A 120,730-nucleotide genomic window follows, 5' to 3' on the forward strand; every position below is an offset into this window, starting at 1 on the left:
TGGATGGTGACGGGAGCCGCGGATCCGGGCGAGCGCACGTGGAAAATCTCCTCGCTGCGGCGGCGCTGGAGCCGCTCCAGGTCCAGCAGGTACTTGAGCTTCAGGTGCGGCGCGTCCGGCCCGCAGCCCCCCAGGCGCCGCAGGGATTTGCCGAAGCGGCGCCGCAGGCGCTTGCGGGTCACGAAGTTGTGCTGCTGGATCTGCGAGCGCAGCGGCGCCGGCAGGCACGACTTGTAGCTGTGGGGAGCGCAGTGGGGTGTCCCCGGGGGTGTCACAGTGTCCCCGGGGCTGTCACAGTGTCCCCATGGGATTCAGGCTGTCCCAGGGGGTGTCACACTGTCCCCATGGGATTCAGGCTGTCCCTGGGGGTGTCCAGGAGTCCCCAGGGATGTTAGGGTGTCCCCGGGGGTGTCACAGTGTCCCCGGGGGTGTCACACTGTCCCCATGGGATTCAGGCTGTCCCAGGGGGTGTCCAGGAGTCCCCAGCCATGCCAGGGTGTCCCCGGGGCTGTCACACTGTCCCCAGGGGATTCAGGCCATCCCCAGTCATACCGTGCTATCCCCATGGGTGTCACACTGTCCCTATGGGATTCAGGCCGTCCCCAGCCATGCCAGGGTGTCCCTTATGGGTGTCACACTGTCCTGGGGGTGTCACACTGTCCCCATGGGATTCAGGCTGTCCCTGGGGGTGTCCAGGAGTCCCCAGGGATGTTAGGGTGTCCCTGGGGGTGTCACAGTGTCCCCAGGGGTGTCACACTGTCCCTAGGGGATTCAGGCTGTCCCTGGGGGTGTCCAGGAGTCCCCGGGATGTTAGGGTGTCCCCGGGGGTGTCACAGTGTCCCCGGGCTGTCACACTGTCCCCGGGGGTGTTGGGGTGTCCACAGGGGTGTTGAGGTGTCTCTGGGGTTGTCACACTGTCCCCAGGGGTGTCACACTCTCCTTGGGAATGTCACACTGTCCCTATGGGATTCAGGCTGTCCACGGCAGTATTGGGATGTCCTCAGGGGTGTCACACTGTCCCCAGGGGAATCAGGCCGTCCCCAGCCATACCGTCCTGTCCCCAGGGCTGTCACACTGTCCCCGGGGGTGTCACACTGTCCCCATGAGATTCAGGCTGTCCCCAGGGGTGTCAGGGTGTCCCCAGGAGTGTTGGGGCATCCCTGGGGCTGTCACACTGTCCCCATGGGTGTCACACTGTCCCCGGTGGTGTCACATTGTCCCTATGGGATTCAGGCTGTCCTTGGGGTGTTAGGGTGTGCCCAGGGGTTTTGGAGTGACCTTGGGGTTGTCACACAGTCCCCAGTGGTGTCACACTGTCCCCATAGGATTCAGGCTGTCCCCGGGGGTGTCACACTGTCCCTATGGGATTCAGGCCATCCCCAGCCATGCCAGGGTGTCCCTTATGGGTGTCACATTGTCCCCATGGGTGCCACACTGTCCTGGGGGTGTCACACTGTCCCTATGGGATTCGGACTGTCCCCAGCCATGCCGGGCTGTCCCCGGGGGTGTCACACTGTCCGTGTCTCACCTGACGTGGCTGCAGACCTGCGTGGGGCTCTGTCTCTGCTCCTGGGCGATGCGCAGCATGTCCAGCACGGCCAGGCTCAGGCACTGCTCCTGCGAGGGCAGGCTCAGCCCCACGGCCACGCGGCCCCCGATGAAATCACTGCGGGACTGGGGGGGGCACGAGGCTCAGGGGGGTCTCTCCCATCTCCCCAGACCCCCCCAAACCGTGCCCGTGTCACCCTCGTGTCCCAGAGCGCCCAGGAGTCACATCCTGCCCAGGCTCTGCCTCCCTGTCCCCGGGGTGTGTCCCCATCAGGGGACAGAGTGACCCCATCTGGGGGTGGCCATGAGCAGCTCCAGGTGAGCCAGGGAAGGGAAGGGAAGGAGAAGGAGAAGGAGAAGGAGAAGGGGAAGGAGAAGGAGAAGGAGAAGGAGAAGGGGAAGGGGAAGGGGAAGGGGAAGGGGAAGGGGAAGGGGAAGGAGAAGGAGAAGGAGAAGGAGAAGGAGAAGGAGAAGGAGAAGGAGAAGGAGAAGGAGAAGGGAAGAGAAGAGAAGAGAAGAGAAGAGAAGAGAAGAGAAGAGAAGAGAAGAGAAGAGAAGAGAAGAGAAGAGAAGAGAAGAGAAGAGAAGAGAAGAGAAGAGAAGAGAAGAGAAGAGAAGAGAAGAGAAGAGAAGAGAAGAGAAGAGAAGAGAGAAGGGTCAGAACACCCAAAACCACCTCCGGCATCATCCTGGTCCCCGCAGGTGACAGAGAGAGCCCGGGGGATGAGGAGGGTGAGGATGAGGAGGAGGAGGAGCCAGGCTGGCAGCGCTCACCTGGGCGAACAGGTAATCAATGACAGGATAATCCAGGACGGGCTGGCCCGGCCGTTGAGCAGCTGGAAGCGGTGGGACTGTCCCAGTCCGCACCAGTTGGGGAAGAAGAACCTGGTGGGGACAGAGGAGGGGTCTCAGCGCTGCGTCCCCCAAGAGAGCACGACCCCAAGGGATGTCAGGAGAGGGTGGGAGCCTCACCTGATCCTGTACACCACGACCTGGCTGCAGGACTCGTCCACGGTGAACACGTGGTTGGGGGGGAACCAGCAGCTCAGGTCCTCGGTGGCCAGGGCGAAGAGCGGGTGGCACACGGGCAGCACGCCTGGGGACAGGCACAGGGTGAGACCTGAGCCCGTGGCCAGGGGCTCAGCTCGGGGCTGAGACCCCACAGCCACAGCCAGGACCCCCTGGCAAGGATGTGCTGGGGACACTGAGCCCATCACTGGGATCCTGAGCTCATCACTGGACCCCAAGGCCACAGTCAGGACCCAAACCCCACAGCCAGGACCCAAATACCACAGCCAGGACCCAAACCCCACAGCCAGGACCCAAACCCCACAGCCAGGACTCAAACCCCACAGCCAGGACCCAAATACCACAGCCAGGACCCAAACCCCACAGCCAGGACCCAAACCCCACAGCCAGGACCCAAACCCCACTGCTGGGATCTGGAGTTCACAGCCAGAATTCCCTGCTGAGGACGAGCACAGGACCCCATACCCACACCCAGGACCCCATTCTCACACCCAGGACCCCATTCTCCCATTCAGAACCCCATTCCCCCATCCAGGACACCATTTCCACTTCCAGGGCCCCGTACCCACACCCAGGACCCCATTCCCCAATCCAGGACCCCATCTCCACATCCAGGACCCCATACCTACAAACAGAACCCCATTTCCACATCCAGGACCCCATTCTCCCATTCAGGGCCCCATTCCCCCATCCAGGACCCCATCCCCAAACCCAGGACCTCATACCCACAAACAGAATTCCATTCTCCCATTCAGGACCCCATTCTCTCATTCAGGACCCCATTCCCCCATCCAGGACCCCGTACCCACACCCCACACCCCATTCCCACAAACAGAACCCCATCTGCACATCCAGGACCCCCATTCCCTCATCCAGGACCCCATCCCCAAACCCAGGACCCCGTACCCACACCCAGGACCCCATAGCCCCAAACAGAACCCCATTTCCACACCCATGACCCCATTGCCACACCCCGGGGGTCCCCCCGTGCCCGTTGCTCACCGCAGGCTTTGGCAGCGCGCACGCAGAGCTCCTCGGCCGTGTACTCGCCGAAGGTGAAGCTGAGCGTGCCCGCGGCGCTGCCCGGGGCCCGCTGCGGGCCGGGGGCCCGGTGGTACAGGAACACCTGCAGGGTGCCGCTCTCGGCCGACGAGAGGCTGCAGGAGCGGCCCCCGATCAGCGGCGTCTCCTCGCCCAGCGGGGCCATGGCGGGCGCTGCAAGGAAAGGGAGACTCGGAGTGACCCCTCTGTGCCACCCTCATCATCCTCCCCGCGGTCACACCCCGCAGCAGCGCCCGCAGGGCTGGGATGGGCCGCTGCTGGGAAGGAGGGAGGGGAAACTGAGGCACGCGGTTGGATATTCCCTCACTCTCCCAGCCTGTCCCACCCTCCCGGCCGCTCCTCCTCTGCCTCAGCGCTCTCGATGTGAGCGGGGGGGACCCGGCTCCATCCCCGGTTCCAACCCTGGTTCCATGCCGGCTCCATCCCCATTCCATCCCCAGTTCCATCCGGCCTCCATCCCGGTTCCATCCCGTCCCCATCCCTGGTTCAATCCCCGGCTCCATTCCCGGTTCCATCCCAGCTCCGTCCCGGCTCCATCCTGGCCCCATCCCGGTTCCATCCCAGCCCCATCTCGCCCCCATCCCGGTTCCATCCCAGCTCCATCCTGGCTCCATCCCGTCCCCATCCCCGGCTCCATCCCCGGCTCCATCCTGGCCCCATCCCGGTTCCATCCCCGGTTCCATCCCGGCTCCATCTCGGCCTCATCCCCGGTTCCATCCCTGCCCCATCTCCGGTTCCATCCCCGGCCTCATCCCCGGTTCCATCCCAGCTCCGTCCCGGCTCCATCCTGGCCACATCCCGGTTCCATCCCCGGCTCCATCCCGGCTCCATCCCCGGCCCCATCCCCGGCTCCATCCCTGCCCCATCCCGGTTCCATCCCGGCCTGGCCGCCCCCCCGGTACCTCCCCGGGCCTGGAGCGGGGGTCCCGGACGGGCTGCGCCGCCCAATCGGGGTTCTGGGGGTGCGTAGGTGGCTGCGAGCGAAGGGGAGATAAAAAATCCCCCGGGCGACTTCCTTCCTGCCCGAGGCCTCCCGGGCGGGCGGCTTCCTGCCAGGGGAGGGGGGACAGAACGCGACACCCCGGGGCGCTGCCAGGGAGTGTCGGGAGGGTGGAGGCCTGAAAACCTGGGCACCCCCGGGCACACTCTGGGCACCCCCAGGACTCTCTGGACACCCCCGGGCGTCCCTTTGGGCAAACCTGGGGACAGTCTGGGCACTCTCGGGGACTCTCTGGGCACCCCCGGAAACCCTCTGGGTACCTCCAGGGATCTCTGGGCACCCCTGGGGACAATCTGGGCACTCTCAGGGACTCTCTGAGCACCCCCGGGCACACTGTGGGCACCCTCGAGCATCCTCTGGGCACCCCCGGCCGTCCCTTTGGGCACCCCCGGGGACTCTCTGGGCACCCCTGGGGACAATCTGGGCACCCCTGGAAACCCTCTGGGCACCCCGGGCACACTCTGGGCACCCCGGGCATCCTCTGGGCACCCCCGGCCACCCCTTTGGGCACCCCCGGGGACTCTCTGGGCACCCCGGGCACACTCTGGGCACCCCGGGCATCCTCTGGGCACCCCTGGGCGCACTCTGGGCAACCCGGGCATCCTCTGGGCACCCCCGGGCACACTCTGGGCACCCCGGGCATCCTCTGGGCACCCCCGGCCACCCCTTTGGACACCCCCGAGCACACTCCGGGCACCCCCCGGTGCTGGCACCCTGGGTACCACAGGCACGGGGGATGTTCTGCCAGGGCAGCTCAGCCAGAGCTCTGCCAGCCCCTCATTGCTGCCACTCCCAGCGCCTCTCCTGGCCCCGGTCCTGCCCTGGTGCCACCGCGGGGCTGGGCGTGTGCCAGCCCCGGGCCCGTGCGGTGTCGCACGTCCCCGCCCGGCGGATGTGGCCCAAACTCGTTGTTTTTTCCCCTGGAGCTGCTCCAAGCCCGCTCGGCGAGGAGGAGGCGCCGCGGCGGGGAGGGGAAGGGGGTCCTGCCCTGCCCTGCCCTGCCCTGCCCTGTCCTGACCCCCCACTCCGGGGACACGTGGTGGGGACAGTGCCACCACCAGGGATGGAGGAAGGGACAGGGACCCTCGTGTGCCCGGCGGGGAGGACTCAGAGGGTGGCACCGGGGAGGGGACGGGGACATCGCGGTGACGGATCAGAGGGGACGGAGCCTTCGTGGTGACACCTGGGAGGGGACAATGCCTCTGTGGTGACATCTCGGAGGGGACGGTGCCTTCATGCTGGTGACCTGGAGGGGACAGTGACCTCGTGGTGATGGCCTGGAGGGGACAGTGACCTCGTGGTGATGCTGTGTAGGGGACAGCGACCTTGCAGCGACACCTCGGAGGGACAGTTCCTCCGTGGCCACACCTCGAAGGGGACACAGCCCCCATGGTGACACTCTGGAGTGGACCTTTCGCCCTCGGTGACACCTCGGAGGGGGTGGTGACAAATCACTGCCAGCTGTGTCCCCACCTCAGCGCTGCTCCCCTGCCCCAACCCCAACCTCACCTGCGGGCTTTGGGTCAAGAGCGTGGAAATCCCCAAACCTGTCCGAGCCCGGGCGGGACAAGGTGGCGTTGGTGGCAGGGAATGAGGAAGCGGGGCCAGCCCCACGCCCGGTGCCACGTATCCCTCCGGGAGCCACCGTCCTGCCCCGCCACCGCCGCTCACTGCCGGGGCTCCGCGGGGCTCGGAGCTCCGCACGGGAGGGAAGGGGTTATTTATTTATGGCCGACAGCTCCATCCTCCCCGCCGCGGCTCCCTCCCCGACCTGCTGAACGTGCCTCCCACCGGCCGGAGCTGCTCGAGGCACGGCCGGGCCCTCGACCCCTCCGGGGACACGGCAGGGACCCCTCCCCGGGGAGCAGCCCCCGCTGGGCTCCTCGGGCTCGGTCCGGCCGGTCCGTCCCGCTCGGCCGGCAAACAGCAACCTGTTCCTTCTGGGGTAAAGGTTTCCTTCGGGTTTGTTGTTTTTTCCCCTCGGCTGGAGATAAATTTGGCTCCGCCGAGGGCTCTGCCCCTCCTTGTTTGTGCTGCTTTGGGGAGGGGTCTCTCCCCCTCTCTCTCCCTCCCCGCTCCCTCCCGGCCGTGTCCCTTCGGAGCCGGTGGCCGGAGCAGCCGAACCGGGGAGCGATCGGGGGCAATTCCCAGGACGAATTCTGCCTTTTCCTTCTGGGACTCTGCCCTTTGGCACCCCTTGGCACAACCCCCGCCTGGGAAGGGCACAGAGGGCACGGGGTGCGGCACAGAATCCCGCTCCCCTCTCCTGCTTTCCGCTGGGCGCTCCCATTCCAAGGAATTCTCTCTGCCTCCAGTCTCCCCCTCCTCGGATGCGCCGCTGCCGCCGAGCCCCGGCCTAACCCCGCTGCGAGTCCCTCCCTCGGCTGCCCCATTTGGGGTCCCCCACACCCTAAAGCCGGCATGCAGGGACCCCAGGACGTGCGGGAGCTCACCTTCAGCCCGTGGGATTACGGCGTGTTCGCGCTGATGCTGCTGATCTCCACGGCCATCGGGCTCTTCCACGGGCTGGCCAAGGGCGGCCAGAAAACCTCGGAGGATTTTTTCACGGGTGGCCGGAGGATGTCGGCGCTGCCCGTGGGGCTCTCGCTGTCGGCCAGCTTCATGTCGGCCATCCAGGTGCTGGGGGTGCCGGCCGAGGCGTTCCGCTACGGAGCCAAATTCCTCTGGATGTGCCTGGCGCAGCTCATCAACAGCGCGCTCACCGCGCAGCTCTTCCTGCCCGTCTTCTACCGCCTGGGGCTCACCAGCACCTACGAGGTGGGGACACGGCGGGGACACGGCTTGGGGGGGTCCCGTCGAGGTGCCGAGCATCGCTGCCCACGGGTCCGGGCTCGACTCGGCGGATGAGACCCCCCCGAGGGGTGCGGACCCCGCTCCTGATGTGTCCCAGGGTGTCCCGAGGGGTCCCGGGGGTCCCGAGGTGTTCTGGGGTGTCCCTGCGGGTGTCCCGAGGTGTCCCGGGTGATGTCCCAGGGGTCCCGAGGTGTCCCAAGGTGTCCTTGGCTGTCCTGGGGGTGTCCCAGGGGGTGTCCCGAAGTGTCCCAAGATGTCCCGGGTGGTGTCCCGGGGGTCCCGAGGTGTCCCAAGGCGTTCCTGGCTGTCCTGGGGGTGTCCCGGTGGGCGTCCCGGGGTGTCCTGAGATGTCCCAAGGTGTACCAGGAGGTGTCCCGGGGTGTGTCCTGGGGGTCCCGAGGTGTCCCAAGGTGTTCTGGGGTGTCCCTGGCTGTCCTGAGGGTGTCCCAGGTGTCCCCTCGCAGCCCCGTAGGACCCCACTCCCTCTGCCTTGGGGTGCTTGGGGGTCTCTCCCCGCCCCTCTCCCACCTTGCCTTGGGGTTCTGGGGGGGTCTCTGTGTCCCCTCCAACCCCACGGGGGGCACGGACCCTTCTCACCCCCTGCCCCGGATGCTGTGGGGTTCCCCCAGCCCTTCTCCTCCCTCGCCTTGGTGTTCTGGGGGGTCTCTCCCAGCCCCTCTTCCCCCTTGCCTTGGGGTTCTGGGGATCCCCCCAACCCTGCGGGACCCCGCTCGCCCTGCCGGGGTTCTGGGGGTCCCTCGAGCCCCCCCAGCCCCCGTTCCGGGCTCACTCCGGGGTGGCCCCGACGCGCGCTTTGTCCTTGTCCTTGTCGCAGTACCTGGAGCGGCGCTTCAGCCGGAGCGTGCGGCTGTGCGGGACCGTGCAGTACGTGGTGGCCACGGTGCGTGTGCGGTGCTGGCCGCGGGGACAGCGCGGGGACAGCGCGGGGACAGCGCCGGCGGTGCCCCGAGCCCCGGGGAGCGCCCTCGGCCCCGCGCCGGTGTTTGCGCTGGCTCGGAGCGAGAGCGGCGCGGCGGGAGCGCTGTTTGGAGAGAAAACGGAGCCGAGAGAAAACCGCGGCACCTGCCAGGGGACACTGAGCCCCCCTTGGGGACACTGAGCACTCCCTTGGAGCACTGACCCCCTCCTTGGGGCACTGACCCCCTCCTTGGGGCACTGAGACCCCCTCGGGATCCTGAGCCCCCCTTTGGGGGCATTGAGCCCCCCCATGGGACATTGAGCCCCCCCTTGGGATCCTGAGACCCCCTTGGGGCACTGAGGCCCCCTTGGGGACATTGAGCCCCCATCGGGATCCTGAGCCCCCCTTGGAATCCTGAGCCCCCTCGTAGGGACCCTGAACCCCCCTTGGGGGCACTGAGCCCCTCTCGGGACCCTGAGCCCCCCCCCCTTGGGATCCTGAGCCCCCCCTTTGGGCACTGAGCCCCCCTTGGGATCCTGAGCTCCCCTCGGGACCCTGAATCCCCCCCTTGGGGCATTGGGTACCCCCTCGGGGCCCTGAGCCCCCTCTTGGGATCCTGAGCCCCCCTTTGGGCACTGAGGCCCCCTTGGGGACACTGAGCCCCTCTCGGGACCCTGAGCCCCCCCTCGTGTCCCTGACCCCCCTCTTCCCACAGATGCTCTACACCGGGATCGTCATCTACGCGCCCGCCCTGATCCTAAACCAAGGTGTGCTGTGCCTCGGGGGGGGAGGGCTCTCCCCGTCCCCGTGTCCCCCCCCTCAGGTGACAATTCCCACCCTCAGCACTGTCACCTCTTCCCTCAGTCACCGGGCTGGATATTTGGGCATCGCTGCTGTCCACGGGGGCCATCTGCACCTTCTACACCACCATCGTGAGAAGGGCGGGGCTGGGGGGTTCCGAGGTGTCCCCAGAGGCGTCTTGGGCTGTTCTGGGGGTGTCCTGGAGGGTCCTGCGGAGTCCTGGGGGGTCCCGAGATGTCCTGGGGTGTCCCGGAGGGTCCCGGGGTGTCCCGAGGGGTACTGGGGGGTGTCCTGCGGTGTCCCATGGGTTCCCCAAGGTGTTCCGGGGGGTCCTGGGGGTGTCCCAGGGTGTCCTGTGCGTGTTCCAAGGTGTCCCCGTCTGTCCCAGGAGGTGTCTCTGTGTCTGTCCCTGTGTCTGTCCCAGTGTCTGTCCCTGTGTCTGTCCCTGTCTGTCCCTGTCTGTCCCTGTGTCTGTCCCTGTGTCTGTCCCTGTCTGTCCCAGTGTCTGTCCCCGTGTCTGTCCCTGTCTGTCCCTGTCTGTCCCCGTGTCTGTCCCTGAGTCTGTCCCGTGTCTGTCCCTGTCTGTCCGGGCGCTCAGCCCCGCTCGCTGTGCCGCAGGGCGGGATGAAGGCTGTCATCTGGACCGACGTGTTCCAGGTGTTCGTGATGCTCGCGGGCTTTGTCGCCATCGCCATCCGGGGGGCGCTGCTGGTCGGGGGTCCCGCCGAGGTGCTGAGCATCGCCAGCAACGGCTCCAGGCTCAACTTCGCCGAGTGGGTGCCCCCGAACGCCCCGAAAAACCCGCGGGACCCCCCTATCCCTGCCCTGGGATCTGTGGGGTCACTCCCGGCCCCCTTCATCCCCTCTTCTGGGTTCTGGGGTCACTCCCAGCCCCCCTCACCCCCAACGCCGGGATCTGTGGGGTCACCCCCCGGCCCTTCACCCCCTTCCCCGTGTTCTGGGGTCTCTCCCAGTCCCTTCTCACCCCTGTGCTGAGTTCTGGGGTCACTGCCAGCTCCCATCCCCCTGTTCTGGGTTCTGGGGTCACCCCCAGCCCCTATTCTCCCCCTCTCCATGATCTGTGGGGTCACCCCACAGCCCTTCACCCCCTTCTCCACGTTCTGGGGTCACTCGCAGCTCCCATCCCTCTGTACTGAGTTCTGGGGTCATCCCCCAGCCCTTCACCCCCTTCCCTGAGTTCTGGGGTCACCCCCAGCCCCTCTCCCTCTTACCCTAAATTCTGAGGTCACCCCCAAGCCCTTCTCACCCCTTCCCCTGAATTCTGGGGTCACCCCCAGCCCCTCTCACCCCTTCCCCTGAATTCTGGGGTCACCCCCAGCCCTTCACCTCCTTCCCTGAATTCTGGGGTCACCCCCCAGCCCTTCACCTCCTTCCCTGAATTCTGGGGTCACCCTCAGCCCTTCACCCCCTTTCCCGTGGTTTCTGGGGTCACCCCCAGCCCCTGCCCGCCCTCCCCGGGCTCCGTGCCATGCCGTGCCCCCCTGGCCGTGCCCAGTTTCAGCCCGGACCCGCGGAGCCGCTACACCGTGTGGACCTTCGTGCTGGGCGGGACGCTGCTCTGGCTCTCCATGTACGGCGTCAACCAGGCGCAGGTGCAGCGCTACGTGGCCTGCAGGAGCGAGAGGGAGGCCAAGATGTGAGTCCGGACCCCCCCCCCGGTATCCCCGGGACCCCCCGGCACTCTCCGGATCCCGTGCTGGAAGTCGCAGAGGGGAGGGGATGCTCTGAGGGGGGATTTGTGCCCTGCCCGGGTGGTTGTGTGGGTGAAGCGCCCTGCAAGGACCTGGCACGGCCCCTGCCAGGACCTTTCATGGAGCCCGAATTCCCCTGACACCCCTGGCAGGACCTCACACCCCTTCATGGACCTTAAATTCCCCTGACACCCGTGCCAGGACCTTGCATCCCTTTAAGAACCCCAATTCCCCTGCCAGGACCTTGCACCCCTTTGAGGACCCCGAATTCTCCTGACACCCCTGCCAGGACCCCAACCCCCTGCCCGGCCCCTCCCGCCCTGCCAGGACCTCTCCAGTTGCCCTGGCAGGACCCTGAACCCCTGTGCCCCTCACGACCTGCATGTCCCCCGTGTTCCCCGTGGCCCCTGTGTCCCCTGTGCCCCCTGTTCCTCCCATGTCCCCCATGTCCCCTGTGCCCCTTGTGCCCTCCATGTTCTCTGTGCCCCCCGTGCCCCCTGTGTCCCCCGTGTTCCCCGTGCCCCCCGTGTCCCCTGTGCCCCCTGTTCCTCCCATGTCCCCCATGTCCCCTGTGCCCCTTGTGCCCTCCATGTTCTCTGTGCCCCCCGTGCCCCCTGTGTCCCCCGTGTTCCCCGTGCCCCCCGTGTCCCCTGTGCCCCCTGTTCCTCCCATGTCCCCCATGTCCCCTGTGCCCCTTGTGCCCTCCATGTTCCTTGTGCCCCTCATGCCCCCCATGCCCCCCGTGTCCCCCGTGTCCCCCGTGCCCCCCGTGTCCCCCATGACTCTCATGCCCCCTGTACCCCCTGTGCTCCCCATTCCCCCTGTGCCCCCCGTGCCCCCCATAACCCGCATGCCTCCTGTGCCCCCTATGTCCCCCATGTCCCCCATGCCCCCTGTGCCCCCCATGTCCCCCATGTCCCCCATTCCCCCCGTGCCCCCCATAACCCCCATGCCCCCTGTGCCCCCCATGCCCCCCGTGCCCTGGGTGTCCCCATGACCCCCATGTCCCCTGTACCCCCTGTTCCTCCCGTGTTCCCCATGCCCCCCATTCCCCCTATGCCCCCCATGCCCCTCATGGCCCCCATGCCCCCTATGCCCCTCATGCCCCCCATGCCCCCCGTGCCCCTCATGCCCCCCGTGCCCCCCGTGACCCCTATGCCCCCCATGCCCCCCCGTGCCCCCTATGCCCCTCATGCCCCCCGTGCCCCCGCAGGGCGCTGCTGGTCAATCAGGTCGGGCTCTTCTTCATCGTGTTCAGCGCCGTGGCCTGCGGGCTCGTCATGTTCGCGCTCTACGGCCGCTGTGACCCCCTGCTGGCCGGGGCCATCGCCGCCCCCGACCAGGTACCGACCCCCCGGGACCCCCCCCGGGATCACAGGGGGTCCCACAGGATCGTGTCCCTTCCAGGACCCCTCAAGCAGTGGGGTCAGAGGTGGTTTTGGGGTCCCTCGGGGTCCTGCCCCTTCCAGGACCCCTCAGGGGCACAGGGGGTCCCTTCGTATCCAGATCCTCTCCAGGACCCCCCCAAGGTAACGGGGTCAGAGGGGGTTTTGGGGTCTCCTGGGGTTCTGCTCCTTTCAGAACCCCTCAAGCAGTGGGGTCAGAAAGGGTTTTGGGGTCCTCCAGAATCATCATCTCTCCAGCACCCCTTCAGGCAGTGGGGTAGGAGTCTGGGGGGCTCCCAAAGGGTTTTGGGGTCTCCCAGGTGTCCAGCACCCCCTGAGGCTGTGGGGTGGGAGTCTGGGGGGCTCTCAGCGTGTTTTGAGGTCCCCCAGGTGTCCAGCCCCCTCTCAGGCAGTGGGATGGGAGCCTGGGGGGCTCCCAAAGGGTTTTGGGGTCCCCCAGGTGTCCAGCACTCCCTCAGGCAGTGGGGTGGGAGTCTGGGGGGCTCCCAAAGGGTTTTGGGGTCCCCCAGGTGTCCAGCACCCCCTCAGGCAGTGGGGTAGGAGTCTGGGGGGCTCCCAAAGGGTTTTGGGGTCCCCCAGGTGTCCAGCACCCCCTCAGGCAGTGGGGTGGGAGTCTGGGGGGCTCTCAGGGGGTTTTGAGGCCCCCCTGTCCCCTCCCCTCACCCCTGTCCCCCAGTACATGCCCTACCTGGTCCTGGACATCTTCGGGAGCACGCCGGGGGTGCCGGGGCTGTTCCTGGCCTGCGCCTACAGCGGCACGCTCAGGTGAGGAGGGGTCCCAGCCCGGGGACACGGGCGGGCGGTGCCACCACCCCGGTGTCCCCACGGGGCTGACGGGGCCACCTCCCGCCCAGCACGGCCTCCACGTCCATCAACGCCATGGCTGCCGTCACCGTGGAGGACCTGGTGCGGCCGCGGCTGCCGGCGCTGTCCCCGAGGAAGCTGACGCTGATCTCCAAGGGGCTCTGTGAGTGCCACCGGCCTGGGGACAGGGATGGGACACCCTGAGGGGTCACTGTGCCTGAGGGGACACAGATGGGTCACCCCTGCCTGGGAGGGATGTGCCAGGCTGTGCCGTCCCATTCCACCCTATGGATCCCATCCCATAAATCCCAACCCAATTCCATAAAACCCAACCCAATCCCTTACCATAAATCCCAATTCCATCCCATCAATCCCATCCATCCCATCCCATAGATCCTGTCCCACCCCATCAATCCCATCCCATCAATCCATTCCAAATCCCAACCCTAACCCATCCCATAAATCCCATAAATCCCAATCCCATCCCATCAATCTCATCCCAATCTCATCAATCACATCCCATAGATCCTATCCTACCCTATCAATCCCATCCCATCAATCCATCCCAAATCCCAATCCCATCCATCCCATCCATCCCATCCATCCCATCCCATAGATCCTGTCCCACCCCATCAATCCATCCCAAATCCCAACCCTAACCCATCCCATAAATCCCATAAATCCCAATCTCATCCCATCAATCCCATCCATCCCATCCCAATCCCATCAATCCCATCAATCCTGTCAATCCCATTCCATAGATCCCGTCCCACCCCATCAATCCCATCCCATAAATCCCATAAATCCCATCCATCCCATCAATCCCATCCCAATCCCATAAATCCCACCCATCCCATCCCATATTCCCGCAGCTCTCACCTTCGGCACCTCCTGCATCACTGTGGCCGCGCTGTCCTCGCTGCTGGGGGGGGGTGTCCTGCAGGTGAGAGCCCCCCGAGACCCCAAATCGCCTCCCTCAGCTTCTACCATCCCAAAAAAACCCCAAAACCCCCCCGTGCTGTCAGTGACCATCCAAGCGGTGACACCGCGGGGACACGGCCACGCTCTGGTGGCACCTGGAGAGCCCTCGAGGGTGAAGGGGTTGGGGCAGTGCCAGGCCCCCCTGGAGCTCTTGCAGACCCCCAAAAAAACCCCAAAAAACCTCAAAAGAACCCCAAAATCTCCAAACCCCTGCCCTGTCTTTGCCCATCTGAGCGGGGACACCACAGGGACATCGCAGGGACACCACAGGGACACAGCCCAGCTCTGGTGGTGCCACCTCAAGAACCTTCAAGAAGGGGGAATTGAGGCAGTGCCAGGCCTCCGCTGGAGCTCTTGCAGACCCCAAAAACACCCCAAAACCCCCCAAAAAACCCCAAACTCCCCCACGCTGTCAGTGACCATCCAAACGGTGACACCGCGGGGACACGGCCACGCTCTGGTGGCACCTGGAGAGCCCTCGAGGGTGAAGGGGTTGGGGCAGTGCCAGGCCCTCCTGGAGCGCTTGCAGACCCCAAAAAAACCCCGAAAAGCCAAACAAAAACCCCAAAACCCCCCAACCCCCCTGTGCTCTCTGTGCCCATCCGAGTGGTGACACCATGGGGACACCGCAGGGACACGGCCACGCTCTGGTGGCACCTGGAGAGCCCTTGAGGGTGAAGGGGTCGGGGCAGTGCCAGGCCCTCCTGGACCTCTCCCAGACCTCAAAAAAAACCCCCAAAAAACCCCAAAAGAACCCCAAAACCTCCCCTGAACCCCCCAAACCCCTGCCCTGTCTTTGCCCATCTGAGCGGGGACACCACAGGGACACCGCAGGGACACCACAGGGACACAGCACAGCTCTGGTGGTGCCACCTCAAAAACCTTCAAGGAGGGGGAATTGAGGCAGTGCCAGGCCTCCCCTGGAGCTCTTGCAGACCCCAAAAAAACCCCAAAATCCCCCCAAAATACCCAAAACCCCCCAAGCTCCCCGACGCTGTCAGTGACCATCCGAGCGGTGACACCGCAGGGACACGGCCACGCTCTGGTGGCACCTGGAGAGCCCTCGAGGGCGAAGGGGTTGGGGCAGTGCCAGGTCCCCCTGGAGCTCTTGCAGACCTCAAAAAAACCCCCAAAAAACCCCAAAAGAACCCCAAAACCTCCAAACCCCTGCCCTGTCTTTGCCCATCTGAGCGGGGACACCACAGGGACATCACAGGGACACCACAGGGACACAGCCCAGCTCTGGTGGTGCCACCTCAAAAACCTTCAAGGAGGGGGAATTGAGGCAGTGCCAGGCCTCCCCTGGAGCTCTTGCAGACCCCAAAAAAACCCCAAAACCCCCGCAAAAAACCCAAACCCCACCAAACTCTCCCACGCTGTCAGTGACCATCCGAGCGGTGACACCGCAGGGACACCGTGGGGACACGGCCACGCTCTGGTGGCACCTGGAGAGCCCTCGAGGGTGAAGGGGTTGGGGCAGTGCCAGGCCCCCCTGGAGCGCTTGCAGACCCTAAAAAAAAACCCCAAAAAACCCCAAAACCACCAGGGCTCCTTCACGGTGATGGGGGTGATCAGCGGGCCCCTGCTGGGCGCCTTCGTGCTGGGGATGTTCCTGCCCCGCTGTGGAACCGCCGTGAGTGCGGGGTCGGGGTTTGGGGTTTGGGGTTCAGGGTTTGGGGGATTTGGGGTCAGGGTTTGGGGTTTGTGGGATTTGGGGTTTGGGGGATTTGGGGTCAGGGTTTGAGGTTTGTGGGATTTGGGGTTTGGGGTTTCGGTTTGGGGGTTGAAGATTGGAGTTTGGGGAGTTTGGGGTTTGGGGATGGGGGATTTGAGGGTTGGGGTTTGGGTTGGGGCATTTGGGAGATTTGGGGTTTGGGAGGTTTAGTGTGAGGGTCTGGGGTTTGGGATCAGCGGTTTGGGATTTCAGGTTTGGGGTTTGTGGGGTTTGGGATTTGGGATTTGGGGATTGGGGTTTGCGGGGTTTGGGCATTTGGGAGATTTGGGGTTTGGGGATTTGGGGTTTGGGAGGTTTAGTGTGAGGGTCCGGGGTTTGGGATCAGCGGTTTGGGATTTGGGGTTTGGGGAATTTGGGGACAAGGTCTGAGGTTTGGGGATTGAAGGTTTGGGGTTTGGAGATTTGGGCTTTAGGGCGTTTGAGGTTTGAGGATTTGGGGTCAGCATGGGGAAGGTTTGGGGAGTTTGGGGTGTTTGAGGGAATTGGGGATTTGGGGGGTTTGGGGTGAGGAGAATTTTGGGGGTTCTGCTATTCAGGGCAGCCATGAGGATATTTGGGATTTTTGGGGGGGGTCTCTGCAGCTCCCCTGGGCCCTGCTGATCCCCTGTCCCTGCCCCATCCCTGTCCCTGTCCTGTCCCTATCTCCCTATCCCTGTCCCATCCCTGTCCCATCCCTGTCCCCATCCCTGTCCCTGTCGCACAGGGGGTGCTGGGGGGCCTGGCCGTAGGCCTGGCACTGTCACTCTGGGTGGCCGTGGGTGCCACCCTGTACCCGCCCAGCGCGGCCACCATGGGGGTGCTGCCCACCTGGGGGACGCTGTGCCCGCCCCACAACGCCACCAGCGCCACCAGCGCCACCAGTGCCACCAGCGCCACCAGTGTCACCACCGCCACCAGTGTCACCAGTGCCACCAGCGCCACCAGCGGCCCCGTCCTGCCCGCGCCACCCCCGGAGCCGCTGCGGTGAGCGGGGCTGGGGACAGCGCGGGCGTGCTCCTGTCCCCTGGGGTGGCACATCCCTGTCCCCTGGGGTGGCACATCCCTGTCGTCCCCTGGGGTGGCACGTCCCTGTCCCCTGGGGTGGCACATCCCTGTCCCCTGGGGTGGCACGTCCCTGGCCCCTGGAATGGCATGGCCCTGGCACTGTCCCCTTGGCTGGCACGTCCCTGGCCCTGTCTCTGCTGGCTGTGGTGTCACATCCCTTTTCCGGTTGGCTCTAATGTCACATCACTGTCCCCATTCACTGTGACGTCACACCCCTGTCCCTGCTGGCTCTGATGTCACATCACTGCCTCTGCTTGTTGTGACATCACAACAATGTCCCTGTCCCTTATGATGTCACAGCCTGTCCCGGTTTTTGTGGCATCACATCCCTGGCCCGGCTGGCTGTGATGTCACATCCCCGTCCCCGTTCCCTGTGATGTCACAACCATGTCCCTGTCCCTTATGATGTCACAGCCCTGTCTCCGTTCCCTGTGACATCACAACAATGTCCCTGTCCCTTATGATGTCACAGCCCTGTCTCTGTTCCTTGTGACCCCACATCCCCATCCCTGTTCCCCGTGACATCACATCCCAGTCCCTGCTGGCTATGATGTCATAACCCTGTCTCCGTGCCCTGTGACATCACACGGTGTCCCCATTCCCTGTGACGTCACCGTGTGTCCCTGCTGTCCCCTGTCACAGCCCGGCCATCCTGGGTGACTTCTACTCCATCTCCTACCTGTACTACGGCGCCTTGGGGACACTGGCGACTGTGGGGACAGGGGCCCTGCTCAGCCTGCTGCCAGGTGAGCGGGGAGATGGCTCTGTCACCTCCTGTGTCACCCCCTGTGTCACCCCCCCATCACCCTGTCCCTGTCACCCTTCCCTGTGACCTCATTCCTGTCACTCCCTGTCACCTTGTCCCTGTCACCTTGTCCCTGTCACCCATCCCTGTTGCCCCTCCCTGTCACCCATTCCTGTCACCCATCCCTGTCATCCATCCCTGCCACCCTGTCCCTGTCACCCTTCTCTGTGACCTCATTCTTGTCACTCCCTGTCACCCTGTCCCTGTCACCCCTCCCTGTCATCCATCCCTGTCTCCCCTCTTGGTCACCCTGTCCCTGTCACCCCCTGTCACCCCTCCTTGTCACCCATCCCTGCCACCCTGTCCCTGTCACCCTTCTCTGTGACCTCATTCCTGTCACTCCCTGTCACCCTGTCCCTGTCACCCCTCCCTGTTGCCCCTCCTTGTCACCCATCCCTGCCACCCTGTCCCTGTCACCCTTCTCTGTCATCCATCCCTGTCTCCCCTCTTGGTCACCCTGTCCCTGTCACCCTGTCACCCCTTCCTGTCACCCCTCCTTGTCACCCATCCCTGTTGCCCCTCCTTGTCACCCATCCCTGCCACCCTGTCCCTATCACCTTACCCTGTGACCTCATTCTTGTCACTCCCTGTCACCCTGTCCCTGCCACCCCTCCCTGTCACGGTGTCCCCTCCCGGCAGGGTCAAGGCGCTGTCCCCCGGGTGTGCTGTGGTGGGACATCGTCAGGGCTGCACCCTCGGGTGGCCTCAAGGGTGACACCAGCGTTGGGGACGAGCCCCTGGACAAGGCCACGGTGACCCAGGCGCTGCTGGAGACGGGAGAGGAGCAGAAACCCCCGGGTGACCCCCCCGAGGGTGGCACTGTCACCGAGAGCGACGTGTAGGGGACAGCGGGGTGGGGACATGGGGACAGCAGGGTGGGGACACAGTGCTGGCAGCAATAAAGGAGCTGCTGACCCTGAACAGAGCCTGTGCTTGGGGGGACAGGGAGGAAACACAGTGGGGGGACACGGGGAAGGACAGGGAGGGTACACAGGGAGGGGACATGGCCACTGTCCCTCAGGTGACACTGCTGGAATGGTGGGGAAGTGTCACAGACAGGTGTGAGGAGAATTTAGGAAACAAGACCTGCCCTGGAGAGATGTGTGTGTCTTGGTTTGGAAGGACAGGAGGCTGCTAAGGAAGGCAGGAGCCTCCCCTGAAATGGAGAATGTAAACCCTCCCCACCCCTCCGAATTGCTGTAAATTTTAAATTAAGGGGCTCTCAGGCAAAAATATGGGAGTAGGAAATAACAGTTCTTTAATAGGGAAGAAAAAACCAATAAAAGGATAAAATAAACAATGCAGTGCACTAGAAGAACACTGACAGGGTCAGAACCCAACCTGACACCCTGTGGGTCAGGGTGTTGGCAGCAGTCCCATTGGAATTGTGGCTCAGCCCTCCTGCAGTGTCAGGGCTGGTTCTGCTGGAGCAGGGATCCTGTAGAGAAGGATGTTGTATACTCACACACTTCATCCATGGTGCATAAATTCCATTCAAACACAGGACTCTGTCTACTCATCATCAACTTCTTCCTCCGAATCCCAACAGTGCCTTCAAAGCAGGAAGAAGTTCGTTTCTTCTGATAAGAGAGCAATAAATTCTTTTTCTCTGGAAGATTGAGGTGTCCTGTGGCTGCTATCTCGCTGCAAGCCCTTTCTGTTAAACAAAGCATCTTACAGAGCATCGCTTCTATTTTAACAGTTTTTATCACCTAAAACTATATTTAACACAGCACTTAAGAGAATTAATACAGCATCACTTTCTAACACCACACATATAATATTCATTTCAATATTTGCAAAAAGTCAGTCATAAAATAAATGCATTTTTCACAATAGCCACCCCTGTTCTAGGACCACCGGCTTGCTGCCTGAATAGCACAGGCACAGCTAAAGGATTTAGACTTCCTTCTTTGCAAATCTGGTGTCTGACTTCATCCCAGTCTGTCAGTTGAAAATTACCAAAATATTTTTGTGTGCTTTCTAATTTTGGGATTAATGCTGGCGAATTTTCAGGGGGGAAGGGTTAAGGGTAATGGGGGGCAGATTTGGGGGTTATGGAGGCACAGTTCAGGCTAATTGGGGGGCGGAGCTTGGGGTCGCTTGGGGCAGAGTTTGGGGTCATGGGGGGGACAGAGTTTGGGGGCACTTGAGGCAGAGTTGGGGGTCATGGGGGGGGACAGTTCAGGCTAATTGGGGGACAGAGTTTAGGGTCAGCTGGGGCAGCGTTTGGGGTCATGGGGGGGCACAGTTCAGGCTAATTGGGGAGCAGAGTTTGGGGGCACTCAGGACAGAGTTTGGGTTCACGGGGCAGAGTTGGGGGCTGTGGGAGTCACATTTAGGGGTACCGTGGGGCTGTCCCCCCCCCACTCACCCGGCTCCGACTGCAGAGGGGGGGTCCCGGCCGTGCCCCCCTCGCTCAGCCTGGTCCCCGGCCCTTGGCAGCCCCAGGGAGAGGGGCTGGAGGACTCCCCCCCGCTCGGGGGGGCCGGCGAGGAGGAGGACGAGGAGGCCGAGTTGGAGGAAGGCCGCGTCAGGGGGGGCTGCTCCCCGCCGGGGCTGCGGGGTCTGCCCCACACCGGGGGATCCCCGAACGGGTCCGGCGAGGGCGCTTCCCGTGGGGCGGGGCCGCTGAGGCAGCGGCTGCGAGCCCGGGGCGCGGCCCCCGCGTCCCCCCAGAGCCCCTCGGCGCCGGGGCCGCTGAAAACGGCGAAGTTGGGGGGCTCGGGGAGGCGGCCGGAGGGGCTGCGGGGCCGCGGGGTCCAGGGCCGGGAGTCCGGGGAGGGGCCGGGCGCGGGGTGCGAGGGCGAGTCGAGCCCCGAGTGAGTCCAGCCCCGGCTCCAGCCCCGGCTCCTCCACGCCCTCTTAACGCCGCCGCGACCGCGCCATGCGACCCCGCGTCACCGGCGCCGCGCGCCGTCTCCACGGCGACGGGGCCGTAAAGCGCGGCCGCGCGGGTGTCGCAGCCGCTCGGCGGGCAGTGCGGCGCGGCCCAGCGGGCCGGGGAGCCGCGGCCATGGAGATGCCGCTGCCGCCCGACGGTGAGGGGCCATCGGGGGCTGCGGGGGGAACGGGGGGCGACCGCGGGAATGGGGGGAGAGCGGGGGCTGACGGCGCTGCTTCCCCACAGACCAGGAGCTGCGGAATGTCATCGACAAGCTGGCGCAGTTCGTGGCGCGGAACGGGCCCGAGTTCGAGAAGATGACGATGGAGAAGCAGAAGGAGAACCCCAAATTCTCCTTCCTCTTCGGGGGCGACTTCTACGGCTACTACAAGTACAAGCTGGCCCTGGAGCAGCAGCAGCGTGAGTGGGGCCTGCGGCTCGGGCAGGGCCGGCTCGGGGCTCCCTCCCTCGCCGGCCGCGGGGTCTCGGGGTCGGCCGGCGGAGACACTTTTGTCTCTTCTGGGCTCGTCCTGCTCCGCCGGGACCGGTTTGCAGCGCTCGGGGTTCCCGGTAGATGGTTCAGCGCTGCCCGCGGCTCCTCACGGCCCCGGTTGTGGGTTTGGAGGCGGGCAGGGGGAGCCGCAGGGACGGGCAGCGTGGTGAGACGGAGCTCGGCACCTGGAGAGCCGGAACTCACTCGGCTTGTCCTGGAGTTGTCCCTCTGGAAGTGCACAGGGAGTTGCTGACTCTCCTCTTTGGCACCGGCCACCTGTGATTTTGCGTTAACCGTAGAATCATAGAATGTGCTGAGTTGGAAGGGACCCATCGGGATCATCGAGTCCAACTCCTGGCCCTGCACAGGACACCCCAGGAATCCCTCCAAGTGTCAGAGCATTGTCCGAGCAGCTCTGGAGACCCCTCTCACCCCCTCAGAGCGAGGGTCTCTTTGGAACTGGTGCCATTTTCACCCGTGGGCTGGTGGTAGCAGGTTTCTCTGGGAGGTTTTACTTTCAAAGTTTACTCTGTCTGATAGTGTTGTGCAAGCAAAGCCAAGATATCGAGGCTTCCGCACAGATCCAGCCCCTGCCACAGCCCTCGCTGCCGCCGGCTGCGCCCATCCCAGCCCCTCAGGGCACCCCGTCTGTGGAGGAGCTCATCCAGCAGAGTCAGTGGAACCTGCAGCAGCAGGAGCAGCATCTGCTGGCCATGAGACAGGTTGGTTTGAGATGAGCACTCATCTGGTGTGTCCTGGCCTGTCAGTGGGATTAGGAGTGAAGGGGGAAAGGATGGTTTAGTGCTGAGCAGAGCTGGAGGTGAGGAGAAGGGATGTTGCTTTCCTTACTTTTGTTGTGTGGCAAACGCCATCGTTCCCCTAGAATGGATGTGTCTGATGTGTAGGTTGGGTTATGATTGCATATGGGTTATGTTATTATGGGATGAGTGATCTATGATTAAAACCTTCTGTTTGCTCTTTGAAAAATCTTGTTAGTTTTAGAGTGGAATAAATTGTGACTGCTTTAACCTTGGTTTGATGCTGCAGATTGCTGGGAACTGCAAGATATTCCAGTTTGTAGTATTCTGACTTATACTGGAGGGGAACTGTGTGCTATCAGCTAGCTGATTTTTGCAAATGTTTAACTGTTAAAGCTGCTGAAAACCAAACCGAAGAGTTCATTGTGCCTTGGTTATGTTCCTTATGTTTAAGAGTTTTTTGTAATTATTTTTTATTACATGATAGATTTTAGAAGTAGAAGTAGAAAAGTAAACTGGAAGTAGAGAAGTAAACTGGATTTCTCTAGAAAAATATGAAGAGTCTTTTCTTTTCAGAACCAAAGAATTGAAACATTTTCATGAAGTCACAGTGCCTGTAAAAGATTTTGGTTTTTGAGATTGCCACTTAGGTCCAAGAGGATAAGGATACAGCAGCTTCATTCTTTAAAAGAGTTTTGGCTGTAATGTAATTCTTTCTCTTTTTTTTTTTTTCCTTCTTTTTTTTGTTCTTTTTTTATTCAGGAACAAGTCACATCAGCAGTAGCCCTTGCAATCGAGCAACAGATGCAAAAAGTTTTGGAGGAAACCCAGTTAGATATGAACGAATTTGACAACTTGTTGCAGCCAATAATTGACACTTGCACAAAAGATGCAATCTCAGTAAGTGATCTGAATCTGCACAGGGATTTGGTGGCACTGTGGGTCCATTTGAATTTTGAGATTCTCTGTACATTACCAACAGCTTTATATCCATGTTGTGTGGCAGGTTAGATGAAAGCTGTTACCTGAAAACCTTCCTGCAGTTATTTCAGAACTATAGGAAGCCTATATCACGGGAACACATTAGACTGACTAAAAATATTTTAAAATTTGCTTTTCTAAGGCTGGCAAGAACTGGATGTTTAGTAATGCCAAGTCTCCTGCTCACTGTGAGCTGATGGCCGGGCACCTGCGGAACCGGATAACGGCGGACGGAGCTCACTTTGAGCTGCGCCTGCACCTCATCTACCTGATCAATGATGTTTTGCATCACTGGTAAGAATTCAGTTCTGGGCTTCAGTTTGCTGTTTTGATGAAGTTTTTGTCCTAGATACAGTGTTGGTTGGACTAGTCACTTCATATTTTATTGTTTTTATCAGCTGTCCTTAGATGTCCATAGATTTGATCTAGTGCTTTAGTAATCAAGTTTAGGTATAACCATTTTACCTACTTTGTGTATTTTTCCTCCAGACAAGATTTTACAATAAAGTCATTAGGGAGAGAACGCTCTATTTCATGATTCCACTACTTTTAGTATAGCAGAAGTTGAGATTAATTGAATATTCCAATGCACTTAGTGTTATAGTGAAGAAGATGACTCTTCCCATTCCTTTCTTGAAGCCAGAGGAAGCAAGCACGAGATCTTCTGGCTGCTTTACAGAAGGTGGTGGTGCCTATTTATTGTACCAGTTTTCTAGCAGTGGAGGAAGATAAGCAACAGAAAATTGCCAGAGTGAGTATCTGGTTTTGGTTTAACTTTGACTTTTGCTTTGTTAGGTTGGTGCTGTGTAAATTCACAAATAGGCAGGTGCAAGAAGGTGACTGAGATTTTTCTAGTCTGATTGTTTTCATAAAGTTTATTATAGAAGGTGCTCTAGTACACATTTAAAATAGAACTTCAAAGTCCTTAGGCTTTATTTAAGAGTTATCACAATGATGAATGCATCTGAATCTTTAATAATTCAAAAATAAATAGAAAAATCCTAGGTCTTATGAAAAGCTGAAGACACAAAAATGCTGTGGCTCAGTATTTCTTTGATCATAATTTCTAAAATCTTTTCACTCTTATTCATGCAGCTTCTTCAGCTATGGGAGAAAAATGGGTACTTTGATGAGTCCATTATTCAGCAGTTACAAAGCCCAGCTCTTGGACTTGGCCAGTACCAGGTTAGCCACAAAAATATCAGTTTTCTTATTTATACAAATATTTTGAAAATGATTTTCCTTTTCAAAGTATAGTGTTAATTTTTGTCTCCCCTCCCCTCCCTTGAAGTTGCTTGCAAGGGATTACAAAAAATAATGTAAAATATAACCTTGCTATTTCAAACATTCAATAATCCAGCTGCTGATATGGCCCTGGATACAGGATACAGACTGATACAGTCCTGTACATATTTGACAGTGTCTTGTATAGCAGGGAGTGTTTGGTTAAAAGGAAACAAGGAAACAGGGCTTTAAATTGGATACATTGAATATAAAAATTGTAGTGGCAGCAGGAACTTTTCCTTTTTATTATTAGTAATGAATGCTGTTGGTTTGGGCTGTGTTGGAAAGGCAGTACTAAAGGTGGTGGGTTTCAGCTTGCAGAGAATATTTTGGAAATCTCCACAAAGCTTTGTAATGACACTGGGTGGTTCTGCCACCATTATCCTGCATCCTCAGGCATTTTTTGGGAGAGAGGATGAAGGGCAATACAGGGAATTTGGAACAAGTTGTAGGTTCAGTGTTCACTTGTTCTTAATTTCTTTTACCAGGCAAATTTGATCACTGAATATGCAACGGTTGTCCAGCCTGTGCAAGTGGCTTTCCAACAGCAGATTCAGAACCTGAAAACTCAGCACGAGGAGTTTGTGAACAGTTTAACACAGCAGCAGCAGCAGCAGCAGATCCAAATCCCCCCCCTAGAGAACGAGGTGAAATCAACACCCCCACCTCAGGCCCCCACAGCAGCCCCAGCCTCAGCTCCACCATCTGTTCCAGTCACACAAGCAGGTACTGGCCTGACCTGGGACCTGTGCAAAAATCACTGGCTGACAATGTTGTGCCTTTTTTTTTTCCCCACTCCTTTTTTTAATAATGAGCCACAATGCACTGCTGGTTTGGTTCAGGCAACGGCTTGAATCTGTTCAGAACCTTGCAGCAGGTGCAGGTGGATGCTTGAATATAAAAAGAACCAGAGATGAGTGTTAAATGGATCAGAAATCCTGTCTCCCAGTAATTAGATTTCTGCAGAAGGAATTAATCTGGAGCCTGGTGTGCTGATGTTTTATTAACTGCAAGTGATTTTGATGCTGACAATAGTCTCTAAATTGTTCCAGATGATGGTAAATCTCAGCTGCCTCTGGCTGGTTCTACAGAGTATGACACAACTGGGTCTGGAGTGCAGGATCCTGCCTCAGGTGGACCACGTGGGCCTGGATCTCATGATCAGATTCCCCCAAATAAACCACCCTGGTTTGACCAACCTCACCCTGTTGCGCCGTGGGGTCAACAACAGGTAAGAAACAGTTCTAAAAACCCATGTGGAGGTTTAGAATGACTGTCTTGGTTGTGGAGGTTGGGAATGACCACCTTGGTTGTGGAAGTGCAGTGAAAAGCTAGAAAGTTAGAAGCTGTGAAAGTTATAAATCCAGATTTCAATGCTAAGTTTTGTTATTCTGAGTGCAGTTAAAGACAAAATGTTAATCCTATTTCAGTTTGTTTACCACCACAACTATGGTGGTATTCCTATGAACAAGAGCTGTTTGGTTCAGTAACAGTTTGATCTTTTCCCATTTTTTTACTGAAGTTGCAGTTATTCAGACTTGTATTTGAAATGTTTTTTCACCTGTGCATGGGCTGTATTTCTTTAGGAAGGCATATTATTGTGTTCTTCATTCTTGTAACCTTTTGTCATTCTGAGTGCAGTTAAAGGCAAGATGTTAATCCTATTTCAGTTTATTAACCACCACACTATTTCTATGACGAAGAGCTGTTTGGTTCAGTAACAGTTTGGTCTTTTCCCATCTTTTTTCTGAAGTTGCAGTCATTCAGACTTGTATTTGAAATGTTTTTTCACCTGTGCATGGGCTGTATTTCTTTAGGAAGGTATATTATTGTGTTCTTCATTCTTGTACCCTTTTGTCATTCTGAGTGCAGTTAATCCTATTTCAGTTTAGTAACCACCATGCTATTCCTATGACAAAGAGCTGTTTGGTTCAGTAACAGTTTGGTCTTTTCCCATCTTTTTTCTGAAGTTGCAGTCATTCAGACTTGTATTTGAAATGTTTTTTCACCTGTGCATGGGCTGTATTTCTTTAGGAAGGTATATTATTGTGTTCTTCGTTCTTGTAACCTCATGACTTCACCTCCAGGGACCACCTCACTGTCCTCCCTGGAATAACAACCACGAAGGAATGTGGAACGAACAGAGAGATCAAGGCTGGAACAATCAGCGAGAAACACCTTGGAACAACCAGCCTGATCCTTCATGGAACAACCAGTTTGAAGCACCATGGAACAACCAGCATGAACAGCCTCCATGGGGTGGGGGTCAGAGGGAACCTCCATTTCGAATGCAGCGGCCACCTCACTTCAGAGGCCCATTTCCTCCACATCAGCAACATCCCCAATTCAACCAGCCCCCGCATCCGCATAATTTCAACCGCTTTCCACCTCGCTTCATGCAGGATGATTTTCCACCTCGCCATCCCTTTGAAAGGCCTCCTTATCCTCATCGTTTTGATTACCCCCAGGGGGATTTTCCTCAAGGTAAAGTGTGTACCAGGCCAGGTTTTCTTGTGTTGTAATGCTGATTGCCATTACAAAATTATTTAGTGATTTGGGATGGCAGTTTATTCTCCGTGGATTGTTGTGATTTTCCTTAGTTTGGGAGTTTGGGAAGCTACTGCTAAGAACTCAGTAGGAAACACATGCAGAGTTGGATGCTTCCTTGCTTTTTGAGTCTTCCCTAATGAATAAGAAATTGTAGTCCAAATTCAAGTCAGCATCTCTACAGGCACCTCTTTTGCAACTACTTTGCTTTAAAAGTAGGAAGTTCAAAGGTGAGAAGCATCATTTTCTCGTAAATTTAACCACGTGCACATCAGCCCATAGGTGAGGGCTGATGAGAGCTGTGACCTGTGTAGATGGAGGAAGATAAGAGGAAGGCTGAAAGGATTTATTCCTGTACATACACTCATTTGTTCTTTCTTTTTATTTTGGCTGCCAGGCTCTCTAGTTTACTGCATTTAATGTTGTGTGGCTTGGTAGTGTGTGGTGAAACGATCCTGACCTCCAGTTCTTCCTCCTCGTTGGGTTTGGAACATGGGAACATTGTTCTTTTGTTGGAACATGGGAATGTGTGGGAGTGTAACCTGGTGCAGCTTGCCTGGCCAGAGGTAGTTTCCATTTCACCTGCAGGAGTTGCTGTTACTCTGGAATGATCCTTGTCAGTGTGAAGGCCAAAGATCACCCTGGTTCTGTGTGACAAGTCATTTAGAAAATAGGAGTTTCTGTGTAGGAGTTGCTATGTTAATCCTAAAGGTTTCTCAATTTTCCGAGTCCAAAAATGGTTGAAAACCAAAGGATTTGAGTCCTTTTGACCACAGTATGTCCCAAAGGAAGCAGTGGCTTGGGGCTGAGCTATCCTGTTGTCTAGAGAGTGTGGCCAGGGAGGTAAATGCACTGCAGGGACCTGTAGCCAGCCTCTGGTCCTTCATTTCTGGTGCTTTGCTGGATCTGCTGAGATTGGGTTTTAGGATAAATGCAGTAATTAAAGTACATCTCTGACTGCCTTCTTTCTTTAATGGCTAAATAAAACATTTTAACCCTCCCACTCTGCAGAAATTGGACCTCCTCATCATCATCCTGGTCACAGATTGCCTCATCCTGGTATCAGCGAGCATCCTCCCTGGGGAGGGCCACAGCACCCAGATTTTGGGCCTCCCCCACATGGATTTAATGGGCAGCCCCCTCACATGCGGCGCCAAGGGCCCCCTCACATGAACCATGATGATCCCAGCCTGGTGCCAAATGTTCCCTACTTTGATCTTCCTGCTGGCCTGATGGCTCCACTGGTCAAAGTAAGTGCTTGCTATGGGACTGATTCAAACCAAGACACTGGTGGGATTAAAAGATCCAAAACCTGTTGTTGTTATTAGGGACGGTTCAACATTGATGTGTATGATTTCAAATCCTTCCATCCCACAAGCAAGTTTAGGGTATAAGAGCAGGAGTAGTTTGGGGGACTAAGTAGTGGAAATGGTGAGAATTTTTGTGTGTTGTTTGCTAGAGGAAGCTGGTTGAACCCACAGTGTGAAAGAGCAATTTATCCTTGCAAGTCCAACCCTCTTTGTAGGAAATGGAAATCCCCAGTGATTTCCAGATGACCAGAGAGACCTCACAGATCTGATGGGGCCACTGTATTAGTTCTTCATAATCAGAATTCTCTTGAAGATGTTTTACAATATCAATGTTGTATATACAAAGAGAGATAGAGAACAGGAAACATATATCAGCATCTTCAGGCATAGTTAAATTTATGTATTCTGTATTTGAGATGAACACCAGTTTGTGCCAGGCTCCATCCAGCACAAAGGTGGATGAGATCTGCATTTTATCTACCTGGTGATCCACTTAATACTTCAACCTGTACAGTGCAGGCTTTTCTCAGAGAGCTCACAATAGTGATAGCATGAGGAAGCAGTGGTTTGTCTACAGAATCCTTATTTCCAGATCATTTTTTATCCAGTATTGAAATTTGAGATCTCTACAGCTAAATCTGTATTTAACTCTTCAGGTAGCCTCCTCATGACACATGACACAAATGTAATTTGTTTTGTTTCTGGCAGCTTGAAGATCACGAGTATAAACCTTTAGATCCTAAAGATATTCGTCTTCCACCTCCAATGCCCCCCAGTGAGAGACTTCTGGCTGCAGTTGAGGCATTTTATAGTCCACCATCTCATGACAGGCCTAGAAACAGGTAAGAGTAGGTGTAGGCAATAAAATGGTAAGGAAAATGCTCTAAGATGTTGCCTGAAATCATGGAGTGCCTCCCTCTCTTTTGCCTGTGTCTTGGTTCTCCTAATGCTCTTGTTGTATTGCAGCTGCACTTGCTGTTTGATCTTATACTGATTTGTGAGACAGTTTTCCCAGACTCTTTTTTATGTACAAAATTCTGTGAAAATCCTTAAGGTCTCCGCTGAAGTGGAATTTACACGTGTGGGTTCTGTGTGGTTGATTTGTTGCAGTGAAGGATGGGAGCAGAACGGACTGTACGAGTTCTTCAGAGCTAAAATGAGAGCAAGGCGGAGGAAAGGACAAGAGAAGAGAAATAGGTGAGAGTTCCTGTGTGCCACCTTCTGCTCTGTGCTGTTCGTCTGGAAGGTGCTTGGGCTAAATGCAGAGGGAAAGTCTATTCAGCAACATGCTGATGGAAGAATGAGTTTCAATGTGCTGGAATTTCTGTCTAGTCTGCAGAAAATGGACACGGCACAGGTTGCCCAGAGCAGCTGTGGGTGCCCCATCCCTGGAAGTTCCCAAGGCCAGGTTAAACATGGCTTGGAGCAACCTGGTCTTGAGGAGGGTGTCCCTGGCCAATGGCAGGGGTTGGATGAGCTTTAAGGTCTCTTCCAACCCAAACTGCTTTGTGATTTTGTGAAATCACAAAATCACAAAGGGCTTGGAGCAACCTGGTCTTGAGGAGGGTGTCCCTGCCCAATGGCAGGGGTTGGAACTGGATGAGCTTTAAGGTCTCTTCCAACCCAGACTGCTTTGTGATTCTGTGAAAGAGTTTTTCACACTCAAGCTTTCACTTTCCCTGCAGAAGTAGTGCTTGTGTGTAATTTGAATTTGATCAGGAGTAGATTTGTGTTTGTGGTGCTTCTCCATGGAATCTCAGTGGAGTTTCTGTGCTCATTTGTGCAGCGGGCCCTCTCGGTCTCGCAGTCGCTCTAAAAGCCGAGGCCGTTCATCTTCTCGGTCTCACTCACGATCTTCAAAATCCTCCGGCTCCTACTCGAGATCCCGCTCCCGCTCCTGCTCTCGATCGCGATCCTATTCTCGCTCGCAGTCCAGGTAGGGCACAGGGGGCTGAACTTTGGGAAGTGTGGGAGTGGGGAAACCCCAACACTGGAGGCTGACCCAGGGATCCACGGGGTCGCTGTGGTAACTCGTGTGCTCTCCCTTCCAGAAGCCGCAGCAGGTCCCGCTCCTCGCACAGCCGCTCGCGCTCCCGGTCCCGGTCTCGCTCCAAATCCTACTCCCCGGGGAGGCGGCGCCGGTCCCGCTCTCGCAGCCCCACTCCTCCGTAAGCTCTGCTTTGGTTCTGTCTCCTTTCACCTGGGCTGTTGGAACAGAGCCTGCAGGGGCTCTGCCTCCTTAGCAGGGGATAATCAGCATTTCATCAAAGAGCAGGAAAGATGATGGAGAGCAGATCTAGAAACAATTTATCTGCTAGATGGGCTTGTAGAGAGAATATTACTCTATTGTGGTGGCTTTTTATTTGAACAAAACTGCATGCTGAAGTGAAAACTGCAAAACTGTGAAGTCTGTGTATACCTTCCTTGGGAGCAGGAGTAATTCTCTATGTGCTCCATTGGGAAGAGCACAGTTTCTCTTCCAATCTAGAAATTCTGTGTGATTCTGTGTGTGATTCTGTTTGATTTCCCTTGTGCTGAGAAGCAGGTGATGTGTTTCTGGCACCTCAATAACTGCATAATCTGATGGCTGTAGTAAAGAATAGCTTAGTAGAGTGGATAGAATTGTGTTGGATGTTAATGCTTAACAGAATAGAACTGACTGTGTTTTGTGTCAGAATAACATCACTGGTTCTAAATTTGTTGTTCTTGTTTTCTTAGTTCTTCTGCTGGTTTGGGCTCCAGTTCTGGGCCTTCTATACCAGAATCGAGACTTGGAGAAGAAAATAAAGGCCATCAAATGCTAGTGAAAATGGGTAAGGTGCTGTTGTAGAATCTTAGACAAGCCAGGAAACAAAATTAGACACCGAAGTCTTAGATGTAATTAATTAATGCATGTTCATAAGGAATTATTCCTTGGCATTCCAAGGTCAGCATAAGAATATTCAGAGATGTAAAATACAGAAGACAAGGATCAGGAGTTTGGCATCAGATAGAACTGACCCTACCTGAAGTATTTCATCTCCCTGCAGTGCAGGTCAGCAGGGCTGACTGGACAGATTGGACTTGCACTGCTTTTCTTCTTACCCTCCTAACAGTTTTTAGGGATACTGCTGCTGTCAGCTCCTAGAATCTCTGCATATTAATGCTTGTGAGATAAATGGGACAGTTCATGTGCTGTTTCAGGTTGTCTCTTCCCATCCTGCTTTATCAAAGTGATGCTGTCTTTGGTTGTTTCCAAAATGTGTTTGTTTCATAATTATAGTCCTAAAAAAGCAGTGAAAGGATTGCAATGCTGTGTCCTTGCTGCAGGATGGAGTGGATCTGGTGGATTGGGAGCCAAGGAGCAAGGAATCCAAGATCCAATTAAAGGAGGTGATATCCGAGACAAATGGGATCAGTACAAAGGAGTGGGAGTTGCATTGGACGACCCTTATGAAAACTACAGAAGAAATAAAAGTTACTCATTTATCGCACGCATGAAAGCCAGGGATGAATGTAAGTGAATGTTTCTCAGCAATTTAGAAACCTCTGTGGACTTCAAAGTGATTTTTGTAAATCCAAATCAAAATAGCAGTAGCTCTTAATTTTTTCTAATGTAACTGATACAGTAAAACAGCAGGTAAGTGGATGTGTACTCTGATTAACCCAGCAAGTTTTTCTTTTTAGGCATTGTGTTGTGTTTTAATTTCTGAAATGTTAATTAATAAGTGTGTTCTGTGTAAGTCACTTGCTGGCTGCAATACTGAGCACCTGCATCTTTGAATGTTCCCGCACAAAAACTTGAAATAGTCCCAAAGTTCGTGGAGGGGGAGCTGTGCCACACAAGGGACAGCTGCCACAGCAGGGAGGTCCTTGTGGTTGGAACCAAGTTAGGCCACACTTACGGTTTACCCCTGCCCTAGTCAGAGTTTTGTACCATTAGTATCACATTCTGCCAAAGCCAGAATTTGTAATAAATTCCCTGTAGTGCAGGAAGGGTTCAGAAAAAGACAATTACCCAAGTGATGGATTTTTGCAGAGAGTCTGTGATACATTGAACATTGGCACTTGCCAACAGCTAAAAGGAAAACTGGCATGCTCAATGAAATGTCACTGCTGCCTCTAGATTGGTGGAATCAAATGGGTTCAAATAAAGCCCATAAGGAAAAATTCCTTATTAACAGAACCCTCATTCCACCAAACACTTCAGACAGCTTAGGTAACTGCAGAATGTGTAAGAGCTCTTCTCCCTGTTGTTTCAGTGAAGCATGAAACACAAGACCCTTCACCATCTGAATAAGACTCTCTGAAGAAACAGGTCTTGCACCTTCTGCAAAACATTAAACTTTTAGAAATCCTGATTAAAGTCTGGACAAAGTGACAAATTAATTACTTTTAAAACCATGGTGAAAATTTGAAAGCTATGACATGTACTTCAATACTTGTCAATTAGTGCTTAAAAAAGGCCAGGTCTCACTATGACACGTCTAGCAAGTTTAAAAATTCCCATTTATCTTGCAAAACTTTCTAATTAGTTCCCCATTTTATAGCAGAATTAAACCCCACTCAAGCTGTTCCTGATGCAGGACTGTGCCTCATTCATTCCTGTGGAATACAGACATTATGTGATGTGGTTCTATGTTCTCTAGTTCCATAATGTATGTTTATTTCTCTCAAAAGGTTAATTCTATTTGAAGTGGAGGGGTGCTGCCTTGGGATCAAGTCAGACTGATGCTGAGCAGTGTATCCTAATGTCTAAATGGGGAATGAAGCATCTAGTTCCAGTGCAGGTGACCTCTGAGCACTGTGCAAGCTTTTAGAACCTTCCAGTCACCTCCAGGCCCTGCCCAGCAGCTGCTGCAGCCACCACTCGGGGCAGGACACAAGGGTCACTTCTCTGGTAGCTTCCCCAGCACTCTGAGGGATGGGCAATGCTTTGTAATGGAACACAGTCTTTGAGCTTTTTATATTTTTGTATATACCCTTTAATAAAAGCTAATTAGTTCAATAGAAGAGAATCCATTTTCTCTGCTCTACACGTTTCTATCAATGAGATGTTCTTGGAAAGTTGCTGTAATCTAAATGAAAAAAAGAAATCTTTTGTAACTGTTTCCAGAGACCACCAGCTAGAGCTGTTAGGCCCTTACACTGCACTTCCACGCCCCAGGTCTGCCCCTTTTCCAGTTGTTTGTTTGTAGAGCAAAATCCCTCTTAAAACCATTCAGTTAGTATGGTGGAATATCAGTTTGTTCTAGATCTACTGTAGTTGTGGAACTGTACCTGTCTGTGAATCAGCATACAACACCTGTATGTTACCAACTTGTGAATGTTGTTGTTTTGCCTTCCAATAAACAATTTTTTTAAAATAAAAAATGCAGTGGAGATTTCCTGAAGCTTGGTTATAGGCCTGTCTTGTTTTGAATTTATCTTAATAAACACACCCAAGTGTGTGTTTGGGTTTGTTGTAATCTGACAAGGCTGATTATACAGAAATGCTGTTTGGATAATGGCACTGAAGTCAGGATATGGTAATTTTTTGCTGTGGTTGTATTTCTCAGGGGCTGTAGAACAGACTTTCACTTCTACCACCATCATAGATGAGATCACAGATCTCACAATTCACTGGATAAATGTGAATGACTTATCATTAATGACTTATCACTGTGATGACTTATCACAGTCCCATTAGGCCGAAGTGTTATCTTGATGTCTCTTGCTGACATAGTCTGGCTGAAGGTTCCTGTGTATCCCTGTATTGTGTACACAAGTAAAACATTGAGGTATAGAAAAGTAAATTATATATAATAATTAGCAACTTGTACTAACTAATTTGTACTAACCTAGCAGTTTGTCTGAATTCTTCCAATACAGTTTATAACCTTTTATCTGTGCAACTTGGAAAGGTCTCTTGTTTCAGCCTTGGAGTTGTGAATATAAATGTCACTTGAAGTTCAGTAACTGTCCAAGCACTTAATTTCTCCTGGGCTCTCTCCGAATTTCTTCAAGTGCTTGCTCAATTGTTAGAGGTGGGGATTTGTGATTCTTGATATACTGCAAAAAAAAAAAAAAAAAAAGAGTTAATAAGCTAATGTCTTCATTATGTAGATTATTATTTATTAAATAGTAGAAAGCAACTAATCTTCATGTCAAGATACCTGCACGTTTCTGTACTAGCAAAGAAAAGTGACCCTTCTGTTGCAGCATCTGAATGACCCCTGCTCATTTGAGGACAGCTAAATGCTACAGCAGAAACCTTAATCTTTAAAAATTATGGCCTCCAGCAGGACTTCAGTCTTTTTTTTTTCCTTTTAAACTTATTAATTATTCGTATGCAGAAAAACTAGGTTTGCTGTCAATACCGCAAGCGTTTGTAAAGGAATTCACGCTCGGTCTCTGGCTTGTCATAATTACCTCTTTAGCCTCTTCCAGGGTATGGTAGTGGAACTTCTCATGCTCCAATGACTCCACGAGGGCTGTGTGAAGGTGGTGAACGTTCTGGACAAACTGCTGGGTCAGCATCAGGTGCTGCTTGCACATGGTGTGTAAGACAAGAACCGAGGGGCTGTACGCGGTCAGGGCTGTGAGAAAGGGACAGCAAGGGCTGAGCAAACCAAGCTGGGCTCAGGTGCAGAAAATAGAGTGAAAAAGAAGAATAAATGTGGTTTTGGTACCTTCTACTGCATCCATGCTGATGACATGACTGGCAATTGGCACTGGGTCGATGTAGCTGGTTCCAATGGGTGGGCTGAGCACTGCAGTGGGGTTTGCTGTGCATGGGAGAGATCAGAATTACTGGCGGGGGGACAGGGGAAATGTTTAGTGCCACTGCCTGGTTCTTCTGCAGTTTCTAGGCACAGCAGCTGCCCTAAAAGCACAGCACAGCCTAACAGGCTGAACTCACCCTTTGCCCAGCAGTAGGTGAAGGGAGGCTCTGCTGTCTGCACTGCAGTTTCTGTGACGGTCACTTGGTGGCCCTGGCTGTGCTGTTTTGGGGTGACCAGCAGGGATGACCCTGAGGATGGGTGTGCTCCAGGAGACCTGCAGCTCTCAGCATGTTCCTCTACACATTCCCTGTCTGTTGCAGACAGAGACCTTTCAAAATCTTCAGAATATTCTGAATTAAGAGTACTTTCGTTCTGATTAGGATAATCCTGTTTGTGTGGAGGGAAATCTGAGGAAACTCCACTTAAATGTTCAGAGATTTCAGCTTCAGAGACACATTTTTCAACTTCCTCTTCAGAAGAATCTTCCACACCAGTTATTGCACTGGTCATTTTTAGAGCAGCCTGGTCCTCTTCCGCCAGCAATTTATCTTTTTTCACATATTTGTTTGATTCTTGAGTAAACTGAATGTCTTTTCCCTGTAAAAGTGTTTATTTTAGAACCTCCACACTCCACCGAAGGCAGACTGGGAATATGTGCTAGTGGGGAATTTCTACTTACTTTCTGCTTTAATTCTGCTGACTGACTGGTAGTATCTGGTGCCAAATCATCAAGGCTCATGATTTTCAGTCCAAAGTCTGCAAACAAATGACACCTACACATGAGAATTTGCATCAAAATTACAGTACACTTTCCCATAAGTGACAAAAATGGGGGGGAAAAAAATCAGTACTAGCTTCCTACTTCAGTACTGAAAAGTAATAGCAATCAGTCACTGATTCTTTAACTTCATAGAAACTCCTAAAATTTCCTCCTTTGATCAGCTGACAGTCCTGAAGTTCAAGAGATTTTTGCTGCCCCTCATTTCCAGCTGTTCTCACTCTGACCACCCATTGGTACATTGTGCCACTGATAGAGAAAAACTACTTTAAATGTTCTAATTGTTTTGACATCATAATGTCACCCAGGGCAGCATCATTAATATGAACCCATTAAGTCAAAAGCTAAGAAAAATACAAACCTATTACACTAGGAAAAAAATAAACAGATCAAGATAATCACTTTGATCAGGCCTTGGTTTGTGTGAAATTTCACCAGTGAATCCTATTTGCCCATGTTTATTTAGAGAATTTATCAGGAGATTATCAGTACAATTGATACTGAGAAAAAACTTACATTTCAAACTGCTGCTGGATGGATCTTCTGCATCTTCAGCTCCTTCAGAAAATAATTCATCTAATGACTTTATTTCACTTCTGTCACTTTCAAGGCATTCTTGGATGTGCTTGGTGTAGCCTGCTTTAGGCAGAGCGCGCTTTACAGTGTTGTCCTTCGTGGAAGATGACAGCAGTTGAGATCTCCTGGTATGTCCTGACAGGTTTCTGCTGGTGGGTGAAGGTGCTGGTGAATTAACTCTACCAAACACACTTTTCTCTGAGTCTTTGTTGTGAGAAGAAGATGCTTTAGATAACTCTGCTGATGAAACTTCCTTATGAGGTGGAGGAGCCTTTCCTGATGGAACTGGAGTCTTTCTCTTTTTGAAGAACATGAAAAAGAGATTTATGTGTTACTTCATTGTTGTGTGTAGATTGCTAAAGGGAGAACAAATCATTGTGGGTAAAAGAGATATCTTAAGATATTAAGATGTGAACCTGAAACCTATCATGAGCAAGACACAAATGCAAATTTAGGATTTAGTTGCTAGTGTTATTTAAATAAAAAGCAACCAATTAAGACAGTTATATGAAAGCATTAATAAAAATACATAATCCAGCAAAGTTTGTATTTACCTTTCTACCTTACTGAACATCACTTACCAGAACCTTTTGATTCCCACTTCCACTGGAAAACCCCAAAGAGCTCTCCATCAATTCTCTCATTTCCTCTTCATCACTATCCAGATCAAGCTGTTGTTTAACCATAACACTCCTTTTAGGGCTTTGCATGCTTTCCTCTTCCCCAGAACAGGCATCTCTGCGGGTCCCAGTCCCACTGGTGGCACCATAATTCTTCCAGTACCTCCTGCCCCTGGCGCCACCTTCATGCCCAGAGGCGGACGAGCTGCACTCCTCATCCAAAGCCTTCAGGCCCGAGTCAGTGTTCTGCAGTTCCAGGTGCTTTTTTTGACCCATGATTTTGCTTTCTAGCTGTGCCACTTTGTTCAGGACGGAGTTTAGCCGCGTGTGGGCGGCGCTGCCCGGAGCGCTCGGGGCTGCCCGGCTGCTCCAGGCCCGCACGGCGCTCGCCGGCCCCGGGCAGCGCTGCGTCCCAGCAGCGTTTCCATCGCACACCTTCAGGAACCTGCCCTGGTGCGACGGAGTAATCCCAGCGCTCTCCAGATCTGTGTCCACCAGCGTTAGGTCACCAAGGGTGCTGCTCCTGCGGGCTACACGGCTGTGGCCCTGCCAAGAATCACAGAGTTACCGACCTTAGGAAAGACCTGACAACTCCGAGTCCGACTTGCGACTGATCCTGACCCCCACGTTGTTAACCAGACCAAAGCACTGAGCGCCACATCCAGACTTTCCTTAAACATCTCCAGGGATGGCGACTCCACGGGCAGCTCCTTCCAGTGTCCGACCACCCTTTCAGTGAAGAAATCATTTCTGATGTCCAACCTAAACCACCCCTGTCACAGCTTAAGAGTGTCCCCTCGTCCTGTCGCCGGTTCCCTGGAGCAGAGCTGGCTGCACCCTCCTGTAGGGAGCTATAGGAAGGGGCTTCTACAGATCCCTCCCCACACAAGACCGGCCCGCGCTGAGGCTGCCCAGGTACAGACTGAGACAGGGACCGGTGCCTCACCTGCCATCGGGCCGCGGGTGCCCGAGAGATCGCGGCCATCCGGGACGGACCAGGGTGGGACAGAACGCCGTCCCGGGGCCCGCCCAGCCTGAGGTGGCCGAGGCTTCTCTGGGCCGGGCCAGGGCGGGCCGTGCGCGACCCGCTCCTGGAGCCCGCGACTCCCCAATATACCGCCCACTGATTGGCTCAGCCCGGCGGTTCGGCGCCGCCAGCGAATCACAAGCGGGTTTACAGCCGCCGGTAGCTGTGCCCCGACTACAAACCCCAGCATGCACCGCGGTCAATACACGGGAATTTTTACAAACCCGCGATTTGCTAATTATTGGAGCGAGTTGGGAATTAATCCAGTTGTTCCGCAGGATTTGCGTTAAGACTCCTCACTAAAACAACATATTGTAGGTTATTACCTGCCCTTTGTATATATGCTTGTAATACAATTATATAGCCATTGAGCTTATGCCATGGATAATTTTTATTTTGCCAAGTTTTTTGTTCTTCTAGGTTAGTTTTCTAGTACTTTCTAGTGATATCATTCTGCTGTAAGTCAGTTCCTAAGACTTGAGTTTAATGTTCTTAAAAACTTTCCCTTGTTATCTCTAAAACCCTGGCTGACAGATACACACAGCTGTATACTCCAATTATATATTTTGTTTAAAATTCCAGATCAGACTTATGAAATAAAAATTGATAACAAATGCATCTGGCAACCCAGAAGATTATTTAGCCTGTTTACCACTGAGGAAAATTAATGATCAAAGAAGCCCACAGACTGGGATGACTGAATACGAATTTGTGATCTAACAGACCAATTGATGATCTAAATCAGACCTGAGGTAAATTGCTCTCCTTTTTCTGTGTTAGTGGATTATTTAATTTCTTTTTAATACAGTTGAACTGTGCATTGGTTTTGCTTTCTTAATTTTCCTGTGTCTTTTAAAGGATGGGATGAACCTGGACCCATGGTGGAACTAGTGCTGAGGACCTGAATTTTGGGATGAAGAATAATAATAATGCAGAATGGTATTATACTGTAGTTGAGATTCCTCTATACAGTTTATAAATAATTTCCTTCTCCTAGCTAGAGGAACACCTTGAGCCCCTTTCTTTGCCTGACTGTATTCCAAACATGCAGTTCATCCTAGGGGAAATTAACAAATGTTGAGGTTTATGCAAAAGATTTTGGAGATAGAAACTGACGAGAAATGAACATGAAATTCCCATGGGTGTTTTCATTCTTTATTTCCACGTTTTAAAGATTCCTTGTCTAATCTGACTGAGAAACTATTGGTGTATACAAATGAAATTAGAGTCCTGAAAAGGAAATGAATGTAAAGTAGGCTGAGGAATAGCAGGAGGAAGGACTATGGAGGAAAAATACTTTGAGCAATAGCTTAAGAAAAACATTAGAAAGTAAAGACGACTCAGGAAGGGACAGAGCAATGGGGAATTATATTTTTAATGTATAGTATAGAGAGGAACCCTGTCAGTGTATGCAGGGAAGGGTCAGAGCACGGACCAGGGGCCCCAGCAATGGGACAAGAAGCAGCAGGCAGAACATGACAAGAAGTTTCACCTGAATACGAGAAAAACTTTGCTGTGCAGCGACGGAGCACTGGAACAGACTGCAGTCCCTCACTGGAGATATTCCAGAACTGCGTGGACACAATCCTGTGCCATGTGCTCTGCGATGGGGCTCGGCGGCCCGCTGTGCTCCATTCAAACCTCGCTCGTTTTGGGGTGATGTGGCTGCCCAGGGAGCTGGGCAGGGTGGTGAAGTCCCTGTCCCTGGAGGTGTTTAAGGAGCGACAGTGATGTTGGATAAGGGGGTGATGTGTCAAAGACTCAATGACCTGAGAAGTCTCTTCCGTTCTAAATGCTTGGGTGACTCCGCGGAGCGCTGCGGGCAGCGGCAACTGCCGCCCAGGAGCGCCTGCCGGGCCCCGATAAAGCCGCGGCCGCTGCCGGCGGGGCTCGAGCACCTCCTCAGCCGCCGCCACCGCCTCCTCGGGCCCGCCCGGCCCGGCCCGGCCGCCGCCTCCCGCCCCTCGCTCCGCCCCGGCCGCGGCCCGACCCAGCGGGAGGAAGATGGCGGCGCTCATCCCCCTCAGCCAGCAGGTACCGGGGCTGCCGGGGACGCGCGGCCCTCCGCACCGGCGGCCGGGCGGGCGCGGGGAGCGGCAGCGGGGCTGCGTCGCAGCCGGGCGCAGCCGGGCTGGAATTGCCGCTGGGTACAGGCCCTGTGCCGGGAGGGGCTCGGCCCGCGGGGAATAAGGGTCGGGGCGCGGCGGGGAGCGGGACCCGGGCGGGGCAAGGGCGGCGAGCGGCCCCCGCCGTGCCCCGGGACCGCGGTGCGCGGTGCTGGGGGGGCCGCAAGCTGCGCCGCCGCCCTCCCCTCGTGGAGGCCCTGGAGCTGCGTCCCTGGGGAGGGGCAGAGGGTCTCCTGGCGCTTCCCCACCCCGAGCCGCCGGGATTACCGTGGGCCGGGGGTTTGGAGGGGACAGGGCTGGTGCTCCGCACGTCAGCCCGTGTTCCTGTCGGTACCGGGCGTGATGCCGCCGGGAAGTGCTGAGCTGTTGTGGCGGGGTGCCGTGACCGGGTGGGGAGCGGGGACACCGGGAAGGGGCTGAGGGATGAGCGGGAGGTGCTCGCCTGTCAGGAGGAGGAGAAGCTTCTGCAGGGCAGGGGACAGGGCGCCTGTCCTGACCCCTGGGAGAGGCTGCGTCCAGCTCTGGTTGGATGCTTGGGATCCCTTGGTTGATTCCTCTTGTTACAAGTTTTTTTTTATTTTTTTTCTCACCCAAATAATTCAAGCTTAAGCAGTGTGATCGCTGTTTATTATTTTCTATAGCCATGTGAAGAGAGTCAGTGTACTTATTTATATCTCACTACCTTCAACGTCTTAAAACCAAACCTGTTTTCTATACTGTGCCTAGGCCAGTCAGGCATTCTGAATGACTCCTATTAGTAGTTCAGACTATTTAAATATGTCAATTTCCTTTTAATAAAGATCTTTGAGTTGTGATACTCTAAAAATTTATCTCTCAGTGGAGTTATGTGATGCTTGGATAACATAACTTGCTGTGTGTCTTACTAAGAACATGTACTGCTGTTTAGCTTCTGTTTAGCAAGTCTTGATTAACATTGGTTTGATTAAGTGAACATATTCAGAAACATCTGAAAACATCCATGTACACACAAACTGTTATCAAAAAATTCATGTGATTAATGTGGTGCAAAATATGGAAGTCAGATAAACTCTGGATGTGAAAGGGTTTGTAGTTGTGAAATTCTGTAATACATTGGTAATAATCAAATAATTATCAAATGCTTACTCTAGAAATCCAGTTTCTCTAGTTTAAATTCTCATTGATCTTTGAGTCTGGCATCAATAGTATTCCTTTCGATAAACAATGTTATGTTTAGGGGGACTAAGACCACATTCTGTAAACATATCCATTATTTTTATATAGTATTTTCCAACTAATTCAGTGGAAGCATTGTAGTTCTACGACTTGTTTTCATATATCGAACTGTCAAGAGTAATCTAGCTGTAAACAGAATTTCCTTTAAGGTAATAAACTTCCTCTTCTAATAGCCTCAGTTTTGTGATTACTAAAGACATGTGTGTTAATTAGAGTAAATACCAGAAATGGAATTAGACAGAATAGGAGAGGGTATGTGTGTTGTAACATTGAGGCATGTCCACTCAGAAAGCTATAAAATAAGATGCCAACATTTAAAGAGCTGCAAAGAGTTTGGGTAATTCAAGCAGCTTAAAATATTTTCCCATTAATCATTTATCATTATCATAATAATACTTTAAATAAAGTAATTAATGTGATCCAGAGATCCCTGTGACCCGGAGATGACTTCAGGAACGAGAATTAATTGTTCTGGTGGCAGGTGCTTGCTCGTGCCTTTTTGCCAGACCTGCACTGAGTCATTTACCTAAAATTGGTCAGAAAGGCTGAATCTTTGTAAAATTCTGCAAGTAGAGAATTGATCTTGAGGTGCTTTTCAGCAGTGCTTGGGTGAATAATTTGCTGTAGAAGAAATTTCACAGCATTGACTTGGAGCAATATCCATGCACGTGCACTGTGTACCACAAACACAGTGTGCAGGCTCAAGACTTCAACTTCTGAACAAAAAGTCAATTTGGAAGTACAACAACAAGGTGCTAGGGCTCTGAAGGGTCTGTTTGGGAGGTGGTCTAAAGCATTGGTCAGAGGTGATGTTTTGGAGAGTATAGAGCAGGGGAGGATAAACTCTTGGTCAAACTGAACCTCTCCAACAGGTTATGCTTTGACATCATCAACAGTGCACTCTTCAAAATTTTTGTCTCTGCCACTGTTGACGGTCCTGGGTTGGTCCTTCGTGAGCAGATGTCACCAAATGACAGAATCCTCTTGAATGATGGTGATGTCGTCACGTGTAGTGATGGGTAGATAGAGAGCTGTGCTATTTTTATCACTTGAACCCATTTTGTCTGGTCTGCCTCGTCACAGAGATGCAGTCATTTAGGTAAATCAGTCAGAAACACTGAATCTTTTTAAAATTCTGCAAATAGGGAATTGATCTTGAGGTGCTTTTCAGCAATGCTTGGGTGAATAATTTACCGTAGAAGAAATTTCACAGCATTGAAGCACATCACCCTGGCTTCCTGCCACCTCTGCCAGGTAAGTCAGCTCCATGTCATGGCTGACAATATCAAATGGGGGTGACAGGAGTGTCTGGTGATGGGATGAGCTCATTCAGTCCTGCTGCTGGAGCAGTTTGCTCTGTATCTTGGTACCAATCCAGTCTCTGCATGCTCTAGGTCACTCACTGCACCAGTTAGAGGAGCTTGTAGTTGGTGGCTGACTCTTGTCTGAGCTTTCTGATAAACATGAGGTGCATAGTTTGGTGACAGTTGGCTGAAAACGTGATTTTATTCAGAGTGGAACAGGCTATTTCCTACTTCCACCTTTTCTCTGAGTGATGTGTTTCCTGCTTGGACAGGAACACAATGCTTATATGTGCTGATGGTTTACATCAGCCAGCACAAAGAGCAGTCAGATTTATGAGTTATGTTTGCAGCATCCTCCTGAAATCCTGTCTGCCATCAGGGAGAGCAAGAGCTTCCAGAGGCTGCTGATGTTGGAAAATGCAGCAGCTTATTTTGTTGATGGTTATAAGTGAAGTACATTTAAGATGCTTAGGAAACTGTTCTGAAAATGTAGGATTTTTCTATTCCAGTAGAGCTGTAATCTTTAGAGAGTCAGTGTTTGCTTGTGCTCTGCTCAGTTGTACTGGATAGCTCCTTAAATGAAGATTTAGCATGTAAACTCACAAGAAGGTTCTCTTGGTGTAAAATAAAATTTTCACGCTCTTCATTGGTCTTTTCTTTCATCATGTTCCTGCCTTCCTTCCTCTCAGAGTAAGCAGAACATCTGGAAATCCATGAGGATAACAAGGAGGAAGGTGACATTTGGGAGGGGACATAGCACTGATGGGACTTAGTGGGAAATCCTCCTTTTCAGGTGTCTGACTGCTGTCCTGGAGGTGCAGAGTGCTTATTCCAAGCAGGTTTTGTGACATCTCTGTGTTTTGCTCATTGACACTTTATTGGATTGTTTTGTTGCTTTCTTTTTAAAGTCTCTGAGTGGTCTAAGGACTGACCTGGTTTTGACCAGATTGGTTTTGCTGTTGGCATTGAGGCTGAGGAGAACAGTGTGGGGTAACCTGCACAGGGTTAGAAATCCCATGGCAACTCTAGGAAGTGTGTGAGAAAATGGGTTTTGGGGCTTTTTCTGCATTTTTTGGCATTCCAGCTGCCATTTGCTTGGAATGTCAGCAAGAGGAACTGAGATCTGCTTGTTTAGGACACTGAAAAGGCAGGGCTGTCCTTGGGTCTGCAGTGGTTACACCAAGTTGAAATCCTCCAAAAGCATTGTCAGGGAATTGTGAAAGTTGTTAATTTGCCATTCATTTAATATATATATATATATATATATATATATATATATATATATTTGAGGGTTGTTTTGTTTGGTTGGTTTGGTTTTTTTCTTTACTCTGTTTCAGTTTAAGATCCTAGTCTTGAAAATGAGTTAACACAGGCAATGTGTGTGTATAGTTGTCTGCTGAAAATATTCTATAAGGATGTGTATGGTGCAGTAGGTAGTCAGATAGGCATTGTGTTGAAAGGTGGATCTTTGTTATCAGTCCCTCTCATACTGAGATCTGAAATACTTCAGCAAATAATTCAAAGCTGTTCTTCAAAGCCTTATCCCTATGTAGGGTCACTAAGTAAAACTGAGGAGAGGTAGGAATCCTGATGAATGGCAAGTTCTAAGAGATGACAGTGGTCTGTGGTCTTGGTGGATCACTGTTATCCACACTTAAATTTCAAGTGTCCAGTTTGTAACACAGCAAATTAACACACTATTTTAGGTTCTTGATAGAAGTAATACACAAAGTGCTATACATTTCTTTTCCTATCAATTCTGATTGTTGTTTATTCTGTTTTCTAACTTGTGTTTCAGTTTTCTACTGGGAATCCAATATATGAAACATATTACAAACAGGTACGTTCTTTACAAGAAGTAAAAAATAAAGTGCAGTTTCTTCTTCCCCAAGATTTCCTTCTCTTTCTTTTCCCCATTGCAGTGCTAAAACTGTGTGAATTCTGAGTGGTGATGCAGTTTCTGTAACTCCTTTTGACCTAGAGGCAAGATTGCATTTCTTAAATCTGCTTTCACAACAGCCATGTTTCAATTAAGCGTTAATTTTTCTCCTTCAGGTAGATCCAACATACACAGGGAGAGTTGGGGCAAGTGAAGCTGCTCTGTTTCTTAAAAAATCTGGTCTCTCTGATATCATCCTTGGAAAAGTAAGTCGAAGGAACTGGATAAAGCAGTACTTGTCTTTACGCTTCTTTTAAGTGAAAGGAAAAATTTAAAAAGAAAATTTGGTTTTTGTGTAACGTTTTTGTTGTTAACTTGACAATTCAGTAACATTGTTTGTCATTTCTTGAAAGCTGAATGAACACTTTAAGACATGCAGTAGGAACTGTTGAGCTAAGTTTTCTTTGAAATTCACGGCAGCTTTTATTTTGTATCTCCACAGATATGGGATTTGGCTGACCCAGAGGGTAAAGGATACTTAGATAAACAGGTAAATAAAATGTTCATGTAGACTTCCTGTATTACCTTTCCCAGATTAACCTTGTTTCTATCAAGCCCTGGTACCATTAGTAGTTATCTTTATCTTTTTCAGGGTTGAATTTTATTTACAAGATGAGTTTTTTTCCCTGCTTATATCCAAGTGTATTACTCAGTGAGGCTGCAGGAGAAGTTTGGTTCTAATTTTTTGTATCTCTTTTGTTTTGTAAATAGTTGGTGTGTGTACTGTGTAGGTACACAGACATTGAGTCACAAATGAAAACTAAGATTTGATTTTAGAAAATTTTTGTGCGTGAAAAAATTCAGCATTTTTACTAAAAATGGCTTGGAATACCAAATAGCAAGTTACAAATTAACTGTTTCAAAACACAACTAATTTTTAAGAAAATCTGTTGTGTTTTAATTAGGAAAGAGTTTTTATGAAGAACTAACTTTGTTTCCCGTTACTGTAAAATTTTTCCGGACTCATCCTTAAAAACAAAGGGGTGATTGCCATTACGGGGCTGTGCTTGTGGAGTTTTCTTTTTCCTGAGTTGCACATATACAGGTGTTATTTAAAATGGGAAGTGGGTTATTTTTTGTGATTGGAACTGGTTTTTAATAGCACAATATTTTACAGGGTTTCTATGTCGCGTTGCGCCTCGTGGCGTGTGCACAGAACGGCCACGATGTCAACCTGAGCAGTCTGAATTTGACTGTGCCACCTCCTAAATTTGTAAGTAATATCCACTTGAATGCAGGTAGGTGCTGTGTGAGGATTAAGGCTTCAGCTGGAACGTTGGAATGATCTCGTGTTTCATAAATGTCATGGTGCTGGGCTTCATGCTGCTGTCAAATAGTTCCTCAGGGCACAGCAGCCAGGGCAGCCACAGGTTGTCATGCTGAGTGACAAGAAACCAGCCCCTTCCTGAACTGCAAAACCAGAGTGAGTTTAAGTCTGGTCAGCTTGGTCAGGAAGCTGATGTGGCTAAACTGTGGCTAAACTGTTAATTCATTAAAAAAAAAAGGAAACAAAAAATTATTATTTTGGGGCTGGCTCAACAGGAATGAGTAGTAAAAGGCATTGCTGCAGCTTTGCCCTGCCCTAGCTGCTGCAGAAACTCTTTGGCTTGTGTTGGTTCTGTGTTTGGACACTGATTGCATCTACTGGATGTCCTTACTCAAGGACTGTAATGCTATAAAATGAGTGTGATTTCTATTTAGGTACATGTGCAGCCTATTGTCCTCAGTGTAGTTAAGCTTCATGTCTATAACCATCTCAAAATTAGTGCAATTAATAAGTACTAGAGGCAGAAGTATGTATATTTATCTATTTCTATAAATATATATATATAAAAATAAACCATTTTCTCATTTTTAGCATGACAGTAGCAGTCCTTTAATGATCACACCACCCTCAACAGAGACTCACTGGGCTGTTAGGGTAAGTGTAAAAGAGAACACATTCCATCCATTTTTTAGAAGTAAATATTGTTCTTGTGTGTAATTTTCCCAGTGAGAGAATTTTATATCAAATGTATTTCCCATTTCAGAAGTCCTCCCTTTCTGTGCAAACCTGTGCACAGTAGAGAACACCAAGGTGTAGTTTTAGATTTGCAATAAGTATTAAACAACCCTTTGACAACCTCTGGTGGGATGTTTTTAAGAAAATGAATTTTAATCTTCTGCCTGGATTTCTTCCAGAATCCTACAATTAGGCACTTGGTTTGTATAAAGGAACCCCACTGGGAACAGCAAAGTGTTTCACCACATCCAGTCTGAACTGTTAATTTAAAGCTTGAGTTCCTAGTTTCTAATTAGTATTCAATGATACTGGCAATAGATATAATTTGGAAAAAATAGCTTTTGATGCATATGTGGGGATATTTATATTTAGGTAATTTTCAACTCCAAACATTTCCAAAAGGTAGAAATTGAATAAAAAAACTTGTAGTTATATGTACTTTAAAGTGGGAGGAATAAGTTTTAGTTCTATAGAGTTTATCAAAGTTACTTTAAAACAGAAGCACACCTTGTCTGCTGCATGGTAAAATCTTCTTTAGATTTAGGAGCTTAATTTCAAAGCTTTCTCTATGAGTTTACATTTAAATACAATACAGTGGCACTTGCAAGAAAGCTTGGAAGTTTAAGATGAATTACTGACCAGTCTTAATTTCTTGCAAGATCTCATTTTCATTACTCACACACACACTTTTTTACTTATTCAGACTATTTCTTACCAACTAGGTGGAAGAAAAAGCAAAGTTTGATGGTATTTTTGAAAGCCTTTTGCCAGTAAATGGTTTACTTTCAGGAGACAAAGTAAAACCAGTACTGATGAATTCAAAGCTACCTCTTGATATCCTTGGAAGGGTAAGTAAGTTGTTTAGATTGAGCTAGTCTCTGTTTAGCTTCTCATAATTGCAATGTTGAAAATGTAATTTATCAACAGAGATCAGGTTTTGGCTGAGATTTTGCATCATGTGCTTGCTATAAAGCAGGAACATTTAGACTCTGAAGTCTTCCACTTACAACTCTTACTCTTATTTCTAATTTCAACCCTAGAGTAGATTGGCTTCATTGTCTCTCTATTCATTTACAAGTGGAAATTTGATTTTGGTTGTTTAAAAACAAGAAAAAGCTTTCCTGAATCATAATAGCTGTTAGGACATTAGATTCTGCTGTTTTGTCATTTTTACAAGTATAAGTTATTAGATATACATTAAATCCATCCTCTGCTTGTACAGGAAAATTCCTTAAAACATCCTCCTTTATTCGTAGTGCAAATTGTCAGGTTGGTTTTTCTTTCATGTGTATTTATAAATACTTCCAAGGTCTGAGTTTTGTCCATCCATTGTATATTTACAAGGGAAGCAGACCTTAAAATATTTTTCTGCCTCCATTAAAACCACATTCTTTAATGCTTTGCATATTGATATTTTTGAGTACAATCTGTGTCAGAGTTCTATCTGTGTTGCATACTTTTATCTCTTCAGGAAGAAGTGCCTCTTGGTCTGTATTATCTACAAAATCTAAGTATGATTTGTTTTAATTCTGTACTTGAGTATTGAGAAGTCTTGAAAGGCTTCGGATTTTATCTTGTTTTTGTCACAAAAGAAATTCAGGAAGCTTTTGCCTCTTCCAGAAAAATTTGTGGACAAGATAAGACACTGAGAAAATATACAAAGGACTAATCAAGGAGCTTAAATTTGTCAAGGCTCCAGTGATAAAGCAAAGTTCTCACAATTGAGCCTCAAGTCTTGGCTTTTTGAGGACTCCACTGTCCCCAGGTCATATTGATGATTAAATAGTGCTGTGTTGGAGTTCACAGAGTTTTTGCAAGTTTCATTGACTGTGCCTCACCTAATAATGAACTAAATTAAGCATTGATAAATGCTTAAATTCTCTCCAACAGGAAATTCAGGGGGCCAAAGGGAGTTGCACATAGTTTTAGTTTTTAGTAGAAAACCCTAATCATCTGGAAGTGGAATAGGAATTAGAGATGTATTGAATTTTCTGTTGAATTTTCTTGTGAAGAATTAGAATGAGCTGCTAGCCCACACCCTCTGGGCAGTTCTGAAAGCCACCTCTGAATGCTTTTACTCAGCTTGATGACTCTGTAATTGCATCATAGAATGATGAAAAACCTGCCTGAGTTGCAGCCAGAATTTGTTAGAGCCAGTGTTGATTCATGTGGCCTGAAAACTCTAATCCAGTCTGTTTCATCAGAGAATTTTTGGATAGGTGGTATAACTAATATGATCTTCACCAAAATCTATTAGGAGTCCTAAGAGGACTTATTACAATGAATACATAAAGTGTAACTTGGCCTGCAAATCATTTTTTAATCTTAATTGCTGTAGGTCTGGGATCTCAGTGATATTGATAAAGATGGTCACCTGGACAAGGATGAATTTGCTGTGGTAGGTTGCTTTAAATTCTCAATTCACTGTCTGGTCTGTTGAAGCAAATAACTCATTTCTTTCTCAAGAGATGAAAGAAATGAGTTTCTTTGCAGCTTTCTGTGCTGCAGTCAACTGTTCTAATCTAAATTGTTCACATGGAGCTATTTAATGACCTTCCTCAAGTCCACCTACTGACTCTTGCCTGTGTCCAGATTAAACTTGTTGGAATTACATTCAAAATTAATTGCTCTGGTTTACATTTCTAGTCTTACTGTCTTTGTTTTACTAATATGTAAATGACTGACACAGGAAAATCTTGTTGCTTTTTCTAATAATTGTGAACGTTATCTGACCTTTTTGCCTTCGCAGGCAATGCATTTGGTTTATAGAGCTCTGGAGAAAGAGTCAGTTCCTTCACAATTGCCCCCTTCTCTCATACCACCTTCTAAAAGAAAGAAGAGCTCAGTCTTTCCTGGTGCAGTCCCTGTTCTCCCTGCAAGCCCTCCCCCAAAGGACAGCCTCCGTTCCACCCCATCCCATGGCAGTGGCACCAGCCTGAACAGCATAGGGAGCTTGTCTCCCAAGCACAGCATCAAACCAGCACAGGTACCCGTCTTCCTTGTTTATTTTTGTACATTTGTGTGTTTGTAAGCTGTAGGAAAAATAAATACATTTTTTAATTTGGAGCTTGTCTCCCAAGCACAGCATCAAACCAGCACAGGTACCCGTCTTCCTTGTTCATTTTTGTACATTTGTGTGTTTGTAAGCTGTAGGAAAAATAAACACATTTTTTAATTTGGGAGCTTGTCTCCCAAGCACAGCATCAAACCAGCGCAGGTACCTGTCTTCCTTGTTTATTTTTGTACATTTGTGTGTTTGTAGGCTGTAGGAAAAATAAATCTGTTTTTTGATTTTTTGCCTCGTGTGTTTGGGTGGAGAGGGTGAAATGAGAATAGTAAGACTTGGAACAACATTGGGTGAATTTTAATCAGTGACCATGAGGTAGAAAATCTTGGTGGGAATTTTCACTTTTTGTAGAAAGGAGAGCCATAGAAAGGTTTTGTTTGTGTATCTGCTTTAATGCCAAAGAAATCATTAATCTACTTTAAATCTCCTGCTATTAGTGTGAGGACTTTATATGCCTAATTGGGTCTGTATTTCCAAAGAATTAATGCCTTTCAACTGATGAATAGCTGTTTATCAGTGTTTTTATTCAGATAAAAAGTGTGAAGTTAAAACATGCAGTGAAAATACTTGTTTACTAGTCAGACTGGAGTATGCAAGATGTTCAACACATCCAGCTCTGGATAATGTCATTTATACTTGGTGTGTTCATCAAGACTATTTCTGTTCTTTTGAAATGCCAACCTTTGTTTTGCAGCCAGCTGTTAATTGGGTGGTACCAGTGTCTGAAAAAGTGAGATATGATGAGATTTTCTTAAAAACAGACACAGACATGGATGGCTTTGTGAGTGGCCAAGAAGTAAAGGACATTTTTATGCATTCAGGTCTATCTCAGAATCTCCTAGCACATATATGGTAAGAATTCTGTACTAGCTGTACTTTTGTAGCTTGCTGATCTGGGAACTCAGATTCAGAATGTGATCCTAACATTAAAAAGACACCAGAAACAAACAAAAACCCCCAACTTCTTTTATTTATCCACATACTGTAATATGTGGACTATATGGAAAATTAAGGGAGAAGTAAATACTCCCTTTGCTTTTCTGGGAGGGGGGGCAATAGGTCAGTCTGTGAATTGTGGTTGTCTTTTGAAGTTCTAGTGCTCTAAATATTTTCTCAGACTAACACTCCTCTGTTCAGTTAAATATATGTAATAAAATCCTGCACGGTTTATGGAAATCTGACTAGAATAAGTAAGCCTTGATAAGGATGAACCAAAAAGAGATTACATGTATATATGTATTTCAGGCTTTTATATAGGGCAGAAATAAGATTTTCTTGTTTGTAAGTATGATTTATTTTTTATCAGGTCTTTGGCAGACACAAGACAGATGGGAAAGCTCAGCAAAGACCAGTTTGCACTTGCCATGTATCTCATTCAGCAGAAGGTCAGCAAAGGGATTGATCCTCCACAAGTGTTAACTCCAGATATGATCCCTCCCTCAGACAGAAACACACCCATCCAGGTAAGGCAGCAGTTTTTGTAGATACACTGAATTTATGTGCTTTAAAAGTGATGAACTTTGAGTATGAATTTTGTGGGTTTTTTTTTAGTATTATGATAAAGGATTGCCAATATTTTTTCTTATCTCCTCTTACAAAATTCTTTCAACATTTGAAAATATAGCTAATTTTTTAACAACCAAGGCAGTAAGTAAAGAAAAATGCAGTAAAATATTTCATAAACCAAGAGGTAATAATGCTGGAAAAAATCTAGCACAAAGAATAATCCTTTGTCATACAGAAGATTGAGTCAGGGAACTTGTAGCAGCAAACATTAAAAGCTGGTTGAGCAGCATGTCCCTTTGATCAGCACCGTATTCCTCCCATGGAAATGTAAAATTTTTTAATGGCTAAATGAGGAGTGATGGCTTCCTAGTTTCTGGGATTCATCCTCTGTAGCAGTCCACAGTCCTGTATCCATCACTGCTAATACCACTTTACTGGAGCATCTGATCCTTTGCTGACCCTGCTTTGTTCCTTTCCTTGATAACATGCCAGCTCTTCTGAAACTGAATTAAAGAAATACTTCTGTCATGCCACTACATTCACCTTTTCTATCAATTATATTGTGTTTTTCTTTACTTTTATTTGCTTTCCCTAACCAGAAACCTTTGGAACTCTAAATATATTTTAATTATTGCTGTTGCTATGGTCCTCCTAAGGTTTTTCCTATATCCTTTTCCTGTAGACTCTGTCAGGTTACTTGACCCCTGTAGGAACTGAGATCTCTGCACTAACAGAAATGCGGCGTGTGAGTAATTGCAGTGTCCAAAGGAATGCACATTTCTCATGTATGCTTTTTGGAACTTCAGAAAAGTTTGTCTTTCTATACCTTTGCCTGTCTTTGCTCTTGAGTTCTGTGCCACTTGCTCGTGGTGTGGTGATAATGTCACAGCAATGTGAAGTGCTCAGCACTGGCTGCCAGCCTGGTGATTTTCCTTCCTTCCTTCAACAACTGGAGATGCATAGATCTGGCAGGAAATTCCTGGGACAGGCAGCTCAGTGCTGCTGAAATGACTCCTGGACGAGTTCTCTGCAGCTGGGACCAGTAAATACATCTTGCTGGTCTTGGCTTCTTGGTTGGGCTCTTGTTTGTTTTTTAATGTTTAATAAAGCCAAGCTTTCTGTGGTTATCACAGCAGTCTCAAAGGGAGTGAAGCAGGCAAACTCTGCTTTCTTCTTTTTGAAATGCTTTATAAAAGTTTTAGGTCTCTTGGTTTGTCAGACTAGCAGTGAGTTCAGTGCTGCAGTCTTTGCTCAGTTGTGGTGGGCTTTTTATCCTTTTTATAACAACAATAACAACCAGTTTTGTACCTAATGCTGACATCCTTTCTTAACTTATCTAGAAGACAGGGAATGCCCCCTGTGTCTTCCCTGATCTCTGCTTGCATGAATGTAGAAACAACCTACAGGAAATGGGGTATAATTGCAGAAATTGCCATCTAGAAGACTGGACTTACAATCTGATTTCATTAAGTCCACTGTAAACCTTACTATTGACTACAGCAGAACTAAGTTTTAGGTTTTGAATTTTAATTCTACCAATTCTGCAAATTCCTTGTTGGCGTTGTGCTGTCCTTTCATTGCTGTGTGTTCAACTGTCCTGACTATTAAACAGGCATATCAAAAATTCTCCTATCTCATGAGTAGAACTGTGGGGCATGTTCCTTGCTTGTTACAGAATAATTTGATGTCTGTTGTGGAATTTTGCAAATGCAAATAATGAGGATTTTGTATCCCGCCTTTGTTAAAGGAAGAGCTTCTGTCCCTACTTCACATTTTAATAGATTGTTTCATTCTTAACAGGACAGTGCAAGTTCTGTTGGATCAGGAGAATTTACAGGGGTGAAGGAGCTGGATGATATTAGTCAAGAAATTGCACAGCTGCAGAGGTAATAGTTGGGGACTGTTAACAACTTCTTGGTGTAGAACAAACACCTTAGTAAGTCTGTAGTACTGATCTGTCAGTTTATTTTCTCTTAGTCATTTTGTCATTATTTGTTGCTTTAATTAGTGATGAATTTCCTAGTGGTACCCTACAGGTCTATCAGGTGACTTCGGAAGATTCACGATGGGCAGAAATGGCATTTTTCAAAGGATAATTGATACCTATGCACCTGTTCTCCTTTAAAGAATACATGAGAATACAGGCTGGCATTTTTGTCTGCATGGTGTTTCCAGAGTAATATTTAATTGATTTTTTGCATGTGTGTTGTGTTATTTAACTAATCACAAGTACATGTTCTCGTTTGTCTGACAGAGAAAAATATTCTCTGGAGCAGGACATTAGGGAAAAGGAGGAATCAATCAGACAGAAAACCAATGAAGTTCAGGTAAAAACTGTTTATCATCAGTAGTTTTCATGTTAATCTAAGTAATATGTAGGAATTTAGCATTTTTTCTGTCTTTCTATCATTCTTTCTGTCATTCTTTCTTTCTTGGGATTTTCCTCTGACTGGCAGAAAAAGATTTATTTTACTGTTCTCCATCAGAAGTGTTTTCATCTGATGCTGGCTAATATAAGCATAGTATATGTGAACAGTTTAATGTCTTTTATTAGTGTTTAACTAACATGTAATTTAGGAAATCAATGTTTGGAGAGTTTGGTTTTGATAATTAGGATAACTCAATGCACTGTGCTCTGTGTCACAGTCCCTTTTCCTTCTTGTGAGCAGTGATTTATTTCCTGGTGTTTTACACAAGTTCCTGCAGAAACAAACAGGCCAATGCAAGGTGTAGCCTATATGATACAGAAAATATTCTGAATTTTGTTAAGTTCTTTATCTGTGGCTGATGCTTCCTTAAGATAATAGCGAAATATGAGTTACAAGTTGTGGAATTTTCTTCAGGAGCTGCAAAATGATTTAGATAGGGAAACAAGTAACTTGCAAGAGCTGGAGGCTCAAAAACAAGATGCCCAAGACCGCCTGGATGAGATGGACCAGCAGAAAGCCAAACTGAAAGATATGCTGAATGATGTGAGGCAGAAATGCCAGGAAGAAACACAGGTGGTAAGTGGATGTTAATTTTGGACCAGGTCAAGAGTAAAATGTCTTCTGTTGAGGGAAATTCTATTTATTTAATGAATAAACTTTCTTTTTTACCATAAATAGCAATTTTTACACAAATGTAGAGGTCCAAGAAAGGATTTTGCCATCCTTAATACCTCCCTTAAAGATCATAAAAGAAAAGTTGAACCTGATGATCTCCAGGGGTCCCTTTCCACAGGAATTGTTGTTCTGAGAATATATGAAACATTTATTCATCCTCATAAGGCAGTTGAAAATCAGTAATCCTAACTCATGAGACAGGCCATGGCAGTGGTGCTGGTTCTGATCACCCTGAATATTATCAGGATTGAGTTTTCAGGTGGATGCAATTGTTACCTTAAGGCAGAAACTTCCTGTGTAAGCAAGTCACAGAAAAAAGTGTCTAAGGAAGGTTATAAACAACTCTGTAATTTTAACTCTTAAAATCAACATTAAACTACTTGATAAATGTTTGAATGGGACCAAGTTCTGAAGGTGAACGTCTAGGAAACAGCTTTTGATTACCTTTATAAGTAGTGGGCTATTTCTCTGATTTAAAATAGTATTTCTAGGTTTTATTGAATGTGCTTTTATCAAGGATTTTGTGCAACAGCAGAAGCAGCATGTATTTATAAAATATTAAGTTCTAAAGATTTTCCTTATTCATTGATAGGTTGCTGTACCACTTTCTAATTACTTATTGTAAATTCACCATTTAATAACTCCCATTTATTCCAAATTTCACTCTGATTTTTTTCCTGTGTTGTTTCAGATTTCATCGCTAAAAATGCAGATTCAGTCTCAGGAATCAGATTTAAAATTACAGGAAGATGACCTTAATAGAGCAAAAGCAGAACTGAATCGCCTCCAGCAAGAAGAGACTCAGCTAGAGCAGAGTATCCAGGCTGGAAAAGTGCAGCTTGAAACAATAATCAAGTCTTTAAAATCAACCCAGGAAGAAATAAACCAGGTATTCACTGTGCTTTATATCATTTTTTTGCTTCTTGAAATGAGTTGAAAAATTATTTTTCAGAGGGGGGAAAAAGTCCTGGTTCATGAAATAAGCCTTTTTGACTGGTAAATTCCTGGTTTGAGTTAAGAAGCTTTCAGTTCTGTTGGGGATAAAATGCAACTGTCAGGCACCAGTGTTTAAGGAGACTGTAAAAATGTCTGTGTTCTTAAAAGTGTAACATGCTAAAACATTTTTCCCTCTCAGGCAAGAAGTAAACTCTCTCAGCTGCAAGAGAGCCATCAGGAGATGAATAAGAGCATTGAAGAATACAATGAAGCTCTTAATGGGATTCATGGTGGGAGCCTGACAAATTTAGCAGACATGAGTGAAGGCCTTGGGCAGACAGAAAGAAGCAATTATGGAGCTGTGGTAAAAAAAAAACATTGTTATTTAGTATATTTTACACTAATTAAGCTTCTGATTTGCACCTTGTCTGAAGTATTGTTTAGCTGGTATTTGGCAGGTGGTCTTGTGGATTTGTAACCTGTCACATGTTCAGTCTCAGGACAGAGGTGGGGCTTTATTTCCAGTTTAGTGTTTCATTTTTTCTTCTCCAGTTTATCAAGGTGAAACCTTCTTTTGCTGTAAATTTTCCTTTATCAGGTATTTCCTTCTTATTTCCAAAGGAAGCTTTACAAATTTCTGCTTTATATTGAGCTATATTTATTACACATCTCATATTCCCTTTCTGAAAGGATGGTTCTCTTTTGTTTAAATAATTTCAGCATCATCTTTCTCATTTATTATGTTTTTATTTAATCAGCATATTTTTTTCCCAAATCATAAAATCTTTCAAGTTCTTAAACATTTTTCAAGTAAATTTCTTTTGGGTATCTAATGTTGATTTGGGTATTAAACATTCCTCTAAAACACAAGAATTTTATTTTGTTTTTTAAGCCTGTTTCTTGTTTTAAATGTGACAAGATAAAAGTTGCATACTTGCTTACACATCTATGTGGCCCTTCCTCATTATGGAATCATGTTTACTGTTGTAAGCACAGTATTTGCTATGGGTTTAGTATGAAATTGAATATATAATGTGTTAGTAAATATTTACTAGCCATTGTTTTTACAGAGCAAGTGTAAAGTACTGCATAAAGGCAGCAAACTGCTCAAAAGAAGAACAGTGTAGATAAAAACAGTACATTGAGAAATGTACTAAAGGTCTTAAAACACTTCAGTGCTTAGTTTCTGTGCTTGCATGGCTTGCATAAATATATTTAATTTCCAGTGAAAACTTCCAGATGTTTTCTTGCAAAACCTAGGAGCCACTTACTGGCAGAAAACACCAGTCTATGTTCATAGCAATTTTTTTAAACCATTGTGCCACTTTCCTGTTTCTCAACTCTTCCTTCCTCTTCCTTCTCTCCCCACCTCCATCCCGCTGTTCTGAGAAGTATCAATTAGAATATTTTAATTTACATTTGTATAGGGATGAAAGAAATCCTGGCTCTTTCTGCTGTTGGGGGCAGTGTGAGTGGATAGTTATTTCTGGATATTCCTTATATTGGAATGGCTTCCAGTGTCCCTGGAATTCTGCTGTGCAGGTGCTGTCTGCACTTGGGGTTTCACCAGAGACCTCCAACAAGACCAAAGCCAGGGGTGTCATTCAAATGAATGAAGAAATTTCATAACTTCACTTTGCTGCTTGTTCGTGCAGGGTATTTTCTACAACTTGCCAAATGTAGATTTGGCCTCTGCTGAGAAAGCTCTTGTCATCAGAATGTTGGGGTGACTCTTCCTGCACGCAGTGCTTTGTCATGGGAAATCAGTATTTGGAGCTTTAAGCTCAAAGATGAGTTAACAAGAGGCAATCTAGTATCTGACTACTCAATAGTAATTTGTTGTATTTGTAGTCCACAGATTATTTTTGTATCCTTTTAAAATAAGTGTTTTACCTGAGCTATAATGGCAGAGAAGAATTTTTTGTTAATGTGATGTTTGGGGTTGTTTTGCTTTTGTTATTAAAGTATTTGAGAGTTGAATATATTAATATGGGCAACAGTTTAACATTTCATTGCTATTTGTACTGTTATCTTTTGGTGTTCTGTGTAGCCTTGGGGTACACATTTCCTTCTGCTGTGTAATTACTTCTACTTAGAAGTCATATATTCAGAAATTTCTTTAGGAAGCAATTTTAAAGACTGTTCAACAGGAACCAAGATAGCATGCAATTTCTGCTTAATGGGTAACTGGGCATTTTTATTTTTATCATGACAAGCTGTTGTGGTGTTTCTCCTCTTAATTTTTAGGATGATCCATTTAAGAATAAAGCCTTGATGTTTACCAATAATACACAAGAATTGCATACAGACCCATTCCAGTCAGAAGATCCTTTCAAATCTGATCCATTTAAGGGAGCAGACCCCTTCAAAGGCAGTAAGTGATAAAGCTTATCTAGGACCTTGAAGGTCAATTGTTGAGTAAATTATATTTTCACAAACTTATCTTGCTAAATACTAGATAAAACAAATTGTTTTTCTCTTCTGCATAGGTGACCCATTCCAGCATGACCCTTTTGCAGAGCAGCCACCTGCTCCAGCAGGTAATAGCCCTTTTTAATGACAGGACAGGTGTGGTATAAACAATTTGTAGCAAAACACAAAGATTTACAAGCACAAAGGAAGCAAAAACGTTTCCCTGGCTTCAGATTTTTGGTTTACATATGGGAAGATAGAAACCAACAGGGTGTGCATTCAGAATCAATATGTTTAATGAGAAGTGTGTAACTCTTTATTAAGTCTGAAAGCTTCACATAACATGTTCAAACTTAGTAAATACCCTCTGTAGAGAGGTCTCTGGAAATCTATCAGATTTATCAAAACATTGTGTTTGTGTAAGAAAAATTGTATCAGTGAGTGTGAGGTCAAATACAGAATGTTCTTTATAGACCCACCAGTGCTACACTGTATTTACCTTTTCATTCTAGATCCCTTTGGAGGAGATCCATTCAAGGAAAGTGACCCATTTCGTAGTTCTGCCCCTGAGGATTTCTTCAAGAAACAGGTGAAGAGTGACCCATTTACCTCAGATCCATTCACAAAAACCCCCACTTTACCCTCAAAGGTCAGTAATTTTTAAATCTACACTTAATAGATTTCATTACTATTGACAAGCTTATTGTCTGAAAGCTAAAAGGAATGAAATAACACAAAATACTTTTTTCCTAACTGATGAAATATCATTAATTGTATTCTTAAAATGTAAATATGGATTGTTTAGGCAATCAGCACTGTTCTCTCTGGTTCCATGATAATGAGGTACATTCACCGTGAAGGTGCTTTTAGGTGGATATTTTTCCTCTCTGTTGGGAATTTCAAAGCAGCAGCACCCACTCATTCCCACCATTCCCTCCATCCCAAAGATTTCTGCAGTCATGTAGTGAATGAGACAGAGGAACTGCTCTGGCTAAAGAATTCCTGAGCCCTCAGCACAGTGGAGGGACTGCACAGAACACACTTGTTATAGCCATAGTTGCAATTCTAACCTGTCCTGATGTGTGTGCTTGTTTGGGGGGGAGTATGATTTTTTTTGGTTTTGTTTTTATTAGTATTTTCCTCATTCTTATGCAATTTGAGTGTTGCTACCTAAGACCAGTTTCAATGTGTGGGAAGTCAGCTTTTATTTAAGTACAATCCTATAGTGCAAGACAAATTGACTTGTCAAACTGAAGAGCAGCTGTAAAAACCATCTGTTTAAAAAGAAGCAGTATACAGACTTTGAATTATTAATAATATAAATGCATAACCTGAATATTCTGTCTGTTGCTTAAAGACTAAATGCAATTAGCCAAATGCACTAATGATGTAAATTTCATATAATGAGTTGATTTTATCCTACTCTGTCCACTGAATAGAGTGATCTGAAACTGGAAACTATTTGTCTTAAAGCAAGAGATTTTCATAGGCATGAAATGGTAAGTGCACAGTCCAGCAGAAAATTAATTATGTATATCTGTTCTTATTTAGCCTGACCCTTTTGAAAGCTCTGATCCTTTTACGTCTTCCAGTATCTCTTCAAAAGGTCCAGGTAAGAAATAAACATTTTGTAATGAGGTATCTTTTTATGAAAGAAGAATCAAATAGAAGAGTTGAGAATAAAGAGTCTTGTGAGCCATTGGCAAAAAGTGTCATGGTCTTGTGACAGTTCATGAAGGCTGTCTTTGTGGCACTATGTATTGTTTTCTTCTCATATTTTATGAGACATTATGTCACTGTTTTCTTCTCATATTTTCCCTCCAAACAACTGGTAGAAAACCTATTGTTTTCTGCAATTTTCTTTGAACATCTCATGACAGGTCAAAATGCAAGTGTGTTTTAATCACCTGCCTAGTTCTGTGCTGCATTGGCACCACTAAGCATTCCTTGTAATTCTTAAGTATTACTCAAAATAACTTTTTTTTTCTGCATCTGTTCTAGATCCATTTGGAACTCTGGATCCATTTGGAAGTGGTGCTTTCAGTGGTGGTGAGGGATTTGCAGACTTCAGTCAGATGTCAAAGGTAAAGGTTAAAAGGAAAGCAACTGTCTTTTTAAAAATCTATGTACAGACACTTTCTAAAAGAGTGTGATATTATTCTAACTTTTTAGCTGACAGTCTGATTTTGTTAATTTTCTTTCAGTCAGCCTCACCAGCTATATAGCAAAGAATTTTCCAGCCATGTCAGATATGGCAAAGTCTTACTAAGACTGGTAGATTCAGTAGGGATAAATAAATTTTTCACAAATATTTTCAATTACCAGATCAGGAAAATTAATTAACTTCTAGTTTTAGCTTGTAAGAAGAGGTAGTTGTTGCAGATATTAATATATTTCAGTGTCCAGCCTTCATCTAAGTCCTGGAATTTGCTTCTTGGTTACTTCATAGTAAGTATCCTGACTTGTTTCTAAGCTTACCTTAAAATCATTAAGGTTGGATAAGGCCTCTAAGATTGAGTCCAACTTTTAACAAAATACTTTGCTACTAAATAAATGCAACCTAACCTTACTCCACTCTTAACGGTCAGTCAGTCTCTCCCATGTTTTAAGTGTGCAATTTCTGTTCATTTTAAATAGCAGATGAAGAAAAAGGCTCAGGACACACATGAAAAAGATGGATAATTGGAAAGGTCTTGGTCTGCTTTCCTGAGGTGGAGTTTGAATTTAGTTAACTCAGTGTCCAACTCCTTACATTAGTTCTGCAGTAACACTTGAACACTGTGGAGTAAATGTTAAAAACAAAATAGGTTCTCATTTCACTTTCACTAATTACATTTCTTGGTGGTTTTTTTCCTCTTCTAATTTTTACTATTTTGGGGAGGGTTTTAGTTCTCCACTAGATGGCAGCAGCCTTCACCAGTAGACATGGCTGGTTGAGGTAGAAATTGTAGCAAAGGTTTGACTGCAGTTTTTACCTTTTTCACAAAACTCCTCTTTCTTCATTTCACAACGATAAATTCCCCTGCATGGCACAATCCTTTTGTGCCTCTCTCAGTAGGAGAGTCCTTTAGAAAAGCTGGAAGATTTAAACACGTGCTTTTGGATATTCCCTAAAGTTTTGATTAAAAAGTCAAATACCTATGTGTAAGTTCATAAAAGTTTGGAATAAAGTTATCCCTTCTGCACTGTTTTTCCAGGTTCTGTCATGGTTCTGTTTATTAGAGTGAAGGTCAGGCTGTGGTATTACTGTTCATTGCCAAATAGTAAAAAGTAAAGTTTTACTTCCTTTTATTTCCTCATCAGCTTTTTTGCTAGGACTAGAAGTTCTAGAAGTACTTAAATGATTAAAAACATAAAGTCTTTGAATGTTTATGTAATCTTAGCACCTCTGTCTTGGGCATTACCCTCCTACACCACTTAAAATTCTGTGCAGGTTTTGAAGTTAATGCTTTTACTTGACTTAACCTGTAGCTTCATGAAACCACAGGTATTCTCCAGTGTGCTTACATCCCTTTTCTTTTCTTTTTTTCTCATGTAGTCAGTACCTTCAGACCCCTTTGCCTCCTCTTTCGGAGGGGCAGGATTCACAGATGACCCTTTCAAAAGCAAATCAGACACACCAGCATTACCACCCAAGAAAAATATCCCTCCACGACCCAAGCCACCCAGTGGTAAGGAGGTTTTCTTCTTTTAAAAGCTTCTTTCAATTTGCAGTGTATTGCTGGATATAAGAGCAAGTTGACAGTCTACTGTCTGTCTTATATTTCCATGGAGGAAAATGTGAAGTTATTGGTAAATTGACAAAATTATCAGTAAACCAGCCTGAAACTCTTCAAAGTGGAAAACAGATGATGAGAGTGCTATTACAGATCTATAAAATCACATGTGCAGGAAAAAGGAGGGGAAAAAATATATTTTCTAAGTAGGCAACATATAAGATTAGGAAATGGCATCTTTAAAATAAAGAGGCTTGGTTTTACATGGTAATATAAATTCAGGATTTATTTCTATGTTTGCCAGAGAATATAGTGAATGCAAAAAGTTTAAATAGTCATAAAAAAACCTCTAGATAATTCTCAGAAGAAACAGAGACAACAGGGTGTCCCAAAAGCCAAAATGCTGGCTCCAGCTCCTTTGCAGCTGAGTAGCAAGGCAGTATGGCTATGGCTGCATCTTTATCTGGTTTTGATGTTCTTCCTGAGGCATCTGCCACAAGATCAGGGTACACAGACCTGTCCTGATCTCTCTGTCCAGGTAGGATCATTCTTGCATTTGCACATTACTGTGTGAATTAAACAGAAAACACTTTCTGAATATATATGGCTTTGTTCTGCTTTAAGTCCATTATTTATGGAAATCTGGGAGATATAGAAATCTCATGAATTGAAAATAAGATCTCTCTCAGTGGAGCTTCAATTTCTGTTCTCCCTGCAGTTGTTTTCAAGATATTCAGCTACCACTGAAACTGTTTAAAGAACTGAAGCCATGTAGTTTCAAGTCTCCTTTTAACAACAATGGTTGAGTTCAGTTGATATCAAGAGGGAACTTTCAGTTGGCTCAAAAAAAAAAAAAACCAGAAGCTAGATGCTGCTTATGGATAGTCACAGAATTTTTCACTAAACACATTGATCATCTTGTATTTATATATCCACAGACAGTATTAGGAAGCATAGAACAAAAAGAACAGATCCATCATTAATGTCTCCTGCAGTGTGTGGGTTCTCTGCCTTTCTGCTGGTGCATTTTGGAGCAGAGCAGGCAGCCTGTTTGTGACAGGTATTGTTGATCTGGCTGGTTTTGCAAACCAGTTATTCTAGAACAAATTCCTTGGATAATTGAAAAGTGCTTGCTTATTACCTTAATGTCATTACCTATCCCATAAATTGATCCAAGACATGAAAGATACCATGTCACACATAGACTTACAAGCAGACCATTGCAGCAGTATTAGTTTGTTCCTGTTGCTGTGATTTTATTGCTTAAGAGATTATGGTGCACCCAAAAACCCGGAAAGCAGCAAGTGAGAGGATTTTATAGGTGAGTATGCATGTAAAGTTGTCAGGAAATGCTCTAGGATTGTGAAAAAGCCTTTGAAGCAGTTTGTTCTATGCTTGCTTTGTGTATTTTCTACTACTCTACTAATGAGTTTTCAGTAATTTAAAAAACCCCACATAGTATGTCATGTTGACAAATATCCATCACTAGGACAGACATGAACAAAAGGAGAAATAGAAATGCTGAAGGGAATCTTGTTTCACATTGTGAATGATGTTTTCAAGGAAAGAATGCAAATGGCCATCTTTCAAAAAAATATCTACACAAAATATCTTAGAGTTAACAGGGCCTATATAAAGTTGGATGATTCCAATAAATACTAGATATACCCATGTAATCTCTTATATGTAGTTTCTTTGTATTTCTGGTTAGAAACATGGTTACTCTTAGCAAATGCAGTGAAATAGTAGCAGGAAAGGTGAGTACTGACTCACCTACATGAGGATTTTTGGGTGTCTGTGTCCTCATTCCCTCTTTTGTGCATACTGAGGAATTTGGGGAATATTCAGCTGTATTAATATGTTTTTTATTTAGACATGTGCACTCAGCCTTTAATCAGTTGGTTAAAAATGGTTTAAGTGTGTCTCTTCCCCCCTTCTAGGGAGATACAGTATTTGTGAGGTTCCACGCTCTACCAAAAATGTTATGATAAAATAGGCTAAGGAGGAAACAACAGGTTTTTTTTTTTAAAGCAAATGAGCCTCGTGTGTTTATGCAGTTCTACTCCTCCCTTCCTTCCACAACTAAGGCAATCTTCAGTGGTTACTTAAAGCATGAGAAATTATATGGTAATATAGTGTGATTGTAGCAAGAGATACGGGCATCAGATGTGTGTTAGAGTGCCTCAGCAAACAAACAACAGGCACGAAGCTTCCGTTGTTTCTTACCTTTCTTATTGGGCTCTTTAATTAAAAAACAAGTAAGTGATAAAGATCTTGCTGAAGGATGAATAAACACTAATTATTATCAGACAAATCTGTAATTTGCCTTTCTGTTCCATGCTTGTACTCTTTTTAGTAAAACTGTTCTTTCTGTTGGGGGGGGTTAATATTGAAAAACACTTTTGTGGTTTGGTTGCATTTTGGTAGGCAGGTGCAAAAAGCTCTGAAAGGAAACTTTACTTGTCCTCAAACCTCTGCACTCAAGTAGAAAATATAAATACTTTTGCAGAGCGTTGGAAGCTGTCTGATTTCCCAGGCTTTTGATAGTGGAAACTAAACAGGATCCACCAGTGATTGTTCCTGATTAGCCCTGATTTGGTGCTTTTCTTTACGTGAAGCTTTTGCATGTGACATGCAAACACTGTGTGATATCCCATTGAGGGATTGCACTGTGTCGTGGCCCAAAGTGTGCCACAGTTCTCACTTTGCCCATGGGTCTCTTTTTTTGTCCACATGAATGAGGAGTTTGACATCAAGTCTCATTCCTTCATCAAAACAAAGAGCAAACCCTTGCAGCTGAGCACAGGATCAGGAAAACACTTAAAATGGCATGTCCTGAGTTGGAAGGGACCCATAAGGATCATGGAGCCAAAGTGCTGGCCCTGCACAGGATACCCCAACAATCTCACCCTCTGAAAGGCTGAAAACATTGTCCAAGCACTTCTTGAGCTCTGCCAGCCTTTAGGCTGTGACCCCTGCCCTGGGGAGCCTGGGCAGTGCCCAGCACCTTGCCCTGAGCTCCATGCCAAGGCCTGGCACAGCTGCAGCCCTTGCTGGGCTCCTGTCCCTGTGCCAGAGCAGAGCTCAGCCCCTGCCCCTGTGCCTGCCCTGGGGAGGAGCTGCAGCCCCCGAGGAGCCTCCCCTCAGTCTCCTGGGCTGCAGCTGAACCAGCCAGGTGCCTTAAGCTGCTCCTCAGCCCTTCCCCAGCCCCGTGTCCCTCCTCTGGGCACTCTCCAACAGCTTTGGGTCCTTCTGATCTCGTGGTGCCCAAAGTGCCCCCAGCACTGGAGGTGAGGCTGCCCCAGGGCAGAGCAGGAGAATCCCACCTCTTGTTGAGCTGGTGATGCCAGGCCTGGTGCCCTCCATGGTGACACTTTTGGCAGCTGGGGCACACGGGTGACTCAGATCCAACTTGCCACCAACCAAGGACTCCCTGGTCCCTTTGCACATGGCTGGTCCACAGCCTCTCATTCCCCAGTCTGTCCCTGCATCCAGGGCTGCCCTGGCACAGGGGCAGGATCTGGCACTTGACATGTTACATTGAGGATTGCCCTGCCCTTTCCTTTGTCAAGATCTCTGTGCAGCACATCTCTGCCTTTAAGGGAGTCAGCAGCTCCTCCCAACTACGTGTCATCACCAAACTTACTTAAGTCTGCCTTCCAGTCCCACATCCAGGTCCTTCATGAGGAGGTTGTCGAGCACAGGTCCTGAAACGGAGCCTTTTGGACACAACCTGTGTTTACCATGTAGTGATAGTCAGAGCAAAAGGCCTTCAGATATACCTGGAATGACCTCTAAAAGGAGTTTGTGGTTCAGGGGAGCTGCTCTCATATCCAGGTTCTGGACACAGTCCTCACACAGCGTGTAGAGAAACTTCTCTGCTGCTGCAGGGGGTGTCAGTAACAGGACTGCAGTGGGTCATCAGGTCTGGTCCTACACATCCTGACCTGTTCTGCTTGTCAAGTGAAAATGGGTTGGTTTCTTTGGTTTTTTCCACAGCTGGAACATTGAGGAGCAGCTGTGATCTGAGTGTATTAGCAGGTAGTTCAGTTCACAGCTCTCTGTGACAGGGAAAACCCTTATTGTGTGGCATGGATTAGGCACCCTGAGATCCATATCTTTCCCTTCTTGAATAATGAGATTAAGAGAGGAGATGACAATCACAAGATTATTTAATTAGGTTTGTATCTTGGGTAGAATCTCAGCTTCATGCTAGCTTTGTTCATCATAAATAATTTTCTTTTTTTCTTGCTCTACTGTTGACCTGCCTGTCAAGATCTTTTAGATGTTTCAGAGTCCTTATCTGATCCTTGCTTGGGCCAAGAGATATCTCATATTTGGTTTTATGGTAAAATACTCTCATTGAGTATTTATTCAGTATAACTGTTTGGAGAATCTTTAAAGAGAATTGGAGGAAGGTTAATAATTCAGTTAATCCCAATAGAGAATAGCAAGGGGAAGGTGTTCCAGAAGGAGCAAACCTAGGAACTAGTGTGCCTCAAAGCTCCAAATTACTGTTTCATGAAAAGATTTGGAACATCACTATCTCTGTCCCATACATGGTTTAAGATTCTCTTTAGGTTGTGGAAGATCAACCAAGAAAAAGTTCTCAAGACTCTTCCAATGAAAATTCCCAAGAGAATGTGTGCATGTTCTTCAGTAAGGTATTAATCTCCATGAAGGTCCTAATGGGCATTAGGTTTCCTAGGGCTCCCCTAGGACTTGGCTGGAGTAATTTGATGTTCACCAGGTGCTACTGGAGAATTTGCAGGTTTCTTTGGAGAAGAGTGGAACATTTTGGAAATTTATTGATGTTATACCTCGAGTAATGCTGAAAAAGCACGGAAGAAATGCCAGTGCTTTGTGTAACGAGCTGTGATAAACAGAAAGCAAATAATAGTAAAGTATCAGCATTCTTAAATAAAGGTGCCCTGTGACAAGGATCTGCATTCCACTGCACATTATTTTCTCAAACGCCCTTAAAACATTGCTGAATTTTATAGATTTATAAGGACATTTTCCTTGCTGGCTGAGAACTGCCTGTGGTGTTCAGCACTACCGAACTTCTGGTTGCTTTATATTTCTTATGCACCTTCTCAAGCTTTATGGGACTTTGGTGTAATTAAGGATAAAAAAATATGAAAGAACTGGTAGACTGAAACCTGTCAGTTAAAATGGCTCTGGTAGGTTCTCACAGATTAAAAATTATGTTTTCTGCTGTGAGCTGCAGATTGAAATCAGTCAAGAGTTCGCCGCTAACTAGTTTCTAGGTAAAAGTTGTTGATTACAGAAAGAGAGAAACAGATTTTTTTTTTTTTTCTTTTTAATTTTTTTTTTTTTTTTTAAAGTACAGGAAGTTGCTGTGTGGGTGTCAGTGATTGGGTTATAAGTAAATGCTTTGATCGTGGGACCTAGTGCTTATGCCCCACCCTTACCACTTCCTTTCAGCGCAGCCCCATGCATTCCACATTGCGGTTATTGAAGCGCTGTTAACCAGTGAGATTAACCACTACTGACAAGCATCTGACACATTACTCTCTATGCTCTGGACTCCTTGTCAGGCCCTGGAGCTCCTGAAGGAAGCTGCTCTATCCAGGGAGGATGAGCAATGCTTGGCCCCTCCTGTTACAGCAGGTCGTGCCCTGCCTTAGTGATGCTGTGCATTAAGGGTGTGAGGAGAGGACACGGGCATTGAGCTGTGTGGTGCTGAATCTGCCTTTTGTGTGCCCTTTCAGACATGAGGGTTCCTTCCCCATCAGGTTAACACCACAACAGGAGTGTGTGTGTGACCTGGCTTCCAAGGGGACAAGGCACACCAAGTTGTAGGATACAATCAGATCCCAATGATACCTTGCATTGTCTTGGGTTTTAGCACTGAGTATCCCTGCAGGGAGAGGTAGCACACGCCCAAGTGCCAGAGAGGTAATTTAGTGCCTTTAAGGCTGCTGGTGCATTCAGTGAGCCATGCTCCATACCCACCACTCTGTATTCCTGCATGGAACTGAAATGACAGGATACAGTCGGTGTCACCAATGCTAGTTGGCGTCCTCCAAACAAGTGTCACTGGCCCTGCTCAACTAATGATGGTCCAGGTGCACATGGTTGCTGGAGAAGCTCACAGATAACATTTTTTGCCATCAAGAAGTTTGGATGAACGTGATTCTGCCTTCATCCTGATTCCAGGAGTGATGGATGAGGTACCCAAATTTCAGGATGCATGGAAAACCCTAGAGCTGGCAGTAGGTTCAGAATGGCTTCTCATGCAAAAGTCACCCAGAAACCTCCAAACTGGCACCCTCAATGTTTCCATCACTTGCACCATGCTTGCCTTTAAGATCCTTCCCATTCAAACCATTCTGGGGTCCTGTGATATTAGTGGAAGAACCTTCACCACAGAGCAGTGTGAAACCTTCAGCCTTTCCTCAATTTTTATTGCTTGCTTATAGTGGTTTTCACCTTTTTAACTATGAAAGAATAAAAGTCCTAAAAACACAGGAAGAAAATACACTTTTCAATTTCAGTGTGCTGCTTTCTTACAGTGATTATTTAATAAACACAATTATTTTAAGAATTTTTATTATTAAAATATATTTTAGCTTGTGTAAATGTTATCATTTATATTGTTATTGTATGTTAGTGAATAATAGAGGCAGTGGATATTATATTAATAGTGAACTTTTAAAATGCTAATGAACTTTAAAAATTGAGTTTTTCTTTGGGTATCAATATGTAAACAGCAGAAAAATACAGTGTAACTTGAAATGTATGGAATCTCAGATCATTAAAGGGACATTAAAGATCATCCAGCTCTAACCCCCCTGCCTTGGGCAGGAACACCTTCCACTAGACCAGGTTGTTCCAATTCCAGGGATGAGGAGTCCACAGCCACTCTGAGTACATTTAAAGGAATAACATATTGAATTCATCCTATATAAGAAATAAATTAGTGGAGTTCCTGAGCTGCTGTTTGAAATACAGGTGTTAAAATAAATTCCATTGGTAAATTGCTGTTCCACGCTGCACATGGGGAGTTTGTCAAAAACCTTCAGCTTTTGTTTAGTGATCTATTTATTTTTTGTAGCTCTGGTCTATGATGGTAACTGAATATTGGCTTTTCAGAGGTTAGTGGTTAACACCTCTGTATCGACCTTTTTGAGTTAATGGCTTCAGTTTTGTTCTCACAGTGTTTTTATTACTTGTTACGGTTTTGAAATGTTAAAATACTGAAAAAATACAGGGGACAGTAGCTTACCTTGGGTTAGGAAACATGACTGATCCCTCAGAGAGACCTGGTTCTGTGGAGCTCCAAACCTTGGTGCAAACACAAAGGTTTGCAGAGTGTTTGAGTGACTAGAAATTATTACGAAATAATAGTAGTGATGTTGCTGATCATAAATTTAATCAATCAAGGTGCTAGGGTCCAGTATTCCACTAAATCCCTTATTACAAGACTGCTAGATGCATTTTGCTGTCCTACCAAAAAAAGACAGAAAAGGCTGATTCAAGCAAAATCTGGCTGATAAACTCCTGGCTTTTCATCTTGCCAGTTGGCTGATGAATGATATCTGAACATGTAGGTAGCTTAAAAAAATGAAAAGGGGTCAGGGGTTTAAGATCTTAACAGGTCTTCAGGATGTTAATGTTGTGTTTATTGAACCAATCTGCAAACTTACAGCTGTGCTGAATGTTGTAATCCATCACCTACAGAAACACTAGTTCCCTGATTTGGGGTGGCCATCCTTTGCCTGTCCTTTGAAGTGTGGGTGCAGAAGGTTGTTGTCAGCCTCAGAGAAGTTAGAAGTGCAAGAAAAATTACCAACAGAACATCTTTAATTCCGTTCCTGTGGTGCAGGGAGCTTGCAAGGGAAATTGCAGATGGATTTGCCCACTCAAGTGCACACAGTTGTGGAGGGATCTAAAAGAGCTGTTCTGATGGCACTTTGACCTCAAAGCTTCAGTGATTAGATACCCAGATAATCACATATATACAGACACGTTCTAGGTTTCCCTGGGCCAGCATTGTTCAAATGAAAGTTTTTGGTTTTTTGGGGGTGTCTTTTGTACCCCTGGGACCATTTCAGAGGCCTCTTGCTCCTTCTGTGTGTAAGCAGCTGCTGACCCAGCTCAGTGTTTGTGCAGCTTCTGCTGCTCCCTTCCTTTGTGTTTGATGCTTCCTCCTCCTTCATGCCAACGATAAATATAGCTCTTTTTTGTATGTGTCACTTCTCTAAATTAAAGGCATTTTATGGTTTGACTGTTTTTTGCAATTTTAGACTTATTTCTCATCTTTAAGGCAGCCCAAGAGCGCTGGCCGTGCACATTGACCTTGTGTTGACACTTTGAGTGAGGTAAAGAAGGCTTAGATCTTTGCTACTTTTTGAGTTGGACATATAAATGGGTTTTAGTAGTTTGTTTGCCTAAGATGTGTCTTCAGTGTCTCAACTAGATAAAAATTCAGACTTTACAATTGGTTCAGTGTCTTTCTTGTAAATGCAGGCCAAAGTCTGAATGTTCCCATGTAGATATTTGCTCTATGTACTTAGATAAATTTTAAAAGCAAGAAGCCATGTTAGGTATAATGGATGTAATTAGGAGTTAGGAACAAGAGAAAGGATTGTGTTAATCAGAAAAAAATAATCATGTAATATAATTCCCTTGATTTAATTTAGATTTAACTCTAAATTATGTGAATTTATTGAAGTTGTGGGTATCAGTCATTTGATCTAGAGCAGTGTATAGAGTTCTGTTCTTTACTCATGAGATGACAGGAGTGCTGGGATGTTTATTTGTGCATGATGCCACACACCTGTTTCCTTAGAACTTTTTCAGCCTGCAGAGTTATTCACAAGTACCCTGGTGCCTGTTTACCTTTATTTTTTTTCCCCTCACCTGTAGCCAAGAGTGAGAAAATCAGCCTCAAAGTTGTGACTGACAGGAAAAGTTTTTTTGTTTTTCATGACTTCTAGAAGACCTGACAGTTACATTAGAGAGCACAGGCATCCCTTGTTGTGTAGGATAAATGACTCATGGGTGGAGCACCTGCCTGGCCACAAGCTAAAAATTCCATTCACGCTTTGATTCTCTTGTTTATGCTGGCCTCTCAGAGTAAAGATATTTCAGTACTGATGGTTGAAAGAGGTTGTCCAGAAGCTGTTTCAGAGCAGGTTGTTGGGCTGAGCATTGTAACGATTTCTCACCTTTCAAGAAGTTTGTAGATTGCCAGAATGTTTCCCTTAAGCAGAAGTTTTCAGTCAACTCAAGGTGCAGACTTTGCAAATATCAAGCAAAAACAGTTCTGAGGGGGTTTTGCAAGGGAAAACCTCTCCCTTCTGTTACAAAAAACATGTTGTGGTTTTTTGCAAAGGACATCATCAAATAGTTGAGTTTGCAGTAGCCCCTGTTGAAGACAAAGACCTCCAAGTATTCTGTAGAAAATTTAGTTTAATGTAATTAACCTTCAGGCAAAGTTTGAAACTAGCAAACATTTTTTTCTGTGAGTTCAGTTTCTGAAGATTTTACTGTGCATCACTGGAGGAGCTGGATAATCTTAACAGGATGGTGGAAATCATGCTGAGTAAGTTGGGAATGAGATGTAGATTTGGTAAACTGCCAAGAGAAAGATGTGCAGGGAGGCACCTGAGGCTTCTTCTGCCATGTGAAAAAACAGGAGAGGTGGAAGTCCTGGGATTATATGCTCAGGTATAATCACAGGTATGGACTTACCTTATCACTCCTTATCCTCTGCAACTCAACTCTGACTCCTTAAAGGCCATTTTTCAGTTTAGAAAGTATCCTGGAAATGAGCCCTTATTTAGTGAAAGTATAAAGTTGTGTCATTTCCACTCTCTCCTGTTTGCCCATGAGTTTGATCCATCTAGGCTTCAAAGCCAGGAAAAAATGCTGCTTCTCACCATTTAGCAAGATCCTCTTCTAAGCAGAAAGTCGGGCCCAGCATTGAAACATAGAATATTGAGACAGTTCTAAATATTTCACTTCGTTGTCAATACCTTGTAATTCAACAAGACAAACTTTGTGTTTGTATCCTACCAGTGAGGTTATATTTGCTTTGAAATATAGATCTCAGCCCTCCAAACTCAAGTTTGCTGTGGGGTATGAAATTAGATAAGCCCTTTGTATGGGTGGAGTTCACTCTAAGTAACAGCACTTGCTGTGGTAAACCATTTTGTTCATCATCTCTTTTTGCTGAAGTGAGTCCTCGGTGTGGTTTGGGTGCACCACTTGGGTAACTGCTGAAACTGCTGTGGTTTCAGAATAGGACCTGTTTTGCTTTTTTCTGAACTTCTTTTCCCCTGAAACTATTAGCAGAAAAATCAAATAAGGGTTACAACTGTTTGCCTGCCATACCTCAGAACGATGAGCAGAGTCGTGTACAAATGCAACATTTTCCAGCAAATGGAAGATTAATGCAATCTAGGTTATGACTATATTTTGCAGTATTGCAATTTTACCAATGTCCATCAGTAGAGGTGGTAACTCAAACTGTGGTTTGGGTACTTTTGCTTTATGTTGTGGAAAGCCCATACCCACATTCTTGACACACTAAATATGGGACTGCAAAAATCTTGGTGTAGTTAAGATGGGCCACTTATATTTATAAGTCAGCAAAGACAGCAGAAAGATAATGCTGGTGTTGGTCTTACTAATTTGTGGCTAATAAATGAGTAAATTTGAACATCTAACTGAACCAAACTTCTGCCAGGCTTCAAAAGCATGTTTGCAGAGTGTGGCAGGATAATGTGAGCTGTGAACAACATAGAAAAGGCACTAAAAGAGAGATTTGGGCTTGGAGTTGGACTTGATGGTCATCATGGATCATCAACCTTGTGGTTGATGTATTCAGAGTAGGTGCTGCCCTTAAAATTGCTCTGCAAAAATAAGCCTGATTGCATAAGGGTTTCCCTCTCACTTTTTTTTTTTAAGAGAAAAATTACCACCCTATTCTATTCTTTAACATCTAAAAATCTGAAGAAAATGGCACTCAGTGTGTAAAATGAAAGCTTTCAATATCATTAGCAGTAACTCTCATTATATGGTGACATTTCCTCTACAACAAAGTAATTCTTTGTGATCTTTTGTGAAGATGAAGCACGAGAAACCCTGATGCTCTGTGCAGGTTCAAAACCACCCAGAGCTTTGTGCAAAAGCCTTAAACAGGCCACCCAGAAAAACCAGTCTAGCTGAACAAATACGTTGCAAAGCCAGCATTTGTGTTAACAGTCACCAATTCCACAAAGTGGTTTCGCTAGCAGAAGATTTAACCTAAGACAAAAAGCAGCTCAAAATGGGTCAGTTTTACCTCCATCAATCCAAATTGATTTTGGGCAATACAGGGTGAGGTATGAGGGGGAATTTCATTGCTGGTAAATGGCAATAGAGGATGGGGAAATAACCTAGAGGGCTCTTGTTTTGCCTTGACCAAAAGTTGGAAATGCAGATACTTTAATTCTCTTTGTAGTTCTCCAAGGCCAGTTTGGATGGAGCTTGGAGCAGCCCAGTCTAGTAGATGTCCCTGCCCATGGCAGGGGGTTAAAACTGGATGAACTTTAAGGAACCTTCCAACCCAAACCATTCTGGAATTCTATGACTCAAATTCAAAACAAGTTAAAATAAGTTGCTCTTTTCTGTGGAGCATTACATACAAAAATGCTGAGCTGCTCATCCCTTGCCAGGCTTGCACGTCCCCTGGCATGGGGTGGCAGTGGCAGTGGTGAGACCTGGAGGCCACCAGGATGGGCAGGATGGAAGTGAAACACGCCATTCCAGACAGCAAAAGGTGCCCTGTGGAAGGGCAGGTGGGGTGAGGGAGGGTCTGTGCTTGTGAGGAGAACAATTTCATGTAGAGACTGTCACTTCCTTCCATGAAGGACAAAGCATTGCCCTGATCTGCCTCTCTTTATGAGCCACACGGATCCATGGGGATCTGCAGATCCATGTGTCAGATGTTATCCATGTACTGAACCTTGAAAAATAGAGCTTTAACAGATCTCCTTTATCTTCCAGCTTCAAGGCAGCTGAACCAGTGTTATTTCTAGAAACTTTCTCAAACCTCGTGGATGTGTTGATAGAATGTCTCCCAGAGCAATGGGCATGGCCCCAAGGCTGCCAGGGCTCAAGGAGCATTTGGACAACACTCTCAGACACAGGGTGGGATTGTTGTGGTGGTTGTGCAGGGCCAGGGGTTGGACTGGATGATCCCTGAGGGTCTCTTCCAACTCATGGTGTTCTATGAATGTTATAAGTTCCCTGGGTAGTCTGGAGTATCCTTAAGTTTTTAAAATGTTGTGGATTTTCTGATGTGAATCTCTTTTGGTCCAGTCTAAATCCATTCACCTTTTTCCTGATGGAAGACTTGCAGGACTACGATCAAGTTCCCCTCAAACGCTGTCAGGACTAAACAAACCCAGTTCTATCTCCTACTGCACGTGCCTTGTTTTCCATGTTTCTCTCTGTCTGCTTGTTCAGCTGGGGACTTGCTTGCTTCCCACTTTGCATGCAGCTCAGTGCCTGCCAGTGGTGCAAATATTGCACCTGAGTGTGATGTTGGCACTAATGACAGTCTGTGTGATTCCCTCTGCTCCATGTAAACCTGATTTCCTCAGCTCCGTGTAAACCTGATTCCCTCAGTTCCTGGGATACCCAATCCCTCAGCTTTGTGTAAACATGATTCCCCCAGTTTCATGTAAACCTGATTCCCTCAGTTCCATATAAACCTGATTCCCTCAGTTCCCTGGATACCCAGTTCCTTCAGTTCCATGCAAACCTGATTCCCTCAGTTCTGGGATTCCCAATTCCCTCAGCTCCTTGTAAACCTGATTCCCTCAGTTCTTGGGATACCAAATTCTCTCTGTTCCATGTAAACCTGATTCCCTCAGCTCCATGTAAACCTGATTCCCTCAGTTCCCTGGATACCCAATTCCCTCAGCTCCTTGTAAACCTGATTCCCTCAGTTCTGGGATACCTGATGCCCTCAGCTCCTTGTAAACCTGATTCCCTCAGTTCTTGTGATACCAAATTCTCTCAGTTCCATGTAAATCTGATTTCCTCAGCTCCCTGGATTCCCAGTTCCCTCAGCTCTCTGCCTCTGACTTTGGAGAATTGAGGCCAGCTGAGTACAAGGGAGGATGGATTTTGGCTTTTGGCTTTTGGCTGGCCCTGGGGCAGGAGAGACTGAGCTGGGATTTACTGGAAGTTACTGGATAGATCATTTATTCAGTGCAAGTTTGCTGATCTTTTATTTCCCTTTGATAAAAGTGTTTCCACACATCTGAGCGTATATTCCGAAGTTCATGAGCACGTACCAAAGTACTTTCTGAAAAGCTCCCAGGCTATGACTTAGATGTGCCAAGACCACTCTGAAATTTGGGGTTTGATTCCATTTCTCTGTGCTTTCCTAGTATGTATCTCATAATGGGAATGGATGATAAGATTCCTATTGAACTATAGTTCAAATAATTGGATATTTCAAAGCAGCTCTATTGCTACAAATAATGTATGAAATTCAGGTTTTTATGCAGAAAGTTGTAAGTATTGCAACAAATTAAGTATACACATAATATTTATGAGCAAACACAATAATTCCTGTGATGTCATTTGTTGTTGGGGTGGAATATAAGAACAGTCACCTACAAAAGGTGGGTTGTGGAGCAAACACCCCAGAGAGAGGTGAATTTGCCTCCTTTTCTTTGTGTACATGGTGGTAGAAGGATGAACCAATTCCAGGAAAAAAAGCAGAATGCAGGCATTCTGTAAAGTGACAGCTAAGTTACTCTTTAATCCTATTTAACCTTACTTATCTTTAGAGATACATGGTTTTTAATTTTATCTCCTATATAATATCAAGCTTAAATTTAAAATATCTCTAATCCTGGAAAATCAAAGTCATACTTGCCAATTTTTTTCTGACCAAATGTCTTTATGATGGGTTTCATCATTTAAAATCTCGATGGTATTAATATTTTGGTATGTATAAATAGATAAATCCACTTAAATAAAACAACTCTTTTAGATGATTTGCACTGAGAAATGAATACCATTAAATTGGGTTAAATTTTCACCCACCCAGGAAGGATGGATGATGCTTAAGTGTATCAGTACAGTTTCCTATTTCAGGGCTTTGCATTGTCCATGGTAAGTAACTTCTCTTTTTCTCCTTTTTTTTTTTTTTTCTGTTTTTTTGTTTTCCTAAACTTTCCAGGTAAAAGTACTCCTGTAAGCCACCTTGGGTCTGCAGATTTTCCCAAGCCCCATGATCCATTCCAGCCATTTGGGGCTGACAGCAGTGACCTGTTTCAAAGTAAAAAGGGGTTTGGGGACCCATTTAGTGGAAAAGATCCATTTGCTCCCTCCTCTTCAAGTAAAACTTCTAAAGACTCTTCCTTGGGGTTTGCAGACTTCAGCTCTGTAAGTTAAGTTCCTTGTCTCTGAGCAAACCACTTTCTGCTCTGCTTGCAGCAATCTGTTGGGTTTTTGTCTTACCTGCAAACCTACTGTTCCTTGGCTTCTGTCTCTCAGTACCTTCATGCTGTCCTCATTGTTTTTGTATTAATATTTCTGTAATAAAAAGGCGTTATTTCAATAAAAAAGAAGTTTTCCTACTAAATTTTCAAGGGTTTACTTGCATTTAAATTATTTTAGTACAGTGTGCCTTTACTCTCAAATTCTTTGTAGCAGAATCTGTGTATTGTTTTTGTTGCATGGAGGCTATTTTGTAAATGGATTTTTGGGAGCCAATGATGTAAAGACTCAAAACCAATTGATATTGAACATTTCTCTAGCAATTTCACCATATCCTGAGAAGCAAATCCTTGAAGAGAAAGTTTCTGATAAGTACTTGTAACTGTTTGTGGAGAAAATTCTGACATTTGCTGTATATGATGGAATGTGGTCAATAGAGAGACACAGAAATTGAGACAGAAATTGAAAATTTAGCTGTTGAATTTTGTTCCTGTTACTGATGTTGTAGAAAAGACAGAGAAAACAAAATGGTTTTGTAGAACCAAGGTAGAAAGGTCCACGCTGCACTCCAGAAGACAGTCCCAGAAGGTTTGAAAACCAAGCCAGGTCCCCATTCAATTAAAAATACCGGGGTTTCCAAAGGCTGCCTTTGGTTTTAGTGCTGGAATTGGGAACCATTGTGAATGCAGTGCTGGTGTGGTTCCTATTGCTTCCAAAAGTGGATAGAATCTGTTCCATCCACAGCCTCAGGCTTCTTCCTCCTTTCACATGTTTTTGTTTTCTCATGTTGCCACGCAGTAAAATTGAACTTACTCTGTTCCTTAACTCTGCTGGACACAGGGCAGTGTTCAGCAAGGGGAGATATTTAAGCTGAACCTTTCAGGTTGTTTCTTTTTAATGTTTTGAGGTTTTTTTTTTTTCCTAGTTATTATTTAATATTAAATGTGTATCACTTTTCCTATTTGATATTGTTAGCTGAGGTCATCTGTGCAGACTTTAGTTGGCCTCAGGGCTTTAATTTATCACTTTTGAAACGTCCAAGTTCAAGATTTGTTGTATGTTTGACCACAGCTAGTTGGATTTGCACAGTTAAATTCTGATTGTATACAAACTGGTGACATTCTTAATAAAAATAAGACACAAAACCTGCTTTATCTGAAGTTTCTTCAACAACATCTAATTTCTTCCTGCAATTAAAGACAAATGATGGAATGGAATGACTCTTACCCAGTTATCATCTTACTTTCCAGACTCTATTTCTTAAAACGTGGTTTCCTCTGAGTGATTGTATCAAATGATTAACCAAAATCTCTGATCCCAATCCTAGTGGGTGCTCCAGGGTCAAATTTGCTGTGCCATCACGTTCTCAGCTCAGATTAACTTTAGAAGATAAGGAACAAGTAGGAAAAATGAGATAATGAGCAGTAGCCACTTAATAATTCCTGTTAAATGGCATTTCATCAAATGAAATAAATTTAAAATCAGTTTTCTGAATTAATTTCTCCTCCTTTAGGAAAAAGAAAAGAAATTTTGACTGAATTTGACTGAAAATACAGATTTGATCCCCTTTCTCCTCAGTTCATGTGGGTTTTTTTCCTTTTCTATGACACAATTATGCTGCTACACTTGACAATTCCTAATCCTTCTGTACAGTATTTTAAATGTGCCAGTTACCTTGAGATGATTGAGAATATTGAGCTTCTCTTTGCCTCATGGTTGGGAAACTTTGTTCATAATGGAAATGAAAATCAGTTTTTCTTACAGAAGGTTTTTGACACCTACTTTGAATCCATGGGATCTGAGAACAGAATCATGTAGAACTGAATAATCAAACAACCTGATTTTTAATTGAAATCCTTGACTGTTCCAAGAAAGAACATGAGAAGCTTCATTATATTTTAGTAGGAAAATCTGCTGCTTTTTTGACACACTGGCAAATCCATGCACCCAGAGTTTATGTATATTTTCATTGCATCCTTAACTTTGTTGCTGTCATTAAATATGATTCATTGGAACAAAACACTCTTTTGGTAGCTCAGATTTCAGGTATTTCTGGGTTCCAGCTGCAGTTTACAGAACAAGAAAAACCTTTTTTTTTTTTTTTTTTTTTTGCCAAGAAACAGAACACTTAGCACTAAGCTGGAAATCCAGTCCACACAAATCAGTGGAGTTTTTGTGATTTGATTATTCTTGCTGCAGTTGGTTTCATCTATGCCTTGGGTCTGATTGTACATCTGAAAAAGAAAAGGAAAGATTTAATGTAATTACACATGTGACATATATTTATAGACTTGTAGAAACCTGGACATATGCAAAAAATTGTTATTGTATTAAATTACCTGTAAATTACCTTTTTACAGACAATCTGTGCAAGAATCTGTAGCATTAATGAACTGTTCTGTATTTATTTATTTCACTACTCAATGGTGAGAGTTATCTCCTGAAAATTGTACTTTGTGCCAGCCACTTGTAATAAGGCACATCCAGATTTGTTTCCAATGAATCACTTGACTATTTTTTCCTTTTTCTTTTTCCACTCAGCACTTTTAACTGCAAAAATATAACTTGTGTCCAATAAACAAGTTATAATTGGGACTCTCATAAACTTTGGAAGCCTTATCCTAGAATGGAAGCCATAGAAGTAAAACTGGTTTCTCAACATTAAAAAAATATCCCAAATAGTTTGACTAAAGTGTCTTATATTTCTGAAAATAGTAACCACTCATTTTCCATCCCAGCTGCTGGATCTGCCTCAATTCCTGGACTAAGCAGAGGATTCCTGCTTCCATTTGTATCTGTCTTTACCTTGAAAAAAATAATCTATTTAAAATCTTAATGAGCTTTTTAATCTTAGCTATCAGCTGACATTATTTAAATGAGGAGTGTAGAAAGAGCTCTCCATTTTAAAATTAAAATCTCAATAGGTGTTACACTTCTATTGTATTTCAGTAACATCAAATGCAAAGATTCTCATCTAAATTTTTATAGCAATGGAAGCAGAGATATTGCATGAAGAAAAGTGGGGTATTTTTGCATCAAATCATCTCTAAAGTCATAATGGGAGAAAAAAAATGAAGAATGATGGGCATCCAGATGCATAATTAAATTATGAGTAAATTAGAATTGGGTTTGGGTTAACAGAAATTCAAATAGGTGGATTTATTTCAAAATATATAAAAAATAGAAATTACAGATACACTGCAGAGTGGAGGAGGAGGCTGGGTTGGGACCATCACAGTGTTTGTGCAGCTAGGCAGGGTTTAGCACTGAAGTTTGCATTTTAACACAAATTTTCAATATTTCAGGTTGGTCTAGGCAGGTGTAGCTGCAGCAGGCTGTGCTCAGAGTCACTGTGTCCTGGGCCACAAGGAATTTCTGCAGTGTTCATCCAGCTGGAATTTTTCTCCTCAAAAACCCCTCAAATAATACGTTTTCCTGCACACACACAGAGAAAAAAAATCCCCAAAACAAAACCCAAAAACCAGATTTTAGAAGTGGCTTTAATGCAAACATTTGCATGCAGCTGTTCCCATCCTCCTCCTCCTCAGCAAATGCTAAAATTAGCTGGGAACAGATTACGTTTGAGTTAGAAATTGCTATGAATAAAAAAATTTCAGATTTTGTTCAAACAAGCAAACTTTTGCATCCTTCAGTGGTAAATACTAGAATATCAGCTTGGAAATATCAGTTTGGACAAGTTCTGCTGCATTGCACTTGTGTTTGGGGGAGCCCAAACAGGTTTAGGAGCTGAATGTTATAAAATGTGATATTTTCTCAGTGTTCTCTGCTGGAGTAAATTGGATTCTCTCACATTATTTCTTACTGGTGAAACTCTTTATGAACAGCAGCAGAAGCACTTTGGGTAACTTTTGATTTGGTGATGAAACTTCCCACATGTCAGCAGTGTCCAAAATCACTCCTCAAACCCCTCCCCTTAGCAGGAACCACCACAATAAAACTCTGTTGTGCAGTTGCACAAGAATAAATAACTATTAGCTTTACCAGCTATTTATTCTTAAAAATGGTTGTAGTTGCTGTGCTTCCAAACCATTAACTTCCTTTTTTTTTGTGCTTCTGGAGGTTTTTTTTTTTTAGTTTTCATAGCCAGCTGAGCCACAGATGCAGGGACTTGCATCCCATGTGGGTTAATTTCCAGGTGGGAGGAGGAGATAACTAAGGAAATAAACTAAAGAAGGAAAGGAGAGAGGAATTAAGGAAATAAATCAAAGGAGGAAGAAATTAAGGAAATAAAGGATGAATTGAGGACACCAGTGAGTGAATTCCTATGTCAATCTAGAACTGCCCTGAGACAGCCTGGTGTAGTTGAGCTGCATATTCAATAAGTCTGATTCTTTGTGGTTTTTTTTTTTGCATAATTTCTTCGAGCTGGTTGGTGACTTTATTAATTCATTTTCCATTTTCGTTTTTTTAGTTTGGAAATGAGGAACAGCAGCTGGCCTGGGCGAAGAGAGAGAGTGAAAAAGCAGAGCAGGAAAGACTGGCTCGGTTGAGGAGACAAGAGCAAGAAGACCTTGAGTTGGCCATTGCACTCAGTAAGGCTGACATGCCAAACTCTTAAAGAGGGTCTTGGCCTCCACCCTGTTCAAGAGAAACCTTGGAACAAAGCTTTTATAAAAATACTAAATCCTCGGTTTGTATTTGTGAGAATGATTTAAGTCACCTTCGGATCTAAACAGGACTGGGCTGGTTGTGTCTGACTGTGTGGCTTCTCCAAGTGCATAACCTGCAGGAATCACTGTATAAGCTGTATTATATGTTCTAGATCAAATTTATTGCTTGTAAGAAATTTAATGTGTAATCCTAAGGTACTGAACGTTTCTTTATCTGAAACACAAATGTTGCATAGAGTAAACTGCAGCTTGTCAATCTGTTTTTTTTTTTTTTTTTAATAACCTGAATTCCACTGGGTCTTTGAGGCTGCAGTATGGATTTAAAAGAAAATGTCATAAAAAGAGAATATTTATAGAATTAGCTTTCACTTGTCACATTTATTTAATAATTCATGGTAGGCTAATCAGTACTTCTTCTGCATCATCTATGTCAAAGCATAAATTCATTGGTATTTTTATCCAGAAGTTGTGTCTTTAGCAAAAGAATCTGACAATTGATATATGATGGATACAGTGAACTCTATAAAACAGTACAAATTTGAAGACTCTAGAAATTAGTAGTTCTTCTAATTTAAACTTTTGTTTGCATTGAGTTTTAATAATTATATACAACTAAAAGTTGGAATTAATTCAGGAAATGGGATAAATAATTTAGCAGTTAAATTATGAAGTGAAAAATTTGCTTTAGTGTAAGCAAACAGGATTGCAGGGTGGTGACACACATTTGGGTGCTGCTTTAATGTGACATCAAGAAATGAAGTGGTGGGAAAGTTGCCATGTTTGAGGAGCACTCACTGTACCCTCATTTACTCCTCATTGTACCCTCATTTACTCCTCATTGTACCCTCATTTACTCCAGCTCCCGGCACACAGAGTAGGTTTTGTTAGCCAGGTGACCCTCTGGGACAGTCTCTACCTCTGCTTCTTCAATTCCACCTCTTTGGGGTTACAGATCAAGCAGCTTTAGCTGAAATGAAGCCAAGTTGAATCAGATTTGAGTTGCCAAATACACATTCACGCATCAGTTCTGGCAGCACTGCCTGGGCTGGCTCTAAAATCCAGTTTGCAGGACTCAGACCAGGTAGGAACAGGTTTTACGTGCACTGAATGCTTCCACCTGGAAAACACAACACAGAATGTGTTTGTTTGACGTGTCATAGAAAAAATAAGTCTGTGAATTTAATTTGCTTACTAGAAATGCCTTTTCTGATTACAGGAATTCTAAAATTTCAGTTGTGTTTGCCTTGGAATTTTCTGTCTGGTAGAGTAGGGATCTAGCACAGCATTTTTAAATGTCCTCAGTCTTCTTTCCTGCCCTTTGTTCTCTGGGAATACAAAAGCTTTACATTCTTACTGATGTTGCCCTTATCTTACAACATTTTCTCTTTTTTTTTTTTTTAATGTGATATTCCTTCATCATCTTCAATGCATTTCTATTTTTTATGTCCTTGCTTCCTTACTTTTATTTTCACACTACAATGATAGTGCCTGCTCAGTGAATGAAACCAGTCTTTCCCTGTTCAGTTGGGATTGCCTTACCCTGGATGCTTCCCTTACACAGAGGGGTCAGACTGGATCTTTTTTAGCATCTTGGGAGCTTTCAGCTCTGAAATGCAGCCAGGACATTTGTGGCATTTGCAGTGTCAGGCTTTGGTGGGGAGGTAGGTGGATGGCTGGGTGTGCAGACACACACATCTATTCCTGTTTAGGATGTTGCTTTTAGGAGTCACAACTCCCCCTTTGCTGTGTGTCTCCTGTGCTAATGGTACTACAAATAATGTAAACCTTTTATTCTCTTCAGAGGAAGATTTATTTCTAATACCAAAACCAACCATATAATGGTCTTTAATACTGTCCTTTAATGAGCCCTTTGGGATGCAATAGAAGCTATTTCTAATTTTGAAGATCCTGATTTGAGATCCCCTCCCATTGCAATAATTTTTCTCTTACTATATGTTTGATCAAACATACTAAAACACAAAAAATTCTCCCTTTTGTTGGTGTATAGAACTTGAAATCTCTGAGAGCTAACCTGTGTCTGTCTTTAGGTAACGTGATAAAACTTTTGCTGTGAAAGAACAATTTTCAAAAGCAAGATTGGCTGCAAGGTTCTCGGTGCAGTTCTACAGACTGTACCCATGTGTAAGATCCTCCTAGGACTTGAGTTTTTGTGGTGTCTCTTCTGCTACAATAAAATTTAGAAAGCAATACCAGTTCTGGATGGGATGATGTCACTCCAGTGGGACAGGTGGAGGACTAAAGAGCTTGATGCATTTTTGAAGTTCTGTACCATAACAAGACTTTCTGCTGCTTTGTCAGGGCCCTAAAAACACTGACTTTATAATTCTTCTAGGCCAATGAAATGATGTTTTCAAGATGTCCAGCAGGGAGACAGAAATGTGAATTAATCCAGCATTCTGTATAGTGTTAGGGCTCGTTTTTGTATTTCCTTTTTGACTCTTCCTCATATTTGCTTGGACAGTAACTGCAGATCAACCAATGAACAGGGACAGAACCCAATATGTTGTCTATGCACAGTATTAGATTTAGGAACCTTACATTTACTGAAACACTCTTGATTCCAAATGTTGTCACTGCAGTAGAAGAAAACCTAGCTGTGATTTCTCACTTTGTATTTAATAGTTTTCCATATTAAAAAAAGGAAGATTCCCCACATTCTTTCCCTATGCTGTAACTCAGTGTTTGTACAATACCTGCACTTGCTCTTTGAAGCAAAACTTTATTGCAAGACATTGCTCTTCTTCCTCCAGACCAGTGAAAATTAAAGCACAAACAGGCCTGTTGCTATTTGGGCAGAGAAAATACACACAATGTAAGATATGGAAAATGTGAATAACCCCCAGTGCATATACAGTGTACAGTGAGATCCATATTATTTGTGTCTATGTGTATATATACATATATATATATATATATATTGTATAATGTAATCATAGTGTGTGTATATACATGTCCACATGCTATGTCCAGTATATAGTTCCTTGTGCTGTACATAAAATATGTATATACAGTGAATATGTAGAATATGCATATATATTCTATATATTAAAGCTTGTGTGGATGTATGAATTCTGTAACCACAGATGGATACAGAATTGAATCTTTACAGAAATTCAGATTAGCTCATGGCTCTGAGAGTTTCAAAGTCCTGGTTAAAGAAAAGAGGAGAAATTATTTCTAATAAATTTGTATCAAGATTTCTTTCATTGACATGAAAAACTGTGTTCATTAGCTGTGCCAGGTGTAAGAGAACCTTGGCAGAAAGTAGTAATTATCTGCACTGGATGTAATTTCACATTCTTTGTAGTTTTTAAAATATCTGTTTGGAATGTAGGTTCAGCTGCTGATCTTGCATGTCATCTTTCTTCTCTGGGTGGAGGCAGGGAGTTTTCTTCTATTCTTGCTCATAGTTTCCCTCTTTCCTCTTTCCTTTCTTTTCCTTTTGAAAAAAATCATTTGTGGGGAGCTGTTCCCATACCCACACCCCAAACAGTCACAGGCAAAGGTGGAAAACACGTTTTTCTTGCTTCATTCCAGTTAGATTGGTTGCACATAATTTGTCACCTGGATTCCAGTTCTGTGTTTCCTCCATTTCCACCTAAGTTTTTATATCAGGAGGAACAAATATCCATTGCACAGAGAGGAAAGAGTGGGGGTGAGTCTTCTTTTACTTGGATGAATTATTGGCCCTTGTGGTTCCTTCAGTGATCAGAGTTTGGCAGGGCTTGATGGTGGCACACATGTTTTATATGGAATATATGCCACTGGATGGACTCATGGAAATCCCTGGATTGCACAGCAGTTGAACAGGACAGACAGACAATTATTCACATTGAACCTGCCCATGCAGACAGTGTACATAGGGCACAGATACTGAATTACCACATTGCCCCTCACAGAACTCTGTGTTCACATTTGCCTTCAGTGCTTTCCCTGAGTTACCTTCAAACCTCCCAGTCACCCTGCAATAAAAACAGATGCTCGTAAAAGTCAAACTTCCACAATAATGCTGTAAGAAATATTTTTATATGGGCAACTTTTTCTTCATGGCACCTCTGCCCTGTGAGGGTCATCAGTCCTTCCTGTATCTTGCTCCATGTGCTGTGCTCTCAAAGTGTAGGAAGTTCCAAGCTGTGTCTGTGCAAGCCTTTTTATTTTTAATTCCCACCTGTGAAATCTGTTGGCACTATTGTAGAAATCATTTTGTCATCTTATGCTCAAGGATAGCACACTTTTCTTGAATTCTTCCTATAATCCTTTTGGGGTTACTATTTCTTCTTTAGTGTTTCTCCATTGAGAAGAATATTTGTTCTGTAGAACCGTGGCCCAAGGAGTTTTGGTCCAAGTAGAATTGTTGCTTTCCCCTGTGTAAGAGTTTGATTTTTCCTTTCTTCTGTATTTTTTTCCTCCCTCTCAGGAATTTCATTTCTGCTTAATCCTCATGTAGAGCTGGAACTCTGTTGATGTGAATTGATCTCTGCTGTTAATGATCTAATTCAATTATCTTCCTATACTAGTGGAACAGCCAGGTTTTTGGTTATGTATTTGGTTTTATATTGCATCTACGTAGACTTCACAACAACCATCTTTTCTTAGAGAGGAATTTGCTTGGAGTATGATGGAATCATAGAAGATTTATTTTTAGAATAAATATGTTAACTGTAATTCATTGACACACCTGTTTGATCAGTTGATATACTGCTCTTTTTACTTGAAAGTTTTATAAATAAAGGCTAATTTGTTATAAAATGGAATTTTCATTTTTCCAACTTCTGCCTCTCCCTTTAAATTTCAAAGGAAAGTTCCTAGTGACTGTGGTTCCTTCTGCTGTTGCAAGTGCAGAGTGCTCTTCTGGTGTCCCTTTTAATATATCATTCTTCAGCCTGATCTGAAAAGGTGGAAACACAAAGTGGAAACTGCAGTGTTGACCTAAATCTGACTAATATCTCCAAATATGTACATTATTGTGGTTATATTTATCTTTCAAATGTTATAACAAATTGTAAGGTATTTTAATTTTAACCCATCTCATGTGCTATATTGTTTAATATAATAAGAGAAATGTTATTGTTTAATATAATAAATGAAAGTTACTTTTTGGAGCTCTGAGATTTCAGCACTCTTTCTTTACTTTTTTTTTTTTTTGTGTAGTTTCACAAGCTTTTCTGTGAAATTTGTGAATCTTGCTTTGAGGAACAGCTCTGTTCTCTGCACTGAAATGTCTTTTACTGTTGGCTGGTGCCCTCTGCACTGTTTTCCCTCCTTGTCTTTCCCTTTCTTTCTTGTCCCAGCCAGGTTTAGGCTCAGCAAACCAGTCCCAAACCCAACACCACACCTTCCCAAGCAGTCTGTGTGCAGCAATTCTGGATGTCCTGGCAGTTTGCACTGGGAGTGGCTGGGGAGATGACAGGAGACAACCTTTGGCTGGCTGGAAAAGCACACCTCACCCCTGGGCTATTCCATTTACTCACTTTGACTCATTCTTCTCCCTGCTGTTCTGCTGTTCTCACCTGCTCAAAGCCAGCAGCAGGTTGCCAGGGCAGGTTTCCCTGCAATATTTTTAGTACATTCACATTTTGGAGGGTTTGAGTGCAGTGTGTCGCGGATGGGCACAATCCCTACCCAATTCTCATCATTTCTTGCTTCTCATCTCTCATAAAACCATGATCCAGCTCTCCATGTGCTGCTGCTCCCACTCGAGTTTCTGGTGTCTGACACACACAGCACTCTCATCCCTGCGCTTTGCCAGATTCTTTCCTTGTCTGGGCTTCATCTGAAAGGACACCAGCGTGGCCTAAGAGCCCCTTCCCTGGGGAGGGCAGAAAAGCATCACCATTCTGTTCAGGATGTGGAAATTTCACCCTAAAGGCTGCCCGAGGTCTGAGCCCAACTGTGAAACCTCAAACACAGCTCAAACATAGCATTTATTGTAAATATGTAAATTCCCAGGCCCGGCTCTCCCCTTGGAATTCTGTCAGGTTTATCTCTAAATTGCTGAATCTCCCATTTGCTGTACGTGATTATCAGTGTAGTCACTCTGAGTACCTTTTCCCTCCTGTCTGGTTGCTTTTTTTTTTTTTTTTTTTATTTATTTAATGTTATCACCACAATTAAAACTTTTTATTGGTGCTGATGCAGCGTCTCGTAAAATTGCTGTAGCCTAATTGGTGAAATCTCACAGGGCCCTGCCTGCAGCATGCACGATATATTTCTGCTGTTCAACTTCCCATTAAGGCCCTTGATCACAATTTTCAGAATGAAAAATTCCTTGCTTCCACAGAAAGGACATCCAGGCATTCTGTATCCCGTATTTTGCAATATAATATATATATATAAAATCATTGAGATAACAAAACTTATGCTGCCATTGCACACAGGCTGTAAATAAGTGGTTGTTGGGATCTGAGGATATTTTTGTGTGTTTTTTCTTTGGTGGTTAAGACTCAGGCTCAGTAGTTATTCACCTAATATATTAAATATTACAGGAGATCATATCCAAAATGATATTCCAGATATTTCTTTGTGACACAAGGAGTCAGAACTCCTGGGCCGTGGCAGGGGAGCTCTGAATGCTTCACTCACAGCATTTAGGACATAAATTCAGAGCACTGTCCTGCACAGGCAGGACCTGGGACAGACCCAGCTGAGAGCAGCTGCTTCGAGGACACTCAGGAATTTTAAAGTTTGTAGATGCCACCGAGTAGGTTTTGGATGCTAGCAATGGGGATGGCTTTCTCCCTGCTAAATTACACGGGGTTTGGGATGAATTTTTTGCTGGTCACCATAGTGATGGCTGCATGACTTTGTTGTAGTTGTTTTTTTCTAAATATAGCAAAAGAAATTGCTAGAGCTTGGGGGTTCTGGCTTCAAAAATTCAATTTAAGCAAAGCCTAACAGCTACTCTGTGTTAGAGGTGCACAAAATAGCTTAAGAAACCACAGAGCTTCTACCACAGAAAACCACAGAACCACACAATCCTATAATTTGAAGAGTGGACAAACTTATTTTGGCATTCTTGTGGATGGAAGACCAAAGTTTAGAGCCAGCCAATGTTTTCAGGCAGTTTGTAAATGGCTGTGAGTAACCAAGGGCTCGCACAGGTTGAAATGCACGAGGTGAGCCATGCCCAGCACCAAAGCTTCAGCTCCTCCGGATGTCATTAGCTGCAATACTGAATCTAAAACAAACTTCCAGAAAGGCCACGGGGTTTCTAGTCCAGCCTTCCACTTTAGGGTTAAAAAAAAAAAGCCATCTGAAAGTGTCCTGCCTGCTGGTTTGCTGGGTGCTGGCTGTGCACAGCGTGCTGGAGAGGTGCTGGGCTGTTTCACAGGCGCTGCTGCTGTGCCACGATGGGGCTGGTTGTGTGCAGAGAGCTGGGGTGCTGCTGCTGGGCTCTTTCAAAGGGTGCTGGGGTGTCCCTGGGTATGCACAGGGTGCTGGGGGGCTGCTGGATATGCAAAATCTGCTGAGCTGGTGGTGTTGGGTATGCACAGGGTGCTGGGGTGGTGGTTCTTGGTATGCACAGGGTGCTGGGATGGTGCTGAGTATGCACAATCTGCTGGGATGGTGCTGGGGTGATGCTGGTGTGGTGCTGGGATGATGCTGGGTATGCACAATCTGTTGGGATGGTGCTGGTGTGGTGCTGGGCTGTGTCACCAGTGCTGGATTGATTCTGGATTGGTGCTGGGGTGCCCCTGGGGCATGCACAGGGTGCTGGGGGGCTGCTGGGTATGCAAAATCTGCTGAGCTGGTGGTGTTGGGTATGCACAGAGTGCTGGGGTGCTGCTGCTGGGCTCTTTCTAAGGGTGCTGGGGTGCCCCTGGGCATGCACAGGGCGCTGGGGTGCTGCTGCTGGGCTGTTCCACAGGGTGCTGGGGTGCCCCTGGGCATGCACAGAGTGCTGGGGGGCTGCTGGTGTGGTTCTGGGATGGTGTGGGGTGTCCCTGGGTATGCACAGGGTGCTGGTGTGATGGTGCTGACTATGCACAGGGTGCTGGGGTGGTGGTTCTTGGTATGCACAGGGTGCTGGGATGGTGCTGGGATGGTGCTGAGTATGCACAATCTGCTGGGGTGATGCTGGTGGGGTGCTGGGATGGTGCTGGGATGGTGCTGGGTATGCACAGGGTGCTGGATTGGTGCTGGTGTGGTGCTGGTGTGGTGCTGGGCTGTGTCACCAGTGCTGGATTGATTCTGGATTGGTGCTGGGATGGTGCTGGGTATGCACAGGGTGCTGGGATGGTGCTGGGTATGCACAGGGTGCTGGATTGATGCTGGTGTGGTGCTGGGATGGTGCTGGGATGGTGCTGGGTATGCACAGGGTGCTGGGGTGATGCTGGTGTGGTGCTGGGATGGTGCTGGGATGGTGCTGGGTATGCACAATCTGTTGGGATGGTGCTGGTGTGGTGCTGGGCTGTGTCACCAGTGCTGGGTTGGTTCTGGATTGGTGCTGGGATGGTGCTGGGTGAGCACACAGTGCTGGGGTGGTGCTGGGCTGGTCCTGGGCTGTTTCACCAGTGCTGGAATGGTGCTGGAATGGTGCTGGGGTGGTGCTGGGTATGCACAGGGTGCTGGGATGGTGCTGGTGTGGTGCTGGTCTGTGTTCCCAGTTCTGGATCGGTGCTGGATTGGTGCTGGGTTGGTGATGGGATGGTGCTGGATGGACACAGGGCACTGTGACACCTTCCAGACCCAAAAGGGGACCGAGCCACACGGCCCTGCAGCAGCTGGACCTGGCGCTGCTCTGGGCTGTTTCAGAATTACGCTGTGTTCTGACAGTGAGGTCCCATCTCAGAGGAGTTCTACTGACTCTTCTCAAGTCAGTGGGTGAGGAAAAACCGTTTTTAGCAGGGTGAAACAACGCTCTGAAACTCCACATGGAATGATCTGACTTTGAGCAGTGACTGCTCTGGATGGTTCCTGAGTTTGGCAATATTTACCTCCCTTTTCACTGGGATCATTGCGCAGGATTTCCCCATTTCTGCACTTAACCTGCTCTAACTCACCTCACAATCCATCTCACAACAACAGGGAGCCCATAGCTGTGGTATCTTATATTAATATGTGTGAAAATCTTGTTTTCAATGGACTCTATATTTCCTTCCATTAGGTTTAACTGCAACTACAACTTCTGTAGTTTTTTCCTTTCCATGATATGTTAAAATCAAATCCACAATAGCTGCAGGTTGTGGTCACTGGGTGCTCCCTGGGAGGCAGATGGTTAATTAGAACAAAATTACTTAAGAGATGACAACCTGATGGTCAATTATTAGAAGATGTGGAGCATTAGTGGTTTCCTGCTGACTAGGGGAGGCTGGCTAGATCACTGGAATTACAGCATATCTTTGGATGTACTCACTTAAAACAATTAAAGAAAGGAAAAAAAAAAAAGAGTTGCAAATTACTCATAATAGATGTGAGAAGAATGAGATCAGCATCTCTTTTTTCTCTACTACAAGATGATCTCAAGATTCAAGAACAGGCAGTTTCCTGTAAAGACCACACAGCTATTATCACAAATGCCCTCCCTTAAACAATGACAAGAAAGTTTCTTGTGAACTTTTATTAGTGCTCTGTCCCCCCATCCCTTCCAACGTTCAGAGGACTGACTTTATATCTTTTTATATGAGATCTTTTATATTTATGTATGAGGATTTCTGTGCTCTATTTTCAGTTGAGTCACTAATCTGAACACTCAGAGAGCATCCCTTCTCATCAGGCTCTGAGCACTATTTGGTGACACAAATATCTGCCTGATAGCAGATATCAACTGTCTTATCTGAAGAGGTTTTAGTGAGCAGGGGCAGAGGCAGCAGAGGTGAAAACCCTCCCAGCCAGACTCTCACCTGCAGCAAAGGCAGATTTGGGTGCTCTCATGCTGAGGCACTGGAGGAGGAGAAGCACACAATGTGCAGGGTGCTGCAGAGCAGCCACATGAGGGGTTTTTAAGGGCTGGTGATTTAATTTCTGCACAAAGCAGCACACAATGCCTTCGTGCCCCTCACAGGCTGCAGCTGCTCTGGAATCACAGAGCCCCAGAGTGGTTTGGGTTGGAAGGGAGCTCCGAGTCCATCCTGTTCCACCCCTGCCGTGGGCAGGGACACCCCTCGCTGGATCAGGATGCTCCAAACCCCGTCCAAGCTGGCTTTCAACATTTCCAGGGATGGAGCAGTGACAATTTCTCTGGGAATTCTATTCCAGTCCCTCACCACCCTCACAGGGAAGAATTTTTTCCCCATGTCCCACCAAACCCTGCTCTCCGGCCATGTGAAGACATTCCCTGTGTCCTGACACTTAAATCCTTGTCTAAAATCCCTCTCCAGCTCTCTTGGAGCCCCTTTGGGCACTGGAAGGGGCTTTGTGCTCTCTTTGGAGACTTCTTTTCTCCAGGCTGAGGATTTGGAAGGGAAGAAAACTGATCAGACCAGCCAGAGGTCAGGAGAGGGCTGGGGACCAGCAGAGCCAGATAACTGTGCTGTGATGTTGTGATGCTTCAAGATCTCCTCCATCACTGGAAAGCTCTGGCTGGGCCCTACCCAAGGCAGATATGGGGCTCTTTGCCTTTTAAATTGCATCAGAAATAAAAAGAGAATTGTTTAAGCTTGCACTGTTATAACAAAAACTGGGAATGCTGAAAACTACATGACTACAACCATTTCCACTCCTTCAGAAGGAGCAAGGGAAAGCCAGGTGAGCATGAAAAGATGAGGGTAAGAATTTTTAAAATTGTCTTCCTAAAGTTATAAACACCAAAGGACATGCTGAAATATGAAATATGAAAATATTCAGCTATGGGGAAAGAGAAGGAAATACCTAGAACTGTTGCAACAATGAATGTGCCAAGTTTAGAACATCTTTAAGTCATCCTCACTTTCTGGAATTAGATTGTGCAATTTTTTTTTTTTCTAGCAAATAAATGAGTTTTGTTTTTGATGAAGAAACACTAGAGCTCCCTTCTATTTCACTCTGAAAGAACTACAAAAGTGAAATGTGGAACTCGTTCTTCCATGCCAATGATTAGAAGCCCAAAATACATCTGTTCCACATGAGCAGCTTCAGCCTCTGCTTTCACAGAAGAACAGCTATATTTGTAGTTACACTAAATGCATTCCTGTTGCTTTCATTCTTGTGTATTATAGCACATAAAGTCAGAAAAAAGGTCACAATCTTGATTAAAACCAAGCTGCAAGTATCCATATTTTAAGGGGAAAATGCAGCAATATTAAGCTGAATCTGCATATTTGGTTAGCAGTGATGCACAAGCATCAGAACTCACCACAACACAGGAGCTGTAAAGACAGAGGTTGCCCATCAGAGTGCCAGAACAACTGCTTGGATTTACTGTCTGGCCTTCTGAGCTCATTTACAGCTCTGAATAATTTTTTAGGGGCTCAATTTGACTTTTTTAGCAGTTTTTACTGCTATAGCTGCTGCAGAATCCAGTTTACTTGCAATTAGTTTTCAGAATCTCAATTCCTGGCTGATTTCCCCCCCAAATTGTTAATAACTGTCTCAACTCCAGAAATCTAGGTGGCACTACAAATTAATAAGTGAACTTAAGTTTTGGGGAATGAGTTATGAAGGTATTTTAACCTGTGTTGTGAATTCATGCTTGAATTCCACTACTATTCCATTGGTATTCTGCACTGAGTTCTTGAGAACAAGGATAATTTATGTACAAGAATGCCTTAAAATAAGCCCCCATAATTACAAAAATGCAGTGTTTAAATTTATAGTAAAAACCCACACACTGCTGGCAAAACTAGAACTGCATCTGGAAAACATTAAGAATGCTATTAAAATAGTCTAGCATAAACTAGAAATGAGACTGAAATTACAGTGTTGCTTACTTAACCATTTTTAGGAAGTGTATTTTGAATATGATCTACTTTCCTATTTTATTTTTTGATAAAGCACTGTACTATGTCTTCTTTACCAGTGAGAATACCTTACTTACTCTGTTATCTATTTCAAACAAATCCATGGCTCAGATTTTTTAAAGTGTCTTGTTACAGTTGTTGATAATTTGAAACACAATCAGGTGGTTGCTGGTCCAGCTATCAGGAAAAAAGGTAACAGGGATATCTCAAAGGAGAATAAAAATCACAGCAATTAAAAACTTATTTTATTAAAAAGATGAAATGTTTTCAACCATTGAAAAATTACGTTTTTATAAAAACAGAAAATAGGCAAAATACCCATTTGTCTTCTATTTACATATACAATATTTCTCCTTGTATAAAATTATTTACAATATATAAAAAAATTACAGTAAATAGGTTATTTTCTTACAAGACATCAAGCCCTGTACTTCTAGTGTAGATCATGGCAAACAAGAATACTATTGCACCTGTGAACCAAACAGTCTAACAAGAGGAGTGTTCTCTTAGCCATGCCTTCAACTGAGATCTAAACTAACATCGTCAGCTACAGAAACATTCATTTTATCTCTTCTAGGGTCAACTTCAGGCAGTTTCCATACAAACATTGTCTTGTAAAGCTTAGGAACGGGCAGTTAGAATCGGGGTGGGGGGGGGGGGGGAATAAAAAACATATTTACAGCTTCTTCTATACAATCTGTACGGAGTCTTAGGGAGTTCACCCTTCACAGAAGCTGCATAAATTAACCCCTGTCCTCCTTGCTGACCGGGACGGGCAGGTCCCTGCCTGGGGCACGGCCGAGCATCCTCGCGTGGGATCCTCCGCGTCCGTCCTGGCGCGTCGGGCGGTGCCTTCCCTGTGTAGTACCAGCTACAGGTTCCTCACCCTCGTGCACCTGAGCAGTCAAACACGGTCCCGCGGGCGGCGGGGCGGGCTACATGTGCCGCTTCATGTGCAGGGCCAGGTGGTCCGAGCGGGAGAAGGCCCTGTCGCACAGGTGGCACTGGAAGGGCCGGTGGCCCGTGTGCTTGCGGTAGTGCCGGGTGAGCTCGTCCGAGCGCGCGAATTTCCAGCCGCAGCCTTCCCAGTTGCAGTGGTAGGGCTTCTCACCTGTTTGGGGAGACGGGACAGCGTGACTCGGCGTGGCGTCGCACACCGGGCAACCTGCCGGGGTTTGTTGTGGCGGATCCCTGTGCTCGCTACCAAGATCCAACTGCTTGTAAGCTCAATTAATAGAAATACCTTTACTATAAAGCCCTTCCTCCAAAGCCCTTTCTGTATCCCTGTGCTCGCTACCAAGATCCAACTGCTTGTAAGCTCAATTAATAGAAATACCTTTACTATAAAGCCCTTCCTCCAAAGCCCTTTCTGTATCCCCGTACTCGCTACCAAGATCCAACTGCTTGTAAGCTCAGTTACTAGAAATTCCTTTACCATAAAGCCCTTTCTCCAAAGCCCTCTCTAAAGCTTTTTCTCCAGAGATTTTCACCTATAGCTGCAGTGAAAATCTTTGGAGAAAGGGCTTTAGAAGCCCTTAGAAAAGCTTTGACTACATAGGTAAACACCTGGATGTTACAGAGCTGTGACTTTAACAGACTACAATCCCAAGCGGCGCACAGCACGTCTCCACACCAAGGCCATCGGCAATAATTACCTGTGTGCGTCCTGAGGTGAGCCTTCAGGTGTGAGCTCTTGGTGTAGGTCTTCCCACAGCCGGCATAGCTGCACGTGTGGGTGGCCGTCCTCTTCCTCGGCCAGGACCGCCGACCCCGCTTGGGTTTGGAGTCCAGCAGCTCCAGAGGGGAGGAAGGAGGGGTCAGCATGCCCCGGGGAGCCGAGGGCTGTAAGGGCAGGCTGTCCTCGAAGAGGCCAAACTGGGAGGTGTTCTGGTACTGCAGGTGGGTCTGCGGGTGGTGGAAGCCGGAGGCCGGGTGGTAGCTCTGCTGGTAGGACACGGACGAGGGGCACTGGATCATCTGCGTGTGGCACTCGTTCACCATGAGATCGTCGGGGCTCAGCGGGGGCGTCTCTGCCCCGGGGATCTGCGGCGAGCTGGCCACCCGGGGCTGCTCGTAGGCCATCATGCACGTCGCGTTGCCCTCCTGCTTGATCTTTGGGCAAGCCTGGGGCACCAGACCCAGCACCGGTCCATAATTGTCCATGTCGGGCTCGGGCTTAATGTTCTCAACGAACTGCGGGCCGCCGAAGGTGGGTGTCACGAAGAAGCGGCCGTGGACGCTGCCAGGGGGGCAATAGTTGGAGTCCATCTCGGAGCGCATCATCTCCGGCACGATGCCGGCGTTGTAGGGCGGGGGGCTGCCCTGCTCCAGGGCATCGTAGCATCCCGGGGACGGGTTTGTCTGGTAAAAGCCACCGCTGTCGCCTTGGGCAGGGGGATAATCCCCGCCGGCAGCGCCCTGGCCGTAGCCATCGCTGCCCATGGAAAGGATAAAATCCAGCACGTTGTTGAGATCCTCATCCTCTTTGCGCGGCGAGAGGCCGCCCCAGGTGCCGCCGGGGGTCTTGGCCTCCTGCTCACACTTCCACCTCTGGGGAGAGAGAGAAAAGGGACAGGGTTAGAGGCGCCGCTCGGCCGGGGGGACGCGGCGGGGACGGGCTCGGGGCGCGGGGCCGTCGGTGCCGCCGGGGACACTCACTTCGTGCAGGGCTTTCTCGCGGCACGGGCTGGCGAAGGTGGCGAAGGAGGGCAGGGCGGTGTCGCTCAGCGCCATGGTGCGGGACGAGCGCGGCCGGCCGCCCTCCGCACCTTATAACGCGGGCGCGGGCGGCCTCAGGCCAATTGCGAGGAGCGGAGGAAACGCGTCCCGGACGGGGCGGGCGGGAGGCAGCGGCTCGGGCGCAGCCTAAATTTAGCCCCGGTATAAAAGGACGCGGCGGCGGCGGCGGTCCCAGCCCGAGCGGGGCGGAGCGGAGCGGGGACGGGCCCCCTCCGCAGCCCTCCCCTCGCTGCGGGGCTGGGGCGGCCCGGGAGCCGCGACCCCCGGTTAGGGCAGGGGCTGGGGAGCCGTGACCCCCAGTTAGGGCAGGGGCTGGGGAGCCGCGACCCCCGGTTAGGGCAGGGGCTGGGGAGCCGTGACCCCCAGTTAGGGCAGGGGCTGGGGAGCCGCGACCCCCGGTTAGGGCAGGGGCTGGGGAGCCGTGACCCCCGGTTAGGGCAGGGGCTGGGGAGCCGCGACCCCCGGTTAGGGCAGGGGCTGGGGAGCCGTGACCCCCGGTTAGGGCAGGGGCTGGGGAGCCGCGACCCCCGGTTAGGGCAGGGGCTGGGGAGCCGTGACCCCCGGGTGGGACAGGGGCCAGAGAGCCGCGACCCCCGGGTGGGACAGGGACCAGAGAGCCGCGACCCCCGGGTGGGACAGGGGCCAGAGAGCCGCGACCCCCGGGTGGGATAGGGGATGGAGAGCGGCCACCCTCAGGTGGGACAGGGCTAGGGAGCCGCGACCCCCGGGCAGGGCAAGGGCAGGAGAGTGGCGACCCCAGGGCAGGGCAAGGCTGGAGAGCCGCGACCCCCGGGTGGGACAGGGACCAGAGAGCCGCGACCCCCGGTTCGAGCAGGGGGACACTGAGGGGTCTCTGCCACAAGTGAGCTTAGGGAACGCCAAGGGATCTCTGCTGCGGGGACCCTGTGCTGTGTGCTAAGAGACACCGTGAAGGACTTGGTGGGATAAGGGGACCCTGCCCTGGAAACAGTGAGGGAGCATCTGTGACATGGGGGGACGCTGATGGCTACGGGTTTCAACAAGGCTCTGCTGTGGGAAGGGAGCACTCAGGGGTCCTTGCCCTGGGGACACTGAGAATGACACCAAGAATCAGGGGTTTGATCTCCCCACACCTCAGAGAAGCTGTCCCACAACCCAGCCTCATCCCTGGGGCATGTGGTGCAGCCAGAATGAGAGAAAGAAGGTGGGGGAAGAGTGGAAGGTGTCAGGAGAACAGTGGGGGAGAGAGACATGTCCTGCTCCCATGAGTAAACTGAGCTGGTGATGGGGTCTCTTGGCACTGGTCACCCTAAAAGGTCCCTGATGCACCTTGGTGCTGACAGAAAGGTGTTTGATGCCACCCTTGTAGGGTCTTTGCTGGAGTTTTACATTTAATGGAAGTCCAGATCTGTAGCAGGATTTCCATTTGCTGCTCAAAGATTGCCAAAATCAGCGTTGCAATGTGACATTATGAGAGAAAGAACGCACCTAGCTTCTGTGATCTCTGCTGGTTGTAAGCAATTTATGGTCTTGGGGTTGATTTTTCAGAAGGGAACATTGTTCTTCTCCCTTACCTTGGCCTCTAGCTCAGATGCTGACTCTGAAGGAGCAATTCTCCTATAACTTCTGATAACGTGCTCCAGACTCCTGTTTCTGAGGATCGTGGCTGCTTGGCCACCATCCAGGAGCAAAAGTGACAGATCTGAAAGGGGGGAAATCTATGATCTGTCAAGGGATAGACTGATTCTTTGTGAGCCTGTTCAAAGAAAGCTGTGCTTTCTCCTTTGCCCCTCTATATTGCAAAGGAAACTTTTAGAGGCGTTTCTAAGTGAGCTGGAAGCCAGGAGGGTGCAGGAGGGCAGCTCTCAGGTTTAGGGGAAGGATCAATGCCCTTGGTGGGCTCTGGTTCTCCCAAGCACTTTGAGCCTGTTCACCAGAGCCCATCCCAGGCTTGTGGCTGTGTTTAACCACCTCGGGAAAACTCAGTTGCTAGGGTGAGTAAATGATCGTTTCAATAGCCACACGTGTTTTAAAACCAGGAATATCTCTCGTTTAACTTTCTATAGCTTTCATTCTCAAAGTTCACAGGTTGGCCAGAAGGAGCAGCCAAACTTCTGTGACTGGAGCAGAATCAATACACTGAATGCATGGTAACGCTGTACACAAAGATGTGTGACTCATGGCTCTGTAATGTCACACTTGTGTAATCTTTCAATGTAAACTCTTTTCCTCTAATAAAACGTCCGTAAGTGAATGATACGTATATATGGGGCTGTGAGTCAGCCAAGAAAATATACTCTGATGAATTCAGAATGAATGTGAATACTCCCCTGATAACACACCCTGAATGTCTGTGTCAGTTCATGTGCTTGCGATTTCAGCAACAGCTATAACAAAATATTTTGTTTCTAGGATATACAACTGGACGTGTAGGTTTCACTGAGAAGTTCCAATTGGATTGCAGGAGACACTGCAAGGACTTTTGTTTGTGGCTCCATCACCAAACTCTGCATTTTCTTTGTGTAAAGGAAAAGTTTCGTGGGCAGAGGGGATGAAAGCCAAGCACACAAAATAATAAATTCGCCGCCTTCAGTTTCTTTTTTGTTTTCAAGAAAAGCAGTTAGGCTAAAAATTGAGAGCTGCACTAAACCTGGGGAGACAAATGTGAGAATTTATTTACCTTGTGAGTCACCGGTTCTGCGCAAATTGAGAACAACTTTGCCATGACCTTCCACTCGCTCTGTGACAGTTGTGCTGACATTTTCTGGCTTTTTGCTGCTCACAACTCTTATTTTAAATACCTAAACGCAAAGATCCTGGCAGTGATCTCACTTAGCATAGATCAGGAGTGATGCCACTGGTGTATAAATGTGAAGAATGTGAGATTAGAAAGTATTTGTTAATCTTCTGTGGGTAGAGGAGAGCTAAATGATGTGTGATTTGTCTTCCAGCCAAAGTAAACACGGACTCAGCCATTTTTTATATGGCAAAGTTCATTTTCCTAGGTGTTGCTGCTGCTGTCTCTTGTTGCTTTTAGATCAAGGAGAAACTTTTTGAGGAGTTGCAATCGAGATTTTGTATGTTAACAGAAGAACCCAAGCGAGGGCTGGATGGGTTGGTGCAATACCCACTCACCTGGCAGCCCCAGCTCTGAGTCATTACAGAACTCAAACAAACACAAAACTCCTTTCTCAGGGATTGTTCTCAGAAAGTCCTGATTGCACCCAGAGCAAACTAGCAAAAATAGTAATACCAGGGTAAACGAACCTGAAAATGACACCTCTTAGCACCTAGAGTACACAGCACAGGTAACACCGTGACCAGCCCCTTCATGTTGAAATAAGGCAGAGGATTTCCTTGCCTGCCTCTCAAATTGTCACAGTTCTGTTGACTATACTTTTTTTTTTTTTTTTCTATTTTAAACTGTAGTTTCTGAGTAGGCACATTTTAGAATCTGCTGTCAAGGAAGTTGATAAAACGATGTAAACAACCACATAAAATGAAATATACAGGTATCTGTCAGAGACACACTCATCTTAATTTGGGGAGAGTGATTTAATCCTGTAGGTCTTTTGTCTGAATAAAGTAACATCATGAATTAATTGGAGAAAGGAGCCTTTTGGACCAGACCTTTCATGACTGGAGCTGATTCCCATGCAGGGACTGACAGATGAAGGTGAGACATCTCTTTGATGAGCTGAAGTGGCTCATTTAAGTATTTTAGGAAAAAGTATTTTCCTTTAATACTTTTTTTTTTCGTAGTGATTCTCCTCTGAGCTATTTCCACAGTCTTTCTTGAGGTTTGGGCACTGCAAAAGTGGAGTAGCAGACAAATATGAGTCACTTCTCTTTAAGGATTTGACTCGTGCCCTTTGTCATGATCTGCTGAGTCGCTGCTTGGCAAAGCCTCCTCTCCCCCAGCTCTGTGCCACGGAGGGACAGGACACAGGGGATGGCTCCCACTCTCAGAGGGATGGGATATTGGGCAGGATTTATGGCAATGTGGAAGCAGAGCACCCGGGATATGGGGGAAGAGCGGAGCAAAGCCCTGGGAGACCTGGTGGGACCGCTGGTGTCAGGAAGCATCAAGAGAGAACTGGAACCACTGGGAGAAATGCAGCTGGTTTGGGGTAGCACAGGAAGGTAGAGGCTGTGAAAAATGCCGTCAAAGAAGATGTCTGAGAGCAGAGCAGTTCTGGTTTTCTGAACAATTCCCTGTTGGCCTGTGTAGGAACCTGTTTTTGTCCATGCCAAAAAGCAGGACATGTTCCATTCCTAGAGCTGCGGCCTCCAGCTTCTCTGTATTGCCATGAGTGGGGTTTGTGTCTACCTGGACACTTAAAATAATCCTTTAACAATGACAATGCTCTTCAAATTAGGTTGCACTTCTGTGATCCTTGTCATCTAGGGCTTTACCAGAAACAATTTCTGTTTTCTTCCAGGTTATTGTTAACAACATGGAACGGTAAGTAATGATAAAAAAAAAAAAAAAATCAAGAACCAATAAACCTGCTTGGTTAAAATCTAAATTCCATTTCCAGATGTGCTGGCCTGTGGTTGGACCAGTCTGCATGTGCACACCATGTTAATTTGTCATTTCTTAGTGTGAAAATCACCCTGCACCAAGGCACGTACTTATTCACAACACCATCACAAACGTCATTAACCAAACCATCTTTATTTAGAATTCTTTTTATGTCTCAAGTCCTCCCTGTCTCTGCCCAGGTTTATGTAACACTGACAGGCATATCTAGGTCATTCTGTTTACCCTGTTGCAATATTGACATAATATTAACATTCTCCAAGTCACCTGGGGCTTCCCCACTGCTCTGAAATGAATTGATAATAAACATTAACCATCTGGAGATGTCCTTAGTTGGTTCTTTGGAAACACTCACTTCTAAATTACCCAGACCTGGCAACTCAATACTGTTTGAGATGAGTAGCAGTTGTTTTAACATCCTCCTTAGTTACTGTAATGGAAAGTATTTCAACATCATTATTGTCTGATCTCGATACAGCATCTGGCTTTTTCCCAAAGAGAGAACAGAAATATTTTTTAGCACTTCTGCTTTTTCAACGTGATTATTGGCAGTTCTATCCCTTCCATTCCTTGTGATGGCAATCTCAGTGAAAGCGTTGTTAACTTAGCTCCCAAAAGATTAGCAAAAGTCAAGCTCTGATGCTTCCAACCTGCTTTAGCAAGGCAGAGTCCCATCAATGCAGAGGGAAACCAGCTTAAATTCCATTTTAATATGTAAGTCAAATTATATAAATAAAAATATGCAAGAAAATATGTTCGTGGTTGAATAAATCATGCAAAAATCCAGCTATTTAGTGAATATAATTGAGGTAATTATGTATTGCTACTTGAATTTGCTGTGTGAAGAATGATAGCGTTCAGCTGTAAATGATTTTTTGTAATTTTTGATCTGGGGACTCTTCAAACCTAAATAACATATGCCTCTTTTTCAATGATCAGCTTTGATTAGGTATGTAGCTGTGTTTCTGCCAGCTTTTACTGACGTGTGCTGAATGCCCATATGTTGTACTGCAGATGTCCCTTTCAGCTGTCAATTAAAACATGTTTGAAAAAACTTTCTTTTTTTTTTTTTTTTTTTTGTTTTACAGAACTGTGAACTGATACCACAGTTTCCAAAACTTGGCAAGCATGTTGAATCATATTAGCAAAACTGCTTGAAATGTCAGTCACTGATCATGACAAGTAGTTTTCAGTTGCTGCCAAATACTTCAGATTACAGAAGCAAATATTTGGTGAAGAAATGGGCAATTGGGGCATGGAATAACAGAAGCACAGGGCAGAAGTACCTATGTGATTTCATTCAGAAAAATCACTCTGGTGGTTAACAAATATTTAATGGGCTCTACAAGATCAGAAACCCAAGAGGATGAAACTCATTTAATGCTGGAATACAGGAGTGTTCATACTGGTTGTGCTGTTGTTCCTGGCCTCCGTTTTTAATAGAAAATTTCTATAATTGTTAGAGGTGACAGGAGGAAAAGGGAAAGGGTGTCTTATCTGTCATGTCCACTTAGGACAGCAAGAGTTGTCAGATGTGCCAAGCTGACTGGGTTTAGAAGTGAGAACTCTTTGGGGTTTAATAAATGCAGGAGGAAAAAAAAAATCTGTTTGAGGGGACATCAAAGCCCTAATCAGCTGCTTTTTTTCCTCTTTTTAGTTTGTGAGATCTGTTGCAGTCTGAGTCAGCAAGGATGCAGGTGCCCTTCTTAGCAGAGATTTTTGCCACTTTGAATTTTACATGTTTTAACTGGGGGAGTGGGAGACAAGACTGGACAAAGCTTAAAAATGAGAGAATTACTGAATTACTGAGGAGTGAGGAGGGCTCTGGGGTTGTTTCCCTTGTTGGCATGTAAAACATTGGTCATAGGTTATGGTTGGATCTGATAAGTGGAGCTTTATTCACCAAATACACAAAGTAGGAGCTCATGGAGGGTGTGGTTTGCGAAGCCTTGATTACCATGTGGGGTTTAGTTCTCCTTTATAAAACACCATCTTTGTACTGCACCTGTATGATTTATTAGTCATAAGTCCCAGAGTAAAGTAATGGGAAATATTGGAGCGAGCATTTCATTAACCATGACGCTGTTAATTGGTATTGCTGGCTGCCTGGAATTACTTTCCCTGTTTGAATACATGGAAGTGTGAATCAGAGGCATGAATTGGCCAGTGAGAGGAAGACAGGCAGCTCTGCAGGACAGGCTGCACATACAGAGCTGCTGATTTCATTTGTCTTCCTGGCCTCTCAAGTCCTTGCAGACTTACATCACTGAAATATTCAATATGGTATATAATTTTTTTCCATTATTACAATTATTTATATAATTATGGTTAAGCTTTGAAGCTTCAGTGGGATATTTTGGGATAGACGTTTTTTCCAGATGCTTGTGTCCTTTGTTGTGATAATTTTTTTTTTCTTGAGCTATTAATGCCAACATTTTAGGATATTTATATATTTAAATTCCTGGCTATGTCTGAGCTTAGGAACAGTGCTTTGTGTTTCATAAAAAATGCTATTCAGAAACAAAACTTCAGCTTATTTTGTTCCACACACCTGAACTTTTACTCCAAATTGTTGGACTGATGCCTGTGAGGAATGTTGGAATCCAGCACCACTTGTCAGGGTTAATACTGATCAAAATTATTAATATTTGGTGCTGTAGTATATAAAGCAATTGTAGCTGAAGAGAACAACGCTGTTGAAACCCCTTGAACGGTTACAGCTACTCTTGAGCAATAAAATGCTTTTTCAAGGGACAGCCTGATACAATGCAACTTTGTAGAATGAGTTGTGAAATTCTCTTTTCATTTGCCACATAAAGCGCCAAATAAATGTTTGTAATAAAAACACAAGCCTGGGAAGAATGTGTTTTGCCAATTACAGCATAATGTGAGCTACAAAGAAGTGTTCAGCATGGACTGCATGGGGCTGTTAGTGTCAGGTTACAGCAGGCAAAAAGGTGCCTTAATTTACCAAATAACCAGCGTGGGCTTTAGCCCACATTTGCAAGGAAAATCACTTCTTTGAGAGAAAAGATGGGCCTAACTCCATGCAAAATGGATTTGGTGAGGAGCAGCGGGCTGGGAAGCCGAGGAGGGGGGACTGCAGGGCTCTGATTGATGGTGGGTGGCCAATGCTTCTCTTGTGGTTGCCACACGCGTCCCCTGCAGCTGGGCTCGGGCTGGGCCTGAACCCTCTCCAGCAGAAGTGGTCCAAGCCACACTGGGCCTGATGGTGACAATTTAAGGGGGCCCTTTCACCTATTGCTCAAGAACCTTCCACGATTCGCTTCGTTCCCCTTTTCAGGTTTCACATCACAGGGAAAAAAAAAAAAAAAAAACAAAACATGGGGTTTTTATTTTTTTCAGCACAACTTTTACTTCGGCCTAAAGTTAGACACCGAAACGCGCCGGGGCCACGGCTCGGCTCGGCCCGACAAAACTCTAGAAATAAAACCCTGGATCCTGCTCGCTGGAAACTCAATAAGAGCTGCCTTGTGCTCAGCTTCTCCGTGGGCTGTTTTCTGTCTTTTTCTGCTCGAAAACCACCTGCTCTGAGGGGATGGCAAAGCATCTCATTCACATGGAGTCAGCGGGAAGCGGCGGCCAAGAGGCAGCGGCGAGTGTGAGCGAGAGGGGATCCTTGCAGCCTTTATATACCAGAGTTATTTTTAACCACAGCCTCCATGCTTATTACAGAGTTTCCTCTCTCAGACGCTCAGGAAGCCCACTTGGCTCTGTTTCCTGCTAACATTCAGCCCTGGCTCACAAAATCTTTGAGAACAACAGGCCTGAGACTGCTCGGCTCCATTAAAAAAACTGGCAGCTTTTCAAGCTCTGACAGAAAACCTTTGAAAACTCTGGATTTCCTCCAGCTAACGTATGAGGCTCCTACATCAGTGACAAATTAGACTGAAACAGCACAAAACACTCCTATGTAAATAGGCCTTTTTCTGCGTTCGCTCTTTTAATAGTTCAAACATTATTTATAGTGATTTCTCTGGGTGGAAAAATATTTTTATATTTTTCCAAAGATGGGTTGTAGTGAAATGTTTTCTTTGTTTGTTTGGATTTTGATGTTTTCTTTTTTCCTTCGAGAATTTCGTGATGGTTTTCTTAGGCTCCAGGAGTAACCTTTTCTTCCTGGAAACCAGGACAAAATGGCTGTTGTGAGTTCTTCACTGAAAGACCTCTGTCCACAAGTCTCCAAATGCTGCCATTCCCCAGCTATTAAATAATAGTTGTAACAGGCACGACTGAGTTCTGATTTCCTGAGAGACAACAGGAGAGGTCAGCTGCACTTTATCCTGACTTCCCACATGTCTTTTATGTGTAACCTAAATTGTATTGAATTTTGTCTTGCAGGGTTTTCACTTCAATTCCAGAGGGACTCCTACTTCCAAAATTGCTTTCAAGTATCAAAATAGATGTGATTTCATGGCTGAGAATGCTGTTTTATTCCTGCATTGCCATTGTGCAGCATCCTAAGAAATCATAATGTTAAGTGACTGCTTATATCTGTGAGTAAAAATGACCTGGAATCATACATGATAAATCCAGATCATTAGACTGGTGGGATTTACTGATTTTCTAGGAGTATTTCCAGTATTTCTGCATCAGCATCACCTTAAATGTTATTTATTGCCCTGGGCATGAGCAGGAGCCATCAGTAACTTCTCCATGTCCTTTGTGGTACCAGTGTTTGCCTCAGAGTGCTTGGTGGGAGCAAGTTCACTGGAGCAGGAGGATTTCCCCCACCTGCCCATTTTCTGGGCCGTCAAAAACACCTCAGCAAGGTGATTTTGTTCTCTCCTCCCAATTTTAATCATCCCCAGATTAAGGAGAAAGTGGTGGAGAATCCATCCCTCCCTGGGATCATAAGGCCACTTCTCACCCCGCTAAAGGCAGCTGTAGATAATTCTATTGCAGCCCTACAAATCCAAGGAATTCTCTTCCATTTTCTCCTTAAAGGATTACCTTCACTCCCTCAGTTGTGCCCTGAACCACTGGATTATGCCTATTTACTGTTTTTGAGGCTGACCACCCCTGTGGGCTTTGTGTGACAGCAGCATTTTCGCCCTCTGCCTTTCCTTTGGAGCTTTGCTGTTGTGTGAGAGCATCTCCAGTGGCAAAGCTCATCTGTACCATGAATATCTCTGCTCAGACAGCTGTGCTCTGCTCTACCAGACACAAGGAAACACTCAACAGGGAGCTGAGTGTATCAAGCATGATCTTGAGTAAGTAGCTCCCACCATCTCTAAGCCACCATCTCTGCTATGACCCTTGTTCTGATTGAAATCACTCTACTGCCTGATTTATCTGCATTTCACACAGATGTGGCTGACTTGTGCAGTTGAAAATTACTCTTGTGAGAACAGAAAAGTGTAAACAGCTCCTACGTGTGAAAGAATTGATTTCTACATTTTTTTTAGCTTTTAGTAACTCGTTGTGCAGCTCCGTTGTTGCTTTTTGGGGCTTTTATCTCACATCATACCCAACAATGAAGTTTTGGCTGTGCCAAGGCTGCTCTTTTGAATGGATCTTGGCAAGTGAGGCTTTTAAATCCTGCGTATCATTTTGGCAATGGGATCCTTATTTTGCAAATGTGAAATGGTTCCAGTCACAGCTCCCAGCGTTTGCCCTTGTAGCTTATGGAATAGCAGATTCACGTTTATTTTCAGGCAGGAAGCCAGTAGTGCAAGAATGCTTCGTGAACTGAAGGGTCAGGGTGAAATCTTTTAAAAAAGAACTAAGGTGGTTGGGCTGCGTTTATCAGGCACAGCCCAGAGGTCTAAAAACGACTTGTTTTGATGCTATTTGGAGCTCAGTATAATGAAGAAGTGACTTTGTGCAGATTGACTTTCTGCGTCACAGCCCATCTTGGGACAGTAATACCAGCAAGGACAATTAGTTTAACTGTTGTTCACAATTGCTGTTTGTTTGTGCTCAGTGGTTTCTGGTAGAAGCTGCAGGATGACCCTTCCATTCCCCCTCTTGCCAGCAGCCTCAGTAATTGCCTACTAGTCACTGAGGGACAGACTCACCAAGGATTTTCAAAGCTCACTTACCCTCCTTCAAATATAACTGAAATTTATAGCTAGCAGCTTCTAAAATAACTCACATCACTGCCACCTCCAAAAACAGCTCTGCAACCATGTGGCCTTGTGGTTATGGCTCTGGGGTTGTGGTGGTGAAGTCAGAGATTCAAATCCAGTTGTAGGGAGATAAAAAGCTTCAAAGAAAGTGAAACTGCTTTTGCCTTGATTAGGTGGCAATAATAACACCTCATTTTGCTTACACCTGAAAACCCAAACTCATGGCCAAAAATCAGGTGCAACGCAGGATTCCATGTCACAGCAAGAGATGCACTGGGTGCCAAAGCATGTGGTTGCTATGAGGACAGCTCATGCCAGTTGTCATGTCAGAGGGGTTTTGCTTCCCTTAATGCATAATATCGAGGTGTGGGATGACAAAAGTCAAAGCCTGAAGCCTTCACAGCCACCACAGACAGAGACTGGTGAGGTCCACTCTATTTTTCAATGCACCTTTTGGCTGAGGGGCTGTTTCAGATAGGAAAGGATTTTGTTTCCTTAAGCTGCCCAGAGCTCTCTGTCTCTCTAAGCATTTAAGCAACATTTGCAGTCCTGCAAGAATCCCACGGTTCTACACTAGAAATTGTTATTATTGTACAATGATTAGCAAATGCAAATACAGTAATAGCTTATGATTTTACATTGTACAGGAATTACAATTAGAAGGAGCCAAATAAAAAACCAGACAGCTTTATAAGAAGATGGCCTTAGCCCTCAGCACCAAAATTATCTAAACCTGAATTAGATGTAAATAGATTTCTGAGTTATTTGGCACAAGAAACATCTGGAAAGCTCTGACTTCCTCCTCAATATGCAGAATTTTCACAAAGCCATTGCTGTCCTGCTGGGTTTTGCCTATAGCCAGTCAATATATTTCAAAAACTGGGCCAGTTCTGCCTTTAGGAGGGACCTCCCTATCTGCCCCCCAAAAAACCCCACCCCAAGCCCCTCTAAAACTCCAGCCTGTGGTGTTAGTTTTCAGTTTTGTGTCTCTCACTGACACTGGAATTAATTCCCACTCTTTACACGGGGTATGAGAGGAATTTTAACTTGAGAGTGACGGTCAGGTTTAAGTCCCACTTCATTGTACACAGGATGTAAATGTGAAGGCATATTTCAAGCATAAATGTCTACAAACTCTCTGCTACAGATGATAACAAGAAGAGTGCACAGAGCTATTAATCCTAAGAATAGCTGTTACTGGGTTAGGAGGACATCCAGAAACGAGCATGACACGTTTTCTGATTTATTTAGCAGCATCCCAGTGGTAAACACAGAGATGATAATGTACATCAATGGTACATATTGGCTCTGCAGGAAAATCCAGACCTGATTCCTTGTTGACAAGCTTGGCAGATTATTTCTTGAACTGCATCAAGATTAAGTCTGCAGCAGAGACAGATCTGAAGCATTTACAGAAAGAGAACTGATGTTTCCATTGTTGGAATCCAGTGGATATCAAAGATGTCTTTGAATTTCTACAATTAGAAGGAGCCAAATAAAAACCAAATAATTTTCCAAGCAGATGGCCTTAGCCCTCGATACCAAAATTATCAAGTTCCCTACACAGTGGTTTTAAGATAGATGTTAATGGATCTTTGAGCAAGAAGCATTAGTGATCTGGACTAGAGCAACATTTTAATTAAAAAGTTGTACAATAACAGACTCAAAATGTAAACTTCAAAACATTTAAAGCCTAAATTACCGTGGCTTCAGAACTGGCATTGAGTGTGTAATTTTTAACATTCCAGACTGCCTTCATTATAGTTCAAAAAGCCACAGAAATACACCGTTACGAGCCAGGAATAGTTCGTCCTTTTATTTGGAAAGAGAATTACAGAGGGAGCTATTGGGAACTGAAGTTTAGCTCCTAAAGCAGGAGCAGGCTGCAGTATTTTTATACACAACTGCAACCACAGACTCGCACTCACTCAAACATGCCGGACTAAACGGTGCCGGCTGTATAAATACTCAGCACTAAGTTAAAACACAGCTTCTTTTTTATTTCAGCTTTGAAGGTTTATCATGCTATTCCTGCTTTTTCTATATCATTTAAAGTCTAGATGACATGCATAAAAAATGTATATATATATATAGGTTTATCATGCCATTTCTAAATTTTTATATAATTTAAACTTTAGATGACACATGTATGTGTGTATATATAGGTTTATCATGCTCTTTCTACTTTTTCAGTATAATTTAAAATCTAGATGACATATATAAAAAAATATATATGTTTATTATGCTCTTTCTAATTTTTCAGTATCATTAAAATATATATATATAGGTTTATAATGCTATTTCTACTTTTTCAATATAATTTAAAGTCTAGATGACACATAAAATATATATATATAGGTTTATCATGCTATATCTAATTTTTCAATATCATTTAAAGTTTATATGATATATAAAAATATATATTTTTTATCATGTTCTTTCTACTTTTTCAATATCACTTAAACTCCAGATGACATATATATATATAGACATACACACACACACACACACACACACATATATATATATATCTATATATGGATGCCATTAACTTAAACCTACAAATTAAGCCCGTGGTTCTTCAGTGGGTTTGGAGAAAGGCTGATTCCTTTCTGGAGATTGTTGATGACACAAAACTTTTTTTAATTTGTGAACATCCACTTAAAATTACAAAGTGAATCCTTCAGGATTTGTTGTGTTATTATTTTTTTCCAGTGAGTTACTCCACAACTGCATCATAATGCTCGTATAATCTCTTTTTCAGAAATTGGACTCGCATAACTTGTTGGTATGCAAAATATGTAAGGCCCCAGTCTGTTCTGAATTACACCCATGCAAACCGTTGAGACTTAAAAGGGAGTTTAAAATATGCATGAGTAAGGGAAACAAATGGAGCCTCACTTTGCAGAGTGCCTTGAGATCTTTAGAAGATTTTCTGGAGAGCTTTACAAGATCACTGCACACTTTGTCACCTGTACCTTCAAGACAGAGAAGGGTTCTGATTCTTAAACTACTGTAGCAAAAAGAAATCAATGCTTTTGATAAATTAAAATGGTAGGAGCAACAGATGCCCCACACTTAATGCTCTAAACTCACTATAATTAATTAAAAAGCTCTAATGGAAAAACATCCTAAATCTCATGGCTGGTCAGAACACAACTCTGGTTTTGTTTTACCAAGAGCAGTAAATAAACTCGACATGGATAGACATAAAGGACATTCTGGAAGTGGCTGGTTGTGATAATTCTGCCCAGGCAGCTGCTAAGGAGCACCACAGACTGGCTGCCCTCTCCTTTGCTGTCTCTTTTTCCCTGTGTTTTTATAAAATCAGGGGAATTGATTTTGCTTCGTGACGTTGGTTGACTTGGACCGTAGAGCTGCACTTCCAAAGTCTGGATTCTGGGAGAGAACACTTTGAACATGCCTTACAAACTGCTTTGGCTATTTTCAGATTGACTATTGAACCACAGTGGAAGTCTATGTATTCAAGATATTTCGGGTGATTGTGTAACTGGAAAAAACTGCCCTGATTTTAAAGTATTTTTGGCCTACAAGTGGAAGTAAATAAGCAATTTTAGAGACTCACTGGAAAGTAATTGCTCCTGCAGGATGCAGGCTGTGCCAGGAGCTCTGGCAGATCCACTGAACCCTCACTATTAAGCTTCAAAAAACCCTATTTTCTGATGCAAAGGATCAAAACTGAGGATATACAATCCAAAATGTAAGGAACTCGGAAAGAATGGATGTCTGTGAAGGGTGATGTCTAAACATACGAGCTGCATTAGGAGGCAGTGTAAGGGGAAAATGCCTGGTGAAGTCTGGAGACTCCTTGGCTTGCCGTGGTGGGCAGCAGGAGCTGTGGTGGCACCCCTGGTGTGGGGATGGAGCTGCTGGTGACACAGAGACCCCCAGGGCCACCAGATGTGAGCCTGGGCTCATCAAGGACTTGGAGAGAAAGATGGCAATGGCACCAGGGAGAGCAGGAGCAAGAGCAGCACCTTGTTTTGGGTGACACTGAACCACTGGATTGCAACCCTTGGATTGAGAACAGTCTGTCCCTGCTCTTCCATCCAGTGACTCATCAGTGAGTAGGAAAGAGTCATAAAAGCACCACTGTCAGCTAATGTGTCACTAAGGGAAGTGTTCTGCTGCTTTTTTTCCTAAACAAGACATTAACAAAGTGCTATTTTCCCCTGCTCACGCTGCAAACTGGCATTTCAAAGGCTGGGGTGACTTGCCTTTGCTGTTGCTTCACTTGCACCTCAAGGCTGCAAACCAGGCTGGTTTGCAGTCTGTTCTGTCAGCTTCTCCATGGAAATCCCTCCTCTCATCTCCAGCAGCCCCAGAATTGATCTGAAAACCTCAAGGGGCTGTGGACAGCTCTAGTGAGGGACACGAGTAGCTCCGAAACAGAAAGAAAAGTTTTTTACCTGCACAAAAAATTCAAGATATGTGTATGACCAACTCCAGTTAAAGCTCCCCAAACAACCTGCCCAAAATGTGGAAGAAAAAAGTGCCAGGTTCATGTAGCTACCCCATGGACATAAATCTCATAAAGCTCATCTGGGTGGGTGTGCTTGACTGGTTTTTGCTTGCAGCATCCCCCTCCAACGATGCCTGGCTCAGCTGTGCTCTGGGAAGGGTTGTTGTGATGGGATGTGATGCCAATACTGCGCTTTTTCCATCTTGTCACTGCCTCTGGCTGTGTGGCAGCACCTCCTGAGCAAATGGGCTTGTGGCAGCAGAGGAGCAGCTTCACTTTTCATCCCAGGAGCTTCTGCAAATGGATAACCCTGCAGAACATGAGTGCACGCCTTCCAGGAGCCACTGGCACAGGGGTTTCGGTGGCAGGAGGGAAACTGGCAGCTCTGGGCGTGTAACAGCCTGTTGAGGGACAAGGTGCAGGCCCTGCATGGCTTTTCACTTGTCTGTTTGGCCCAGAGCACAGCTGAGTGCTCAACTCCTCCACAATTTCACATCAACCGAACAGGTCGTTGGAAACCACCGAAACTCAAACTCTACGAAAGCAATGGTGCCACAGCCCTGAGCTGCTGAGCAGCACCTGAGCTGGGCTGGGGCTCACAGGCTATCAATTACACTGACTATTGGCAATGCTCTTTTTTCCCTTTGGAGCTGCTCTGGCCAGGGAAGGTGCTCCTGGAGAAGGACAGGACAGCTCTGCGTGCCAGGCACTGGGACTTGGGGTTGTCCCCTCCTCCTGTTGGTGTTCTGAGAGCTCAAACAGCCTTTTTGACAGAAAAGCAATGTTTCAAACTTAGTGTTGTCTTTGAATCTGCATCCTGAGCACAAGCAAACTCATTGCACCTCACCATTGGCATTGCCTGTGCCCCTGAGCTCTCAGCCTGTGGTGGGCAGGGTGGGGAGTGGAGCCCTGGCCCTACAGGAGAGAGACAAACCCAGCTGGGTTAAACGTGAATGACAAGTGAGCTCTTTATGCAAGGACTGATTTTCTCGCTCACCCTGTGGTGCAGGGGAGGTTTTTGTGTGCTCGGGACCTCTCGATACCACAGCAGGAGCTGGTGCCAATGAAGTGACAGGAATCAGGGCAGGGGTGATGCAACAGCACCCTGAGCAGCCCTGTGTCACTGAGAGCTGCAGATCTGATGGATTCACTGCAGGAAACGAGGGAGAGACTCTCTGGCCCCTCTGATGGGGAATCACAGGCTTCTTCCAATTCTCTCTCTCCCCTCCAAATGACTTTTGGATGCTGCGCCAGTGCAGCTGGTAGGGACATGCTGTGAGGCAACCCCTACAGGCTGATTCTGAAATGTGGATTCTGAAATGTGCTGCTCAGTGAAGCAAGTTAGTAGTTGTCATTGCCTCAAAAAAGTCCAGAAATAATATCTCAGAGCCAAAGCGAAGCCTGCCAAGGAATGAATGCCCTTGGGTGGAGATTACTGATGCTGCATTTGTTATATTAGGCAGGAGAGATCAGACCATTCTTTAAAATAAGCTACAGTAAACAAGCTGGGTAGCTGAGCCCTTCAAACATTTCACTGCTGATGAGTTTTAACGTTAAGAGCTTCTATCGCACCAATCTTGATCGAGGGGAAGATAAACGTGCTGTTTTTTAGCATTTCACTACAAACATGGTGTTTGTGCCAACTGACACAATGATTAAATATGATCATCTCTTCTGAGAAATGAGGAGAACTGTAACCGCACCGAGCTCTCCGCCGCCGATTTGAGATAAAAAGAGTCAGATCGTGTGTGGTTTCCTTCAGACCAAACTTGTGGTGGAGCGTTTGTGAATGATGCTGTCCAAAGTCAAAATAATCTGTTTTGCCCGAAGGTATTTTTTACAGAACGCTGCAAGAGTGTATTTTTTTCAAGGGAATAATAGAAAATGTTAATTTATCCTTTGCACCATGCCCAGTGGTGGCTCTTTGTTAGGGCAGAGGTTCAATGCTCCAGTGTGGGAATTATTATGTGCCCAATTGCTTTCATTGTAACAATGGCTAAAAAGGCAATAGCCTCCAAACAAACTGAATATATGGTGGGATTTTTTTTTTTAATAAAATCTAAATTCGGGCCATTTTCCCGCCACTGTGCCTGTTTATGCTGAGTGGTGCCCCCCCAACACCCCTGGGGCAGGGGTTCAGCCCAGCTTCATGTAGCGTGGAGGGGCTGTTACAGCAGCCCTGGCACTGACGGGTGCTGTTTCACACAGAAAATGAAAAGCAGCTGTTTCTCTCTTTTCAAGAGCATCAAAAAAACAAGAAGATGGTTCCCTCCCTTATGTGGGCCAAAGGCTCCTTCAGCCCTTTCACTTTCAGCCACGCTGGTAGCACCAGTTCTCTGCCTTCCTCTGAGTGAGCAGGCTTTCCAATTTATTTCACTGCTGCTCTTTCAGGCCCGTGGGAATTAGCTACAACTGCCCTTCCCCTGCGGCAGACCAAGATAAAAGCAGCGGTGGAACCACCCAAAAAACCCAGAGAAGCAAAGAGTCGCAGCCCCAGGCACCTCAGCAGCCCCTAGGGTGCTGCCCACACGGTGCTCTGCAGCCTCGCCAAGCCCTGCAGAAGCTTGGTTTGCTCACTCTGGGGAGGATGCTCACCCTCCTCAGCCAAGGGCAGCTGTGCTCACGCCTCCACCACCACCAGCTCTGAACTGATGCCTTGAGAAGGCTGAGCTAGAACAGAGGTTAGACAGAGTTAAAGAATAAAGCAGGGATTTATTTAAATGATCTCCTCGATGGATCCACCTTGGGCAGTACAAGAGCCCAGCCAGGGCTACCCGAGGTGAACCAAAATGGTCCCAGAATGAACCCAAGATGAACCCAAATGGTCCAAAAATGAACCCAAGATGAACCAAAATGGTCACAAAATCAACCCAAGGTGAACAAAAGTGGTCACAAAATGAACCCAAGATGAACCCAAAATGGTCACAAAATGAACCCAAGACGAACTCAAATGGTCACAAAATGAACCCAAGATGAACGAAAATGGTCACAAAATGAACCCAAGGTGAACAAAAATGGTCACAAAATCAACCCAAGATGAACAAAAATGGTCACAAAATGAACCCAAGATGAACCCAAATGGTCACAAAATGAACCCAAGATGAACCAAAATGGTCACAAAATCAACCCAAGATGAACCCAAATGGTCACAAAATGAACCCAAGATGAACGAAAATGGTCACAAAATGAACCTAAGGTGAACAAAAATGGTCACAAAATCAACCCAAGATGAACCCAAATGGTCACAAAATGAACCCAAGATGAACCCAAAATGGTCACAAACTGCACGACCTCTCATGGGGTCTCTCACTTTTATCAGTTCGTCTCCGTTTGCATATTGAAGTTCATTCATTGTCCAATTCCAGCTTTAGCCCATCCAGTCCCACCCTGCTTGTTTTTCTCTCTCCAGCCCACGGTGTTTGTGCTCCTGGGCTGAGATTTGGATCATTTGTCCTTGGTGCCCAGCTGGAGCAGGAATTGTTTTGTCTCCCTGCTCTGAGCTCACCATCCCATAAAATGAAGCCCAGACCCACCCACTAAAGCAGCACAGAATGTAAAAAATATAAAAGTTAAACCTGAGGCATCAGATACCTCACTGGTACCCCCAGGAAGCAGCAGCCCCTTTTGCCTGGCTCCACCAAGGCACAAACCTTTGCTTGGCACAGCTCAGTTGTGGCCCATTCCCAGGCTCCAGCAGGTGCATCCCAAGTCCTTTCAGCTCTGCTTTATGGGCTCTGTAGGACATGGGCTCAGGGCAGGGCCCTGCTGTCCAAATAACCTTCTGGAATATATCTGCCAGGAATAGGATCTTAGAGGAAATTCATTGTGAGTGACAATTGTGATTCATCATGACTGACCTGTTAATTCCTCCTGCGCACTGAGATGGTCCTGAACCCACAATGTGGTATTTAAACCTTTCCTCTGTTGATGGAGCTGTTCAATGGCTCTGGACCAAAAGCTGTTGCTGATGGGACATGGGGCACCATTAAATGCTGGCCACAAACAGGAGGCTGAGAGCTGCGCTGTGGATGCAGGGGAGAGCAGCTGTAACATTTATTTCTCTCTCACTCTGTGGCTGTGGGGAGAGGAGATGGTCAGGAGCCAGGAGATGTGAGGCCAACATCCCTCACACAAGCACCAAGCCAGCAGCTTCCATCCCATATGGCAAAGGACAGGGGAACCAATGGCCTGGAGGGGAAAGGGGAAAATACCTGGGGCTCAAAATGAGGCAGCATTCACAGCCCTGGGTGTGGACAGAGGGCAGGGAGGAGAACATTTTTGGTGCCAGGATGTTCCAAATCATCCTGGTACCAAAAAGGATACCAGGATGATTTGGATGGTATCCAAACCCAAGCAGGATGGGACACAGCATGTGCCACTGCAGCAGGACAATTTTGGTGCCAGGTACAACGGGACACACCGTGTGGCACTGTACTTTCCCACACACTGGCTTTCCCCTGCCCTCACAGACAGCACTCTCACCCAGGATTCGTGCAGGAAACGTGGGTGAGAGGTTCCCCGAGAGCAGAAATGATCCTGCACCCAGCCCAGCCTCCCTCCCTGCTCTTGACTCAGCGTGTGGGGAGTCACAGCTGGGGATGTCCCACGGCACCTGCAGGAAACCTGCTCTGACTGTGGAGGTGGTGGTGCTGCTGTGAGGGCAGCAGCTTTGATGAGCTCAGCAGGGGGAGAAGCCTCCAGGAAGGATTACGCTGATGTTTTGGAGGCGAGGAGCTCCCACAGCCCTTGAGAGCATCACCTGCAGCGTCCACGCCCAAGGGCAGGGCCTGTGGCAGCAGTTTTGGGGCTGCAGTTTTTGCAAGAGTTGTTTTTTTTTTTTGGTGAAGGTTCCCTCCCATCTTCACACAGAACTCCGAGCTCTCCCCTGCATCAACTCTATCAGCAAATCCTTGCACACAAACAGATTCTCTCCTGGAAACTCCTCTAGCTTGACTTTGCCTTAACTTCCAGCAACTTGCAGCTGTTGTTTCTTTTCTCTGCTGAATTCACGTTCTCACCCCAATAAAAAAAAAAACCAACAAAATCTTGTATTTGCTACAAAAAAAATGTCACTTCATTAATCTGAACCCCTCTGGCTTTGCTGTCACAAAATCCTTCTTGGAAAAGAGAAAGCTGCTCCAGTGCTGCTGCCTTGGAGAGTTTGGGCACCCCAACACCTCAGCCAGGAAAACCAAAACGTTCCCTCCTTCCACCACCTCCACCAGCATGCTTCAAGAGTGAGCAAGAGGGAGGAAAAAAGCTCTTAGCTCCCCATCTCTGTCTGTGTCACCCCCCTAAAATAACGCCTGCCATCATCAGCCCCTGATATTTTGGGTATTTGACACAAGATGTGGGAGATAAGGTTGGGGATATAATTCTGCACTGCCACAGTGAGCTCCAAGTGCTGCAGCTCCTGGCTCTGGTTCTGCTGGGAGATTTTGGGGCAGGAATCAGCGAGGGCCAAATGAAGTTTCTGTGACCACTTAAGTGCTCACACTTCCAGGTTTTTTTTTTTTTTTTTTTTTGTTTTTTTGTTTTTTTTTTTAGTGTGTGCTACATAGAATAAAACTGAAAGAAAATCCTGACTTTTGTCGTTGTAGAAGCCAGTTTTAGTGGTAACAAAATGGTCCTTTTGGCCACACTTACCAAAAATTTTTCTATATAAAGTATATCTTTGATTTCTGATGTCAAGAGACATTTAAGGAAAATTGTAATAAGAGTGGAAGTCAGAAAATCTGGATGTGGGAGCTCTCAAAGGGCAAAATGCAACAGTGCATTAAAGGTTGTGTGGCACTGACTATTCTGAAGGATCAAAATCACTCTCAAGTTATCAGAATTTCTCATTATGCACTTTTTAGGAAAAATTTGGGCAATCCTCAGGCTGTGTGTTGTGTTGTAGTTTTTCCTTCTTGGTGGTTACAGCTACTTTTGATGAAAACAGTGACAACAGCTGTGGAAAAAGCCACTCCAGCTTCATCAAATGGGCCAAGAGAGGCTTGCTATAATCAACAAGTGGTGTAATTCCATACAGAATATTAATTGCAGTATTGGCCCCCGTCCAAAAGAGCTCTTTACAGCTCCATTGAAGCACTATTTGCTCTGATCTAACACTAGTTATAGATGTTATTGCACTTTTTTTGCCATTAACTGTGTGAGGCAGAAGGGCTGTTCTGTTCAACACATGGATCATGCAGAACGCTGCTCATTTCAGAGCCCAAATATAACATTTTATCATCCAGTGAATCTGAAATTTGCTTGGATAGAGCTCAATCTTGCACCATAGAAGTCTATGAGTATTTAATGAAAGCTAAACACGGCCTGCATTGATATGATTTATGGATTTGTTGTTTATACGCTAAAGGCTTCTTTACAAGGCTTATATCACCACATTAATTCCTTTAAACATGTCCATCTGCACTCAAATAATAAAAATACACATATGGACTGTAATGAAATACCATCCTGAACCACGCAGGGCAAGAAAATTCATGCTGCAACTATAGCAACTACTAAAATAGCAAAGCACACTGATTTCTGCCACGAACCTGTTCCTAATGTCCAAGAGACACTGTGTGCTGCAAGCTTTATATACCACTTCCCAAAATATCCGAGTCCTGATAGGATGAGAAAATACTGTCATGTTCTTGCACCAGGCCAATTACAAAGCTGCAGTTCCTGTGCTGGTAAAGATGTTTCCTGTTGATAACACAACAGGACAACACAGCACTTAGCTGCTAATGTTATCTGGCACCCTTGTGACCTCTTGGAAACTCGAACAATTGTAGAGTCTGCCACACGCAGAAGCCTCTCTTCTTGTGCTTTTGTTTGAATAAATAAGCAAGCAAGAAAATAAACACTTGTTCTGCAGCTCGTTATTGGGCAGGGAGTAATTAGAGGTGGCTGAAACACAGAGGAGAGCCCAGCTCGAGGAGCAACAGGTTCCTACCTCTGATGCAGGGCAGTGCTTGACTGATAAGTCCTTTTCTAAACAAATACAGTGGCAAAGGTGGAATTCTGCACTAATAATATTTTTTTTTTGTCCATTTAAAACGTGCTCCTTTTCAACTTTATAGGCTGCTTTTTTGTGTTTGAAGATGAAAAAGCAGATTTCGTTTGTTTATAATGTCAGCATTTCTGAACAATCCTCCTTCATTATCCTTTCCCTCAAGCTTTTCCCCTCAGCTTTTATACTGAAATTTCTTCAAACCCTCCCTGTCTGTGCAGTTTTGTCCCATTTCCTTGGCCAGACAGCAGCAGTGACAGGTACAGCTTGGAGCACCATTCCAGGAGTTTTAAGAAAATATAAAACCACACCTGAATTTGGGTGCTGTATTATCTCTCAATAACTGGCTGATTCTAACACACATTTGAGATCTCCTACACCCACCATCCAATAGATATTTGCCACAGTTTATGTAAAACCCTCCTAAATCTTGATACTACAGGAAACCCAGTGCCCCTGCTTGCTTCTGAGCTTGGTGGGATAGTTGAATTCTTCCTTCTTTTCTGGGGAGAATCCAGCACCTCCTCTTTAACTACTTAAAATGAAAAAACCCAGATCAAGATTTGCCCCCTTTTTTCTGATTTGGAGCAGCACCCAGCTCTCATCAGTGCAATCCATGAAGAATCACTCTGCAAAGCCTTCCCTAAATCCATCAGTGATCTGTAACCCAGTGGCTTGAAGATCCATAAATAACAAATGGATGGATTTATCCTGTGTGCCTGATTTCCCTAGATATTCTTCTATCCCTCAAAATCTGGGGTGCGACCACCATGCTGCCTCAGGGGGTCTAAGAAATTCTCAGATGAGGTGTAGGGCATTCCTTGAGAAGGATGGAAAAGGGCTTTTCCTAATTTAATAGAAAAAAAAATCCTTTTAATAGAAAAAATATTTAAAGCCATATCATAATATAATAAAGTATATTAAAATATAAATATAAAATAAATATATATAAATATAGAGGAGATATAATTACGTATAATAATAAATTATTATACGTATAATAAATTATATATAAATTATAATTGTGTATAATAATAAATTAAATATAAATAATAACATATAAATATATTTAAAATATAGAAATAAAAGGAATAAAATAAATATTTAATATAAAGCCCATATATTGAATATTTGGGCTTCAGTTCAGTGTGAGGAGTGAGTCCTTTCAGTGGCCTTTTAAACACCCCACTGCTCTTCACCTACACCTGCCCAACTGGAATAGCAGAGGTAAAACAGTCAGCATTCTTCCCTGCTCCACTGTTATTCCTGCTGGAAAGAAGCAGAACTCCTTGCAGTGGTTTCCTTTGAGTGGTGCTTATTCACAGCAAGTCACAGTGGGAGTGGGTGGGAGGCAGAGTTCATTCATTTTTGTAGCATAACATAGAGCAGATTGTGTTTGGATTTCACTGGATATTTGTTGTTTTATGTTTCTTTGCTTTATATTGGAGAAGGGCCTGCAACAAAACTTTGATCCAAGGTACAAATCCACGGCCAAGATTTGAACTAAGCCTACAAAACTTTCTCCAGAACGGGCTGGAGCCCAGCATGCTGACTCTAGGAGCGTCTTGTTCCTCACGTTGCTGATCATTTGATTCAGGCCTGTTTCTGTTTATTTATTTGACCGTCAGCCCACAAACAAACTTGGAGGCTCCGTGATCTCGCCCACAGTTTGTTGGGAGCAGCTCAGAGTGATTCCACCTACAGCAAAATGGAGTTTCATTGATGCAATGCTGCAGCTGTCAGGGCAGATGTAAGAGCAGATGGACATGAAGAGATGCAGCGTGGAGGGAGAATGAGAAGAGAGAAGAGAAGAGAAGAGAAGAGAAGAGAAGAGAAGAGAAGAGAAGAGAAGAGAAGAGAAGAGAAGAGAAGAGAAGAGAAGAGAAGAGAAGAGAAGAGAAGAGAAGAGAGAAGAGAAGAGAAGAGAAGAGAAGAGAAGAGAAGAGAAGAGAAGAGAAGAGAAGAGAAGAGAAGAGAAGAAGAGAAAGGTTTTAAGCTGGGCATAATTTCTGGTGTTAAACTCAAAATTACCCAAATCCTCTGGTTTAATGAGTTTGTCAACAATTGCAAAGCAGCAGAACAGCTGGAGTGGGAAAAGTGGATTTAGTCTTGCTTGGATGTTGCAGGGCTGTGGAAGGTCCCAGGTTCAGATGGCTGCACCAATTCTTGGGAACTTACTAGAACACATCCTGACAAAACAGCACTGCTTCATTTTCAGGAGAACAAATACAGACCTGAGTCTAGCTGTAACTCCTATCTCTAAGACAATCCCTACATCTTTCTCTTTGGGAGCTGGTGTGAAGGAACAGAGCCAGATGTGGGGCTGCCCAGAGCAGTGATGGCACTGCTGATCCTCACCTCGATCCCCACACAGCTCCCACACTGCCAAAGCCTGGGAGGTCACAGCCACAACACAGGAAATGTAAAAGGACCTCAAAACCATCTTGTTCTGTCCCCTGCCATGGGCAGGGACACCTTCCACTAGACCAGGTTGCTCCAAGCCCCATCAAACCTGGTCTTGACTATTCCCAGGGATGGGGCAGCCACAGATTCTCTGGGCAACCTGTGCCAGGGCCTCACCACCCTCAAAACCAATCTTTTTTTCCCTAATACCCAATCTAAACCCTCTCTCTGTCAGTGTGATGCCATTCCCCCTTCTCCTGTGACTCCAGGCTCTTGTGAATCTCTTTCCACCTTTCTTGTGGGCTCCTGTCAGATACTGGGAGGTCACAGTTAGGTCACCCCAAAGATTTGGAATTGGGATTCTCCCAACCTTTCTCATCCCTCTGATCATCTTTGGTAGCCTCCTCTGGACTTGTTCCAGCAGGTCTGTGTCCTCCCTGTGTTGGAGCTCCCAAAGACCCAAAGTTTTCACTAATTCCCTAATGAGGAGTAGTTACACAAGGGAATCTCCTGCATCTGCCTGCAGTGAGCTGTAACTGTGCTTTAACAAATGCTGAGTCAAGACAACGTGCTGTAACTACAGGAGAAACAAGTTTTATCTGTGTGTAAGGAGGGCATGACTTAGAAATCACATTGAACGCCATGGAAAAAAAGTTTTACAATTGTTTGCTTACATTTTGACTTCTCCTGTAGGGTAAATAGCATAGTTGTATAGTTAATCACCGTGGCAATTAAGATTATTCATACTGTCCCTTAATTTTGCTCTCTCACGCTGTTTTCTGCAAGGCCATCAACCCTCGCCATGCCAGGGCTGCTGAAATTACAAACAGCAGTGGGTGTCAACCACAGAGGGGAAAAAAAAGCACTGAACATATTGCAACACTGCCTTTGGCACAAGATAAAGACAGAGGTGCCAAGGTTTAGCCTTTTTATTTTCACAGAATAAAGTCAGAAATAAACAGGTGCAATCTCCTAACCAGAGGCAAATCCACTCCAGATAAAGTCTCATGATCTCTCTTTTTGTGTAAGGATGTTCTATAGGCAAAACCAGCTCAGACTAGAATTGGGAAGCAAATATAAGCAGTCCAAAGAGCATTCCAGCAGAAAAAGCTGCCAGGAGAGAAGGAAGAGCAGGAAAACCTTAAAAACACATAACAGAAGACTCTTCAGCTGGAAGACCAAGGTGGAATGAAACTTTTCTGAGGGATTTAACTTGATTGGGACATAGGTTCTGTCTTAATTTATCAAGACAAAACCAGTTTTCTCTAGAGCTAATCGAGTGTGGGGGTGAAAAAGTCCTCTTATTTTTAATATTATATCACATGGGAGCTTTCAGACCACGAGCTGAGGTTTAATTTGTGCCCTGGCAATGCCAGCGCCAGTGTACAACCCCGAGTAGCTGCTCCTGTGGTCCTCCCTTCCCTGGCACCTGCACTTTGCACGAGTACCAGTATCAGCCACATGAGGAAAAAAAAGCAAGAAATAAGAATGTTAAAA

The 120,730-nt window shown here is 46.1% G+C and overlaps 6 protein-coding genes and 1 long non-coding RNA gene across 11 annotated transcripts in view; 3 read left to right on the forward strand and 4 right to left on the reverse strand.

Annotated features, from left to right (window-relative positions):
• JAK3 (Janus kinase 3) overlaps positions 1-3,784 on the reverse strand; it is a 17,404-nt gene extending 13,620 nt beyond the window's left edge. The window contains 6 exon segments of the mRNA XM_063161087.1: positions 1-237; positions 1,529-1,674; positions 2,323-2,369; positions 2,372-2,433; positions 2,521-2,644; positions 3,580-3,784. The exon segment at positions 1-237 is cut by the window's left edge and continues 46 nt beyond it. Coding sequence (XP_063017157.1) covers positions 1-237; positions 1,529-1,674; positions 2,323-2,369; positions 2,372-2,433; positions 2,521-2,644; positions 3,580-3,784 — 821 coding nt within the window.
• Positions 3,785-6,523: 2,739 nt separating this feature from the next.
• Positions 6,524-18,502, forward strand: SLC5A5 (solute carrier family 5 member 5). The gene is made up of 14 exons (XM_063161324.1): positions 6,524-7,417; positions 8,289-8,354; positions 9,088-9,139; positions 9,237-9,304; positions 9,792-9,946; positions 10,690-10,830; positions 12,099-12,228; positions 12,968-13,056; positions 13,146-13,258; positions 13,968-14,038; positions 15,623-15,709; positions 16,515-16,774; positions 17,498-17,601; positions 18,300-18,502. Exons 1-14 carry the CDS (start codon positions 7,061-7,063, stop codon positions 18,500-18,502), a joined length of 1,896 nt encoding a protein of 631 aa, XP_063017394.1. The 5' UTR covers positions 6,524-7,060.
• Positions 18,503-18,895: 393 nt separating this feature from the next.
• Positions 18,896-20,266, reverse strand: LOC134420762 (uncharacterized). The gene is made up of 2 exons (XR_010028414.1): positions 20,035-20,266; positions 18,896-19,317 (listed from the first exon to the last, which is right to left on the reverse strand). It is a non-coding gene; the product is annotated as an uncharacterized LOC134420762 (long non-coding RNA).
• Positions 20,267-20,618: 352 nt separating this feature from the next.
• On the forward strand, positions 20,619-33,287 carry CHERP (calcium homeostasis endoplasmic reticulum protein). 2 transcript variants are annotated; one of them, XM_063161091.1, is made up of 18 exons: positions 20,619-20,701; positions 20,791-20,964; positions 21,578-21,759; positions 22,558-22,695; positions 22,919-23,070; positions 23,416-23,527; positions 23,872-23,961; positions 24,549-24,786; positions 25,113-25,291; positions 26,148-26,544; positions 27,619-27,857; positions 28,626-28,759; positions 29,028-29,114; positions 29,704-29,853; positions 29,969-30,085; positions 30,636-30,730; positions 31,227-31,412; positions 32,577-33,287. In XM_063161091.1, the coding sequence occupies exons 1-18, from the start codon at positions 20,677-20,679 to the stop codon at positions 32,579-32,581; spliced, it is 2,700 nt and encodes an 899-aa protein (XP_063017161.1). In that variant the 5' UTR covers positions 20,619-20,676; the 3' UTR covers positions 32,582-33,287. The 2 variants fall into 2 exon arrangements, with proteins under 2 accessions (XP_063017161.1, XP_063017160.1); XM_063161090.1 differs by lacking the exon at positions 32,577-33,287 and having other exon boundaries at positions 31,227-31,420.
• Positions 33,288-33,291: 4 nt separating this feature from the next.
• On the reverse strand, positions 33,292-37,681 carry C7H19orf44 (chromosome 7 C19orf44 homolog). The gene is made up of 8 exons (XM_063161092.1): positions 37,581-37,681; positions 36,596-37,180; positions 35,955-36,312; positions 35,340-35,416; positions 34,798-35,257; positions 34,568-34,663; positions 34,308-34,474; positions 33,292-33,947 (listed from the first exon to the last, which is right to left on the reverse strand). The coding sequence occupies exons 1-8, from the start codon at positions 37,617-37,619 to the stop codon at positions 33,867-33,869; spliced, it is 1,863 nt and encodes a 620-aa protein (XP_063017162.1). The 5' UTR covers positions 37,620-37,681; the 3' UTR covers positions 33,292-33,866.
• Positions 37,682-39,630: 1,949 nt separating this feature from the next.
• Positions 39,631-85,224, forward strand: EPS15L1 (epidermal growth factor receptor pathway substrate 15 like 1). Of its 4 annotated transcripts, none has more exons than XM_063161093.1 (25): positions 39,631-39,695; positions 44,105-44,146; positions 44,362-44,451; positions 44,688-44,735; positions 45,363-45,458; positions 46,104-46,166; positions 46,970-47,095; positions 48,586-48,645; positions 48,997-49,233; positions 50,009-50,166; positions 50,621-50,777; positions 51,503-51,565; positions 52,621-52,706; positions 53,075-53,147; positions 53,664-53,825; positions 54,616-54,813; positions 55,060-55,224; positions 57,108-57,234; positions 57,350-57,400; positions 57,785-57,921; positions 58,824-58,884; positions 59,274-59,356; positions 60,811-60,943; positions 75,204-75,409; positions 79,896-85,224. In XM_063161093.1, the coding sequence occupies exons 1-25, from the start codon at positions 39,666-39,668 to the stop codon at positions 80,040-80,042; spliced, it is 2,799 nt and encodes a 932-aa protein (XP_063017163.1). In that variant the 5' UTR covers positions 39,631-39,665; the 3' UTR covers positions 80,043-85,224. The 4 variants fall into 4 exon arrangements, with proteins under 4 accessions (XP_063017163.1, XP_063017164.1, XP_063017165.1 ...); XM_063161094.1 differs by having other exon boundaries at positions 39,645-39,695; positions 57,785-57,861; XM_063161095.1 differs by lacking the exon at positions 51,503-51,565 and having other exon boundaries at positions 39,645-39,695.
• A 6,995-nt stretch (positions 85,225-92,219) lies between these two features.
• On the reverse strand, positions 92,220-94,785 carry KLF2 (KLF transcription factor 2). The gene is made up of 3 exons (XM_063161097.1): positions 94,650-94,785; positions 93,647-94,541; positions 92,220-93,102 (listed from the first exon to the last, which is right to left on the reverse strand). The coding sequence occupies exons 1-3, from the start codon at positions 94,722-94,724 to the stop codon at positions 92,927-92,929; spliced, it is 1,146 nt and encodes a 381-aa protein (XP_063017167.1). The 5' UTR covers positions 94,725-94,785; the 3' UTR covers positions 92,220-92,926.
• Positions 94,786-120,730: the final 25,945 nt, after the last annotated feature.

This window comes from Melospiza melodia, chromosome 7 (genome assembly GCF_035770615.1).
Source record: "Melospiza melodia melodia isolate bMelMel2 chromosome 7, bMelMel2.pri, whole genome shotgun sequence".
Classification (NCBI taxonomy): Eukaryota; Metazoa; Chordata; class Aves; order Passeriformes; family Passerellidae; genus Melospiza; species Melospiza melodia.

What these genes read in the sequence shown, in the direction of transcription:
- KLF2 (XM_063161097.1), bottom strand. Translation starts at nt 94,724, where the DNA reads ATGGCGCTGAGCGACACCGCCCTGCCCTCCTTCGCCACCTTCGCCAGC. An exon ending in GCGAGAAAGCCCTGCACGAA is followed by an intron (nt 94,542 to 94,649) that starts GTGAGTGTCCCC and finishes CTCTCTCCCCAG; the next exon opens with AGGTGGAAGTGTGAGCAGGA. An exon ending in TCACCTCAGGACGCACACAG is followed by an intron (nt 93,103 to 93,646) that starts GTAATTATTGCC and finishes CTCCCCAAACAG; the next exon opens with GTGAGAAGCCCTACCACTGC.
- CHERP (XM_063161090.1), top strand. Translation starts at nt 20,677, where the DNA reads ATGGAGATGCCGCTGCCGCCCGACG. An exon ending in CGCCGTGGGGTCAACAACAG is followed by an intron (nt 25,292 to 26,147) that starts GTAAGAAACAGT and finishes CTTCACCTCCAG; the next exon opens with GGACCACCTCACTGTCCTCC. An exon ending in TATTCTCGCTCGCAGTCCAG is followed by an intron (nt 29,854 to 29,968) that starts GTAGGGCACAGG and finishes TCTCCCTTCCAG; the next exon opens with AAGCCGCAGCAGGTCCCGCT.
- C7H19orf44 (XM_063161092.1), bottom strand. Translation starts at nt 37,619, where the DNA reads ATGGCCGCGATCTCTCGGGCACCCGCGGCCCGATGGCAG. An exon ending in GTGGGAATCAAAAGGTTCTG is followed by an intron (nt 36,313 to 36,595) that starts GTAAGTGATGTT and finishes TTCTTCAAAAAG; the next exon opens with AGAAAGACTCCAGTTCCATC. An exon ending in ATCCAGCAGCAGTTTGAAAT is followed by an intron (nt 35,417 to 35,954) that starts GTAAGTTTTTTC and finishes ATTTGTTTGCAG; the next exon opens with ACTTTGGACTGAAAATCATG.
- EPS15L1 (XM_063161093.1), top strand. Translation starts at nt 39,666, where the DNA reads ATGGCGGCGCTCATCCCCCTCAGCCAGCAG. An exon ending in CACTAACAGAAATGCGGCGT is followed by an intron (nt 51,566 to 52,620) that starts GTGAGTAATTGC and finishes CATTCTTAACAG; the next exon opens with GACAGTGCAAGTTCTGTTGG. An exon ending in CCCCCACTTTACCCTCAAAG is followed by an intron (nt 57,922 to 58,823) that starts GTCAGTAATTTT and finishes GTTCTTATTTAG; the next exon opens with CCTGACCCTTTTGAAAGCTC.
- SLC5A5 (XM_063161324.1), top strand. Translation starts at nt 7,061, where the DNA reads ATGCAGGGACCCCAGGACGTGCGGGAGCTCACCTTCAGCCCGTGGGAT. An exon ending in GGCTCACCAGCACCTACGAG is followed by an intron (nt 7,418 to 8,288) that starts GTGGGGACACGG and finishes TCCTTGTCGCAG; the next exon opens with TACCTGGAGCGGCGCTTCAG. An exon ending in GCTGATCTCCAAGGGGCTCT is followed by an intron (nt 13,259 to 13,967) that starts GTGAGTGCCACC and finishes ATATTCCCGCAG; the next exon opens with CTCTCACCTTCGGCACCTCC.